The sequence below is a fragment of the Phyllostomus hastatus genome, unplaced genomic scaffold, assembly GCF_019186645.2.
Source record: "Phyllostomus hastatus isolate PE091 unplaced genomic scaffold, TTU_PhHast_1.1 phas_contig_196, whole genome shotgun sequence".
Lineage (NCBI taxonomy): Eukaryota > Metazoa > Chordata > Mammalia > Chiroptera > Phyllostomidae > Phyllostomus > Phyllostomus hastatus.
This window is the reverse complement of record NW_025333709.1, coordinates 25,695,618-25,836,574: the sequence shown is the minus strand read 5'-3', so window position 1 is coordinate 25,836,574 and position 140,957 is coordinate 25,695,618. Positions and strand designations below refer to the sequence as shown.

Below are 140,957 nucleotides of genomic sequence, written 5' to 3'. Positions count from 1 at the left end.
GAGCATCCATTTATATATGTTCTTTTTTGCCATCTTTTTCTAAAGTAAATAAATTATCCTTTACGTTCAATTAGCACAAACCACAGGCACAGGCCTAGTTGACCATTTATAGCAATGGTCACTTGTCAGATCTGTTAAATGGTGTGGGGAGAACTAATAGTCTGGTGTTATTTTGGACCAATTGGCTAAAATTTTGAGGCTTGTTTTTTTTTTTCTTTAAGAAATACAAGGGCAAATGTGATATTGCTTATGGGAACTGTAAGACTTCTTGAAGAGATTTAGAAATCTAGGAAATTGATACATTGTAAGATTTTTTTGGTGGCATGAAATCTTGGCCAGAAGAAAAATACCACCATAATCCCATCTGTCTATTCATTTTACTTTTTCTTTCTTTTTTTCTTTTTTTTTTTTGCATTGGGCTTTAATTATCTACACTGCTGAGGACCTGTCTTTTTTGTGTAGCAGCAATATTTGACCACTGCTTTTAAGAACCAAAAAGAAAAAACCTTTAAGCTCTTAACGGTTTCCCTGTAAACTTGAGCATTGCACACATCTTCAGATCTAAGCACATCTTGGTCCGTGTCCATCTGTGTTGCGCTGGTCTTCGCCGAGGGCAGCTGACCCTTCAGTGATGTGCATTGGAGGGCGTACGTAGGCTGGGAGCCTGTGGAGGGAGCCTAGAGGCCGTGAGTAGTTTCTAAAGTCACGTTTCTCACCGTCTCTGTGAAGCTGCGCTGTTCAGGAAACTTACGGTTAACCCTAGTGCTATGTGCTTTTGAGATACCATCCCTTTTCACTTGGAAATGTTTCATCCAGCTCTTGAACCTGCTATCACTGGCGTGTTCCTCATTTCCACCGTGGCGTTCAGGCTGTTGCGTGTTCTGAGGCCTCACTAGGAATGCAGAGGATAAGATTAGAGCATGAAATTGCTGTCGTCTCCTTTGGTCAGGAATTGAAACATACATGTAGCTACTTGACAGCTGTAGAGCAAGAGGGTGATTTTATATTCTGGGTGTTTCTTAGCCCTTCCTAAGTCATAAAAACATTGACCTAAGAGATTTCTGCATTAGGATTATAGGGAAATAGAAATTATTATAATATATTTGGTTACTACTCCAATGTCAAATGTCAGTAGAATGGTTTCTTCAGTCCAGTAACTATTCCTGTATTATCAGATGTTCTTCCCAAAATCTGGGTGATCCTCCAAACTTGGGAATCTACAGCTTCATGATTTTTATAATTTTTTCTGCCACCTGTAATAGCTTTTCCTCCCTTCTGTTTCTGTAAGAATACGGTTGGAGCACCAAATGAGATGAGATGTGCACTGTTTCCAGAAAAGCAAACATAACGTTGCCTTCGTTTGAATTCCACCATGTATCGTGTCCTCTAGAGCCGAACCCTGGTGCCCACTGACTACCTCCTTCGTTTTTTCTTAGATTTTAATGATTTGAAAAATCTCATCCTTAGGTAACTTCATTTTTAGAAAAGATTTAGATGTATAACTTTCTCATTCAATGTTGTGTCATCTCACAGTACCGAGCTGTGTGATTTTTGACAGCTCATACACAGATTTTTAGAAATGTAATGGAAAATGATTTTTGCACATATGGTGCAAGTCTGGCTGATGTCTGTTTAATGTGGCAACACTTCCTCAGAACGGCGAAGCAAAACATGTCAGGGAAGGCTCAAGTCAGAACTCCAGTGCGAATGTGTCTAAACAGCGTGTGTGTCGTTGTGATATATTTTTGTAAACACGGCGATGGCTTCTTTCAGTGGTGTGAGCGCTGGATAAAAATAAACACTTCACTCGGAGTAACGAGGGAAGAGTCACCCAGCTGAGGGCCCTCTGCAACATCACCTGCACTGTCAGCCAGTGGCCTCCGTCCTTCTACTTGTGGTCTTCAGAGGAGAGGGAACAACTGGTACCAGACCACATGGAATACAAAGACAATAACCCTTCAGCACCTGCCTCCTATTGTGTAAAATTCAAAACTGTAACTGATAACGTTTACACATGAGACCCCACTTATGTTCAGTTGTAAGAAATACTGAGTGGACTGGACCTTGCTCCTCTGATGACTAGCTTGATCAGCTTGGCTACTGAAAGCACTAAATTACCAACATTTGTGGTAAAAGTGACCAGATTCATTTTCCTTGTGACCATGCATAGCTGGCTAATACAAGGACTAGGTTTTCATTGAATCACAATTCCCCAAATCGCCATGAAAATACATCTGCTAATGAAACATTCAAAAACCTGTTCATTCTCAGAATAACTGCACCAAGACAAGCGGCCACGCGGGTCCTGACCGTGCTGGGAAACTCTTTCCTCCCATCCGAAACCACTGCCAACAACAGTAGTGATGATAACTACTTTCCACTGAGTTCTGTGCTGGGTACTTGCTAACACTCTACAACCACCCTCTGAGGCTGTCACTGCTGATCATCCCCATTTCATTGAATCAGACGCTGCCCAAGGTACTGGCTAATGAAACGATGGACTTGGGCTCAGGAAGCTTAATGACTAGTTCCGTTTTCCCCACAGTCGAAGTGGAGTTCTTAAAAGCCCATTCATACATTGGAAGAGGTTTTTTTACTTATGCCATTGAAAAGTTGATATCTGTGGTATTAAAAACTAGTTTTAAAGTATGTTGACACTTAAGTAGCAGATAAACCACATATCCTCGGGGAACTGCTGAGGTTTCTGCCGTAGGCTTCACTTACGGGAGATCCATTGATGAAGAGTAAAAAGTCTTGTAGTGAGTACGTTAAAACCAGGTATTCATTCAGATTTATTTTGCAGGTACCCAGTATAAAAGTGCAGGGATATAAAAGCAAAAATTTCAACTGAGTGAAGTAATATTTTGGGGAATTTCTGGATGTTAGAAATAACATCAATTAGCCAGTGTCCCATGCTCTTTTCGGATGTGCTGTAGCCTAGAATTGAGGCATCTGGTTTGGAAGAGGGGGTTTTAATTTTTGGTGTCACTGTGAAAACTTGTGAAGAATTTGTAGGAAAATACAGTGATCTGTTGATTCTTTCCTGTAGTCGTGGCTTTAACATCTCCGGCTGTGTTTAAGTTCAAGAGCATGCCAAGGCCATGAGGGCCTAGCTTGTGTTTCTTTGGAACAGGGCGCGCCAAAACCGAGAGATGGGTCCTGAAACTCTCCAGGTCACTGGCCCGCCTGACCCTGCCCACTTTAAGCATTGCCTTTCTGCCTCTCCTCTGGAACTTCATGTAGCAGCCTGACCCTGGGGCCAACTTGCCTTTACTCTATTTTCTATACTGAACATTCATGGGGAATGTATTTTTATTTTTTTTATTCATAGAGAAAATGAATAATTTTCTCTATGAATAATTTCTATTTGATTGTACTGTGTAGAGTTGATACCCACTAGAGATATGTTAATAAGACTATAAATGCATAGTGTAATATAGAATAGCAAAATTTTTTGTGAACAATTTATATAGAAGAGTAAGTTGTTTTTTAAGTGTTAGACACATTTCTTTTAGGAACTTAAAATGTTATAAGAGTTTTTTAAGCATTTAATATTTTTAATTATAAGAAACATTTGTTACTAGAGCTGATTGTTTCAGGTGTTCCAATTGGAGTATTGATTTATTACCTCATATACCTCTAGAATGGTGCGTGTCTGTCAGAGATAAAGCTGCACAATAAATGTCAAGTCTTCTGTTTCGTGCTTTCACTGGCTTTGTTGCATCTTCCTCCAATTCTTTGAAGACACTTTTCTGGGGGGGTTTTTGTTTGTTTTTTGGAAAAGAAAACATTTTTCTCCTTGTCTCTGAATGCCAAGAAAATGGTATATGCTTAATACCCAGTTAAAAGCCACTCATGTGTCAGGGACCTGGCCAGAAGTCATCCAAAAAATTCACTTGATCTAGTGGATGAAAGGGACCACCAGCGATGACCCAGGAGCGGCATGAAATCCAAGATTCCCACCCCGAGTTTGGTGCAGTCCCGCTGTGAACGCGTGCTTCCTGCCCACGGTACCGTGGATCGGGGAGGGGGACCCTACAGCGCCACTCCTGCCCTTTAACGCTGAGTGGATGCTAGTTTACGGCTTCTGGACAGTGGACTGTGCAAGAGCCAAGTAGCTATGGCTCAGGGGGCATGATCGTGGCTTCTCACTTTTCCTTAGTGTATAGAATATAAATCTGACCTACAAACCCTGTAGAACAGCATCAAAGTATCATTTCACAAGTCAGACTTCAGTGAAAACTAAAACGAAACATTTCATTTGAGGGAAAATGAAGACATTTTATTTTTGCACTGGAAGATGTAGTGTTTTAACTGGGGGTTTTGAATGAGAGCAAGGAGGAATTTAGTCTGAATAATCTGGGTTCAAATTGGGATCTCATGTTTTATTTTAAAACAGTAAAAGGATTAAGTGGCTTGGGTTTTTCAGTGTTTTGCAGCAGGACACTCAAGGTAAAGCTACAGTCCAAAAAGTATCAGGGCCCTGGCTGGTGTGGCTCACTTGGTTGGAGTGTCCCATAAACCGAAAGGTCGCTGGTGCGATTCCTGGTCAGGGCACATGCCTAGGGCTTAGGTCCCCAATCGGGGCACGTGTGAGAGGCAACCAATAGATGTTTCTCTCCCTCCCTTCCCTTCTCTAAAATCCTCAGGTGAGGGTTTTAAAGAAAAAGGTGTTAGGAACAAGCTCCACAAGGTTGCAGGGTACAAGAGCAATATACAAAAATCAGTTGTATTTCTGTACACTAGCAAATCTGAAAATAAGAAAATAATTTCATTTTCGGTAACATCAGAAAGAATTAAATACTGAGGAATAAGTATTTCACAGTGTTCAGATCTGGCACTTGGACACTGAAAACTGGAACATATCATTAGAAGAAATTTTACAATACCTAAAAATAATGGCAAGACACCCCATGATAATGGAGTGGAAGAAATAATATTGTCAAAATGGTGATACTCCCCAAATTGATCGACAGGTGTATTGCCATTCCTATGCAAATCTCAGCTGGCTTCTCTATAGAAATTGGCAGGCTCATCCTAAAATTCACATGAAAGTGCAAGGGACCCAGATGGCCAACAAAAATAAACCCTTATATTTGCAGTGAATGGATTTTTAACAAGGGCACCCAGACAACTCGATGGGGAAAGAATAGTCTTTTTTAACAAACGCTGCTGAGACAACAGGAAAGCCACATCCAAAAGAATGAACTTGGTCCCCTACCCCATACCATGCACAAAAATAACTCAAAATAGATTATAGACCTAAACGAAAGAGCTGGAATAATAAAACTGGTTAAAAAAAAAGACCATCTTGATGATCTTGGATGAGGCAATGGTTTATTCAGTATGACACCCAAAAGCACAGATGACAAAACAATAGGTAAGTTAGACATCATCTAAATGACAAACTTTCATGCTTCAAAGAACACCACAAAAATATAACCTGCAGAAGGAGAGAAAATATTTGTAGGTCATGTATCTGATGAGAGACCTGAAGCCAGCATATAGACATCTTTTACAACTAGCCAATTAAAGGTTGGCAAGTAATCTGAATATACATTTTTCAAGGAAGATAATACAAATGGCCAATGAGCACATGAAAAGATGCTCGACATCATTAGCCATCAGGGGAATGCAAATCAAACTGCAGTGAAGGACCACTTCATCAGGATGGCTGAGATGAAAAAGACACGAGCAAATGCTGGCTGTGACGTGGAGAGACTGGAACGTGCATACATTGCTGGTGGGAATGCAGACTAGTACCGTCACTTTGAAAAACAGTTTGGCAGTTCCTTAAAATATGAAATACAGTGTTACCATGTGACCCAGCAATTCCACTCGTAAGTATAGAACCAAGAGAACTGAAAACATGTCTACAGAAAAGCATACACAAATGTGGCCCTGGCCGGGTTGCTCCACTGGTTAAAGAGCTGTCCTCTATCTGTCAAGGTTGAAGGTCCCATCCCCCATCAGGACACACACGAGAATCGATCAATGAATGTGTAGAAAACATGGAACAACAAACCTCTCTCCCGCCCCTCTAAAAATCAATACATTTTAAAAAGTGTCCATTAGTTGATGAATGATTAAACAAAGTGTATATCCACACAAGAACATTTTATCTAGTTATAAAAAAGGATTGAAATACTGATACACACTACATGGATGAGCCATGAAAACATTATGCTAACTGAAAGCAACCAGACAAAAAAGGCCACCACATATTTCATGGTCCCATTTATATAAAGTATCGAGAATGGTCAAAAATAGGCCAGTTTTGGAGAATGCTGCTCAGTACACAGTTTACATAATTGAGGAACCAAATGTATTACAGTGTAATCCCCTTACAGTTGATTTCCCATTTCTGCAATATATTTACTGAGAGCCTGATATGCCTGGCACTGTATAAGGTACCATGTCCCAAGAACCAAAGTAATATAGACAATAGCTTGGTACCTATTTGAAGAAAAATAACAAAGACCTATTATAAATTATAAGAAAATCCCAGCTTCCACTGAGGAACTTGTCACCCCAAATAAAGTTGTGAGATTCAAAAAGCTGTATCAGGCATAAAATGAGAGAAGGAAAGCACCACTGAGCCTGTCTCTGTCACACCAAGGCACTCGAACTTGACCAAGTCAGCCAACTCGCATGCCAGTTCAGGGAACGCATTATTCATGCATGATTTTGTGTACTCACAAATACTGGTTCGGTCTTTTTTCCCCCCTCTTTTCCTCTTCTCCCTCTCCACTTAGCGGAGGCTCAGACCTCACAGAGACATTGTCAGTGGTACACAGCTGGTGTTGCAGCCATTCTGTCAGGAGCACAGTTGACACAAAGATGTGGGCCGGGTGGACTGAAACTACAAGCGACAGGGTGCTGTCAGCCTGAAGGGGTGAGGTGAGTGACTGGCTGGTGGCTCTGCAATTAGGGAGGAAATGTGATCTCTGTGCGAAGACAACAGACTCTGCGGGAGTCTGCAGGGAGGGAGCCAGGGGAATTGACACCCTGACCCCGTCCCCCTCCTCCCTGCTCTCTCCTCTGATGCCCCACTCCAGCTGAGAGCCACCGGAAACCAGAGGGCAGGGGAACCCATTGATGCCCCTGCAGGTCAGCCCCCTAGGGCATGAGCAAGGTGCAGAAGGGATAAAGGGAAGCTATTAGACACAATTGGTAATGGAGATGAGTCAGGTAGTTCAAAGGTCTCTTTGGTTCCACCTCATTGAAATCTAGAGAGTTGACTTCTTTATATAAATGACTTCTTAATTCTTAATTTGAAGAGTTAACACATTAAGTCTGTAGGTAAGTGCTTTATTATCATTATTGCCTACAATCTTACTATGTAAATTATAATATTATCCCCACTCCAAAGGTGAGTAAACTGATGCTTAGAGACATGTTCCCAAAGTCACAGAGCTGGTGGTGGTGCAGCCAAGACGCCAATCCGGGTGGGCCAACAACTCCAAGTGAGAAGCCCGTGTTTTAACTCCAGTACAACTGATCTTCTAAGGTAGCATCTTGAAGACTTTCAAGATTGAGAAAAACATTGCAACAATGAGGCTCATAAAACAGTAACTACCGCCCTGGCTGGTGTAGCTCCGTGGATTGAGCACTGGCCTGCGAATGAAAGGTTCGGCAGTTCGATTCTCAGTCAGGGCACATCCTGGGTTGCAGGCCAGGTCCCCAGTAGGGGATGCGTGAGAGGCAACCACACATTGATGTTTCTCTCCCTCTCTTTCACCCTCCCCAAAATAATAAAACAATAACTACTTAATAAGAGTATCCACTGTATATATAATTCATCTCCCAATTTGGCCTAATTGCTGCTCAAATTCTGGAAAAAATTCCTAGATCTGAACACTGGAGCAACCCTGGGTCTGGGTCCCCAGTGAGTCTTGGTTCTGACTCTGTCCCAACGCCCTCTGCCAACAGTTCTCATGGGTCCTGATTTGAAGAAATGTGCTTGCTTCTGAATGAATGTGGGCCCAGGCCAGGTATCATCATCCTGATATACCAAGGCCGCAGGTTCTATCCTCGGTCAGGGCGTGTACAAGAAGCAACCAATGGATGCATAAATAAGTGGAAAAACAAATTCATGTTTTCTCTCTCTTTTTCAAATATCAATAGTTTTTTAAAAAATTAAAAATAATAAAGTAGGATAAAATAGAATACATTGGTCATTGTACTTATCAATTGTCAAATTTTAATAAATTTGGTTCAATTATTTTTTAAAGATTTTATTTATTTTTAGAGAGAGGGGAAGGGAGGGAGAAAAAGAAAGGGGGAGAAACATCAATGCGTAGTTGCTTCTCACGTGCCCCCTACTGGGGACCTGGCCTGCAACCCAGGCATGTGCCCTGATTGGGAATTGAACTGGCAACCCTCTGGTTCACAGGCTGGTGCTCAATCCACTGAGCCACATCAGCCAGGGCTATAAACATTTCTTTAATGAAGTATGTAATCCTGGTGAGAAGTATAAAGGAAGCCATTCCTTTGAAGTGTCACTAATAATTGGGAAGTTATGTATAGAAAGAATGTGCAAATCTTCTAATTCAGCAGGCAGTTACCATCACTTATGGAAAAGTAAGGCCCAAAACATTCTAGTAACTTGCTCAACTTTACACAGCTATTTATTATTGGTGCCCTAATGAATATCAAAATAATTCAGTCCCCTAAAGCCATGAGGTTTGCACAACCACTTGTCCACATTTCTTATTGTTGTCTCCCTTTTTTCCTTGGTTGTCAGGAAACTCAATGTTAAGTTCTATCTCAATTAATGCTTCTATGTGCCCTCACTTTCTGTTCTTGTCCTTGCATTTATCTTGGAAAGTTTCTTATAACAGTGCTTTATTATTATAAGCTGTCTTATTTCTACCCTGTAGCAGGTGATGTATATTAAAATGCTTTCTGGAACATAAACGGTGTTCAAAAGGTAGCCTGATAAAGGTGGGATCATATGGTATTTGTCTTTCACCGCCTGGCTTATTTCACTTAGCATAATGCTTTCCAGTTGCATCCATGCTATTGCAAAGGGTAGGAGCTCCTTCTTTCTTTCTGCTGCATAGAATTCCATTGTGTAAATGTACCATTATGGGCATCTAGGTTGTTTCCAACACTTGGCTATTGTAAATTGTGCTGCTATGAACATTGGGGTGCATAGGTTCTTTTGGATTGATGTTTCAGGGTTCTTAGGATGGAATCCTAGCAGTGGAACTGCTAGGTCAAAAGGCAGATCCATGCCCTGGCTGGCATAGCTCAGTGGATTGAGCATGGGCTGCGAACCAAAGTGTCGCAGGTTCAATTCCCAGCCAGGATACATGCCTGGGTTGCAGGCCATAACCCCCAGCAACCACACATTGATGTTTCTCTCTCTCTTTCTATCTCCCTCCCTTCCCTCCCTAAGAATAAATAAATAAAATCTTTTAAAAAAAAGGGCAGATCCATTTTTAGTTTTCTGAGGAACCTAAACAAAACAAACAAGCAAAATATAACCAAAGACACTGAAATAGGGAACGGACTGACAGTGTTCAGAGGGGAGAGGAGAGGGAATTTCAGGGGAATTTCAGGGGAAAAGGGGAAGGGTTTACAGGAACAAATATAAAGGACACATGGATAAAAACTAGAGGCAGGTGGAAATGGGAGGGAGGAGGGGAGGGCTGGGTGGGTGGGTGGGTTTAATTAATTAATTAAAAAGGTAGCCTGAGAAAGAAGATACCTCCTCCACCCCTCTCTGCCACCTGCTCCCCCCTTCTCCACACCCACAAAAACATTTCAAGCTCTGTGTTCCAACTGACACATCTGGAGTCTGTCTTCACAACCCTGCTGTCACTTCCCCTCCAGGGTTCTGTCCCTTCTTCATCTACAAAGAGGATAAAAATCTGATGGGTAAGGAAAAGTGAGGTTCTTGCCCAGAGGCAAGTACGTGAGATGACAGGGCACCTGGTCCCTCCCTGTCTGAGGGGGAGCCATTGGGCAGAGCAACTCTGAACACGCATCCTTGTCTGACTGAGTTCAAAGGGGATGTAATTTGAGAGAAGTAATTATGGTTTTAAGTTACAGAGGTCTCGATAACTTGTTACTGCAGCATAACTTAGTCTACATTGGTCATTCACTACAAGAGTGAATCTAACTCTTTTGGGTCAAGACCACTTATGGGCCACGAACCTTATAAAAACTAGGGACTCTCTCCCTAGATGAACATGCACTCAGAATTGCCCAGGAAATGCCAAGGGCTTCTTGAATTTAGGGGTAAAGTCTATCCATGGTCCCATATTAAGAACTCCTAATCTGGAAACTTATTCTGTGCTCTGAATCAGTTTTTCCCTGATGGTTTATTTCACACTTTGTTCCTTCTTATAGCATTGTTGGCTCCACAGAAAGGCTTTGGAATAAAATACACTGCTCTAAAATGTTAAAATGAATTGCTTCAATTATTAATCTAGAAAGAGGGTATCAGAAAGACAAACAGATAAGCCTGTTCCAAAAATGAAAATTTCACTATTAAAAAGGCACTTTGCTACAGTCATTGAAAGGAGGCAGCTTTGCTCCCCCAAATACCCTCAACATTAATGCATATACTGCTCACAATTAGGCCAAGCCTTAATCCGGTGGACCCTTTAATATGAAAAACTTTATGGTGTACTAAAATAGTATGTATAAGGAAACATGTGAAAGGACAACTATTCCATGCTAGAACAACCCTCCCCACTCTGTTAGCCCAACAAGCCTGCCCACGTATTTCGCCGGCAGCACACCCTGCAGACCCAGCACCCACATCGCTCCCCGTGTGTTTCTACTCCCCCTCCCCGCCCCTCTGCTCTCATCAAAAAGGCACATGAAACTGAGTGCCTTTCTTCTGTGCAATGAGATCTGTTCTGTGAGCAGATGTTTCAATTGCCCAGGTACTACGTGCCTTGCCATGAAAATACTTGGGAGAATATTTAAAATCTGGCCACTTAAATTTTACCTAGCACAGAGCCAGGCCCGTTGTACAGAGTGCCAAAATATTTTTAACACATTAGTGCACTGTGCTCATGTGGGCGTGTATACATGCTGACTGACACAGCAACACCCTAAAGGCCTGAAGAGGTTTGTGGGAAAGGACGTGGGCTGTCCCCGGGGGGGGGGGGGGGGTCAGCAAGACAAAGCCACAGGGCAGTGCCTCTGGTTGCTCCCACCGTCTCCTCCCACTCCCTGTGAGGAAAAGGGAAGCCAGGTGGGAAAACACTCCAGAATAACTGGTAGCTTCATTGTAGTTTGAAAAGTGAGAATTTTAGTTATATAGGCATGCAGAAATTTAAATATTGATCATATGCACAACTAATGAAGACATAGGTTTAGTTCTTCGAATCATTCTCCATTTGCAAGTAGCGGGAATGGGTGCACACATGGTACTACAATACCCTGGCAGTACGTGGAGTGTGCAGAACTGAGTGGGAATCCCAGCCCATCATACTGGGTGGGTCACGTTGGGCCAGTTATTTAAAGCTTTCTGAGTCTCAGTTTTCTCATCTGTAAAATGATATTTACCTCTTATATGCTTATAATACATCTATTTACCTCTTATTTACCTCTTCAATGCTTATAATACAAATTATTATAAGCATTGAAGCTGACACCTTGCTTTTTTTTTATTTTTCTCATGTTTTCTCTGTTCCTTCTTTACTAACTACTTTGGGTCAGCTGAGTATTTACTGATTCCATTGAATCTCCACCGTTGGCTTGTTAGCCCTCGGCATGCATGCGTGTGTGTGTTTCAGAAGGTGCTCTGCCTTACAATGCAACGACACCCTGCGACACACCCTGGTCTGCCTGGAGATGACGTCCGGCCGCTCCGTGACCGGTGTGAGGGCCTACAAGGTACCTCCATCTCTCCCTTCCTATCCTTCGTGCTCTCGCTGTCATGTATTTTAGTTCTACATTTTATGGGTTTTTAATTCAATTCCGTTTTGGTCAAAGAACGTATTTGGTATGATTTAAATGTTTTAAACTCTAATGGCCCATGTTTTATGGCCAACCATATGGCCTTTATTGGTAAATATTCTGAGTGCCCTTCAAAAGAACGTGCCTTTCTGTTTGGGGGTGGGATGTACTGTCTGTGCAAATAGGTTGCTATGCTGTTCACATCTTCTGTGTTCTTACTGATTTTTCAGCCAATGTCTATTGATTACTGTTTCATAGATTTATGTGTTTCTCCTTCCAGTTCTGTCAGTTTTTGCTTCATGTATTTTGAAGCTCTGTTTTTAGATACGTAAATACTTAGTATTGTTTTCACCTCTTGAAGAATTAGCTCCTTCACCATTAAGCAGTGGACTTCTTCATCCTTGGTAATACTTTTTATTCTAAAATTTACTTTGATATTAATATATCGATTCCAGCTTTCCTTTGAGTTAGTATGGTATAGCTCCCTCCATCCTATGATGCTTGACCTATGCGAATCTTGATAATCACAGGAGATTTCTTATAGGCATCCTGTAAGTTGGTTCTTGCTTTTTTATCTATTCTGACAGTCTCTTCCATGTAATTGCAGTATTTAGACCATTTTACACTCACTTTGATTAATATAGTTTATTTTCAATCTACCATATTGCTATGGGTTTTCTAGTTGTCCTGTGTGTCATTTCCTTTTTACTCTTTTTTGGACCCATCTGGGGTTTTATATTTTTATGATTCCATTTTATGTCTTTTGTAGGCTTATTAGTTTTAGTAGTTCTTTTTTTTCTTTTTCTTGTGGTTGCTTTATGGCTTAGAGTATATATCTAATTCATCACAATCTGCCTGAAGAAATATCATACCCCTGCAGATACAAGAACCTCGTAACAGTTCACCATGTCTTGTCTGCTGGTATTTGGACTATTGTAGTCACACGTTTCGGTTCCACATTTAATATATACCCCATATACACTATATGATTATTTGCTTTAAACAGACAACCACCCATTAATATTAAAAACAAGAAAACATTTTTATATTTAATCACTTCCCTCAGCACTTTCCCTTCTCTGCGCCGGTCCCGATCCCATCTGTTTCATTGCCCTCCTGCCTGAACGACTTGCTTTGACACCTCGCGCAGTAGTGGCCTCCTGGTGACCGATTCCTCCAGCTCAGTATGTCTGAAAAATTCTTTATTTCGCCTTCATTTTTGTAAGACATTTTCACTGAACATGAAGTTCTAGGTTGAGCGTTTTCCTCCTTCAGCACATTAAAAATGCCGGTCCGCTTTCTTCTGGCTCACAGTGCTGATGTTCAGTTTCCTGTATTTCTTATCTAAGTATCTCTGTAACTGTGTTTTTCCCCGCTCTGGCTGCTTCAAGATTCTTTATCACTACTTTTTTCAAATCTGACTGTGATAGGCCTTGGTGTGGTGTTCCTTATATTTATTCTGTTCGGGTTTGTTGAACTTCTTGGATCTGTGGGTTTATCTTTTCATTCATATTTAGAAAAAGTTTCAGTCCTTTCTTCAAATATATTTTCTATCCTCACTTCTTTTTTAAAAAAGATTTTATTTATTTATTTTTAGAGAGGGGAAGGGAAGAAGAAAGGGAGAGAAACATCGATTGGTTGCCTCTTGCACACCCCCTGACTGGGGATCTCACCTGCCACCCAGGCATGTGCCCTGACCAGGAACCAGTGACCTTTCAGTTTGCCGGCGGACGCCCAACCAGCTGAGCACACTGGTTGGGGCTCTGTCCTCACTTCTTCCTCTTCCCCCACCGGTACTCCAATTATGTGTTTTGGAAAAGAGAATAATGACTCCTCAAAGATCTCCACATCCTAACCCCTGGAATCTACAAATAGATTACATGGCAAAGGGGACCTTAATACAGGGAGATTCTCCTGGATTATCTGGGTGTTCCAGTGTAATCACAAGGGGACTTAAACATGAAAGAAGCATGAGAGAAAGTCAGAGTGATGCGATGTGAGGACCTGACTCTCGGTGCTGGCTTTGAGGGTGGGTGGAAGTGGCCACGAGCCAAGAATGCAGATGCCCTCTGGAAGCTGGAGGAGGATCCTTCCCTGGAGCCTCAGGAAGGAAACACAACCCTGACACAACTGTGTCACAACTCACAATCTTCAAAACTGTAAGGTAATACATTTGTGTTGTTTTGAGCCATAAATTTGTCGTAATTTATTATTGCAGCCACAGCAAATGGACACTCACATATGTTAGACTGCCTGATGTCGTCTCGCAGGTCACACGGGGGCTCTCTGTTTCCGTCTGTGCATCACTTTGATAGTGTATGTTGCTTCAAATTCACTAATCTCGTCTTTTCCAGTGCCTGATCTGTCACTCCCATTGAATGCACTTTTCTTTTCAAATACGGTATTACTTATTTCTTAAAGTTCCATCTTTTACAAATATATATGCAAATACATATATACACTCATATATATTCACTCACATCTGTCCTCAAAGTGGCTAAGAGAATAGATCTTAAAACTTTGCATCACAAGAAAAAAAAAGTTTAACTATGTATGGTGACAGATATTAACCAGACTTACTGTGGCAATCATTTTGCAGTACATGCAAATATTGATTCATTAAGCTGTACACCTGAAACTATTATAATGTTGTTATGTCCATTATACCTCAACAAAGTAAGTTAAGTAAATAACTTGTAAGAAAATGGAATCGCCTTAACCTGAAAACCCGGCTGAGCTTTGAGGGGCGGTCCTTGGCAGCAACTAGGCTCGCCTTCAGGATGCAGCCAGGCCCTGGGCCTCCGAGAAGTGATGGCGGTGACTAAGCGGCCGCAGGAGGCACGTCTCAGGGCTGGGCGGAAAAGAAGTCCCACGGATTGAACGAGGTGGGAACAGCTGTGACATGTATTTCTTTCCTTTTTGGAGCTCCAAACTTTTTCACATTTAGAATACACTGAGAAATTCTATATCAAATATACACTGCCCATAAAAACTGTAAATTGCTTCGATCTGAGTTTAACAGCCACCTCTCCTTTCATCTCTTACTAAATCATCTTAAGGCTACATCTGGAATTCAATAAGAAAAATTACAATAAAAATGGGTTTTAGAGTTTTCTCAGATTTATTTAATATTTCTACGGAGAATGGATAAATCACAATTCTGACTCCAGGAAGAAACAATACCTTGAAGCTACACTTATGAGGAAACAAGTGAAATATACCACAAGAGACACTATATATTCCATTTCAAAACAGGCATGAGACTCTGATCCATTATGATTCTCCAGATCCAGCAGAAATGCAGCAAAATGGAACTCACTCAATATTGAAGGCTATGGACAATCTGTATGAACACTCGGGGAAAATGTACTTAGGAATGAAAATGCTCACTGAAATTCCTGTTAGAATAAGATTGTGTTAGCCTGATTAGACATGGATACCAATCGAAAATCAATAGCCATACTGTTGCACCCATCGTCCCTCTTGCCTAGTACACACTCTACCCATCTCTCTGTGCCTGGCTTCAAAGGGCACTCCCAGGAGGGGTCTTCCTACCCACACTGCCTAGGTAGTTACGTGGTAATAAGAGTCTAGTGACGCAGGGTACTCAAAAGAATATTTATTGAGTGAATGTAATAATGAAAGTCTCAGTGTTTAAAATTTCTTTTTCAGTCTTCTCTGACACACATACTGTTTTTCCAGTGACCCACAGGGAGATCTGAGAGTGTTTCAGATTGAATAAACAGAGTTGGGCACACCACCACCATGGTGAGTTCCAAGAGCGCATGCCCCTATTACTAGGGGTGGGAATTCCTGCGGCAGACTTTTGAAGTCTAATGATGATAACCCAAGCTGAAAAATATAACTTTAATTCAAGGAGTTTTACACCTTACTTTTATGACACTGTAATGTTTCCAGTGAGTTCAAGAAGATGAAAAAAATGGTTCCTTTTTCATTACCTTTTTATTACAAAAGACAAGCTCATTGTAGGAAATATGTAAATAATAAGGGAGAAAATAAAAATTACCCATTTTTGAGCATTGTTGATATTTAGTGTATTTCCTTTCAGTCCTTTTTCTATGTACACAAAATTGAAATTATTTTGAATATAGTCATGCATCCTGTTCTTATTTTTCCCCAAAGAGTCTTAGCATTTTCTAAAATTAACAAAACTAATGGTTGCTTATAAAAATGTTTGTGGGGCACACAAGAAAAACTAAAGGGCATCTCCCACCCCAAACCCAAACCCAGCAGTAACAACCTGAAGTGCCAGGTGTGTGTTCTTATTTTCTATTGTAAGCACTTTGCCATATTATTAAATATTCTGCACACACTGCTTCCCAGACTCCATTATATTCAACCTTATAAGTATGCCATATTTAACCATTTTCCTAAAATTTTTCATACTGAAGCAACTGTATTTCCTTAGATTGTATTCCTAGAAGGGGAATGACTAAGTCAAAAGGTAGGAACATTTTCCAGGCATTGACACCCATGACAAAAGCGCCCACCACAAAGGTGGCACGTCAGCAAGCCTGCTTCACAAAGTTGCTCTAGTCTTTCTGATCTCTATACCCCTAGAGACCAGCATCATGCACGCCACACCCACTTATTCAACAGATAATCACTGCGTACCCATGTGTCAGATGCCATTCTAGCGGCTGCAAATCCAGCTCTAATGGATGTCCCACTCTAGCAGAGACAGGCAGAGAATAGACAAGAGTGAAATGACAGTATGCCAGGTAACAAATGCGATGGTCAAAAACAAAGCAGGGAAAAAGTAGGGAGAGGAGGGAGAGACGGGGAGGGTGTGCCATTTCACAAGGGGCAGTGAGAACAGGTCTCATTGGTAAGGTGGCATTTGAGTGGGTATTTCGAGAAGCATGCCGGGCAGGTGTGTGGGGGGATGACTATTTCAGGCAGTGCAAAGGCCCCCCGATTTGGGCACATGCTTAGGGTGTAGGAAAAGCCAAAGTCCAGTCTGGCTGGAACAGGGAGGGAGAGAACAGCAGAAAACAGGGTCAGAGAGAGAGTGGGGAAACTGGGGAGGACTTGCAAGCCTTGTCGGGACTTTGTTCTTCTGTGTGAGAGGGAAGCCACGGGAGGGCTCTGAGGAAAGAAATGTCACAATCTGACATGTTTTCAAAACATGACAAGCTGCTGTGTTGAAATAGAATGTGTGGGCTAGGACTATGGAGGGAACCAGTTAAGAGCTTCTTTTGAAAATTCAAGTGAGATGTGATCATGGCCCACATTAAGATAATAATTGAGATGATAAAAAATGGATTCAAAATCTCTCTCAGTGGATCTCGGTCAGGTGTTGAGTGTCCGCTGTATAAGAAATGTAGTAGAGTTAGGCATGAATCCAAGGTTTTGGGAAACTGAAATGATGAAAATACCATTTACCGAGAAGGAAAAAACTGCAAAAGATTTTTTGAAGGTGAAGAAATTGGGGGCTTTGCTTTTGGATGTGAGTTTGAGATATTAGTGATCTACCAAATCTCAGTGGTGTTTACAGTACACTGGTTGTGGATTGGCTGCCTTTCTGGTGTGGGTCTTTCATTCAAGAATCTGGGCTGAAAAGCAGCCCCTACCTGGACCATCCCATTCTCATGGAAGGGGGAAGACAGCTATGGCTGAATAGTGCAACAGCTCTTAAATATCTGTTCGGACATGGCGTGTGGCACTTAGGCTCACGTTGTATCAGCCAAAGCCTGTTGCATGACCAAGCCCAATGTCAATGGGAGGTACTGCAAATCATACAGCAATGGGATGAGTATTCAACAGGGATGTACAATATTCTTACACAAGGGCAGTGAATAATTGGGAACGACCATGTAATCCACCACATCAGCCAAGTGGAGAGGTCAAGTAAGCACCTGGATTTGAGTCTAGGGTTCCAGGCTCAGGTTTAAATAATGTTTTTTTAAGTAAAGGGATTGAACTGGTCAGTGAATGAGTGTAGACAGAGAAGAGACTGGCCCTGGTACCCTCCAATGCTTGCAGGTAAGAGAACTGAGCAGGAACTCACAAAAGACACTGGAAAGAAGTTGCTAGAGAGGTAGGTGGAGAGCTCAGAGAGCGGAGTTCTGGAAGCCAAAGAATTCAGTGTCAAATGCTGCTAACAGGTCAAGTTAGATGAGAATTTAAGATTGACCGCTGTATTCGGCATGGAGGTCAAGGGCAGGGTGAGTGGAGCGGGACTGACAAAAGCCTGATTGGAGTGGGCTTCTGAGAAAACTGGAAGGAGAGCTGCAAGGACAGACAGCTCCTTTGAGTTTTGCCGTAAAGGGAAACATAAATGGGAAAGTACTTGAAGAGTTTTTTGTTGTTAGGGTTTCTGTGTGTATGAATGTTTTAGCTTGTTTTTCTAAGATGGGAGGAGTAACAGCATATTTATAAAAATCCAGGAATTTTGTGAAGACCTTACACATTGTCAAACTTAGTTAGGAAGCTCAATTAAATCAGGAAAAGCAGACACAAATTAATTCTTTATGGGCATTGCTCAGAATACCTCCCATTAAGTGAATTCATATTAGGATCCCAACATCTTCTGTACTTGAAATAGCCTGGCCATCACTGGCCCATAATTACCAACTGCTTTCTCTGATCCAGGCAGGCCTCAGTGATCCTAAGGAAGCCAGAGGTCACAGCCATGAGTAATTTCCTCTGTTTTGGTTCTTAGAGGAGGGGGTTAACTGGAGGAGATATACACCCCTGACCAACAGGAGTGATTCAGTTTATCTGGGTGACAGTACTGCATTATCTTCCTTCTTCTTGACGGGTAAACTGGCATCTAGTCTTATACACACACACACACACACACACACACAATATATACACATACTGTATATAATAGTCTGTCAAGAAAAAGTCTAGCCATTTTTAATGAGAATGGTTTGCATGACATTGATGTAACCTGGCAGCCAAGCAGAGTGGACTGGAATGTGCATGTGTGAACAATGACAACTTCACTGTACTAGTCAGTGGGGGCAGTAGATGCTGAGTGGGCATGTATACTACGTAGCTGTTAACATTCAAAATGAGCAAGTAGAGCCACGAATCTGCATCAAATGTTGCCTTAAGCTTGACCATTCCTCTGTAGAAACTATTCAGATGATTAAGGCTTCCAGGGATGATGCAATGAATGCAGCGTAAATGAAAGTGTGGCACAAATGCTTCAAAGATGGTTGAAAATGTGTTGAAAGTGACCCACGTTCTGGAAGGCCTGCAACAAGCAGCACACCTCAGAATGTTGAACGTGTACGGGTTGCAATCAACAAAGATTGGTGACTGACAGCACAAGACTATGAGCAGAAGCTAATCTGGTCATAGCCAAAACTACTGTATCTGAGATTTTGATGCAGGATCTTGGCATGAAGTATGTCGTGGCAAAATCCATTTGTGACTTGTGCTGCCAGAGCAGAAGGAACATCATACTGCAGCTGCTAATGACTTGATTCAAACTGCTACCAGGAAACCAGATTTCCTCAAGAAGGTTGTAACCAGAGCTGTATCGTGAGTCTACAGCTATGATCCGGAAACGAGGGCCTAGTTGACCCAATGGAAGTCGTCTAGTTCTCCATGCCCAAAGAAGGCGTAGCAAAGTCACAGCAAGATCAAGACCATGTTAACTGTTTTTTCATTGGGAAGGTGGTGTCCATCATGAGTGTGCCCCTTCATGCCAAACAATTAATAAGGAGTACTATCTCAATGTTCTTCAGTAGTTGAGAGATGCAATACGATAAACAGCCATAGCTATGGGCAACTGGTGGTTGGCAGCTTCATCATAACAATGTGCCCGCTCATGCATCATGTGTTGTGCAGAGACTTTTGGCAAAATATCAAATCACCCAGGTGACTCACCCTCCCTATAGCCCAGTTTGGCACTCTGCAACTTCTGACTTTTCCCAAAACTAAAATCACCTTTGAAAGAGAAGAGATTTTAGACCACTGATGAGATTCGGGAAAATACAATGGGGTAGCTGATGGCGATTCCAATAACGGATTTGGCAGAGTGTTTTGAACAGCAGAAGAAACGCTGGGGGAACTGTGTGAGGTCCCAAGGTGCCTACTTTGAAGGGGGCTGAGGCATCGTTGTTTCATATACAATGTTTCTTGTATCTTCTTCAATAAATGTCTCTCTTTTTCACAGCACATGGCTGGATACTTTCTGGACAATAGTATATGGTAAATGCTCAATAAATGTTGACATGGGCTGTGTATCCATACAATAAGTACACAAGGAAATTAAAGCAATCCAAGTAATTCCTTAGAAATTCCAATACTACTAATCACCCAACAATCCCTTAAAATCCTTCTAACCTCACCCTGATCTGCCACTGTTCCAGGAGCAAGCTAGTCCATCTCCTTTAAATGGGACTTAACAGCAGAGGTAATAGCCTTCATGTTACAAAAGGATTTTTAAAAATTGTGATTTCCTCAAGTGCTTTTAAAAGTACCTATTTTAAAATATTTAATTTACACAACTTCCAGGAACTCACTTCTTACATGAAATGTGGTAAACCTGTGGCTCCTCCCTTTCTCACCACTGGGCCCACCAGTCCTCCGAGTTTCGTCATCATTAGATGACGTGGTGTCACACTGATTTAGCTCTTTGAAGAAACACCATGTAAATTAGCACTAACCTTCATAATCATATAATTAACCAGGGTAAGAATTTCTAATGGCTCAAGAACACATTTTAGGGTTGACTTGTTTCTTAACATTCAGAATGTTGACTGTGCACCTGAATGAGAGTTGAAGTTCATTTTTTTTAATCCTCACCTGAAGATACATGCATTGATTTGAAACACTGATCAGTGTCCTCGCACACATGCCCCCCCACCAGGGATGGAACCTTTTGGTCCAGGATGACGCTCTGACCAACTAAGCCACCCAGCTAGGCAAGTTCAAACTATTTTGAAGATGAAAAATTTACTTGTTCTAAATAACATTAGTTGGTAGCTTCAAGTTTTAGCTCAAGAGCTAATTATATATTCATACATTTCTAAGTACTGGGCTAGAATTTTAACCCTTGACTCCCAACAGCAAAAACTAGGCACTATTTTATTGTACACTATAAAGCTGTTCTCAAACACTAAAGAGAGATCAGGATACTTTAGTCTACCGTATTAGTGCTGTCCAACAGAACTCCCTGTGATAACGGAAATGTCCCCTCTGCACTGTCCAACAGGGTAGCCACTAGCCAGCAACATGCAGCGACTGAGCACAGGAAAATGTGGCCAAAGCAACTGGGGAACAGAATTTAATGGTCTTTAATGAACTTAAATGTAAACTGCCCCACTGTCATATCCTCTTGATGTAAAAATCTTCAGTGAAAACAAAACTCTGAAAATTGGCTGTGTAGTTTTCAAATGGTAAGAAGATCCATTAAGGTCTATGTATTTCATTTATCTGGCAGAACAGAAGTATGTATTATAAACTTACCTGTATGTATGTATGTGTTTGTGTGCATCTATACATCAAATATCTGTAAGAATACACCACAAGCTGGTAAATCAGTTGCCTCTGGGAAAAATAAATGGATACCAGGGATCAAATACAATTTTAAAATATTTTTTGAAATTTTGATTAATGCTAATTTCCACACCTCGTCCTAAACTTCTTTCCTGTGTGGTTCAAGTCAATGACTGGTAGTTGAACTAAATATTGTCTTCTGGATACGTCTATAAGGTGGCCTGTAAGTAATGCTTGAAAATCAAGCTCCAAATACCAGACAATTCCTTGCCTCCCATAAACGTCAATGTCCCGCTCCAGTCCCATCCTGACGTCTCCATTCCAAGCAGTCAAGCAGTCCAAGTGAGACCTGGCTAGTTGTTCTGCCGAATGAACATTAATTCATTTGCTTATTTTATAACAAAATGAGTATTTTGTTTCCACTTTCTATACAGTGTTATTGCGCTTGGGCTCTTCTGCTCAGGAGAGTGAGCTGCAGAACTAGACTGATCTCAAATCCTGACTCAGCTCCTTAACAGCTGAGTCTCCTCGGACAGGCTGTGTATCCAGTGTATCTCCGTTTCCTCATCTGCGAAACTGCGAATAATAACCCGTATTTCACTGGCTCATACAAGGATTAGGTAGGTTTATATATGTAAAATGGTAGCTGGTACAACTAGCTCAAATTATCCTGCTGATAGCTATTATAATATAAACAGGTATGTTTTTACTTTAAAATCTATTTTAAACCTCTATAAGGTCTATGTATTCTGCTGTAGTTTATCAAAATGTAATAAGACCTACCATTAACGGACATAGCTTTTCAGATGTGTGCTGCAGCAAACACATGACATCCTAACAGCATGTTAATAACAGTTCTCTTTGTACTGAAAACTGATTATAACGTTATTGAGTTGTTGTATATTGGTTTTGCAAAACCAAAAACTTACAAACTAGCAAGCATACTCAATGAGGAATAAATTCTGTTCAAAAACACAGGCATTATTTTTAAGGTAAAATGTATGAATCCGAGTTTAGTTCTTAATACATGAGGTAAAGAAGGATTTATGTGTAAAAAGCATTTATTTATTAGGGGAAAAAAAATCCCAAACTAATAGTGAACTGCTCTTACTTGCATAAGACATTTATTAAGGAAAAAAGCATCCCGAGGGATCAGGACCATCTTATCTGCCAGCGAAATTGGACAACTGAAATACAATGTAACAGAAACAAAATTTTTCTTTTTCCATAAAACCAAATCTAGGAATGCTAGTAAACTTAAATGCAAATGTAAAGGCTGCAAGACCAATTTTCTATATAAATACCTTCCAAAGTTCCATTTTAGAGACAGGAACAAGGGATTTAGGAGAGACAATCTTTGAATCAACATTTTACCCTCAATTCTTTGCTTCACTGACTTCTGACAGTTTGGCAAATTGGGGGGTCATCACATTTTTTAAAAAATGCCAAAGCTTGAGAAATATAATTTGAGATAGTACAAATTCCAAATGCCTGTGCAATTTTCTGTAGTTCCCAGCATTCTACTGCAAAAAGTTATCAGATTTAAGACTTAAGCCATTTCCTTTAGATGCTATAATTTTAGCAAAAAGCATTATCCAAATTATAGGATAATTAAGGTTGCACTGAAATAATATACCCCAAATTCAAGTCTTACACCATTTTGTTATTCTGGGTTATTTGGTGTGTGTGTGGGATGATATATGAAGACATTAACTTTTAGGGGAAAAATTTCCAATCTGATCCTAGTTCAGTTTCCTTTATATGTTCAGGAGTCCTCCTCTTTGGAATTGGATACTGTTGGCCACCAACATGGTCCAGTTAAAAATAGGTCTCCATCACTCACCTCCCTCCCTCCTTCCGCCATGGTCTAAACAATGTGTCACCTTGCCCTAGCATCGGGTCTGATTAGAGACCCAGTCTCAGCCAAAGCTGAACACGAGTGTCTCCACCCCTGGAAGTTCCCAGATTTCAGCTCAGTACAAAGAGGGGTCATGGGCGTTTGACAGCCCTCTTCTCTGCCCAACATTATTTTTGCAAATATTCTACTACAGAAGCTATTCCCCTTGAAAATACTGAGACTTATATGTTTAAATATTCAAATTATATGGATCCGGGCAAATAAGAACTACTAATTTGAAAAAAATAAGAACCTCACACAAGATTTGAATCTCCTTTTTAAGGAGAGAAGTCCAAATTCCTTGGTTTTCAAATTCAAATTTGACTATTTGAAAAGGAAAAAAGGTCCAGAGATGTTATACACTTCCTGATTCCATAAAAGTGTTCAAAGTGCTTGATATGCTGTACTTCTTCATATCAAATTTTGATTAAACACATCGTAAAATATCGATGGTGTTCTGCACTGAAAATAAGACAGAAACAGAAGCCTTCAATTATTATTTAAGAATAGGTATGACCTCAATCAAATCAGATGAGAAAAGTCATAAATATCAAGAATTGGCTTCATTTAGAGAGTCCTAAAAAATCTACCATTTGGAATAACTTCTGCACATGAACTTTAGATTTTTTTATATGAGTTAAATTATTCTTGTCTAGCAATGTGAAAATTTTCAGAGTAATTTTACCAAGAGGGGACTGGATATAATTTGGTACCTTCCCGTAAGGCAGCGGCATGGAATAACAAATGGCAGGTGGGGAAGGGGAGGGGAGGAAGAACATGAAGTGTAGAGGGAATTACAATGGGTAAAAAACAGTTTCAGAAAATAGTAGGAGTGAAGAATTTGAAACCATAGGAACAGAGAACCCAATTGTGTAGGTAGGTACATGTATACATATAAAATGATTTTGTATCTTAAAAAATAAAACTGGAATGTTATTTCACTTAAAATGTACAGCATGCAAAATGCTTTGCAATGGTAAAAAAATGTACCACAAGGTAAATTTTCACAATTTTCCGGTACATGACATTTCTGGATCAAAAAACCTCTTAATCAAAAACGTTAAAATTCCTTCTGCTATTACAATTTACTGTAATTCATAAACTGTACTCTAAGTGAGCTTCGGAAACTGACCTTATATAAGCAGTCAGGTCCTTATGCCAAGCACTCCCTGATCCAGCAAAGAGATCACTCAGCCACCACTCTGGCACGGACAGTGCTCAGTGCTACCTGAACAATTTAAAGTGCGTATGAGTTGTTTTGATGAATGGAGACAGAGCTGTAGTTTTGCACTAAATTTTCAATTTCTGAATTTTGGTTTCTCACCTTGATACTTTATGTTTGCTAGAAAGCTACTTAAATAATACTATAGGCCTGTATTATACTAAATGCCCATTTGTAACTGCAAAAAAACTCATGTTATAGACACACTACTGATTGTGCTATCATACAAAATCATGGCCACAAGTTTCTGCGTAAGAGATTTACTTTACTCTTTCTCTTAAAGCAAGAAATATCCCACAGTTCAGGTTTACATAAGTAGTGCCTCTTTTTAAATAAATTAAAAATAAAATGCTGTCCTGTCTATAAAATTATAAATATTTCTAGTCCATTTTACAGAATGTCAAAATACTTATAAACATATTATGTCCTAGTAAATACATATGACGGCACTGAAGCCAGTTAAAAAAACAAAACAGAACAAAAAGCAGTCATTACACTAGCCCATAGAAAACCCAAGGTTATTTTACATCTTTTACCATTAGAAAAATTAAACCAAATAAGAAAAAAAAAGCAAATGAAACATAAGAAAATTTACAAATGGCACCTACGATGACCTTAAAGAGTGTACTGAAAGGTCTTACTTTGATTCAGTAACTAAGCCAATTCTGGAATGAACATTTATGGATAACCAGGTTAGGAGATTGTTCCTCTTAGTGCTCAGGGCAAAATTACAAGGTATGCAGAAATAATTTCCACATTCTATGAAGACAGACAGACTGAAATGGAGTGACTAAAAACCACAAACCAAGATTTAGCCAGCATGTTCAAGATTGGCAGGTTTTGATGGGAGTGAAACCTTCCATGGAAACAAAATTAAAAAATTGAAATCCTATGGCTGCTGCTTATTTTTACCAGTGTGAAGAAAGGAAACATGATTGCAAGGTACAGTATACTCTGACAGGCCAAAATGAGAAATTATCATCGATTTAACGAAAATGTTTCCCTAATAAACTATAAAAACATGATTTCCAAACTGATTCAGTATGTGCTGTGTCTCTCAGAAGAAGCAGTTTTAGTCCTGTGGACTGTTGAGTTGCCCTTTACACAAACTATTTCCTTCATCTTTAAAAAAAATGGCTTCTGAACGGTGCCAACTCCTTCGGTGTGGGAGACAAGGCTCGACAAACTCGTTTCCAAGGCTTGTTCCGAAGTGATTCGCTCCATCAAATCTATAGTATCTCCAAATCAACATGCCGAACTTCAGGATTTCGTTTCTGGAAGGAAAAATCACCACCACATTATCTGGAGTAAAACAGAATCTTCTGGGTTTTTTTTAATTCCTTTTGATCACTAAAGCTGTTGAAAACATTTGGTCAAACTATTTCACTGTTGTGTAATAGCGAGAGAAATTATGTAACAAAGAAAAAAAATAAAATCAATAGATGAATAAATCAAATATACTATAAATAATACAGCAAGTATCACCAACCTGGGTTCGTTCCTATGTTCATTAATACAGTAATGGATTAAGAAACTATTATGTGCCAAGCATTGCAAAGCACTAAAAATATGCTCATTTGCAGTGAAAAGAAAATCACTAAAACAATAACTAAAAAAATGCATTGATATTCATTTCTTTTTGTAACAATCCATATAGTCTTGGGCCAGGCATGTGCCAGAAAGTAGGGCTATGATTATTAAGTAAGACCCTGTTCCTGACCCTGAGGGACTCAGTTTAGCCAGGAAGACAAATGTAGCAATAACCATATATGAGCTTAAGCACTATAGTTACTAATAGTAACTGTTAACATTTAATGAGCACTTACTCTTGTGTCAATTATTGTGCTAAGGGCCTCATGTGCATGTACTTTAAAATCTTTCCTAACAACCCAATTATTTCCATTTTACACATGAGAAAACTTAAGTTTGAAGAAATCATCTAACTGCTCCAAAGTCACACAGCTAGTAAGTGAGGGAACCAGGGTAGATTCCAGATCTCAAGCTCCTATTACAATATACTAAATCATAACTCTAGGAACAAAAGTGTGACACCTATTAACTTGTGCTCATGAGTTCCAGAAAGACTTCACTGAGGATATACTAAGTGAGGAATGAACATGGTATTTTTACAAAATGATGAGGAGGGTCTAGACTCAGGGGTGTCCAACCTTTTGGCATCTCAGGGCCACAGTGAAAAAAGAGTTGTCTTGGGCCACACATTAAATACACTGCGACACATATCACAAAAAATCTCATCAAGTTTTAAGTAAATTCACAATTTTGTGTTAGGCCATATTCATAGCCATATGGCCTGCGAGCCACAGATTGGACACCCCTGGTAGATGGAAGAAACAGCACGAGCTAAGTCAGAGAACCCGGAAAGGCAGGCAGAAGCCAGGTCCACCAATTAGGATGCTAGCTTACGAACATCAATTCAGTAACAACAAAAATATCTTTGTTATATGCCTACCTTGTGCCAGGCACTTAAGTATACAACAATTAACGGAAAACAAGCAGTGCTTGTCTTTGATGAACTTATGTCTAGTGAGGAAATACAGGTTCAGCAAGAGAGCAATCACAGTAGTCTGCTACTACAGAGCAAAGCACAGGCTTTGGCTTTCCCCCCATGGGTACATGAAGGAAGGATACCTAACTCAATTTTGTGGGAATCAGAAGTGTGATAAAATGTAATATGATATTGTGAGAATGGAGGACAGAAGAAAGTGCATAAAATAACTAAATCTACATCTGTCAAAGACAAAATAATGTTTAACCCTGCAGAGGTCGCGGTCAGAGAATTACAGCATAAGCGGTGTGTATCCTTGTGATACATTCATTACTAGCATGTGCTGAAATGCAAAAAAAAAATTCTAAAAACACCGCAAATTTGCATTTATTATATTTATATAAGAAAACACACAATTTTAATTTCAGTTACAATCTAGAAATTATTAAACAAAGAAATATAAAAACAAAGAATAAAAACTTTTCTTTTCAAATAACAGAAAACATGGACATTGCTAAAAAATACAACCCAAAAATGCCTTTAATATTAATTAATTAGAATCTTCAATAGTTAGCTTTGTAAAATGTTTATAACATTCATTGAAAACAATACTGCTGTGCTTGAGGCATAAATACTTTTCACAACACTTGCAAAAATATTTTGATAAGCGACTCGAGCAACAGCCACTAAAGTTCTTCAAAATCTCTTTATCAAATTGATATATTTTTGCAGACATTTTCAATGGTAAATAAAAAAAAATACAACAGTGACTTCAAAGTTTGCAAAACAAAAAACAAACAAACAAAATAAATACACCAACACTGACTTTGGAGTTTGCTGTATCTCTCGGATAAAACTGACTCTCAAATATCACATAACATTATAGAACACGTTATAACCAAACTAATGGCTTAAACGTTATGGCTTAACATTAGTCATGTACAAATGTGCAGCTTGTCATAACCTTGAACCTATACATCCGATATATGTAACAATATTTAAGAAAAGTTTGTTTGTGTGCCTCATCAGCTGTGACCTCCACAGGGTTAAATAAACAGTAGTAGTATAAGACTTTCAGTAAAAATATGGCAGTAAATATTTTTAAAATGTGAAATGTATTAAAAATGATTATCTCTGAGAAGTAGAATTAAGAACTGAGGAGGGTGAGGCAAGTGACACTCATAAGCTTTTTGGTCCTGTTTGATTTTATAAACTTTGTGTATTATTTGATAAAAATAGGACAAATAAATCATCAAGGGAAAAAGAGATCCTCTCTAAGTGATTCTGATAACCAGTCAGGATCAATAATTCCTAGCTTAAAAAGTATGCCAGGCACATTTGCATATTAGGCACCTTGAAGGAATTCAGTCGTGAACACAAAACCTCCAGCTGAGCCCCAGCCAGAGCACTGCACTGAGTGTGCCTGGGACTTTTCTCATACCGTGTGTTAGGTGTACCCGGGAGTGCTTTCTCTTGGATGCCAATGAAAGAGTGGCCAGGGACCACCAAACATTGGGGCACACTTTTCTTCTCACCGTTTTCTTTATTTTAAACCATTTCCTGCATCTAGAACTTCTAATTCAATATGGAATAAAAAAAGACTTCCTCAAGCAGAAATGAAATGAATCTTATTTTCCTAGTTCATTCAATCCTTACCCATCCCAATATAACTTGAAAAAGTTTAGCTGTTCATGGAAAGTCTGAAATTATCCCATCTAAGAGCACTATGTGACAGATGTGTACTAATAAAAATCTGATCTCAAGATAAAAAAATCAAGTTAATTTACTTTGTTCTTTTAAAAATTGTCTTCAGAGAGAAAACTAATCAAATTTCTAAAATATAATGTGTCCAATACAAAGCAGACACACAAATAAAGGTTTGCTGAATGAATTAATGAATAAAAGAAATAGAATTAATGTCCTAAAATTTTAATGTTTAGTGCCTAACAAGCTGTCATGTACATAATAGGAATGGAATAAATATTTGTTAAACAGAGTTAAAAATCATTAACTGGTGTCCAACTTGTAATTTTCATTCACACATTCAACAAAAACGTACTAATCTATTATGTTCCAAGCACTGTTCAATGCAAACTGGAACATTTTATTTTTAAATTTATTTGTTCATTCATCCATCCATTCATTTATTTATTTGAGAGAAGGGAAGGGAGGGAAAAAGGGAGGAAGAGAAACACTGATGTGTGAGAGAGACAGGCACCCTGACAGGGGACCGAACCCATGACCCATGCCACGAGCCCTGATCAGAAATCAAACCAGTGACCCTTCACTTTGTGGGACAACGCCCAACCTACTGAGGGAGCCACACTGGTCAGAGCTAATTAGAACATTTTATCCACCAAAGATTTCATTCCAACACTTCTATTATGGGGAGAGAAAAACCAAATTATGTAATTTATGTTGCAATGTTGGAGTCTCAAGGTAAGAAAATGGTATAGGAGAATACAATTAGAGAAGCAAAAGACAAAGTAAAGGGCAGAGTATTTAACTGGAACATTACTTATTACGAATTTGCAAATGCTATGGCACCTTCCATTTCCAACAGAATTATTTCCTCCCAAACACAAAAAACTTCATGGAAGTATAGAAAAGGGTGGATCAACAGATTGAAATATAGAGGTAGAACAAAAAAAAATCTTTCAAGTTAACAGCTCAAAGAGCTTCAAAATAAGAACAAGATATATTTCACATTTATAATACGGGAGTTTATAAATTAGCTTCTATTATTTTTAACATCTTTACACAAAGTAAGCAAGTTACAGAGTTTAAGCTAAAAATACCACCTACTCTAATACTTGGATCAATGGCACTACTCAGTGGAGATTGCTATTCTGCTCAATTTTCGCACTGAGGGTGACCTTCCAAAGTCAATCAGTAATTACTAAAATTTAAACTGAGAAGGCAACCATGTTTAGTTACTAAAAAGGAGGGAATATGCCACTGTACAAAGTTTTTGTTTTCAAAGAAAATCGTCTTATTTTCATGAGAAGAAAGAATTATATTCATGCATTCTCGGTTTATGTCTTAACTATCAAGAACTTTCTTTGAATTAATATAACTCATACTTTATTACCTTAGTCAGAACATTTTCAGAGGTGTTTCCACCTGAAAATGTGGGTTCAACTTGGCTTCCTGGCTTGAAAGGCTCATATAATTCAAAAACACTTATGAGATAGTTCAAACAATTAATGATTAAAGAGCTCCTAATTAAAACACCAAGTTAGCAAGAAACAAGCTTATCTGGTTATCATAAGAGTGTATTTTAGACTGATCAATGTTGTATTTATTGTTAAATCTGGCTTCTGACTTACTGTTTCTATTAAAGAGTAAAGAAAAAATATTGAGTTTAAAAGTCATTATTTTCCTTAACAGGTAAATAAGAACAGATAGAACTGAAAAAGCAAAGTTCATTCATTCTCATGTCATCCTGCACAAAAATAATCACCTCACATTTCACTCAGAACAGTGGTTCTCAAAGTGTGCTCCAGGGATCACTGGAGTTTTGAGACCTTTTCTGGGGAGATGCAAGATCAAAACTATTTTCATAGTTTTGCCTGAGATGATATTTGCCCTTTTCTTTTTTTTGTTATGCTGACATTCTCTCTGATGGCATAACAGCAATGGTGGCTAAAACTGCCAACACCTTCGCAAAATTCAAGGCAATGGTACCAAACTATGCCCGCAGTCATTTTGTTTCTTGACTGCCAGACACTCACAGTATTTTTTTAAAAAGGTAATTTCCCTTTAAAATGTCCTTCATGAAGTAGTAAAAAGTACTGATTTACTAAACCTGAACTCGTGAGTGCACTTCTGACAATATTATGTGACAAAATGGGATGTATGAAGCCCTCCTGCTTCATACTGAATCTGATGTCACAAGAAAAGCACCTCTGTGGCTGCTTGAGTTATGACCTGAATCAGATGGTTTTTTAAACCTAAACACTATTTTTACATAAAAGAATAATTAACAATTTATGGTTATTCAAATCTGGATATTTGGCAGGGAGATTCTCAAAAAAAAATAAAATGAGCCTGTTATTTCAAAGTAAACAACTAAAAGTATTTGTTGCTAATGATAAAATGCAAGCTTTCGAGTCAAAATCAGAATGTTGGAAAATGCTTATCCACTGTAAGCCTGACAGCTTCTACTTTAAAATTTAACATTTGAAAGGTGTGCCTAGATTCAGTCAACTAATTATTTTCCAAGTGATCAATGTATAATACTACAGAGTCATGCATGGATAAAATATCCATTCAGAGACAAAGATAGGCCAACAGATTTTAATGTAATAGTATATAGTAGAGGATCATACCCAAAGACAGGTCTGGCCTTTGCCCTTGGCTACTGGGAAGTGATCTCTAAGCCCTCGGGATGTCCTGCCTAAAAATTATGTCCTCATTGACTTCGGTTGCAAAGTATCTGCTCTGCCTCCAGAAGGAGCTGAAGATGTCAAGGACAGCTGCTTAGACAGTCAGCTATGAAGCCCAATACAATCTCCTGACACCAGGCTTAGCAGAGCTTTCCTGATGGCAATATTCCCTGCAAACTGTCAAACACGGTTGCTGGGAAAGAAAGTCTGTCCATGGCTCTATGGGGACAGGGCAATGGAAGCTCCGTGCTGGAACTCAGACTCATATACCTCTTCCCTTGGCTAGTTTCAATCTCAATCTTTTCATTGTAAAAAACCACAACTGTGAGTTTAATAGCATTTAGTGAGTTCTGAAATTCCTAGCCAATCATCTAACCTGAGAGTGCTCTTAGGAACCCCTTGCACTCTGAAGCTGTGTTAGAAACGAGGGTGGTCCTGTGGACTGTGCCCCCTAACTTCACAAACATATAAAAAGTTCACTGATATGGTTTCAGATTCCACACTGCAACTAAGCTTTGGTATCATATCAACAGAGAGTATCACAATCACCTGAAAAGGCAGGTGTTAAGAGTACTTACAAAGGCTGCTCCCTTTCTGCACATCCTTCAACCAAAACAATATATGGGAACAGCCTGAATGCAGAGTAAGACATGGGAATCTGGCTGTCTTACATTTTTGCCAAAATATAAAACAATGCCACTGTTCTCACTATCTTTTCATTTTGGAAGGTTTGTTGTTTTTTTTTGTTGTTGTTGTTGTTGTTAAAATGTTATTTATATTAACATGTAATAGATTTATTAGGTTTTTAAATATTTTTTACTTTTCAGTTTTAATTTATGATTTGATAAATAACTATAAATCAAATAAAAGCTCTTTGGGCCCTCAGTAATTTTTAAGAATCTAAAGGGTCCTAACACCAAAATATTTGAGAACTATTTATGTACAAACTTCAAAAATAATTCCTGACATACCTTGTGAACTACAACATTAACAAAATCATCTTATTTGAAGTACTTGTATTAATCTGATCAGCTATCGCTTCTCGGCCTTTTGGCTAAGATCAAGTGTAGTGTCTGTTCTTATCAGTTTAATTTGATCAGCTATCTAGATTCTAAAAGAGTAAGCAGAAATAAAAACGTTTCACCCTCAATTTTTGTTTTTGTTTTTCTTCAGTTTTTTTAAAGAACTAAAGAACAGTCAACATCAACTGAAGAAAATGCATTGCCTTCAACAAGCTATATATGTTAAAGGTTATTTACAAGTTTTATTCACTGCAAACAGAACACCAATGTCAGTATCATTTGAGAACACTGAGAGCTTTTTAAAACAGTCTGCTCAAGTAATATTTCAGCAAAATAGCCAATAGGTTGTAATGACCTCCAACTGAAGAAAAACAAACAGAAAATATAAAATAACATCAGACAGACTAAAAAGCAGGGTGTATGTGTATGTTTACAGTCACATGCTACTTTTTTCCCAACTTTTTCAAAAGTTTAAAGTTTACCTTTTAAACTTATCAAATTTATGAAACTATCTAATTCTTATTTAAAAACAAACAAAAATGTTTTGACTATGTTAGATACTAAGCAAGTTGATTAGAATAGTGATTGAAAGGACAGAAGTTGGAACTGAGCTACATAGGTTCAAATCCCAATTCCCCTACTTTCTTGAATAAGCCATCTAACTTCTCTAACCCACCATTTTCTCACCCAGAGCAACTAACGCATCATGGGTTACTGAAAGAATATACATGTGATGCAATTAGCACAGGGTCTAACAGAGTAAGTGCTCAAAAAAATAGATATTATTACATCATAATGAATGTATCTTACTTTTAGTTCTTTCTCAAGTCTGTCTACTTCAGCTCCTAAAGTATCAATAATATTTTCTCCATGTTTAAGCATAAAGGTCTCTAGTTCTTCAGGAGTTTTCACTTCTTGAATTTCCTATAAAGAAAACGATAGTAGGAAAACAAAATAAAATCATTTTAAAATCACAGTAGTGCATTGATGATTTCCTTTAAAAATTATAACACCATTAAGTTTAATAAAAAATAATAAATTTTCAAGTCATAGGTAATAAACCACCTGCTTCTGAAAAACTTAAATTCAAGCCCTGGCAGGTGTGGCTCAGTGGATGGAGTGCCAGCCTGTGAACCAAAGAATAGCTGGTTCGATTCCCAGTCAGGGCACATGCCTGGGTTCTGAACCAGGTCCCCAGTAGGGGGTGCACAAGAGGCAACCACACATTGATGTTTCTCTCCCTCTCCTTCTCCCTCCCTTACTGTCTCTGAGAATAAATAAAATCTTTTTAAAAACCCACAAAAATTTAAGAAAAAAATGAGTAAAATGCTTCATTAAGGTAGCACTAGAAGCTAGTGGTAAAAAAAACAAACTATTCAATAAATAGTGTCAGGGCAATTATTTTTCTATAAAGAAATAATATTAAACCCCTACCTCAGATCATTAAACAAAAACAAACAATTCTAAGTGGATCAATAACCTAAGGGTAAAAAACACACCATAAAACTTAAAAAAATATTTTTGTAATAATAGGATAAGGGAAGATTACTGAGGCAAGATTATAAAACGTAGAAAAAGAACACAAATTTGACATTAAAATTAAAAACCACATTAAATCTTCTGTACAACAAAGTAAAATGATAAATTACAAAGTAGGAAATGACATTTGCATATACACAACTGAGGAAGGATGAGTATCATTATGCGTGTTAAATATAGAATGTTTACAAAACTGTCAGATAATAGAAATGAACTAAACAAAGAAACAAGTAGAGGAAATCCCAAAGGTCAATAATTTCAATTATTAACCTTACTACTTCCAGGGAAATATAAATTTAAAACAGGATAACATTTCACACCTATCATAACAAACATTTCAAAACTCTATCAATACAATCTAATAACAATGTGAAGCAATAGAAATTTGATACACTAATGGTAGGAATTAAAGGGACCCACTTTGGAGAAAAGCTTTGCGGTATCTAGAAAAGTTGAAGATATGTTCACCCAAAGGCCCAACTATTTTGAATCCAGCTGTACCTTACCCTAAAGAAATTCTTGCACATGTAAGCGAGGAAACATTTATGAAAATGCCACTGTGGCACTGTTTCTAATACCTTAACATCAGAAACAATATAAATGTCCACTAACTAGAGACTGGATAAATTGCAGATATTCATAAGACAAAATATTATACAGCACTTAAAATAAATTAACTAAAGGCCTATATATTAACATGGAAGAATCTCAGAAACATGTCATTAGGCAAATTATAGAGGCAATCATATTGTATGTTACCATTTATATCAATTTTTAAACATCCAAAATCCTATTATATATTATGCTAATAAAAATATATTGAGAAATATAAAAACCTAAAAAGAAATATAAGTACTAAATTCATGATAATTCTTAGTTCTAGGGATGAAAGAGGGAGGATGGGACCTACAAGGAGAAAACAAGGACTTCAGCTGTCTTTGCAACTGTTTTTCTTTCTTCCCCCCCTTTTTTTTTTTTTAGATCATAAGCAAATACAGTATGGTAAAATGTTAAGATTTGACAAAGGCAAGTGGCAACCCCTGCACTGTTCATTATATTATCCTCTGTAAATTCTCTTTTAAACTATTCTTAATTAAAAAAGCATGGATTCGGGAGGCACAGAGATCTAAATTCATATGTGACTCCATATTATGGCTCTGCAATTTTAGGCAAGTTATTTAATCTCACTCTGTCTCTACTCACCCATATATACACATGAAAATATTATTTCTTTAGCTCACAGGGTTGTTGAAGGTAAATCAGATAACATATACAAAGTGCCTGGCAAGCACTTTAATAATAAGTTTGCACTTCTATCTCCTCTAACCCACTCTACAGTAAATAAAAGGGTCTCTGTCAAATTTTGAAACTGTAAGAAGTTGAAAGCTAAGGTGATTTTATAAGCTATAAAAGGCAAGTTTTATTTTACGTACTTAAAAAGTAATTTTTCTAACCATTGGCTTTATAAGAAAACAATAAATACATGAACTTACCTGTAGCATCTGGTCAAAATCTTGTTTTTCCAAATATGATCTTGTAACAACTCGTCCATCAAAATCTACTTCTGCCTTAAATCTTACTTTACCTAGTCCTAAATCTGTGGCTTTAACATCATGAATTGCCCTGCAATCAGTAACAATGGTTATAAATTTTTATGCATACACATATAAATTTTAATGACACAAAGTCTAGAATTATTTTTTCCATCAGTGATGAAAGTGGGCTAGGATGACTTTCAGAGTGTTCACCATTAAGTGCTATACCTAGCATTTGCCAAACAAATGTCCACTTAGCTATTTTTATTTTTATATAATGCCAAAGGTGTAAACTTAACACACACTGTCTTATGATATCTGTATACATATAAATTACAAAGTTAGTAGATTTTTAAAAATCAACTGTAGCCCTTACCATTGTGGCTCAGTTGGTTGGAGCATCATCCCATACACCAGAAGGTTGGGGGTTCATTTCCTGGTCAGGGCACATACCTAGGTTGTGAGTTTGATCCCTGGTCGGGGCACATATGGGAAGCAACCAATTGATGTTTCTCTCTTACACATCAATGTGTTTTTCCCTCTCTATAATCAATAAACATTTAAAAAATAAACTCTAAATTACTTTTCTACAATCTGGTCATTTTATCTCATAATCCCTTTTTCCTTTTTTTAATAGCTTATTTAAAAGTTTTCAAACAACTCTGTAAAGTACTCTATTAGAATAACAGTAATAACTACCTAATGAGATTGATGTGGGAAATAATGAGCCAACACATATATAAAATGCCTAATACATTACCAATTACATGACAGGCATTTATTGAATGGCTCTTACAAAATACTGTAGGTAAGATGGCATCTTTACAGATAATCAGAGTCCCGCAAGGGCATAAGTGACTTGCCCAAGGTAATTCAACTGGTCAACAGCAGAGCGAGGACTCACTTCCAGATCTTCAGATAGTCCAACCCAATGGTTTTTCCTTTATACCATTTTGCCACCCAGAAAGGGAAGCTCAAGCATAATGCTTTTCATCCTTCCTGTCCTAACCCTCTGGAATCAAGTTTCTCTAAAAAAACATTGAGAAATTACTTTTTTTCTAGGATAATCACTATAACATCTTTTCTTTACAAAATATAAGAGAATAAGAAAACACTGTAAATCCTAGGAACATAGCCTCTGGGAAAACCAGGCTATATGAGACTCAAGTACTCTTAAAACATGTGACTCTAATTTCTGAGTGATTTTTTTTTTTTTTAAAGATTTTATTGCCCTTGCTGGAGTGGCTCAGGGGACTGAATGCTGGCCTGAGAACCGAAGGGTCACCGGTTTAATTCCCAGTCAGGGCACATGTCTGGGTTGCAGGCCAGGTCCCCAGTAGGGGTCATTCAAGAGGCAACCACACATTGATGTTTCTGTCTCTCTCTTTCTCCCTCCCTTCCCCTCTCCAAAAATAAATAAAGTCTTTTAAAAAATATTTATTTATTTGTTTGTTTGTTTGTTTATAGACAGGGGAAGGGAGAGAGGACAAGGAGAGAAATATCAATATGTGGTTGTCTCCTGCATACCCCCTACTGGGGACATGGTCCCACAACCCAGGCATGTGGGAATTGAATTGGCAAACCTTGGATTCGCAGGTGGGCACTCAATCCACTGAGCCACACCAGCCAGGGCTAATTAATTTCTGAGAGATCCTGAACAAGTTACTAAATACTGAGTCTGAAATCCTTTATCCAAATAAATAAAGAAGCATATTTATTAACTATCTAGGGTGAAAATAAGAATAATTTAACATTTATAATGAGTCCAAGTTGAAATAAAACTCATCCAGATTGGCAAGAGGTTATATAATTTATTCTTTTAAAAAAAGCATATCTACCTCAGGCCTCCCAAAATATTAATAAATTTGGTTATTTGGCTAATACTTGAATAGCAGCTAATGAGAATATCCTATATATAACTAGCTACAGATAGAAAACTGTGATAGGCAGCTTCTGTCATAGCTCCACATGATCCCCACCTCCTGTTATTTAAAGCCCTTGTACACTCCTCTCTCCCTGAATGTGAGCTAGACATAGTGACTTGCTCCTAACCAACAGAACATGGTAAAGTGATGACATGTTGTGTCAAGATAAGATGACTAATCTGTGACTTTTATCTGGTTTACTCTCAATCTCAATTGCCTTCTCAGCTTGCTTATTTTGATTAAGTAAACTGCCATTGTTGGAGAGGACCATGTGGCAAAAAACAAAGCAACAAAATAAAACAATTGCCCTGACTGGTGTGGCTCAGTGAGCTGGGTGCAGTCCTACAAACTGAAAGGTTGCTGGTTTGATTCCCAATCAGGGCACATGCCTGGATTGCAGGCCAGGTCCCTGGTTGGGGGCATGCAAGAGGCAACCAATCAATGTTTCTCTTGCACATGGATGTTTTTCTCTTTCTTTCTCCCCTCCCTCCCTCTAGAAGTACATAAATTAAAAAAATTTTAATAAACATTGTTTTAAATCATGTCAATAACTGAGCAAGCTTAGAAGCAGATCCATCCCCAGAAGATGTCTCCAGTCCTAGCTAACACCTTGATGACATTCTGAGGAATCTTGAAGTAGAGGACCCAGGTAAACCATGGCTGGATTCCTGGCCCACAGAAACTGTGAGATAATAAATGTTGTTTTAAGTCAGTGAGTTTTGGGGTAATCTGTCACAGAGCAAAGATAACTAATAAGCTCTAAAGAACAGTATAAGCTTTCTGGATTACTAACATTTATTTTTTCCAACAATTTTATTTACAAGTCTTCACTCTTACAGAAAAATTCCAATTTGCCAGAGTCAACTTTTCCATTTATAGCTCTTTTTTTAGACTTTAATTATAAACAATATATGCAAAATGATAAACATCCATGAACCTACCAACATAGTGCCAAAATACATGAAGTGAAAACTGACAGAAATAAAAGGAGAAATAGGCAATTCAACAATAATAGCTAGAGACTTCAAAAATTCTACTTTCAATAATGGATAGAACAATTAGGCAAGACTATCAACAGGAAAATAGAAGACTTAAACACTATAAACCAACCAACCTAACAGACATCTATGTAACAACAGCAAAATATACATTCTTCTCAAGTGCAAAAGAGCACCATCCAAGATAGATCATATGCTAGGGCATAAAACAAACCAGTACATTTTAAAGGACAGAAATAATATGGAATATGTTCTCTGACCACAATGGAATGAAGTAAGAAATCAGTAACAAAAAAACATCAGGGAAACTCACAAAAATATGGAAATTAACACAGTCCTAAAGAAATCAAAAGTGAGATTACAAGATTATTTGAAATGAATGAAAATGACACATATACCAAAATTTATAGGATGCAGCAAGAGTAGAGCCTAGAGGGAAATTTTAATGTGAAAGCCTACATTAAAAAGAAAGATATCAAATCAAAAACTTAACCTACCATCTTAAGATACTGCAAAAAGAGCAAACTAAACCTAAGCAGAAAAAATAATATAGATGACAATAGAAATTCATGGTATAAAGACTAGAAAAAATAGAAAATGAATTCAACCAGAAAATTGTTCCTTGAAAACATCAACAAAATTCACAAACTCTCAGTTAGACCAACCAAGAATAATGAGAGAAGATTCAAATTACGAGAGTCAGAATTGAAAGAAGAGATATTACTCCCAGACCTAAAGAAGTAAAAAGAACTACAAATACTATGTACTAATGTATGCCAACCAATCAGATAACTTAGAAGTAATGGACACCAATCCAAAAGAACCTATGCACCCCAATGTTCATAGCAGCACAATTTACAACAGCCAAGTGCTGGAAGCAACCTAGGTGCCCATCAGTAAATGAATGGATTAAAAAACTGTGGTACATTTACACAATGGAATACTATGCAACTGAAAGAAAGAAGGAGCTCCTACCCTTTGTGACAGCATGGATGGAACTGGAAAGCATTATGCTAAGTGAAATAAGCCAGGTGTCAGCAAAAGACAAATACCATATGATCTTCCTATAAGTGGAACCTAATCAACAAAACAAATAAACAAGCAAAATATAACTGAAGACAGTGAAATTGAGAACAGGCTGACAGTGACCAGAAGGGAGAGGGGAGGGAATTTCAGGGGGAAGGGGAGGGTTTGCAGGAACAAGTATGAAGGACACATGGACAATAACAAGGGGCAGGGGAGTGGAAACGGGAGGGAGATGGGGAGGGCTGGGGGGTGGGCTGGGATGGGGGTAAAAGGCAGAAAACTGTACTTGAACAGCAATTAAAATAAAAATTAAAGGAAAAAAAAGAAGAAATGGACAAATTCCTAGAGAGACACAAAGTACCAAACTCACTCAAGAAGAAAAAGACAACCTGAATAGATACATAACACGTAGAGACAGAATTAATAATAAAAAACTAATCACACAGAAAAGTCCATGCCCAGATGGCATTACTGCTGAATTCTACCAAACATTAAAAGGAGAAATACTTTGATTTTTTTCAAACTTTTCAAAAATATATGGAGCAGGGAACATTTCCCAACTTATTTCATAAGGTATTGCTGTGATACCAAAATCAGACAAAGATATCACAAGGAAAAGATATTAATGTGGATGATTTTACCTTAAGTTATTAAGCCTAATACTTATTTTAAGAATGTTTAACTTGTAATCTTGATTCAGCTAAGTAACTATTTTTCAAGATTAAACATATAACGCTTAATCACTTATATATGTTTCACTCATTCATATAGGCCATTCATTAATGATTTAACTTAAACATTTTAATTATAACAGAAAAAATTCTTATTTTAAAGTTTAAAATATACTCATATGTAGCTAGCTGAAATCAGGATTTTAAACAATTGTTCCTTCCACTTCACTTTGAAGCCACACTACTACTGAATGCCACTGAAAAAATACTATTAGAACTCTATATGTCTTCTGATTCTTTCCTAAGTCTTCAGTTCTTTATTCTTATGTAATTTAGAAGATTATAAGGAAAAAATTTTTTTAATAAGTTAAAATAATTTTATTTTCAAAGTGAATATAAATTAAATTTAATCTGCTAATCTCTTCCCCATGAATAAAAATCTCCTTAAATTTAATATATTCAATTTGTAACTATAATACAAATACAAGGCAAATATAAATATGAAAGTTCCATCTAAATGGTTCCACATCAAGGAAGCAACTAGTTTGCAAACTTCTGCTCCCATTGTATCATCTAACTGTTCCTAAATTCTAAAATTAAAGATACACAAATTTTAAAAGAAAACTTAAGGAGTTTCCTAAATGCTTTCACTTGCTTTCTTACAAGGCTGCAATTCTGAAATGTAACAGATTAAAAGGTTCTGAGGGCTAGGAATCCAAAACCGCTTCTGGATGTATTTACAAACCAGCATATCTATTTCTTAATGATTTTATAAACCCCAACAGCATCTCTGGAATAAGCTGACCTTACTGATGGGTCGTTCTCCAGGAGTTCAGTAAGCCGCTGTACTTGTTCTGGCTGGATGGATCGGCCTAACAGTGCTTCTGTGTTAGTGTAGATGAGGAATGCTGAGACCACACCTAATAAGGTGCCCACACCTAAAGAACCGAGGCTGTCATACAGTGGATTGCCTGAATAAAGCACATAAGAAGTCAGTAAATTAACATTTTCTATTATTTCAATGCGTTTCAGTGAGCAAAGAACCAGAATCAGTAAAAATTTATTGATTCCTTTAATCACTTTCTCCTAATTATTTTAATACATACTACAAAATGGGAATGATACAACTTGCTTCATATTATATAGGAGCATTATGATGTTTAATTATTTAAGATCTATTCTTGCATCTGTTCATTATTGTGGGTGAGGATTCAGGGCATTTTCAGATTAAAGAATTCATGTACATATTAATAAGATAATAAAGAGCCCATCTGTGTTAGTGGTGTCAGTAGCACTTTTCCTACTCTCAGTTGACAAAATAATTGAGATCAAAACCAAAAAGAAATAACCATTTTTGTGTCTTATTTTTACCAAAGTTCTATGAGAGAATTAAGCAATACAAAAAAATTATATGGGTCACTCCTTTATTTTCCAACCAAGGGTGATACATATGAGGGCAGACCTCCAAAACACCTGAATTTATGTATAAAAAGTTGTATATTTATTCCTACAAGTTTAAACTCCAGCCAACTTGAAAGTACTCTCCATTTGCTGCAAACATCTATTGAGGCATTTTTTTCACTGCTCAACAGTTTCTGAACTCCTCGATTTTGATGCCTTTTACTGCTTTTGACATTTTTTGTTTCACTTCTTCCACTTCAGCAAATACTTTCCCTTTGAGGACTTGTTTCATCCAGGGAAACAAACAAACAAAAAAAGTCATTTGGGGAGAAACTGGGTGAATAGGGAGGGTGGGGAACAAGGACCATGCAGTTTTTGGTCAAAAGGTGTGAGCAGGTGGGCTTGTAAATCACCCATCATGAAATGGGCAAACCTTTGAAAGAGTCTTCAACAAAAATTCATGGAAGCCAAACACAACCTCTTACAACAATGCCAGCTGGTACACCTGATACAAAACATTTGATATGAAAGGTTTCTAAAATACTCACCTAGCAGGGGAAGCCTGTACTACAAGGGGCCTGCCCTCCAGAAGGTAATTCTCAGGGGTTTTTGGGTCTCCCTCACAGCTAATACTGTTCTAGATACAGAAAAGAAAGTTCTCTCATTGCATGTCACAGGTACTTTAGAGCAGTGGCTCTCCAAGTGTGGTCCCTTGATCAGCAGCATCAACATCACTTGAGAACTTAGTCAAAATGCAAATTCCAGGCCTCACCCCAGGTCTTCTGAATCAAAACCTCTGGAGGTGGGGTTTAGGATTCTGTGTTCCCAACCTTTGGGTGATTCTGATTCTAAAATTGTCTTCAATTGTTAGGGCTTAATTCTCTCCCAGAGCCAATGAGAAGAGCTGGTTTACTATCTATAAATATGTAGTTTAATATTTATATAACTGAAATCAATAAATATATTTTAAATTGTTATAAATTTTATACACAAGGATTTTACAATTAGAGGCCATTTTATAAAGATAAAATCTCAATATAAAATTTAAGTCTCTTTTGATAAAACATTTTAGTAGAAATTAACTTCAATTCAGATACTAGTTTTACTAACATTTAGTCAAAAATATAACACTATAAAGTAAACTGACTTATCTGTTTCTTAAGTTTCTTCAGTTCTTTAAAACTGAAGTCTTAAAAGTGATCCACTTGTAAGTAAAATATAATCTACTAGGAGGCCTATAATTAGACTTCAAAATCAAATACATGGTTCTTTAGAAATCTAAATCTAATTATTTTTATTTAAAAAATGTCTGTATAAATAACCCTACAAAAATCACTGGAAGGTTATTTTATTTATTTCTTGGCATGTTACTTAATGTAAATGAATTAATTTAACTAATGTGAAGATACTCTTTAAACAAAAATTTTATAACTTTGATTTGACTGGTTAACATTATTGTATAAAGAAAATAACTTATTAAAAGTTAACTTATTCATCAATCACACCTTTCTTAAGCCAAAAATTTTGCTAATAATTTATGTCCAAAAAAAGTCTAAAATGATAAAGTTAACCAGAAAAACAATAAAAACTTTAGAAATGTCCTGGATCATAGTGAACATTAGAGAATGATGGTTTAGTCCTAAAGTGTATATACAAAATGAGAAACCCTATTCATACTTCAGGGTATTTTAAGAAACACTGCGGAACCATGAGAGCTCATCCCCTGGAAATACTTGAAATGTGCAAGAACAAATGGGTAAGAATGGAAGAAGTTCCATTCCAAGAGAATTCCAATCTGAAACATTTGAGTCTTTACATACTACACGGTTCTCTTTTAGAAAATAAAAACAAAATGATTCTTCTGTCTTCTGCTCCATCTCCATCGTACTGGCCTTCAAAACATTAGCTACCAAAATGAGAATGGAACCAACTTGAGTGTCAAGGAAACAGGAAATTTCGCAATAGCACTTATTATTGGTACTAACAGTAGAAAAGACAAATTAACAAGAGCCACGATATATATTTATTTAGAGCTTTAGGGTTTATTGAAGTTTTCTCTTGTATTTAGCTTAATAAACCTGTGAGGTCACTAGGACAAATACCAATACTTCTAAAGGTAAAGAATAATTACATAATTTATGAAGTCACAGTTTGGAAAGGTCTATAGCATTACATAAACACTCGATTAACAGTTTTCTTTACTTCTTAGAGAAATTCCTAACTTAGAGAAATTTTACATTTCTACTAAACAAGTTTTTATACAAAGAAGTTATTAGGTTAGGTTAGTATGAAATTAGCATCTAACAATGAATTGGTTTAAAATTATTCAATGATATAAAGAAAATTTCCACATATTAGAGACTTATGTAAGCAGTACAAATAAATCGCTGGTGATGTAAGAAATATTTACCTGTTATAGAAGTTAGGCCCATACAAGTGGCTGCTATTGTCACTCCCAAGACTGCTGCAGTATCCTCCAATAATATAACATTTGTACTAGGATCACGACTTTGCATTACTTAATCATTGGTGGAGAGATAAGAAAGAAACATTTTAAATCTTAATTTGATACTCTCAGGTAACATTTAAATAAGTACCCATTTAAAATGAGCATACGGGCCCTGGCTGGTATGGCTCAATGAACTGAGTGTCAGCCTGTGAACCCAAAGGGTCGCCAGTTCAATTTCCAGTCAGAACACATGCCTGGGTTGTGGTCCAAATTCCCAGTAGGGGGCACGTGAGAGGCAGCCACACACTGATGTCTCTCTTTCTTTCTCCCTCCCTTCCCTTCTGTCTAAAAATAAAATCTTTTAAAAAATTAAATGAACATATAAATTAAGATAAAAAATACATGAGATTCCTGATTTTAAGAACACTGCTCAACACAAAAATAATTTCTTGGTTTACATTTTCAAGCTGCTTTCTCAAGTTATATAAACACATAGAGAAATATTGTAGTTTACTTAAGTTAAATCCAAACATAAAGTATTCACGTTCAAATTACTTTATATTTCTTGTTTTAAAACATAAGTCACACATAGGAAAGACACTGAGATATATTTTGTACATATCTTTAAAGAATAAAGCAATAGTACTAGGCAATTTTAAGCAAATAAAAGAGATGAAATAATACACCTGGTTTCTAAAACACATACCATACTGGTAAAAGGACATTCCTTTGGCTCGAGCACTCCTTCGAAGTTCATTCACAGCAACAAGAAGTGTTGCTGAAAGAAAAGCATTCATGTCAGCAAGGAAGAAACTTCATGTCTCTAAACTTTAAAGATGCCATCTCAAAAGATAAATACATATGCACAACACTTCAATGCCAGGGTTGAAAATAAGGAAAAGTTCTCCATTAACTAGTCATCAAGACTCCAATTAATCATTACAACATAACGAATCCCATATTTCTAAACCATAACAACTTAAAAATCATTACCACAACAACAGCCTTAATTTATTGGACAGGTATTATTTGGCAGTTACGATAGTGATCACAATCACTTCTGATCCTCCCAACCTTTCTGAGGCAGGTGGTATTATCACCATTTTATAAACTGTCAAAGATTAGGGAAACACTATGTACGGAAAGTGACAATGTTTCAGAGTAAACATACTGTGAGTAAAGCAGTGAACAAGGCAGTTTCATACATGATAGTAGCACTTCGCTGTCATGACACTGCTGTAGTTGAAGCTCTCAGAAGCTCTGAGATACTTGAATTGCAAAAAAGACAGCCTTTTCTGAATAACATACTATACCTAAATGTTTAGAATTCAGTGTGTAGTTATATTTTTATACCCCATTTCAAATGTTCTAAGCTTCATGGTATGATACTCAAGAAAAAAATAGCTTTTCCCTTGCCCTCATCCATTACAGAATCAGCCACAGTACCATACAAGGAATTTGCTCCCTGAAAGTAGACAAAGCTTAGATTCCTATTCCACATTTTTTTTAATGAACTGCTGGATATATATCACTAAATTAAGAATAAAGAGTGACTACAACAGTACGTACCTCCTTCAGACACCAATGATCCTGCTAAAATACAATATGCCTAGAAAATAAGTATTGAAATAAAGCATAAATTAATATTTCTCTAAAAATCACAATTCTTCATGCATAAAGTTTGTAATATTTAAAACAGAATCATGAATTTGAATCCAAGACAGATAAGGATCTTGATAGGAAACAGCTCAAATGAGGAAAGTAAGATAGATCATATCTTCATATGGGGAAACAGCTAAAAGCTTAAAAATTTGATGGTTATCTCATTTTTTAATACTTAGAAGAGTTATATATATTTTATATGTATACAGGGGTAGGCAAAAGTAGGTTTACAGTTTTAAGTACACAAAACAGAATTTATTCTTACATTATTTATTATTTATTATTTTTGGTACAAATAAATATGAACTTAGTTTGTACACTCCTGTATAAAATTAGTAACAGGTTACAAAGTACCCCACATTCCAAAATGAGGCACTATACTATTATATTACAAAATGTTACACCATGACCTAAGCTAAATTCATGATTTAAGAAATAAAATATTTTATTAGTATAAAAAAATTTTCAAGTTCAAAATGAACACAAATATTTGAAATGTGGGATTGTGAATACCAGATGTAGTGCAATTCACTCCCACAGTCAAGTAACTTCTGAATTTGTCTGGATATCCAGGACAAAAAGAATCCTTTCTGAATCTTGACTTAAAAAAATAACTACAAAGAGTAGTAATTTTTTTTGTAATTCTACTTTCCTTGTAGTACACCAAGACACTTGAATTAAATAAAGATATCACAAGTAACTTTAATCCAAGGTATATAGAAAGAGTTAACCTAGCAACACAAACTTTTAAAGATTTTTAAATGAAATTGAAATCAATCATGTTGAATTTTTTTTAAAGATTTTATTTATTTATTTATTTATTTATTTTTAGGGAGGGAAGGAGAGAGAGAGAGAGAAAAAGAGAGAGAGAGAGAGAGAGAGAGAGAGAGAGAGAGAGAGAGAGAGAGAGAGAGAAACATCAAAACATCAATGTGCAGTTGCTGGGGGCCGTGGTCTGCAACCTAGGCCTGTACCCTGACTGGGAATCGAACCTGCAACACTTTGGTTTGCAGTCCGCGCTCAATCCACTGAGCTACGCCAGCCAGGGCTTCATGTTGAATTTTTGACATTACCTTTCTGGACCCTTAACCTTCCCTAAAATAGAGGTTTGAACATTTCAAACCCTGTTCAAAACTTCCCAATTCTGTAAAGAAGACAGATTTCCAAATGCTATGTTACTGGTGCAAGTACACCAATGACACCACAATAAGAATTGGAATACCAGCTTTTCAATTTCAACTCTAGGCTCTTTCCACTCAAACAGGCTGCCAATCTGACAACTAAACTTCCTAGTAATTCTTTTTAATCCTTCTGCCTTCCTTCAGAAAGGACTTAAGACATGCTCATCACCCAGTAAAAGGAGACAGCATATATCCACCAAGATTCCAAGATAATACCTAATAAATATAGTCTATGTTGTGCTGAATCTATTATTTATTAACAAAGAGTTGTAGTCTGATGGAACTTCATTTAATTGCTAAAAGACAGAAAAACTTTAGAAGTTTTAAAACTTAAACACAATTGAAAATTTAATCAATCAGTCCCTTACTCCAGAGTCATCAACTTCTTTGCCTCTATAAAATAATGTTGTGCAGATTAGATGAACACTAAGATAATAAGCTATCTATAATGCGGCCAAACCTTTGAAGGATGGAAGAAATACCCTTTTTTATTTTAACTGTATGAAATGTATCATGGTAAAAAATTAGTCAATAAAAACTGTAGAAGAAGCCTAGTTTAATAGGCTTGTTATTATGTAGGTATACAGGCGTAACAAGATGTTAAAATGAGATTCACTCCAGTTGAGAATGTGGCAGGTTCCAAGTATCCCACATAACCAAAAAGAGGTGCTATACCATCTGTTCAGGCTGTGCACAAAAGGTGATCCAAGCCTGGTTTGACAACTCCTAGATCCACGCCACTAGCCCACATAAGCTGAACTGAGGTTAAGGAGGCTGCTGGAAACCACCCTGCCTGGTTTCAGAAGTTGTAACCCCCCAAGGCTAAGGCTGAGTAAAAACACCTTGGGACCATAAGTCACTAAGGAGACAAATCTTATCTTCCCGGCAGGGGGGTAGCCTCTGCCCCATTTACTTCACCCTGCTTGGCCCTGGCTAAATGACTGGTTAGCCAATGATGGGTAAGCTTCCTCAAGGGAGGGGAGACCTAAGACAGGCCTGGTTGCAAAGGGGCCATCAGGGAAGGGCTTGGGGGGGCTATAAAAAGGGGGTGATAGACCCTCACCTCTTGGCTTTGACAGAGCCTGAGTCCTCATTCTGTCTGTAAGAAGTCTCCTAATCTCTTGGCTGCCTTACTTCCCGTGAGTGACTTAAGCCTGAAATAATGCCAGAGGTGGGTGCAGCCCTGTGCTGGAACAGGCGGGTTCCCTGGGGCAATCAGGCCTAAGAAAGACTGCATAAAATCCTGTGAAACCTGCTTTGCTAAGAATACCCTCAAGTTAAATAAGGGTTCAAACATAAAATGAAATGAAAAACTTTGTTCCCCAAAGTTTTATGGCCCTTTGGCAGTCACTCTTATCTCTCTGACCCTAACTCAGAATAAGCCCTTATAGTTCTTAGAATGTTATCTATTCCTTAGAATGTTTTCTCAATTATTACTGCCTGACAATGATTGAGCTTTACATATACACCCTGTATTCCTATGCAAATTAAATAATGCACACTTCAAATAAAAGCCCATTGAGGAACAGGCTTAAGGCCCTTCTCCTTTGACAGGTCAGCCACCTACCCACTGCAAGCAGATTATGTCTTGGTAGTATTTATTCTCATCCACAGTGGATTGGGCGAGAGGGGCGGGGGGCACAGGGGCGTTCTATAGGCGGAGTCCCCCCCACAGGAGGCCAAAGTGAAGACTGTTTTGGAAAAAACTGCTGAGCTGTTGAGACTGCTAAGAAAGCTGGATGTGTGTCCCTAGAGGTTACAGACCACAGTGAACTGTGTCTACAGCACACCTGAAAAATAAACGTATAGGCAAGTCTACTAACTGATAGTAGCTGTATAATAAATGTCTGGGTTTGGGGCAAAAACTGCACTCTCACAAAGAATGTGCTAAAGGTGTGTATTTTAACACAGAGGACCAGACATGGAATTGAGTGGGGGTCCTGACACGAACTGTCCAAAAGCTTCTTGCCAAATGCAAAGCAATCTCAGCAGAAATAGTCCAGAAACACACCATGAGACATAGAAGCTGACAGGGTGTGCTATATGACCAACCTGTGCTTGTCAAGGGAGCTATGGTATAGTCAGAGTGGCCAAGCAAGGCAATCTCCATGCCGTGCCCATGACAAAAAAAGAAAAAAAAACCCACAAAAAACACAAAAGCTTTAAATCTTTACAAAGGCCAGAGAAAACCAATGCAAAATGACATTGATGCCATTAAAGTGGTAATTTCTCACCTCCTGTCCCTACTTCCAATGCTGCCAGAGGCAACCTAGGAAGTAGGAGACAAGGGTAGAGGCCCTGGGTCGTACATAAGGTGACCACGCTCCTGTCCTCCCATCCCTCCAGTGTAGGCTTCTTATCAGAACACAGGAAATGAGAAGCTTTAGCTTCATACACAATTTAAACATATGACTATTAGACAGGACTGGATATTTTAATTACAGGTAGGAGATTATTCTTGGGACAAAGAGTGAACAGAAATCTTCTTGTTCTTCCACAGAAACTAAAAGTATTAATGGAACTGCTCAATATTTTAACCTAGGAAACAGTGCTTAATAATTGTACCTACAGAGATGTTCATGCCTGACATCACTGAATCACATGAATTTAGAAATGTTCATTCATGTTTTAAAAAACATTAACTACAGATATACAACCCTATAAAACACAGTCAAAAAGTTATATGTGAGTCCCATTCCTTAACATCAACATGATAAAAGTATTCTAATATAAGCACAACTTCATAACACTTCAAAAATGAGCAGGGAGAATTTCTGGTGAAGATGGGAGGCACAGGTAAACACACTTCACGTCCCTGCCCAACCACAAAAAGAATTACAACTAGACCTCAAAACAAGTAACACCCAGAACCACTGAAAACCATACAGAAAATCGAGCTGTGTGGAAGTCTGACAACCAAGAATTTAAAGAAGCCACATTTATCCAGATGGATGCCTTTTCTACAACAGGCCACACAATTAACACAGTGAGTCAAAGGGGCTGTACCTAATACATAGAAACAAACATAGGGAGGCTGCCAAACTGAGGAGAAAAAGAATTATGGCCCAAATAAAAGAAGAGAACAAAACTCTGGAAAAAGAACTAAATGAAATGGAGATAACCAACCTATCAGATGCAGAGTTCAAAACAGTAGTGATTAAGATGCTCAGAGAGCTCACCGAGTACAGCAAAAACATAAAAAAGACCAAGGAGAAGTGAAGGTTACACTAAGTGAAACAAACAAAAATCTTTAGGGAACCAACAGTGAAGGGGAGGAGGCCAGGATTCAAATTAACAATTTGGAACAAAAGGAAGAAATAAGCATTTAACCAGAACAAGAAGAAAAAATAATTAAAAAAAAAAAAAAAAACAACAAACAACGCAACAGGATGGTATAAGGAATCTCTGGGAAATCTCCAAAGGTACCAACGCCCAAATCATAGGGATGTGTGAAGAAGAAGAGGAAGAGGAAGAAATTGAAAACTCATTTGAAAACACAATGAAAGAAAACTTCACTAATTTGGCAAAGGAAATAGACACACCAGTTCAGGAAGCACAGAGTCCCAAACAAGTTGGACCCAAAGAGGTCCACACCAAGACACATCATAATTAAAGTGCCAAAGGTTAAAGATAAAGAATCTTAAAAGTAGCAAGAGAAAAGCAGAGAGTTACCTACAAAGGAGTTCCCATAAGACGATCAGCTGATTTCTCAAAAGAAACTTTGCAGGCTGAGAAGCGACTGGCAAGAAGTATTCAAAGTGATGAAAAGTAAGGACCTACATCCAAGATTACTCTATCCAGCAAAGCTATCATTTAGAATGTACGGGCAGATAAAGTGCTTTCCAGAGAAGGTAAAGCTAAAGGAGTTCATCATCACCAAGCCCTTATTATATGAAATGCTAAAGGGAACTATTTAAGAAAAATTAGATCAAAACTATGAACATTAAAATGACAACAAATTCATAACTATCAACAACTGAATCTAAAAAAACAAACTAAGCAAACAAGCAGATTAGGAACAGAATCACAGACATGGAGATCATCTGGAGGGCTATCAGCTGGGAGGGGGAAGGGGGAGAATGGGGATAAAGATGTAGGGATTAAGAAGTACAAATTGAAAATTTCAGATATTCCATGCAGCAATATTTCCTAGAGCAATATTCCCAGAGGAATATTTCTTGCTCTAGGGGACATGCAGCAATATGTCCCCTACAGCAAGGGACATAAGGGAAAGAATAAACAAATGGGATCTCATCAAAATAAAAAGCTTCTGCATGGCTAAAGAAAACAGCATTAAAATGAAAATAGAACCAACCATATGGGAAAACATATTTGCCAATAATACCTCAGACAAGGGTTTGAGCTCCAAAATATATAAAGAACTCACGTGACTTCACTCTAAGAAGACAAGCACCCAGTTAAAAAATGGGCAAAGGACCTGAAAAAACAATTCTCCAATGAGGACATCCAGAGGGTCCATAGACATATGAAAAGATCTTCAGCATCACTAGCCAGCAAAAAGATGCAAATCAAAACCACAATGATATACCACTTTACACCAGTCAGAATGCCTATCATAAACAAATCAAGAAACAACAAACGCTGGCAAGGTTGTGGAGAAAAGGGAATCCTACTGCACTGTTGGTAGGAATGCAGACTGGTACAACCACTATGTAAAGCAGTATGGAATTTCCTTAGAAAACTAAAAATTGAACTGCCTTTTGACCCAGCAATTCCATTGCTGGGGTTATACCCTAAGAACCCTGAAACACCAATCCAAAAGAACCTATGCACCCCAATGTTCACAGCAGCACAATTTACAATAGCCAAGTGCTGGAAGCAACCTAAGTGTCCATCAGTAAATGAGTGGATCAAAAAACTATGGTACATTTACATGATGGAATACTACACAGCAGAAAGAACGAAGGAGCTCCTACACTTTGCAAAAACATGGTTGGATCTGGAGAGCATTGCGCTAAGTAAAATGAACCAAGCAGTGAAAGACAAATACCATATGAACTCACCTGTAAGTGGAACCTAATCAACAAAACAAGCAAGCAAAATATAACCAGAAACTGTGAAATTAAGAACAAACTGATGGTAACCAGAGGAAAGGTAAGCAGGGATAATAGGGGAAAAAGGGGGAAGGGATTTCAGGAACATGTATAAAGGACACATGAACAAAGCCAAAAGGGGGGTAGGATCGAGGGTGGAGAGTGGGGATGGCTGGCACTGGGGGGAGTGATGGGGGAAAAATGGAGACAACTGTACTTGAACAACAATAAAAAAATAACAAGAAGTACAAATTGGTAGGTACAAAACAGACAGGGGGATGTTAAGAATAATAGTATAGGAAATAGAGAAGCCAAAGAATATGCACTACTCATGGACATGAACTAAGGGGAGGGACTGCTGGAGGGAATGGGGATACCTGGTGGAGGGGGTAAAATTGGGACAACTGTAATAGCAAAATCAATAAAATATATTTTAAAAAACTGAGCAGAGGGAGATTACCCAGAGAAGGGATTCCATTGGTTGAGGATTAAGCAATCCCATAATTCCATGGTACCAAGATAATCCTGCACCCAGCATGAAAATACCAACGCCACTAATAAGTGAAGCAATATAGCGCATGTTTGAAAATCCATACCTGGAAAATAAAAATGATAATATAATTTGTAAGAAATACAAATGGTTTCCTTTCAAAATATATGTTTATTGGTCAATAAAAAAGAAAAGAAAAACTTCTTACAATATTAAGATGTCATAGTTTTATATTTAAGTAAAGTTTAGGTACCAAACACAATCTAATCAGAAAATCAACATATAGAGTGGAAAAACTCCAAGATCTTTGAAAACATATAAATTGAGTGAATATGACTTAATACAGGTATTTGCTAATTCCTTTACCAATTAGTCTATTTTGATTTAGTAGAACAACTTTACTTTTATGTACTACAAATGCTGGTAAAATTAATCTTTTAAAAAATGCATTCAGATGTTTAATCAACAGAATAATATTTAAATTTCCTTGTAATGCAATTTTTAATTGAGTTATTGTGATGATTTACACTACGTATAATTTGATGCTGGATACTTGTTGCTGGTTATATATAATAGTTTAGCACACAGCAACTGACTACTATTATTAGGACTAAGAGCTTCAGTTTTCTGGGTGTTTTTATGAGAATTTTTAAAATCTCAATTATTTTTCAAGCATCTTTGTTCTCTATGTGCATTCTTTTGTATTTCTGTATGTACCGATTAAATACTGAGCATTAGGTTAAAAAATAGGACATCCTCTAAAAGGAAAACAATCATTCACTGATAAAAATATTTCCTAGGAAATTTATTCCCAAACCCATATCTATGGCACCCTTTGGTGGATGAAAATTTCAACAAGAATCCTTATTAAAAACTGATTTTTAAATTTTTTTTGTAAATATATAATTCTGACATAGGGAACTCTTAGTTTATAGATGTGATAGTGTTTTACAAGCTTGCTTTAGAAAAACTTATTTTCTTCTAAAAGTTTCCCCCACCGAAGTAATATAGGAGATGGAGATACATATACATATGCATATGCATATATGCTCATATACAAGGTCTGTCTGGAAAAAGTCCAGTCATTGTTAATATAACAAGAATGGTTTGCACAACATTGATGCAACCTGGCAGCCAAGGAGAGTGGAGTGGAACATGCACGTGGAAACAATGACAACTTCACTGTACTAGTCAGTGGGGGTAGTAGACACCCTTGAGTGAGCATGTGTACTTTGTGGCTGTCACGTTCAAAATGACTGAGTAAGTAAAGCAACAAATCTGCATCGAATTTTGAGTTAAGCTTAAATAGTGCTCTATGGAAACTATCTGGATGATTCAGAAGCCTGCAGCTATGAGCAACTGAACGGGTGACTGGCAGCTTCATTATGACAACGCACCCACTTATGCATCACATCTTGTGCAGAGTTTTCTGAAAAACATCAAATCACCCAGGTGACTCAGCCCCTCTACAGACCAGATTTGGCACCCTGCAACTTCAGGCTTCTCCCAAAACTCAAATCACCTTTGAAAGGGGAAAGATTTCAGACTGTTGGTGAGATTCAGGAAAATATGACAGGGCCACTGATGGTGACTGGGTACCTACTCTGAAGGGGACCGAAGCATCACGGTTCTATGTACAGTGTTCCTTGTATCTTGTATCTTCTTCAATAAATGTCTCTATTTTTCATATTACATAGCTAGATACCTTCTGGACAGACCTCGTGTGTGTGTGTGTGTGTGTGTGTGTGTGTGTGTGTGTGTGTGTTAAAGTAAATGAAGATATAAATTAAACAGCATAACTTTCATTATGTATTTTCAGTAAATTTGTAGGTTCTTATTGAAATTTAAAAAAAAAAGAAGAAATTTTTAACTCAGTAAATCTGCACTGTCCAAAATAAATCACTAGCCACCTAAGGCTATTAAAATTGAAGTTAATTAAAATTCAGTTAAAATTTTAAGTGTAGTTCATCAATTACACTAGCCACATTTCAAGTGCTCAACAGCCACATGTGTCCAGTGACTATTATATTAAACAGATTTTTGTAAAAAATTCTACTGAGCAGCACTAAAGTTATTGAAAATACCTTGAGAAGAAATCTTTACAGCCTAAAATTTTAAATTTTTGCCCTGTTTTTAAAATTTTGGTGTATGATTTTCACCAGAGGAGATATAATATTAAAAATGTTATTATTTATAACAGCAGTGTATTGTTTTCAAGTAAATAAAGGCATTTATTATAAAGCATAGAGGCAGACTCCTTTATGGAAATTAAAGTACACTTTTTACTTAAGGTTGATCAAATTCTACTACTGAAGCGAAGTTTTAAAAATGATATATAGAGAATTCAAAAGTTTAGCTGGCTATGTTAGAAGTAACAACAATAACAACAAAATCTCTGTATCGAATGACTGGTAGGATTCAAAATAATATATTCTAAGAAGCATACTCATTTTACAATAAATAATTTGAAATATTAACAGAATGCTATTTCCAAATCACAGCAGGAGACTTACAATAGATTAAGTACGGATTTACTAGAAGTTAATGCTGAGATTTTAGATTGAGTGGCCTATTAATCCAAATATGAAATGTATATTTCCCTTGACCAAATAAAAAAGATAAAAATATGTGCTGTTTTTAATTATCAAATATGAAAAAAAAAAACCCAAGATCTAAGCCAGTTACAAAGCATACAAACAATTTAAATTCCTTTTCAAATTATATCTGGTTTACTTAGAGCAGTGAGTCCTACATTTCAGATGCTTTAGTAGAAGAAATAACCAAATCTTTAACACAAACTACAGGTAAACAGCAGGTTTCTAAAATTCAGTTGCTTTTATTTTAATGACTTGCTACCAAAACAAACAAAAACATAAAGGCAATTTCCTTACGGATGAGTAGGATCTGGTGTCTGAACAGACTTACTGATGCCCAATGCTAGTAAACCCTACGAAGAAAGAAAAGGTAAATAAATAATCATTAGCAAGATGGGGAGTATAATGTGGTAAAGCCAATCAAGAGGATGCAATCTGTAAATGACAAAGAAACACTATATACACAATGTCCAATAGCCCAGTAATTCTGGTTTCCTAATACTTAATGCTCCCCTTTCTGTGATGATCCTTCCCTTTTATGGTTTTCCTCAAACTATCATGCAACTGCTTAAATGCTGTCTCGGAATACTTTTCTGGTTATTTTGTGTCTATGGCCTGCTTACAGAACACAGAGCAAGGACTGTGTCCTTCTAAACACTCAATACATGTCAAACTCAAGTGTGCAATAAGTTCATATAAATTAATACTTAATACTTTACTTAACTCTATTGCTATTCAATCTGTTACAAAAATTAATTTGTTCTTCTAGTTACAAAATTAACACATGCTCATTGTAAAGAAATTCAAAGAGTAGAGAGGGAACCATTTAAGAGTCCGGAGTATGTTTCAGACTGCCTTTATGTACAACTGTATATAATTTTTAATGTGGTTTTGCATATAAAGACAATACCAGATTTCAGAGAGGGGTGTGTGTGCATTTTTTAAAAATATGACCATAATCTATATAACATCTTTTTTTACTTTATTTTATGGACAATTTCCAATGTATAGATGGATGTCTAAAAAAAAACAAAACAACCCCAAACCAACAAATCAATTCAATAAACCCAGTTCATCCATCACTCAGCTTTGACAATTACAAACACAGGGCCATATCTGTTTTATCTACTCTGTACCTACTTCCCTATGAATACTCTGAAGTAAATTCCAAGCATCACACCATTTAATTTTTAAAGAGCTCTGATGAATGCCTAAAAAAACCTAAGTCTTTTAGAAAATATAGTCACAAGACCATTATCATACTTTTAAAACTCAATGCTAAGTTCTCAATATTAACAAAAATCTACATATTATAATAATCACATTTTCACCTATGAAAATTTTAAATTTTGAGCTAAAATTCACATACAATGAAATGTACAAATCCTGAATATACAGCTGAGTTTGAAAAATCCACACACCTGAAACATAAATTTCTATAAAGACACAGAACCTTTTCACCACCTCAAAAATGTTCTTTTGTGCCTCTTTTCAGCAAGTCCTCCCCATACCAGACAGAACCATGTTCTGAACTTTTTACCCAAAGATTAAGAAGTTCTACTTAGAACTTTATATAAGCAGAATCACACAATAAGTACTGTACTGTGTTTGCCTTCTTTTATTCAGCATGTTGTTGAAGATACATATGTGCTTCTTACCGGACAAGCATTTCATTTTTTATTGCTATATAATCACTGTTTGAGTACACTGTACAATTTATTTATCTCCTCCACTTTGATGGACATTTGGGTTAATTTAGATTTTTGTCCATTATAAGTAAAGGTGTTATAAACATTCCTATACAAGTCTTTGTAGCCATTCATTCCCACTTTTCTTGGGAAAATGCTCCGAAGTGGAACTGCTGCATTACACAATAGGCATACGTTCACCGGAAACTGACAAGCGTTTCGAAGAGGCGTTTAAACAGTTTGCACTCCACCAGCAACATCGGGGAGGTCTGGCTGCTCCACCTCTTCACCAACGTTTGGTCATCGGGGCTTTTAAATTTAGCCGCTGTTCTAGACACACAAAGATGTCTTCTTGGGGCTTTAATATACATTTCCTTACGACTTTTTCATGTGCCCATTGGCACCCATTCATGTATCTTTATTTGTGAAGTACCTGTTCAAATACAGAGCCTCTTATAGAAACTGAGTTGTCTTTTTAATACCGAGTTGCAGAAGTTCTTTATCCTGGATACCGAAGATCCTTTCTCAGATTACTATATGCTTTGTAAATATTTCCTCCCAATCTGTGGTCTGCCTATTTATTTTCTTAAGAATGTCTTTTAATAAGGAAAAGTTTTCAATTTATATTGTTTCATTTGTAATATTTTTTCTTTTACGGTTTTGTTTCTGTGTCCTGCTGTAAAAATCTCTTTTTACCCAAAGATCTGGGAGATATTCTAAGTTTTCTTTAGAATCTTTATAGTTTTTGCTGTTATTGTTTGAGCCTACAACCTACCTCAAATTTGTATATGGTCTGAGGAGGGGGTCAAAATACTTTTAACTTTTTCCATAAAGCTATCTAACTTTTTCAGCATCATTTGTTGAAGAGTTTCCTTTCTTCATCGAATTGCTTTGATGCCTTTGTCAAAAATCAACTGACCACGGAACTGTGATTCTGTTACTGCATCCTCTATTCAGTCACACTGGCCTGCAAATAAATCCCTGGGCCAGTATCTCCCTGTTTTAATCACAGTAGTTTTACAGTAAGTTTTGAAGTTTTCCAAATTGCTTTTGTTTTCAAGATTGCTTTGAATATTCTGAATTCTTCGCATTTCCATATAAATTTTAGAATGTATTCAGTTTCTCAATTTCCATCACAAAAAGTCTGCTGTGATAACTGGAGTTGTATTAAATCTATAGGTCAATTTAGGGAGCTCTGTCATATTAACATCATGTCATCTAATTCATGAACATGGTATATCTCTCCATTTCTTTAGGTCTTCTTTAGTTTCTCCCAGACACATGTTAAGTTTTCAGTATAAAAGTCTCACACATCTTTCATTAAATTTACTCCTAAGTATTTAATATTATTTAATGTTAGAGGAAATAGAATGTATTTAAAATTTCATTCTCCATTTGTTTGCTGAGTGTAGAAATGCAAGTGATTTTTGCATATCAGCCTTCTATACCTATTGATTTCGAATGTTAAACTAACCTTATATTCCTAGAATACTCACTTTACTATGATTATCATTTTTATATATTGCTAGATTCATTTGGATTATATTTTAAGGATTTTCACATCTATGCCCTTGAAGGATAGTGGTCTGTATTCTTCTTTCTTGTAATGTCTCTGCAAGGTTTTGGTATCAGGGTTATGCTGGCCTTATTAGAGGAGTTGAAAAGTATTTCCTTCTCTATATTTGGAAGTCTATATTACTGGTATGATTCTTTGCTTAAATGTTTGAGTTATTTTCTTGATACTGTCTCATAGGTCACTGAGACTCCTTTCATTTTTTTCAGTCTTTTTTCCTTAGTATGACTGTTTTTACTGCTATGTATTTAAGGGCACCACTCATTTTTTCCACAGTGTCTAATCTGCTATTAACTCTAAACAGTGAGTTTTTCAAATCAGATATATTTTCAGCTCTAAAATCTCCATTTAGTGCTTTTTTATATCTTCCATTTCTCTTGTCAATATAGTCATGTTTTCCTTTCTTCTTTTTTAAAAAGATTTTATTTATTTTTAGAGAGAGGAGAAGGGAAGTAGAAAGAGAGGGAAAAAAATCAATGTGTGGTTACCGCTCATGCGCCCCCTACTGGGGACCTGGCCCACAACCCAGGCATATGCCCTGACTGGGAATTGAACCAGTGACCCTTTGGTTCGCAGGCCAGCACTCAATCCATTGAGCCACACCAGCCAGGGCCATGTTTTCCTTTCAACACATGAACATAATAGCCATTTAACATCCTTGGCTACTACTAATTCTATCATATGTCAATTGAGCCTGTTTTTACTGACTGATTTTTCTTCTGGTTATAAATCAAATTTTCTACTTCTTGGTTAATTATTACACTGTGAATGTTATACTGAGTGTATGGATTCTGTTGTCTTCCTTCTAGAGTGTGGGGCTCTGTTCTAGAAGGTAATTTAAGTTACAGCTTAATCCTTTAGAGCTTTTATCCTCTGTGGAACTCTGCCTTGTAATTTCTAGCCTCCTCACACTCTAAATTCTTTCTACCTTCTCAACTTAATGAGACTTATATCTCCCACTTTGCTCCACTATTACACATGTGCCTCCTAGCAACAAGCCAGAGATCATAAAGTTCAACTCATTTGTTTCTCTTCTCTTAGGGATCATGATGTTGTTCTGCAATTGTCAAGTTTGAAAACATTGTTTCATATAGTTTATCTAGTTTTTTAGTAGTTTACAGGAAAAGACTAAGTTCAGTCTCCATTAGTTCATTATGGCTAGAAACAGAAGTTCTTTATATAATGCTTTACAATTTGATTTTTTCTTACTCAAATTATCATGTTATTATTTCAGGTCAGTACATAGCTTATATCTATACATTCATTTAAACCCATGAATAGTACTTTAGAGTATGGACACTAAAAAACTACCTTCAATGTTTTAATAATAACTAAGAATGAAATTAATAATCTAGACATATTTCTTTATCCATGTGTCCAGATATTTTTGCATTTCAATTTTCTTAAGTTCAAATAAGCTTGCAACAAAATAGATATAGTGTGTTATGTCTCTCTCTCCAACCCCTCTACCCTCCCCAAGTATTTTATAATTGACTGGGAAAATGTATTGATAGTAGTTATTAAGTATTTACTGTACAAAAATTTAATTCAAAGAAGAGATTTGTTAGTACGAACAACAAATGTTTGACTTTTTTCCTTACTTTTGCAAACCATTTGAGAGTCAGTTACATGGGTTCTTGGATTTAATTTTTATCTGAGATTGCTCTCCCTACTCCTTATAATTTTATTATACTTAACTATGTCTTAAATATTCTTATTGAACCTGCCTGTTGTCTTTTATTTTCAGTTCTCCCAAATTCATATTTACATTAACAGAAGTATAAATAAATGAATACTGAGAAGGCATTCTATTAATATACTACATGCTTTACAAGTGTGAAATAAGAACACAAGCAGAAATTTTTATCCTGATTTTTAAAAAGGCTTAGGTTTATAATATTTAAATTTTGAATCAAAGAAGGTATTTTAATTTTATAAAAATCTTTCTTCATTTGCAAATTCAGGAAAGGAATTCAAAATACCAGTCTAATGTGAAATTTTAATTCACCAACCATGAGACTAATTTATAACATTATTCAAAAAACTGAAATTCACCGGCACATACAGTCATAAGAACTTGTATTTAGAGATAAAATTTCCACTTAATGTAAGAATTTCCTCTACAAAAACTTCTGCCCAAACACTTAGTGACTGATAATCTCATATGTACTTCATATTGTACTGTTGGAAGTTCTTAAAGCCTAATAATATCCTACTTTAAAATACCATGATCATATTTCTATGAACTTCATCATTCAAAAGCCAAACAATTTTCTTTTTCTTCCACATGCCAACTATAGGAATTATTCTGTTTTTAAACAGGCTAACTTTTAGATTAAAGCAGTAAAAAATTACTTTAAAATTAGTAAGAAAAAAGCTTTTACCTCTCACCTGATTACATGTATCAGATAAAGAATGTATAGCTTCAGAGAACATACTTGCTGAACCCGTATAAATCCACGCAAGAAATTTAAAGAAGCAATTTAATCCATTGCTAGGAGAGAAAGAGAAAACAATTTAGCATTGGTTTAAATAAAAATTTTCACCAAAAGCTTATTTAATTGACCATATATACCTCTACACGAGATTGTGTTCAAAGTAAACTAAAAAGAATGTACATCCTTCAAGAACTTATCTTTTAGGTAATAAGAGTACAAATTTGAAAGTTACAGAGTATGGTATCATTAAATACTCAAATGAAGAGGTATGATGTGTGTAAGCAAAATTAAGTGCATTTTAAGAACTGATGAGAAAAGAAGATGTTCTACATTTGAACAAAGTAAAATTAGAAAGAAAATTATGTGTCTTAGGTAGGTAAAAGAAGATGTGCACTCAGTATGGTCCAGTAGACCAGTGTCAAAGGCAAAACTTCGGTGAAGGGCTGTTAAATAGGTGAAGGCAAATCTAGACCAAGCAGTCTCTGGGTCATACCAGACCACAGATGCTAAAATAAAGTATGATGAGCTCTGAGCCAGCCAGCTGCTCAGATTCCAGCAGTAATGATTAGCATGAGTTATCTGAGGCACTACACTAACCGTTTACCATGATCTATTATAACTCTATCATACAAATATCAACATCCTCATTTTCTAAATGAGGAAACTGTACATCCCCTTCCTCCATTTATTCCCTCTCCTCCATTTCAAACAATGTCCTGGAAGAATCATATCTGCTCCTGCTTTTCAGTTTTCCTCACTGTGTCCAGTCTTCAATGCACTAAATAATGGCTTCTGTCTCCAATACCACCAACTACTTCTTGCTATAAAGTTCCTGGAAACATTTTAGTATTTTTCTTAATCTCACAGAAGCATATGCCACTATTTTCTTTAAGATTTTGTTTATTTATTTTTAGAGAGGGGAAGGGTGGGAGAAAGAGAGGAAGAGAAACATCAATGTGTAGTTGCCTCTCACATACCCCCTTACTGGGGACTTGGCCTGCAACCAAGACACGTGCCCTGACTGGGAATCAAACCAGCGACCCTTTGGTTTGCAGCCCGTGCTTAATCCATTGAGCCACACCAGTCAGTGCTGCCACTATTTTCTTAAATCACTATCTTCCTTAGCTTCCATGAACCTCCTGGTTTTCTTCCTATCTTGCTCCTTATTCTTCTTCAGTAGGCTCTTTTTCTTCCACTCATTTCTTAAATGTTAGCCCTCATCAAGGATTTTTCCTGAGAGTTTTTCTTCCTCACACTATACACATTCTCCCGTGGCTTTAATTATCATCTATACACTAATAACTTTCAACTCTAAATCTCTAATCCAAATCTCCTTCCCGAGCTTCAGATCTTTATACATTAATGATAATTATGAAGTGCATATTATGTACCAGGTACTATGCTGCACAGTTAAGGTATATTACATACATTCCTCTGATGAAGAAAACTTTAACTGCTAACCCTGTTTTACTGACAAAATTAATTCTGTTGACCAACTTCACTTGGGTGTCCTATAAAAACTTAAACTCAAAACCGACCTCCACATTTTTTTTGCGTCCACCCTGACCCTCTTTCTCTCTGCAATGGTGCAGTATCTATCTAATTGTCCAAAACTGTAGGCAACATCCTTTTCCATCCGTCCTAAATACTTTCTGAACTTCACCAGGTCTCCCTATCCCTACTACCACTCCCTTAGTTTAGCGCATCACCATCTCTTATCTGTACTATTAAAAACGACTTCTTCTAGTTTAGTGCCCTTCCAATTCTTGAAGATAATGTTGTATTTCCTGAATCCGTCACAATTCCTGATACATGTAATATATATATTTTCAAAATAAAAGAACTAATGAATTATAGAATTAATGTTTTTCAACATTTTTATATAGATTATTCAACAAAATGGACAAAAGATAAAACAATAGGAATCAAGAGGACTGAAGACAAAAGATGGCAAAAATATCAACTATGTTTTACACCAAGTGAGAGAAAAATAAGAGTGTAGATACTATTCAGTAGCTATAATCCAGGTTGATTGAATTACTCAAAAAATAACCTTGGCTATCTCAACATTTTAAAAAAGACTTCTATCAACTTCAATGAAAATAAGAAAGAATTTTCAGACAGCAAGAGGAAAACTGTTCTCAGATCTTACTTAACCACATCAAAAATACACACAGTACAATGTGGGGTGGTGAACACACAATATAATATACAAATGATCTATTATAGAATTGTACACCTGAAACCTACCTACTTTTATTAACTAATCTTGCCTCAATAAATTCAATAAAAAAGAAAAATATATACACAGCACAAACATGGGTATCTATGTGGACTCTTTCCCATCAATTTACTAACAAAGACATTCAACTTCCTATAATAATATAAACCTCTAACTCTGTTAGATGCCAACTAATAAATTTATACATTCAAGAATATCTACATAAAATAATATATTCCTATTTTAAAGGGCTTATTTTTTAGCACTTACATGCAAATGGCAACCATCACCACTTTTCCTGGACCCTTAAGAAAAACCGATGACAATCCGGAACGTGGCTATAAAAGAAAAACAATTTAAAAATCTCCACAATTTCTAGTTTATAAGTGACTCTGATCTTGAGAGTCACTTATAAATATCACACCAGAAAATATCTCCTCTATCAATACCTATAAACAACTAGGTTTACTTATTTAATTCTGTTTCTCCAGGATTTCCTCTATAAAAAGTGGGAAGATGGAAATTCAAAGTACATCAGGGTCCTTTTCCAAACCTTAATGGTTTATTGTTTCCTTGGAATTGAATTCCTGCCTACTTCCAGAAACGATCGGAGTTGGTTATATAAAAATTAAGAATGAAGTCATACGAGTATATTGAATAAAAGCTGACTCTAAATTTTTTCCATTTCTTGAACATTTTAATTTTTAAATAGTGGAACAGCCAATGTTTGCCGCTCTAATTTAACTTTTGACTGCTGAATGAAAACCAAAGACCTCAAGTGATAATGTGTTTAATTCCAACAGATTAAAACGAAAGGAAATAAAGTAAGTAGAAAAACATATTCAGGGGAAAATATTTTTGAGTTAAATGTTCTTTTGCTGCTCTTTGGTTAGATACTTTCTGTGTTTTTACTTCTGCTCATTCCTTTCCCTGGAATGCTACCATCTCCCACTGCAATCTATCCAAGTGTTATCCATTCTTTTCCATGTCTGGCCAAGTGTCATCTTGGTATAGAAAGCCTTCCTTGGTCCCCCACTGAGAATAAATGCTCCCTCTGCTACACACTTATGTTGCACTTTACATTTCTATTAAGACATTTCACATAGTCTGCCTTATATCATTTATTCAAGAAATATTTATTGTGCAACTATTATATGCCTGGCACAGTTCCAGATGCTGGGACATGACAGTAAACAAAACAGAGTCCCTGACTTCACAGACCTCAGTCTCGTACAGAAAGATAAAGAATAAATCCATAAAGAAATACATAATATCAGACAGTGATAAGTATAATAAAGAAAATAAAACAGAACTGAAGAATAACCTGGGGAGTGGGAACTATATGGTGGAAAGGGTTATTTTAGCTAGAGCAGTCAGGGGAAAAAGCTCAATGATAAGGAGACAACCATGAGAAAAATGAGGAAGAATGTTTCAGGCATAATATAGAGCACATTCAAAAACTCTAAAACAGAGAAAAGTTTGGTATGTAAAGAGGACAAAAAAAAATACCTCTAAAAACACAAAAAATAGACTAGTGTGACTAAAGCACAGACAGCAAAGAAAATGGTAGGAATTGAGGCCAGAGAAGGAGGCAGGGGTCATATTTCACAGGATTTGTAGACTATGGTAAGGAGTGTAAATCTTATTCTAATGGCAAAAAGAAAGCACTGGATGATTTTAAGCAGAACCTTGACAGAGTCTGATTTACATTTGAAAAAGATACAGTGTATGATGTAGAGAATGAATTATGGGGGCAAAAGCAAAGGCAGAGAGGTCAATCAGGAAGGCAGTCCAGGTAAGAGATGGTGATGACTAGAGTTTCAATAAAGTACACGGTGAGAGGCAGTCATACTAGGTATCTGTTTTGGAGAAAATGCCAATGAAACTTGCTAATGAATTTCTTTTTAATATTATTATTTTTTTATCCTCACCCAAAGACATTTTCCCTGCTTTTAGAGAGAGAAGGAGGGAGAGAGAGAAAAATATCGACACAAGACAGAAGCATTGATTGATTGCCTCCCGCACATGCCCAGACCAGGTACTGTATGCAACTGGACTGGGGCCGAAACCCACAACCATAGTATATACCCTGACAGAGAACTGAACCCACAGCCTTTTGGTTATGGGGCAACACTCCAACCAACTGAGCCATACCGACCAGGGCAGACTTGCTAATGGATTTAAACATAAAAGGGCCTATAATGAATCTTTAACATTTAAAGGGTCAGATTAAAAAAAGCAGGGTCTTTCCCAAATACAACAGGGGAGGAGGGAGAATTAACAAAGAGGAAAACCAGGAGAAAGACTGTCTTATGCTTCTAGAGATCAAGGTGTTCTGGGAAAGGAATACACTGGTGGCACTCGAACACTCCTTCCTTATTTCTTTGATTTTGCCCCCTCACCCCCGATAATGTTGGCCTTTTGCATGTAACCATCGTCTCCTCACCAGGGGCCTCTGGAGATTGATTAAGTTTAGTAAGGTAGGTAAACTGGTAAGTCTGGGAGAGAACGCTGGGGATGCCTTTAGCTCCTTCCTCTATTTGGAGATTTCGTACACATTTTCTGTCCTTCCATGGCTTTGTATCTGGGCACGAGGGATAGAGCTGGCTACAAATTACCGGGTAAGTCTAAATAAGAAGTCTTTATAATCTAATGCACTGATCTAGAACTTTGAGAAATGGTGGGGAAAACAAATAAGGAGTGAAATTTTAGGTTATTAGTGGGGTTGGGCCAAGCTTTTACTGAGTTTATTCTTAGTAAGGCACCATGGCTTACGGCAGTTTTGTCCCCTGGCAAGCAGGCCACAATGGCTGAGTAAATAGACACAGCCCTCACTGAAGGTGCTGGCTCACAAAAGTCTCTGCCACTAAAGAGAGTCCACACCTTCAGTGCGGCACTGGGGTGCCATAAACACAGGGCTCAAAGTGGAAATAAAAATTAAGAAGTTCTGAATATAATGAATGGGGAGGAAAAGCATTTCATCATTGATAATTTCTAAATGTTACAGTCATGAGTATAACTCAGAAGAAAGAAAACAATTTGCTGTTAGCTTTTCTCCAGGTAGGACATTCACTTCTTGATAGGAGATACTTCCCAGCTAAGTTGAAATGCAAGTTGACTCTCCCATGAATACCTGGAATCTTGGTGGTGTTGGCGACTTTGGTAAGAGCCATTTCAGTGTAGTGGAAGGGATGAAAGTCCAGTTGAAAAGGATTCAGGAGAGAATAAGAGGTAGGATAGTAAAAGTAAATTTCTATACTGGTCCCAGTATTAATTTCCTTCTACTTGGAAGGAAAATAACAGAGTATTCTAGCACACGTAGATAAGTTAATAAATTTGGTGATATAAAGTGAGGTACTTTTATCATATTATATCTATTTTTTCAATGAAATATGAAGCAAGATCATCAGCTGAAGTGCAAAGAGGGAAGGCCCAGGCTGGGTAGCTCAGCTGGCTGGAGTGTCATCCCAACATGCCAAGTTTGAGAGTTCAATCCCAAGTCTGGGTACATGCAAGAGTCAAACAATGAATGCTAAATAAGTGGAACAACAAATTAATGTTTCTCTCTCTCTCCCTGTTCCCTTCCCCCCTTTAAAACCAATTTTTAAAAAAGAGTAAAGAATAAGGCTATAGGAAGTTTGAAAAGAGAGGAAAATATTCAACAGCTATCTCAGAGTGGGAAAGTGAATATACTATGGGACTTTAGAAAGACTGTCAAATAATATTGAGTGTCCACTGATTTTGTACACTCATATAATAAAGAAAGAATAATCAAAAGAGCTGTGTCATTTTATCCTGCAGGGTTTGAACTTCTGGAGTATAAGCAGAGAACTGGTACTTTAAATGTTTAACCAGGGTTATGAGTAGGAAATGGGATAAAGAAAATTAAAGGTGGATATGAGAGAGCTAAATCTTGCTAAAAACCTGAGAAAGTGAAGTCTTCTCCCTCACCTATATCTATATACTCACAGTTTACAACACAGTCCTAAATTTAAAGAGAACTTATCTCCCAATTTTTTTAAATTTCGAAAATCAGACAGAAGCAAATAGACTGTAATTCAGTAAATTACAACATGATCAAGAAAATCTTAAATTAGGATCAGACATGCCGGTATTTCACAATGCACTGACACTAGAATTTCACTATGTAACATGTGCATGACATTATCAGAAAGATATCCTTACCTTGGTATTTCCCAGGAAGTCTTTATATTCTTTTAATATTTTTTGGTTTCTAAATAGCCCTATAAGAAAAGAATTACAAAATATATTTAGATCATACATAGTTATTGATCATATTTTAGATTAACACAATTATTCTCTTTAAGACTATGTTACATATGCTTCATTTGCTACCAGCAAAAATGATCAGAAATCTGGATTTGTAATCCAATTAAAAAAGGACTTGAATAGACCTTTTTCCAAAGATAATATACAAATGGCCAACAGGCACATGAAAAGATGCTCATATCACTAATCATTAGAGAAATGCAAATCAAAACCACAATGAAATATCACCTCATACCCATCAGAATGGTTACTATTTGGAAGGAAGGAGGAGGGAAGGAGGGAGGGAGAAAGGAAGGAAGGCAGAAAGTAAGGAAGGAAGATAGAAAAGGAGGAAGGAAAAAAGGGAAGAGGAGACAGGAGAAGAGAGAGGGGAGAGGAGAGGAGAGAAAGAGAAAGGAAGGAAGGAAGGAAGGAAGGAAGGAAGGAAGGAAGGAAGGAAGGGGAAAGAAGCGGAGAAGGGAGAGAAGAGAGGAGAGGGGAGAGGAGAGGGGAGGAGAGTGGAGAGGAAAGGAGAGAAAAGAAAAGAGCAAGTGTTAGTAAGGATGTGGAGAAATTGGAAACCTTATGTATGCTGGTGGGATTATAAAATGGTGCAAATGCAATGGAAAGCAATATAGAGGCTCCTCAAAAAAGTAAAAACAGCCCTGGCTGGTATAGCTCAGTGATTGAGCATTGGCCTGCGAACCAAAGGGTCACCAGTTCGATTCCCAGTCAGGGCACATGCCTGGGTTGTAGGCCAGGTCGCCCATGGGGGGGGCACATGAGAGGCAACCACACATACATGTTTCTCTCTCTGTTTCTCTCCCTTCCCCTTTGTTTAAAAATAAAATAAATTAAAAATCTAAAAAGAAAACAACTACAAAAATCTAGCAATCCCACTGTGGAGATATATATATATATATATGTGTATGTGTGTATGTGTGTGTGGGTGTGTGTGTGTGTGTGTGTGTGTATAAAAATTACAGCAAGGTATTTCCTTACCTATATTCCTAGCAGCACTATTCACAATAGCCAGAAAGTAAAAGCAAACAAAATGTCCACAGATGAACAGACATTTTTGTGCTATATACATACAAAGCAATATTACTCAGACTTACAAAGGAAATCCCTTCACATGGATGAACCTTAAGGACATTATGCTATGTGAAATAACTCAGTCAAAAATACAAATGCTGTATGCTTCCATTTATATGAGGCATCTACAGTAATCAAACTCATAGAAACAGTAGAATACTGGGGCTGTCAGGGGCTAGGGGTAGAAGAATAGGGGAGTTCTTGTTTAACAAGTATAGTTTGTTTTGTAATATGAAAAATTTCTGGGAAAGAACTTTGTGGAGGTCTGTTTTATAATAATGTGAATACACGTAACACTTCTGAGCTGTTCTGAGCTTCTGGGACATCTCCAAACACACCAACATCCAAATCATAGGGGTGCCAGAAGGAGAAGAGGAAGAGCAAGAAACTGAAAAGTTATTTGAAAAAAATAACAAAAGAAAACTTCCCTATTTGGTGAAGGAAATAGACATACAAGTCCAGAAAGCACAGAGAGTCCCAAACAAGTTGGACCCTCAGAAAAAAATCAAGGACAGAACGTATGTTTGGTATGTCTTATTTATGAAAGGGGGGTGGTATGCTACTTTATTATATTGTGTATATAATGTATGTATGTATGTTTGCTATTTTATATTTTTTTAATGAAAAGAATAATCCCAAAACTAACTTTTTAAGTGGTTACATATCTAGACAAAGGAAACAGGGTGCAGGGGACAAGGATGGAAATTAAATTTCTCTGAAGTATTTTGTCTTGTAAAACGTGACTTTGGAATCATGTAAATGTTTTATATCTATCAATACTTGATGATTTATTCACACAGAGAGAAATTTCAACAGTTATCTCTAGGAACAAAGATGAGACAATATTAAAGGAAACAAAAAGAGATTTTAACTTTATATTTTTGCATCTTTTTTAAAATCACAAGTATGTATTACTTTTGTCATTAATACAGATATATGTAAATCAAAAATTATCTGAAACCTATTTTATATATTTTTTATTTTTTTTATTAATTAATTTATTTTTATAGAGAGGGGAAGGAAGAGAGAAACATCGATGTGAGACAGAAACATCGTTCAGTTGCCTCTCACACATGCCCCATCTGAGGACCAAATCAGCAACCCAGGCATATACTCCCCGACTGGGAACTGAACCGGCAACTTTTCACTTCGAGGGATGTGGCCCAACCAACTAAGCTATACTGGTCGAGGCCATATTTCATATTATATTAATCCAAATTCTATAAAGGTGGCTTTGTTACTACAACAATGAATTGTTAAATTCCTTGAAAATCTATGTTCATCTAAATCTCAAGCACCAAGCAGTTTCTAGATCACAGATGTTTGATAAATATCTGAATTAGTTAATTAAAGTAGAAATGTGGTAGCTGAACTAACAGGCTTTTCCATAAAAAAGCACTATCCTATCACTTTTAGAATAAGTAAAATCTTCAAATCAGACCATCATTTTATTTTTATTTATTTATTTTTTTATTTTTTTTATTTTTTTTTAAAGATTTTATTTATTTATTTTTAGGGAGGGAAGGGGGGGGAGAGAGAGAGAGAGAGAGAGAGAGAAAGAAACATCAATGTGCGGTTGCTGGGGGTTATGGCCTGCAACCCAGGAATGTACCCTGGCTGGGAATCGAACCTGGGACACTTTGGTTCCCAGCCCGTGCTCAATCCACTGAGCTACGCCAGCCAGGGCTTATTTTTATTTTTTAACATTTTTAAAAAGACTTTATTTATTTTTTAGAGAAAGAGGAAGGGAAGGAGAAAAAGAGGGAGAGAAACATCAATGTGTGGCTGCCTTCTATGAGGCCCCCACTGGGGATGTGGCCCACAACCCAGGCAGGTGCCCTGACTGAGTATCAAACCCGCAACCCTTTGGTTTGCAGGCCCACACTCAATCCACTGAGCTACACTAGCCAGGGCTTCTTTTTATTTTTTTAAAGATTGTATTTATTCATTTTTAGGGGGAGGAGAAGGGAGGGAGAAAGAGAGGGAGAGAAACATCAATGTGTGGATGCCTGTTGCACGCCTCTTACTGGGGACTTGACCCACAACCCAGGCATGTGACCTGACTGAGAATCAAACTCGTGACCCTTTGGTTCACAGGCAGGCATTCAATCCACTGAGCCACACCAGCCAAGGCCAGACCATTGTTTTAATATTCATGTCTTACAGAAACCACAGACTAACTTCACTTCCTCTCATCATCTCTAAAGAGCCAAAGAGGATAAAACAAACAGATATTGTTTTTATAAAGTAATTGTATCCCAAAATGGATACTGCTATATGCTACAAACAAAAGAGCCAAAGCCAAATGTATGTAACCACCAGGGAGTGCATAATTACAGACACTATTCTTACCTACGAGTTACAGATACACCCCGTTTTATTGTGCTTTGCTTTACTGCACTTCACAAATGTATTTTTAGAAGTTGAAGGCAACCCTCCCCACAGCAAAAACATTATGGTTTGCTTCACTGTGATACTCACTTTACTGTGGTGGTCTGGAACTGACCCCGTAGTATCTCTAAAGTATGCCTGTCCTTTCCAATTAACTTAGCTTTAAACTTAATATACTCACTTTCTCTGTATTCTATTTCTGCTTCCTTACGCAGTTTTTTCTCTCTGGCAAGGGCTTCGCGGCTTCCCCAAACTTCCAAAGATCTGTTTATGAAGACATGGCCCACAACAATGAACAATTTTAATGACTTTACTGTATCATATTTAAATCTAGATAAGGCATATAACTATTATAGAATCTTACAACAAAGCATAAGGTCCTTTAGAAAAACTTTTCTAAACTAATAAAACTTAAAGTTTTCTAAAATTTATTTTAAACAAAATAGTAAATTCAACAGTAAATTTTCTTACAAATTAGGACATTTTTAGTTAAAGTAGTACATACTAGTAAATCTTAGATAAATTTGCCAATATGAAAATATTCTACTTCAAAAAAAATATGTCATTTAAAAATCTCTGGGTCTGAAATGTGTTTTTATTAATCTCAAATTGAGCTTGTATTTTTATTCTAAAGGAACTGTGTCCTTACTTTGCCTCCACATCGGATCTCAAGTATACAGTAAAGGACTCAGTATCTTCATGGGGACTTCGTCGTCTGATTTTTCGAAGTTGCTCTAGATCACTAAAGAAAGAAACATGTTGAATTTATTCACAGTGTTCATACAGCTTATGTATTAAAGGATTATTACAAACAGAGAAAAGCTACTACACTGATCCTCATCTTAAAAGATCATAGATCTGTAGAGCACTTAAAGATCAGTTTATAAAGGTTGCATTTTATACACAAAAACTTGTCTATGGACAGTGAAAAAAATTATTCTTGATGTTCAATACAGATACATATATAATATGTGGAGATTAAGTTCCTTCCTAAGTGCTTGCATTTCTCCTGCTATATAGACAAACCACTGCAATGGCTGATGTATTACTATCTTTTTAAAAATGTGAAAACCAGTAAAAAACATGGATTAGAATATCATCCCTCTACTTAAGAATTTAAATATAAAATGTATAGCCCTCTTTGTTTACAGCCAGATTAAGTATTAATATCAAAGTTACAATGATAATATTTCAATTCCATGCTATTTAATCATTTTTCCTTTCTTTTAAATTAGGAAAAGTTTATATATTCATCAAGTCACAACTAAACAGTAATTCTATATTTGATGATTGGTGTTCCTAAGAAAATCTTGTAATGGCAATTCAAAGACCTATAAGTTAAAATGTGGTAACTATGGAATATTATTAAGTTCTAAATTAAACGTGGAGTTTAAAAAAATCAACAATCAACTACCACATGTAAGTAAAACAGTTTGGATCAGCTATTAAAAAGATTATTCTAGTTTCCTCTCTGTCACTGGTTCACTAAATGAGCTCAATCATCACCAACATCTTTACTATTTTTCCTGGCCTATAATGTGGAGATAGCAATACCTAACTTACTTAATTTGCAAAATTTTTGTGAGAACTAAATGAAATACTCTATGTGAAACAGAATATAGTTTCACATCAATGTTATAATTGATTATTGTTTTACTAGTTAGGTAAGTTATAAAACTAATTGTAGTATTCTTTATTTCTTGATAATATACCATAGAGAGTGACCATCAGGGAGAGGGAAAAATCGGGTAGATCACATCTGATATCTCTAAAAAACCAAGAAATCTTCTACGCAAATACGACTTTTTTAGGTAAACACATAAAGGGAAATTTTTAAAATATATGACAAATATCATCTCAATAAATGTCTCTGATTACAAGAAAATTCATAACAAAAAGATACAAGAGGTAAAAATAATTTACAAGGGGGGACCCAAAAAACCCAGAATTTATTTATTAAAAAATTGTGTATTCTTACACGTCTAAACACCATCACCTTCAAAGTACTCTCCATTTGATACAATACACCTATCGAGACTTTTCTACCCCTCAAAACAGTTTTTGAACTCCTTGATTTTGATGCCTTTAAGGCTTCTGCCATTATTTGTTTCACCTCTTTCACATCAGCTAAACATTTCCCTTTGAGGACTTCTTTCCACAGGGTGAGACTGGGTGAACAGGCAGGGTCGGCACGGGGATGGGGGTGGAGTCATGCTGTGTGTTTGGTCAAAAACTGCCAAACACTCAGTGTGTGGTGTGGGCACATGCGCTTGTAAGTCACCCATCGTGAAATGGGCAAACCATTGAGAGTCTTGAAAAAAACTTCACTGAAGCTGAATGTACCCCCTCACAATGCCACCTGGCACACTGACACAGATGGGTTCCCAGCACACTCACCTAGTGTGGGAAGCCTGTACTGCAAGGGGCCCACCCTCCAGAAGACAATTCTGGGGTTTTTAGGGGTCCCTTCCCTCGTATACTCAACAGAAACCACAATGGAATATAAATATAAATGTACTAATTAAGAACCACTCAATTCTGCTAGCCAAAAAACCACAAAACTTTCAAAAGTCAAGCATAAAAATATACAAGTAATCTTATTATTGATAATTCTGACACAAGTGAACATACCAATAAAACCTTTAACATTTTGTGTGACACACAAGGTTTGAAAACTTGCCTTTCTGAAGGTAAGAAGCCCAGAAAGACAGAAATTGCTCATGCTAGAGCAGAATTCAATCTAGTAAATAATTTTAACATTTTTTAAAATAAATAAAAATATTTAATTTAGGAAGAAGCCACAGGGAAGTTTCCACATGGGTGGTAGCAGGTAGCACATTCCAAGAAATAAATGGTTATTTAAGATTAGAGATCAAACTACCACTTTTTAAAAAGTATGCCCTGACCAGTGCGGCTCAACTGGCTGGGTGGCACCCCACAAAGCCAGGGGTCACGGCTGCGGCTCCGGGTCAGGGCACACGCCTGGCTCTGTGTTTGGTCCCTGGTCAGGGCACATGCGAGAGACAACCAACTGATATTTCTCTCTCAATAGATGTTTCTCTCCCTCTATTTCCCTCTGTCTAAAATAGAAATTCTTAAAAAAACAAAACAAAAAAAACATACCTGGCTTTAAGGCAGAACTCATTTATTGCTCTGACTCCAGTGATGAAATTATTCTGAGTGTACTTTGGTCCATACTCCCTCTTCTTAAGGACTGCTTTGACTAAAACCAAAAAATATAGGAAAACAAAAAACATGCACAAAAGTCATATTTAAAGACAAACATACACTGAGGCTTTGCTAATGAATTCCATAAAATATCAATCTGTTTCCTGATGCACTAAATAGCATCAGAAAAAACAGTTCTCCAAGTGCAGAATAGAATGGAATGATATTTGTAGTCATTGAGCTTTTATCTCCACGGTTCATCTGTAACTGATGCCAAAATGCCAACCCTTTGTCTAAAGGACATCTTGTATAGGCAACACTGGTCAGTTTAAAACAAATCATTTAGGATCAAAGTGAAAGTGAACTTAAGTTTCAGTTAAAAATTACAGGCTAGTTCAGTGTTTTTGGTAAAAGGCGATGGATTTACACAATCTGAAGAGAAACCAGAGTATTGGGTCAGTGTTTCAAAATGAGTAAAAACATTTTACTGTATTAAATGGAAAAAAATGTAATCAAAGAGTACTGCATGAAGTGAAGAATAAGTACTTTTTGTGAAAGCTTTTGTTTCAGGTACATGTAATAATCTATATAAAAACTAACTTATTAAACAGTATTTCTTAAGTGAGGTGCAGACAAAAAAGTATGAAAGCCACTGGACTGCTTCACATAATGCAAAAAGCTGAAGAAACATTTTCATCAGTTAAAAATTATAGGAAGTTTATTACAGACTACAGGTAAAATACTACCCTCTATTAAATTATTTACCTATTATCAAATATCACTGTTCATAAAAAGATAAGAGACATCAATAATAAAATGCTAATTTGGCATCAACTGTAATCTGTGAATTAAAAATTATACTCAATATTGGTCTATATTCATAAATCATATTATAAAGTGAGACTTTTGGTCATATGATATAGATAAATAACATAAGCAGATTACTGAAGAGCAAGAGCAAAATAACCGAATAAACTCACATTCTGTTACAAGGTGACACCTAGTCACTTCACATTCTATTCTCATATCTATTCATAAATTTTCTGTTCCACTTGCAAGTTCAAAGAGCAACTTAAGACTAAAATTATCTGTAATTGCAGTAGATAAAAAGACTCTCAACACACGAACTTTTAACATCAAATGCACAAATAATACCTAAGAAGAACATTTCAAAAATCAAGTTCAGGCCCTGGCTGGCATAGCTCAGTGGATTGAGTGTGGGCTGCGAACCAAAGTGTTGCAGGTTCGATTCCCAGTCAGGGCACATGCCTGGATTGCAGGCCACGGCCCCCAGCAACTGCACATTGATGTTTCTTTCTCTCTCTCTTTCTCCCTCCCTTCCCTCTCTAAAAGTAAATAAAATCTAAAAAAATAAATAAAAATAAAAATAGCACAATATTTAAAAAAAAAATCAAGTTCAATATAAAAATCAGAACCTTATTTGAGCCCTGGCTGGGTGGCTCAGGTGGTTGGAGCATCTTTCTGTATACCAAAAAGGTTGAGGGTTCAATTTCCAATCAGGGTACATATCTAGGTTGCAGGTTCGATCCCCAGTTGGAGTGCATATGGGAGGCAACCAATTGATGTTTCTTTTTGTCTCCCTCTCCTTTCCTCTCTGAAAATCAATGCAAACATACCCTCAAGGGTAAGGATTTAAAAAAAAAAACAAAAAGAAAACCTTATTTGAAAAGAATAGTACATAAAAATGTTCAGATTTCTTTTTACGTAAGTTCAAGTCTCTGACCTGCCTACTTCAAAATCCAGATTAGCTCCTCTGGAGTAGAGAAGGAAATTACATCTCTCTTAATTACTTTTTAAATATTTCTTCAAAGTAGCTAGAATCCCTGTTGGCCTGTGCCTGGCCCAGATTATTAATAATAATGTCTGCTATCACATTAATTATTCTTCTTTGTGACAGCACAAGGTATTACCTGCAAAATTACCCTACAAAAGAAGTTCCACTTTTAGCACCATATTATAGAGAAGAAAACTATGGCTCAGAGAAGTCAAGTGAACTGCCCAACGCCATACAGTTGGCACATGTGGGGGCCACAAATTAAATCCTGCTTTGTGCCTGACTCCGAAGCCACAGCGCTCCAAATCACACAGTTACTGCCTCCGTGAAACATGCTGCCTTGGATCAGGGGCCACAGCTCAGTGGGAGCCGTAGCGTGCTATAAAGAACAGAGCTGCAGATTCCTTACACACAATTACTCCTAAAAAAGAAAGTCAGACAAGGATGTCCAAACTCTATCTGGATTTGAAAAAGTTGTAGCTGAAAGGTATTGACCTCTGGTTATTTAATCACATTACTTTTGTAAAATGATAAAGTAATTAATGGTTTTTCTTTGCCATTACCCCGTTCCTTGGGCTTTTTAGGGGAAAAAAACAACAACAATTACCACAAAATTTGTAACCAAAATGCAAAGTTTACTTCAGGAGAAAATCAGCTTATAAATAGGAGAATAAATCCTTATGGTCGGTAACCCTAACGCTCATAAAAAGCACTATATAAACTAACTTTATATATTTAATTTTAAAACACCATTATAAAAAAATAGAATAAAATATATTTACCTCTTACTTGGAGAGGTTCTTGCTTAATCAGTGGAGCTTTGAGTTCTGCACCTATATTTTCTGCTGTGAAGTTCATTAAAAAATTTACATTAATCAATGGCTTTCATACAAATCTATAAACTTATTAACTAACAATATGGCAATGTGTAAAAAAGGTAATATATCATAGACAAGTTGGATTTATCCTAGGAATGTTAAAAGCAGTTAAACATTAGAAAAGCTACTGATTCCTGTTATTAACAGATTAAAGGAGAAAAACTATAGAAGCATTTCAGGAGCTAAAGAAAAAGAATTTAATAAAATTCAACATCCATGCAAGTTTCAAATCCTTTCAGAAAATTAGGACAGAATTTCTTTAAAGGGTAAAACAAACCTAAACATTGTATTCAATGGTGAAACTTTAGATCATTCCTTTAAAATAAGGACCAAAACAAGGACACACTGTTGATTCCTCTACTTAAAACTGTCCTAGAGGTGCTATTCAATGAAGAATAGCCCTTAAGAATTACTGAAACTACTGTACAGCTCCCCCCAGTAAGTAAGTAAAAGGAAGTTGAAATCTACATTAAAATTGGAAGTTGAAATTGGTTGTTTCCATCAACCAATTCAGGTACATGATGACTTTAAGTCACAACATTTACATGCCTAACAAACAATATTGCCTATTTTTGTCATAGAGTCAGATTGCTTACTAAGATATACACAATACAAGGAAAAATGGACAAATTCTGCTAAATTAAAATTCATAACATCTGTTCATCAAAAGATCCCATTAAAAAATAGGAAAAAAAGAAAAGCTTCCCCCTGGGAGAATATATTTCCAACAACTAGAATTGACTAAGGATAAGTATCAAGACTATTTAAGAATTCCTTCAGATAAAAGACAACCCACTAGAAAAAAAGGGCTGAGGACAAGAACTTGCATAGAAAAGGAAATACAAATAGCCAGTAAACATATGAAGAGATGACTGACTCATTATTAATAGAATCCAAATGAAACCATGAGATACCATTTTACAATCTTCAGATTAGGAAAATGGAAAAGTATGACAATACACTCATACGCTACTGATGGAAACATGAACAGGCACAATTTAAAAAAAAAACAAACCTCAGTAAACAAGTTGGCATTATCTAACATAGTTGAACACAAGCATAATTTATGACCTAGCAATTCTACTTCTAGGTCAGTATATTGGGTTGGACAAAAGGTTCATTTGTTTTTTTCCATTTAGATGCCTCTAGTAGTGCTTAGTTGTCTTTAACTTCATTCAAAACAATTTTGTTAGAGTGTATTGCGACAGCTGTCATATCAGCAGCATGCATTTTAAAAAAACATCAAAACTGGTGATTTTTTGTGTAGCCATTTCATTATTGAAGATGGAAGAAAATACACAACATTTTCGGCACATTATGCTTTATTATTTCAAGAAAGGTAAAAATGCAACTGAAACGCAAAAAAGATTCATGCGGTGTATGAGAAGGTGCTGTGACTGATTGAACATGTCAAAAGTGGTTTGCAAAGTTTCGTGCTGAAGATTTCTCGCTGGATCATTGGGTATACCAGTTGAGGTTGATAGCAATCGAGTCATTAACTGAGAAAAATCAACATTATACCACACAGGAGATAGCCAACATACTCAAAATATCCAAATCAATAGTTATTGGTGAAAATGAAAAATGAATCTTCTATTCTATGGAAAAAACCATACCGACTTTTTGGCCAACCCAATACTTAGCTTACAGGAACTTGCCTGAGGGCACAAGAAGAGAGGTATATGAATGTACACAGCAGCATTATGTTGTGTTGTTTTAAACTGTAAACAACCCGAATGCCCATAAGCAAGATAATAAACTAACCATGTTCTATTATATAACACTTCACACAGCAGTGAATAATAATAAACAAAATGACTATGTCTCTTTAACCCCTACTGTGTGCCAAGCACTAGGCTAAGTACTTTCCATATACCAACTCATTTAATTCACACAGCCCTAAAATATACATGCTATAATTATCTCCATGAAAATTAATGAATTAGACACATATACTATTAGGATAAACCTTAGCAACAAAATTTAATGAAAAAGTAAATCACAAAAGAATACCTACTATAAGCTATTACAATAAAAGTATAAATAAAAGCTAAATTAACAATTAGGGATATATATACAAATGGCTAAATCTGTTCCTTTTTTTTTTAATCAAGCGACAAACACAAAATTCAGGATAGTCAGACTGGATACATAGGGTGAGAGAGAATATTATTAAGAATGTACGGTTCTGGACGTCCGGCCAAGATGGAGGCATAGGTAGATACACTGTGCCTCCTCGCACAACCAAAATAGGGACAACAAAAATTTAGAAACAAAAAAACAACCAGTACTGGCAGAAAACTGAACTGTGTGGAAGTCCGACAACCAAGGAGTTAAAGAAGAAACATTCATCCAGACCGGTAGGAGCGGCGGAGTCAGTCAGCTGGGTGGAGAGGACACTCCGCAAAGCAGTGGCTGGTGGACCCTGGGCGCTCAAGGCGGCATCAGGGGGACCCCAGCAAGGCAGCAGATTGTGAAGGGGCGTGGCGCACAAGGTGGCTGGCAGGCCAGGCAGCCCCACATTCACACGCAGATAAACCAGGCGAAACTGGGGAGCGAGACAGACCTCACAACCCAGGGTTCCAGCACAGGGAAATAAAGCGATTGAAAACACCTGTGGGGAGCTGCGTTCCAGGAGAGATTCCCAGACTCACAGGAGAGTTTGTTGCAGAGACCCACGGGGACCTAGAATGTACACAAACCCACCCACCCGGGAATCAGCACCAGAAGGGCCCAGTTTGCTTGTGGGTAGTGCGGGAAGTGATTGACATCCGGCAGAAAGCGGAGCAAGCTTCACTGTTCCCTCTCAGACCCCTCCCGCACATACAGCGTCACAACCCAGCTACTGGGTTGCCCTGCCCTGGTGAACACCTAAGGCTCCACCCCTCACTATGTAACAGGCACATCAAGACAAAAAAAAAATGGCCCAAACGAAAGAATAGATCAAAGCCTTAGAAATAATACAACTAAGCAACAAAGAGATCGCCAACCTATAAGATGCACAGTTCAAAACACTGGTAATCAGGATGCTCACAGAATTGGTTGAATTTGGTCACAAATTAGATGAAAAAATGAAGGCTACACTAAGTGAAATAAAGGAAAATGCACAGAGAGCCAATAGTGATGGGAAGGAAACTGGGACTCAAATCAATGGAGTGGACCAGAAGGAAAAAAGGAACAACCAAACAGAAAAGAATGAAGATATAAGAATTCAAAAAAAATGAGGAGAGGCTTAGGAACCTCTAGGACATCTTTAAACGTTCCAACATCTGAATTATACAGGTACCAGAAGGAAAAGAGGAAAAACAAGTGGAAAAGTTATTTGAACAAATAATAAAGGAGAAGTTCCCCAATCTGGTAAAGGGAATAGACTTCCAGGAAGTCCAGGAAGCTCAGGGAGTCCCAAAGAAGTTGGACCCAAGAAGGAACACACCAAGGCACATCATAATTACATTAGCCAAGGTAAAAATGAAGGAGAGAATCCTAGAAGCAGCAAGAGATAAGGAGACAGTTACCTACAAAGGAGTTCCCATCAGACTGTCAGCTGATTTCTCAAAAGAGACCTTACAGGCAAGAAGGGGCTGGAAAGAAGTATTCCAAGTTATGAAAGGCAAGGACCTACATCCAAGATTGCTCTATCCAGCAAAGCTTTCATTTAGAATGGAAGGGCAGATAAAGTGCCTTTCTCAGATAAGGTCAAATTAAAGGAGTTCATCATCACCAAGCCTTTATTATATGAAGTGTTAAAGGGATATATCTAAGAAAAAGAAGATAAAAAAATGTAGAGTAAAATGACAGCAAACTCACAATTATTAACAACCACACCTAAAACAAAACCAAAAACAAACTAAGCAGACAACTAGAACAGGAACAGAACCACAAAAATGGAGATCACATGGAGGGTTAGCAACAGGGGAGTGGGAGGATGAGAAAGGGGGAAACGGTACAGAGAAAAAGAGCATAGATGGTAGGTAGAAAAAAGACCTGGAGGGCAAGAGTAGTATGGGAAATGTAGAAGCTAAAGAACTTGTAAGTATGACATGTGGACATGAATATGGGGGGGGGGGGTTGTGGGTGGGAGAGGGTGTGCAGGGTGGAAGAGAGTGAAGGAGGGAAAATGGGATAACTGTAATAGCATAATCAATAAAACAATATTAAAAAAAAGAATGTAAGGTTTTGAAGAAACCCAAAACATTAATTCGAAGAACACGAGCACCTCTCTGTTTACTGCAGCATTACTTACAATCACCAAGGTATAAAAGCAGCCCAAGTGCCTCTCAGTAGATGAGTGAATAAAACAATTGTGGGACATTTACACAATGGAATACTCCTTGACCATAAAAAAGAAAGCTTTACCCTTTGCAACAGCATGGATAGACCTGGCGAACATTATGCTAAGAGAAAGAAATGAAAAAAAGAAAAGTTCTTAGGTTTGGTGGTAAATGCCCAAGTGTCGATTTTATTATGTTTTCTAACTTGTGTAAATACTACATATATACTTTTATAAATATCAAATATTTTATAATAAAAATCTCAGCTTTAAAACATTTTCCCTTACATTTCTATCCTCATTCAATAACAAAATAGTATTCTGAGTTTATTAATTATTGCTAACATTTACTAAGCATTTGTCACATGCCACATACCACACTATACTCTGTGTGCATTTAGTCCTTACAAAACTGCTGAGGTAAGTACTATTATCTTTACCCTACAGCTGAAGAAACTGAGGCACAGAGAAATTTTATAACTTCCCCCAAAGTCACAGCACTGCTTTAAATATGGAGTTACTGAAGAATTGAAACTCAAGTCATTTGATTAGTCTATGTCTAAACCACTGTTGTTTACTGCCTCAGTGTTTAAAATAATATTTAATTTATGAGTAGATGCTTGTGTAATTTCCATGGGGGCAAAGTTTAGAAGTGAATACTAGATTAGCAAAATGGAGACTCCCTCGTAACCTTTTGGTAACAGCAGTTTCAGAAGGAGAGTAAGGATGGAGGCAACAGGTTGAAGTGAGAACGTGAGATGATGAAGTAAAAGTACTGGCACTCTCTGCAGGAACTGGCATGAGGAATGGAATCCAGGAAAGATTGACAGTACTTTATATAGAAACGGGAATGATGAAGTGAAGGGAGAAATTGTTGGTGTAGGAGATTAAGAGAGTAAAATCCCAAAAGCAAAGTCTTTGAACAGATGAAATAGTAGAAGATCCAGAACACAGATTTCTGAAAATATGTAGAAACAGAAATAAACTGTTTCCACCTTTTCAGAGTAGGAATGTATTTAAACATATGCAACACCATGAAATCTGACTGACTTGGTGGTACTTTTGGATTCTGCCATCTTATTGTCTGTTTTCAGTTTACCAGTCTTTTTTCTTTGCTTTTATTTTTATTTTGCTTTTCCTGCCGCCTGCTAGATTGATCAAGTTTTCTACATCCTCCTCTCACCCCATCCCATATGCTGGTTTGGAATCCACAATATTCTATTTTTACTGTTTTAATGATTCCACTTAAAAATTTAACATGCATGCTTCCCTCTTAATCTCTCTTAACCATCTGTAAAGTTATTCAGTGTCTCTACATTCTTCTAGAACAATAAATACATCTTTAACCACTGAAAACTTCTACCTTACTACTCTTGACTAAAACTTTAACGTTAAATATAAAAAAGTTTATTATTTTTATTATCAATAGTTAATTTTACCAATACATTTTATCCATTTCTTACTCTTCATTGTCTCTTATATCCCAACCCTTCTGTCCCTCTGGATTTACTCTGCATCTTATAGAAATACATACTTTGCCTTGGCCTTTGTGCCTCAGTTGGTTGGGCATCATCCCGCACAGTGAAAGGTCGCCAGTTCGATGGTTGGTCAGGGCACATGCCTGGGTTGCAGCCCTGGTCCCCAGTTGGGGCGAGTGCCAGAGGCAACTGATGGATGTTTCTCTCTCACACTGATGTTTCTCTCCCTCTTTCTCCCTCCCTTCCCCTCTCTCTAAAAAAATAAATGAACAAAATCTTTGGAAAAAAAAGGAAAATATATACTTTAGATGCTAGTTGGGGAGAGGTTAGGTGGTGGAGGGACTGAGTGAAAAGGAAAAAGGACTCATGGACACGGACAACAGTGTGGTGACTGCTGGGGTAGGGGGGTATAAGGGGACTAAAGGTAATGTTAAAATATACAATAAAGATGAAATTTTTAAAAAAGTAGTTTTTTTAAAAAAACGTAGGTGGGTTAGTAATCAATGACATTCTCTTTACATATGTGAAAATGCTTTTATCATGCCTTCACTCTAGAATGATGATTTAGACCAGTGTAAAATTCTAGGGTAGCATTTACTTTTTCCTTTACTCTTTCGTGGATATTACTCCAAATCACTCCTCCCTTTGTTTTCTGCATACTGTTTCAGATAAAGTGTCTACTTCAAAAGGGCAACAACTGGACTGACAACATTCTGACTTTTCTCCTTGAAAGCTTTTAAGTTGGGTTGTTTCTTGTTTTTGGTGTTTAAATTTGTGGACTTCTTTGCACTTACACTGCTTAATACTCAAAGTATACTTTTCATCTGAAGATCCCTGTTTTTCTCAAATTCTGAAAAATCCTCATCCATTATCTCTTTATTTACTACTCTACCATTTCTCTATTCTGTCTCTGAAATGCCTATTAAATATAAGCTAGAGCTTCATGCCTCTTAAATGCTTTTCATTTTTTTGAGAATCTTTTTATTTTCTTTCATGCATTCAGGATGAATTTCAATTTATGAATTCTCTACTTGACTATGACTATTAAATTTTTATTTTTGTGACTGTATTTTCATTTCTAAGATTTCTAGTTGGCCCTTTTCCAGATTTGTTCTAGTTTCATATCTGCTTATTTGTTTCAAAAATATGAGTACTTCATTTATTCTTTTGAGGAAATTTAATTCACTTTAAAGCAATCCAGGCTGTTATTTTAATATCATCTGGAGTTAACTCATATTTGATAGTTGATTTTTTAAACTTTCTTAATACATTAGACTTCTTAATGTATTTTTATTCTTATTTTTTACTGAAGTATAATTGACATACAACTATAAATTTAAGGGGCATAATTATTGACTTGATACATTTATATATTGCAATATGATCCTTCCTGTGTTGTTAAGTTTTGGAATTTGCAACGTTATTTTGAATAGGCTATATCCTTTCACTTTCCTCCTCATGCTGCAGTGCTCAGAACACAATCCGATCCTTTTATCCTGAACCAGATCTCACAGAGGCCGTTTGAAATTCCTATCCCTCAATCCAGTCTCCAAGCCAGCAAAGGGCAGGTTTCAGTTCCAGTTTGTCCTCTGTACTCCCTCCCCTAGAACTTCCTTCAAGACATAGCCTCAGGTAACAAATGGAAGAGGCTATTTTCAGCCTCCTGTAGCGGGTAGGTGCTTAAGTTCAAACAGTGAGTCTGACTCCAGTACCAGGCTATGAACGTAGCACTTGCAAATCTCTCACCCCAAATAAGCCAAACTGCTGGATGACAATGTCTACTTACTGATCCAGAGTCAGGCACTTTTTGTTCCATTTCTTGGACATAGCTTGTTTCTGAGTCCTGCTGTTTCTTCAATTTTCTCTTTTTATATTTTACCTATCACTCCAATGAGTAAGAACTGAAACAGGTACCTTGAAGCATCTATTTATCACAATGCTACCTTGCTTAGAATTTCTGATTTATCTTCTTTCAAGGCTTTTATGGCTAAATTAAATGTTAATAGACTAGGCACTAACAAAGGCAAAACTCTCTTTGAAAGCAAAAAATCTTTTATGTAACTTTTAGTGTATTTCTTCATTATTTTTCAGTGAAAGCCACTGATTAAATGACTTAACATAGTATATTATGTTTTGAAAACTAAAACATGTACAGAAAACCCCAAAAGGCTTTTTTTAACTATTCACAAAATCCTAAGTAGGTTATAATGGCACATTGACAAAGATAGGTTTAAAAGCACTCACCTATTTAAATTACCATAGCTTATAACATTTGGCATTGAACAGTTAAATGATTATTACAATTTTAGTACTGTCTACCAACACAGCATGCAAATTCTAAAGCATCTTTATAGAACTTATATCAATTTCTTAAAATTTTGCTTTGGTGAACAGAGAGTATGGTAGAGAAAAGGGAAAGGAAAGGGGTGGTAGAATAGTAAGCCTCCAACCCTCACCTAGTGTCTGAACAACTGAAATCTACCATCAAAAATTTCAGACAACCCTCCTTCCCACAATGATCAAACTCATTCAACCACACACAGAAAATGAGCTGCTCTAAGACTGATGTCTCTGGACATTCTTCTCACTACAAACTGTCTAGATATTACTAATCATATAGTGTTAAGAATCACAAATAAGAAAGGTTAGCAAACGGCTCAAACATATGGATGAATACCTATTTTGCACACTGCCATCTTAATAAACTTAAATGTATCACTGGAGTAGAATTTTTATGGTTTCAATAAGTAACCAGACAGTTTATCCATGAATATCTCTAGACATTTTAAGTTCAAGTCCTGGCTGTTTGCCACACATCTGCTGCCATTAGCAAGATTAAAACTAATTTTACCAAAATTTTAAACATCTGAATGCTCCTTAAAAACTTAAGGATTCCTTAGCAAATCTGTGCCTCTTAATGAGCTATTCCTGACTTTATCATGAGATCTGAATTATTCAAAAGTCAATCTCAAACCCTTAAATATACCAATTATTGTTCAATCAAGCAATTACTTGTTCTCTATCTGATGGCTAACAAGCCTAATCTGGCCTAAACTAATTCTGAAAAACTGAGCCCAAAATAAAATTTTCATAAACAATGTATTTTTTCTTTTATTAGGATTGTTTATTTTTTATTGTTGTTCAAGTACAGTTATCTCCATTTTCAACCCACTACACCCCCTGCCCCACGCATCCCCACCCCCCACCCTCAATCCTACCCTCTTTGGCTTTGTCCTCGTGACCTTTATACATGTTCCCTGATGGCCCCAATGTATTTCTAATATAAGAAAATAAACCAACATTTTTATTCCAGTCAGCATAGAAAAAAGAAACCTAGTCATGGATCTCAACTTCAAGCATTCTATATAGAGGAACCAACAGTAAGTACTTTTTGACTGAGTCTATATTCAACTCAAAAGAGCATTATAACATATTCCACCCTTGATTCTATTTTTTCATCACTTGTTTCTCCTCCCATTTTGACGATCTAATAAATATGCTTATTTCTAGAGCTTAGGGACTCACTATACTCTCAATTCTTTCATCCTTTAATATCAAAACTCTCAATTAATACCCCTAGAGTTCTCCATCACCAAAAGAAAAAGGAAAGAAATTGGCTAAAATTGCAGAGTAAGCCCAAAGGGAAGATGAGACTTAGGGCAAACAAAGAAAAACAGGCACCATAAACATGAATACAGGTTTCTCAATGAATCTAAAACCTTACCCTGTGAAACCAACTAAAGAAAAGATAGCTTTGAAATGTTTATTTTTCTCCAAACACTTTCTCCTCCTGACACAGTACTCTCCTTGGATTTTCTCCTACCTCTTTAGGCTGTTCCTCCTAAAGTATTCTTTGCAGGCTCCTCTTTTTCCATCTGCCCTTACTGACTGGGGGTTCTGTCCTGAAGATTTTAGCTGTCTCCAAACTCTAAACACTCCCTGCACTGTCTCAAACATACCCATGCCTTCAGTTACCACCAGGGTATAGCTAACATCTCCTAAACCTACATCTCCAGGTTAGTATTCTACACATTTATTCATTTACAAGTATTTATTAAACTGCTATGTGCAAACCAAACCACTGCTCCACTCACTGAGGTTCCTTCTGTCATTGGACTTTCAAACAAGTGGAAGATAAAGTAAATAAATATTGAAAACACCAGCCCTGGTTGGTGTGGCTCAGTGGATTGAGCACAGGCCTGCAAACCAAAGGGTCTCTGGTTCGATTCCCAGTCAGGGTACATGCCTGGGTTTCAGGCCAGGGAATGTAGGAGAGGCATCTACATATTGATGTTTCTCTCCCTTGTAAAAAAAAGAAAAGAAAAGAAAATACCAGTCAGTAATAAGTACAATCTACACAGAGAATTAAAGTTAGGATAGTATTTATGACTGACTGGTGGCTACTTTAGATTCAGTGATTATGAGAATGACTAAAGAGCTAACATTTCAACTTAATGTAATGACCAGCAGGGGTCGTATGTGCAGAAGTACACCTTGGAAAGAGAAAGCAACTAGGCAGAGCAAAGGCCTTATAAATACCAGAACAAACCTGGTATTTTCTAAGAACCAAAAGCAGATTGGTTTGGTTGAAACATAATGAGCAAGTAAGAGAGTGAAAGCAGGGAGCCCAGGGAGAAGGTTACTGCAGGAACCCAGCCAAGAGATGCCGATGCCTCACAGTGGGGCAGTGCAGGCACAGTTTGTCGTGTTGCACTATGCTTTAATGCCCTTCACAGACAACGTCTTCACCCACACCAAAGCAAGACCCTCCATTAACAAAAAGATTACAACTTGCTGAGGGATCAGAGAGTGCTTAATTTTTTTAGCAATAAGGTATTTTTAAATTAAGGCGTGCACAATTTTTTAGACATAATACCACTGCCCACTAAATAGACTACATATAGTGTACCCATATCTTTTATATGTACTGGGAAACCAAAAGATTTGTGAGACTCACTTTATTGCAATTATTTGCTTTATTGTGGTGGTCTGAATTGAACCCACAATATTCCTGAGGTTTACCTGAAGTATATCCAACTGCCTACTAGTCATCTCCTAAGATGTCCCAGATACCTACAATTTAGATATCCAAACCAGAATCATCTTCTCCAAGTCCTCTGCCAGGCTTTGGTATTCCTAATTCTAGAAACAAAGGAAAGCACTACACATTTGCCCCATCCGGTAAGCAGGCATTAACCTCTACTTGACCAGCTCCTTCATTCCCCCAAATTCAATCACCAAGTCCTAACTATTCAGCTCCTAAATCTCTTGAGTTCTTCTATTCCTTTAAAAAAATCATTGTCATTAGCCTGGTCTGGACCCTCATTTGTATTACCACCTCCTTTGCAATCAGTTTTCTAGTCTGCAACTAGTTCTCCCTCTAAAATCTTAAATCTGATCAAGTATTTCCGCAACTTAAAATACTCCAATAGATTTCCATTGCTTACAAAGTCCAAACTCCTGAACAAAACCCTCATCTAATTACTGTTTACCTCTTGAGTTTCATCCCTTGGACTTTTGAATTCAAAACTACCTAACCCACCACCAGGTCTTCCACTCAGTATTTCAGTCACACTGTATTACTTGCAAGTTTGCCTTCTTTCTCCACCACTCACCCCTCCGATACCTACTTTTCCTTCAGGTCCCTATTTAACTATCATTTCTTAGTGGAAACCTTTCCTAACCACCCAAGATCAAGGGCCCCTCTCAAATGTTCCTGCGGCACACAGCATTTCCCCTACCACAGCCCTTAACTCTACAGTATTTTATATCTGTTTGCTTAATTTTCTGTTTTAGCAATAAAGAGACCATAAACTCCAAGAGTCATTTTCTTGCTGCCATGTAAATACTACTCAATAAATACTTCTTGAATAAAACAACAAATAAATGAATAAAGGACTTCTTTTTAATGCTGCAGAGCAAACTAGACCCCCTGGATAAAATCTTTCCAAATCCTGGCTGGCTGTAGCTCAGTGGATTGAGCTCAGGCTGCGAACCAAAGTGTCGCAGGTTCGATTCCCAGTCAGGGTACATAACTCGGTTGCAGGCCATGACCCCCAGCAACCGCACATTGATGTTTCCCTCTCTCTTTCTCCCTCCCTTCCCTCTCTAAAAATAAATAAATAAAATCTTTAAAAAAAATCTTTTCAAATGCACTAGCAAAAAATGTTCTGAACAGGGCAAAATGAAGGAGAAGCCGGACTTCTACAGAATAAGTGAGCACACCAAAGCCAGCTTTTTTTGTGGGGGGCGGGGAGGGATGATTTCTGTAGAGGCTTATACTCTGAGCTTCTACACAACTGCAAGGCTGCAAGGGGCATGGGAGACCAGAGAGTAAGACTAGTTCTGCTCGAGATGGAGGCTCTAAAAAAAAAGTGTCTGCTACCAGAAGACACTCAGGAGAAAAGCCACCTACATGGTGTAACTGTGATTAGGAACAGGGCACACAGAGGCAAGCGGCAGGGAAGCATGCCTGCCTTCACTCTCCGCTTACACAATGGGGGAAACTCCCCTGAGAGTCCTAAGAACACACCAGCCCCCACACCAGGCTGCAGTCTGAATTCATGCTACCAATGTGATCTAAAAAATGTAAAGCAGAGAATTTAATGTGGTCCCAAGCTGTATTTCCAGCAGCTAACAGGCAAAAACAAACTCTTTATGCAGGATCACATCTTCAATCCAGAGAGACATAAAAGTGTTCCAAGATATAAAACTGCATAGAAAACGAACAAATCTTGGTTAAAAAAACACAAATAAAGTATCATGAATGAGAGCAAGAAACAGAAAAAGAGAGGATAATATGGTGCAAACCACAAGATTTCAGATAGCATAATTTTCAGTCAGCATATAACATAGCCATGTTTAATATGGCTAAGTAATAAAAAAGATGTTTGAAAATATAAGCAAGGAACATGAGACCAACCAAGTAAGGTGAAAAACACTTTCTAGAAAATAAAAATATAATAATTGAAATTAAAAGCCCAACACATGTATCAATCATCAGATTAGAGGTAACTAAAGAGGTAATTAGTGAACTAGGCAGAACTAAAGAAATAACGCAGAATTCAGGCCAAAACAGAAATATAAAAATGACAGAAATAGAAATATAAAATTCAGTAACAGAAAATAGGACAGGTTCACACACATGGAAAATAAAGCAAGATGTAACATATTTATAATTAAGAGTTCCAAAAGTAGATGATGGAAAAATGGAAAGAGATTACATTTGAAAGGACAGTGGCATAGAATTATAGAATTCCAAAACTATAGACAAATAGCAATAAAATAGTTTTTTTACAGGTAAGTTCTATCAAACATTCAAGGAACAAATATTCTTACACAAACTACTCCAGTACACAGAGAAATTGATTTAAAAAGATGTATACATACCTGCTTCATCCAATGATGGTACTTTTTCCACTCTGCGAGTTTCTGATCCCTGCCCTTCTTTCTGAACATTTGTCGAGTACAGCTTTACTTGACTCAGTGTACAAAAGTACGGGTGACTACAGGGAACCATGTTTGAGAAGCTTCCAAAAGTCACTAAATTCTGCCATTCTAAAAGAAAAAAATTATTTTAATTACAAAGTCACCAGGATTTTGATACCCAATAAAATATGCCTACTGTGATTAGAAGGAGAATGCTTTTACAGAACAACAGTAAAACTTTCATGGTGCAATGTAGGAGACTATTCTGTGTGGTGTGGGCCCAGCTCCCACTTGGAGATGCACCAGACCCACCACACCCACGGATAGGTTCTCCCGTGGGGAATCAGGCCTGCAATGTGCCTAGGCCACTCTGAGTCTTGCTCTTGCGAAAAAAACTCCCTCACCCTGAATTGAGGACATTTACTGCAAAGTAACTTTCCAAAATCCATGCTAAACCTTCTAAGGATGACTGTAACTGGTTCAACAACTTTTGCCTTTTCATTTGCAAATATCCCGCTTCTGTGATGTGATTAGCAGCATTGGCTCCTTTGTTTTCTGTAAAAGATAACACCAAAAGGGAACCTGTGCATAGTAAAAATGAGGACCATCATGTAATGTGCCAAGAGACCCAATAAAGGTTGGTCACAGCAAGGGCCAAGGCTTTTGCTCCCCTTGAGAAAAGCCATGCTGTCCCTTTTCCTCTACCAGACTCGGTAGTCCGCTCGGTAGTCCGTGTGAATGTCTCATTTCATCCATAATGACATGGACACCACGGGCCCATGTCTGCATCAGTGCAAGACACCCAAACATACAATGCCAAACCACCCTCTAGGAATACAGAGATTACATTGTGTACAGAAAAAATAAAGGATATATTTTAAAATTTCATATTATTCTGCTGTTCTGAAAGGTGTCTGGCATATAACAGATACTCTCTATTTTGTATGCTGGTTACATGGCAAAAATAAATTGGCATAATGTACTTCTCTTGAGGTGGAATGAGGTCAAGAGGGCTTCCTGCTCAAAAGTATGTTGTGTCTTCTTTCTGCTTGCTGGAGATTTATTCCTTTCATTTCACGATTAGTAAGTGGACTATATTAATCAGTCCTTCATACTGTCACTTATTTTTAAAAATCAGATAAATATATCAACATTTGGTGAAATGTTGGCAAAATTCTCAGTACATGGGAATTTTAATTGAGGGAAGAATAGGGTATTAACCATGAAGCACTTCCGCAGCCGCCTCTGGGTTGGCTGTGGACTTTACAGGGCTGACATACAGGAAACACAAACACACACATGTTCCACACCTGCCACAAAGCGGTAGAAAAGCAAATCTGTCCGTCTCTACTCTCATGTGCCCCCTCCTTCTTTTATTTTTATATGAGTACTTAGAATTCTTTTTTAAGAGATTTTATTTATTTATTTTTAGAGAGAGGAGAAGTGAAGGAGAGAGGGAAACATCAATGTGTGGTTGCTTCTCCCACGACCTCTACTGGGGACCCAGCCAGCAACCCAGGCATGTGCCCTGACTGGGAATCAAACTGGTGACCCTTTGGTTCACAGGCCCACGCTCAATCCACTGAGCTACACCAGCCAAGGCTAGAATTCTTTACAAAAGAACTCAAACATACCTGTTTAGATATAATTTATGTATTTTCTAAAGTTGTAGGTGTATTAATGAAATTATAGGATTAGAAAGTTGTTTTTCCAAAAATGGTGGGTTAAGCATTCAAGAGTTAAAACTTTTCTAAATGTTTAATAATGACCTTACAAAAACATTAGTTCACGTATGTGCATGTGCAGATACATGCCTTTTGAAGTGAAAAAGTGAATTTTTTCTTAATGGCTCAGTGAATTCATCACAAACATAAGTTACTGTGTATGCTGAAGATGATTTGAAAAGCATGAGGGGCACAGGCAGCATAACCACTGGCTCAAGTTTCAGGCTTGGGAATTATTTGCTTTAAAAACGTCCTGATACCAACTTACTCTTTCATTTATTAAAATATGCAGTCTACTAGCAAAATTAATTTGGGAAGCAAAGGCTAAAGCAAGTTCTGCCAAGAAACCACCCTCCAGGAAAGCATCTTCACAAAAGGCCACTGGTTTGTCAGCCCTACTCAACATACCTTTTGTGATTATTACATCACAAAGACAATCTGCCACATCTTTTGTTGCCCATTGATGAAATGCTTTCATAGAGATTGCACTAAAATATTTAAAGAGGGATTACTCCACAGTCTAAAAATCCTTCCTCAAGAGATAACAATGTTTCCATGACTTGATCCTAGAGTTTTTTTCTCCTTACATTTTAAAATGTTTTATTACAGAAAATTTCAAACATATGCAAAGTAGAAAAACCAGTACAATAAACAAATGTCCACAAACCTATTGCCCACCTTCAACAAGTATCAACTCATACTCAACCTTGTCTCACCTCTACTTACAGCACTATCTCCTCACCTCCATATTAATTTGATGCAAATCTCAGACATAAAATAATTTCACTCATAAACATTTCAGTATATATTCTAGAAACAATAGCATTTTTAAACATAGGCACACCGTCATCACAAGTAAAAAATAATAAATAATTCTTTAATATCAATGTCCAGTTGTATTATAATTTTTTTGTGTATAAACAGATCCCAGTAAGGTCCACACACTGTGATTGCCTGAGATGTCTTTGAAGTCTCTTTTAGCTACAGCAGCATGTCTTTTTCTAAGAGTAAGTTTTTATATATTGAAGAGACCAAGTTATTTGTCCTAAATTTTTGCCCTGGTAGTTTTCTAGTCTGAATTTTGCTGGTTTAATTACCTGATGTCATTTATCCTGTTCTTTCAAATGTTCTATAAATCAATGGATTTAAAGGCTTTATCCAAATTCTGGTTCTTTTAATGAAGACAACACTATTTGTTAGGAGGTAATGAGTTTTCATCGGGAACCACATAATACTTGTGATAGTGTATACTGTTGTTCAATGCCTAGAACCATTTATTCATTAGAACCATATCACCGTTATAAAATGGTGATATTTTACCACTTCTTCATTATTAGTCAGAATGCTTCTACAAAGACAGCATTCCCTTCATTTATTCGTTTATCCAGCAATACAGTCCATATAGGAAAATCAGGATAAATGCTTAATTGCTTCCTTTTATTTCCTAGTTCTCAAAATAACAAGTTCATTTCCTACCATCCTGCAGTAGTGACATATTAATTTGTGTGTGGGGGTTGTTATGACTTCATAGATTTAAGCATTATTTTATATATTTCAATCCATGTTAGTCATTATCTTGATTAATGCTCAAGTGTTCCCATTTTTGGTTAGTATTCTCTTCACATTGACTTCTGCTTTCATTTGCCACTACCCTAATATTTTTGACAGTTTCCTTGTTGTTTTGAAAAGTCCTTAATTTTTAACTTCAGGAGAATTTCAGGTGTCAGCAACTTTAAAGTACACATTTGGCATTAAAACAAAATCGAAAATTGCACAGAACTTACATTTTGTATTCTAAAAGATACACGGGACCACAACTGAGTCAATAAAGTGAATATAATACGAAACACAAAGCAGTAGAAACATAAACACGTGTTTACGTAGTAACAATAACTGGAAACAAATAGGACCAGAGTCAAATGTGTCCCCTAAGTCTCTCAGAGGTCAATCTCATTACTTACGGTAGTTTTTTCCCAAAATGTCTAAAGCACTGACATATTAAAAACTAACTCATTGTTACTAAATCACTTATTTTTAAAGAGGTTAGTAATTGTGACTTTAAAATACACAATAAGCAGAGTAGCATAGGAGAAGCTTGGTAAGCCCATAAAATATGCTATATAATATAGAATGCATAAACTGTTCTTCACGGTATTATTTATCGCAGCAAAAACTGGAAACAACTTAAACGTTCCCCAATAGAACGACTACGTTACATATAACTTAGGGTACACATCTGACTCTGGTCCTGTTTGTCTTTAGTTATTGTGACTACCTAAGCAACATACACAGTAGAGAACTGTCAGTGTACCTGGAAGAAAAAGTGTTTATGTTACTTGTTGTCACAGTCTGAAAAAGGCCAAGTTTCCTCTAAAGGCAAGGGCAAATGGTAGATGACAAACTAGACTGAGGCTTTATTTTGGGGTGATCAGTAGCAGTGGTTATTAGGTTTTACATATATATTTTTATTGTGTATTCATTAAAAACTTTTAATTACATGTAAAGCACTCATTATAATGATTTTACAGAAGACAAAATAATACATATGAATTCACCTATAAATGTGACTGGTAAAGTATCTGGATTCTATATAACTTTTTCTCTAGACCTTACACTTTTCTGTATTTTCAAAATAAAAGCCTAAACGTTAAAAACAAAAAGTATTCACATTGCTAAATTACTTTAATATTATTACTGCTAATATTAACACACTAGCCCTGGCTGGTGTAGCTCAGTGGATTGAGCATGGGCCTGCAAACCAAAGGGTTGCCAGTTTGATTCCCAGTCAGGGCACATGCCTGGGTTGTGGGCCAGGACCCCAGTTGGGGACAGGTGAAAGGCAACCACACATTGATGTTTCTCTCCCTCTCTTTCTCCTTCCCTTCCCCTCTCTCTAAATAAATAAATAAATAATTAAAAAAAAATGTTAACACACTATTTCTAGTTTATTTTTATGCTTCCAGCTAGGCAAAAATGCAGGAAATTCCTTTTGTGCATAACCATCTAGCAAGCAAAAGTGTGATCTAGACAGGGTAGCTCAAACTAAAAGACTATTGCTGATGTGATTTTTCTCCAGAACAGAGTAAAAGAATCCTCCCCCTTCCCCTTCCAAGTAAAGAACATGAGATGCTGGCAACGTCCTGCACTGCCTCTTGGCATACATCTCCACCGCCTTGTTTAATTCTTGTTAATATTTGCTTTAAAATAACAACAGCAACAACAGAAAAGGTGAAGTCCCAGGCCAGCATTTCTAATGAAACAGCCCTTGCTGGCCACTTTCTAGCCCACTACCCAGCATATTTCTGGTACAGTACCTGTGTTGGCTCATCCCTAGTGTCTGCCCAGTAACGGTGGATGCAGTGTCTGTCTGGTTCGGCACTACGCCACCAGCACCAGCGCCTCTTCACTGAATGATCCTCACTCACAAAAGCCCCATGAGTCACACACTAAGACTACCCTTATTCTACAGTTATAAGTTCTGTCATTAACTTCAACTACACAGAATCACACTGTGAGTTTGCCAAAATGATCTTTTGTAATTGTCAATGTTCCTATCAGTTTTTAAGGTAGGAAGTGTGGGGGACCGAAGTTAAATTGTTAAAATTCCCACTCTACTTTTCTTATGGTCCTAAACATGAGCACAGTACAGACCGATATAAAATACAAAGGTTTAATTTCTATCTTTTTATTTAAAAACTATACTTTCATGAATCTCACATTTAAGCAAAAGCATGTAACTGTTAATTTAATATGTAGTACTTAAAGGAGCATACTCTGACCTCAAATTTTTGTCAAGTGAGGCAAGGCATAATAAATACGTAAAATAAAATAAGTACTCTATGTAAAACCAAAGAAACTTAAAAAGGATATACAAGGGAGGACCAAAAAAATGAAATTTATTCATATAAAATTGTATATTTTGTTTATGTTTAACATAAACATGTAAAATGTTCTCATGTTAAAAAAGTTTAAACTTCAGTCACCTTCAAAGTACTCTCCATTTGACACAATACCCCTATCGAAACGTTTTTTCCACTGCTCAAAACTGCATTTGAACTCATCCATTTTGATGCCTTTTAGTGAGTGCCTCTGCTGTTTTTTGTTTCACCTCATCCACATCACCAAAACCTTTCCCTTTCAGGGCTTTTTTCCATCCTGGGGAAGGGAGGGTGGGGCACCAGGGCAGAGGGAGAGGTCATGCCTTTTTTGGTCAAAAACTGCTAAGAATGCAGCCTCTCACAACAACACCAGTTGGTAAGCTGATCCACGAGTTCCTTGAACATTCACCTAGTAGTGGAAGCCTGTGCAAGGGGCCATCCTCCATAAGATGATTCTGGTTTTTTGGGGGGGGGGGGTCTCCCCTCTATTTACTATAGAAACTAAGTAACATTTTTATTACTTAAAACAGCAGCCCCAACCTCTTTGGTACCAGGGACCCGTTTCAAGGAGACAATTTTTCCACAGACAGGAAGGGAGGACAGGATATAGGAGGCAGAGCTCAGGGGGTATGCAAGCGCTGCTTCCCTCACTGGCCTGCCACTCACCTCCTGCTATGCAGCCCAGTTCCTAACAGGCCATGGACCAGTACTGGTCCGCAGCCCAGGAATTGGGGACCCCTGATTTAAAAATATATGTTTAGTCATCACTACATGCCAAGGTTGTAGGTTCGATCCCCAGTCAGGGCACATAAAAGAATAAACTAATATGCATAAATAAGTGGAACAACAAACAGATGTTTCTCTCTCTTCCTCTCTCTAAAAATCAATAAATTAAAATTTAAAAAATAAAAGTATATGTTTATTGTAGATCATCTGAAAAACACATAAAGTTAAAAAAATTTTTAACAGCTCTGGCCCAGTAACTCAGTTGGTTAGAGCACTGTCCTGATACACCAAGCTTTCAGGTTGGATCTCCAGTCAAGGCATATACAAGAATCAACCAATGAATGCATAAATAAGTGCAAAAGGAAATTGATGTTTCTCTCTAAAATCAATAAAAAAATGTAAATTTTTTCTAAAGAAATTCAGTTAATATCACAATATATATTCTTACTAATTTTTTTCTAGTTTTACCTAATACAGTCAAGAGCAGCTTCCCATGTTGCTCAATATTCTAAATTATTATTTTAAAACAGAGTTGCATGTATCATGAGCCCATATTAAATGTACCATAATATGGGTGGATCCCTTTAAATAGAATCTCTGAGTCAGAAGGCACAAACATTTAAAGTTATTTTTACACAAAGAATAATTGACCTCTAAAACACTGTTCACCTCTGTCCCAATCAGCAGTGACAGAGTCCCTGCCCACACAAGGCATCACTATGAAAACCTTAGCCAGTCCAGCCAGGCAATGAGGAGGAAATTCTCAAACTAACCTTTCTGTGTTTATTAGTGAGTATAAAACAATTTTGCATTTTTATCAGCCACGTGAACTTTATGAAGTTCTTACTCATTTCGTTTGCCCACTGTTCTACTAGAATGTACACGGGTTTGTAAAAACTATTTATAAATTAGGGATACTAACTCTATAACTGCACTGTCCAACAGTAGTCACTGTTATTTGAGCACCTGCAATGTGGCTACTCTGAACTTAGATGTGCTTTAAGTGTAAAATATACAGTGGACTTCAAAAATTTAGTACGAAAAATATAAAACATCTCAATAATTTTAATATTGATTACATGTTGAAACTTTAAATATACTGGATAAAATATATATTAAAATTAGTTTCATCTGTTTCCATTTTTAAAACTACAGCTATCAAGATAAGGGAAAATTACATACACTGCTCACACATTTCTGTGGACAATGCTGCTCTGGAACACTGTTTTCCTTTTCATCTTTAAATATTTTCAGTGTTAGTCTGACAAACAGGCATTTCTCATTGCAAGTATGCAAATGAAGCAGTTGCTTCCCTCAGGGTTTCCTCCTCTTCATTCTTCCTAAGATTTTCCCAGCCCAGTACTCTCTCACACAGGAATTTTAGAAGCATAAACTAAACTGCATTTCTTGATAAAGAAAAGCATATTTTTAGAAATTTTCCCCAAAAGTTCTTCAAATAGTCTTTACTTCTTACATGCATCCAACTTTAACAGTAGTTTTTCTAAGTGATTTTCAAATTTTACCATAATTATGACAGCTCTTTAAAAAAGTGTTAGTATTACTGAAACTAAATTTTCACAAACAAGGTTATTTTTAAAACCTACTAGGTGTTCTTTAGTGTGAAAACATATTTTAATTTTTTGGTAATAAACATTACAAAGAACTCTGCAAAGTCATTCTGATGAGATTGGTAATTATTATCTATGGTTCACAGACGGATGAGACAAAGAGCATGTAATTTTCAACATGACAGCTACAGAAAATAGGGATTACAAATTAAACCCTTTCAACTCCTTTTAGCCAACTCTTTGCACTTTAGCCTAAATTCAACAGCCACTACACCGAATTTAACTGTAAAATGCAGAAACTGCATGGTCACTAGAAAGAAGCCTTTACCTGGGTATTTTGGAGTGAATATAACCAAATGATTAATTTTGTTCATAAGAGAACCAGGTACATTGCCAATATGAAGAACTCAACAATTATACTTTCCCATCACCACCAAAAAGCGCCAAGAACATTTCTAAAATTTTAAGAGCCACTTTTTACATTTATTCCAAGTAAAAAATAGAAATATATTCTTATTTGCACAGCATAAGCATTACCATAGCTTTTATCATAAACTTGAATGACTTGACTACAACTTCCAACTTCTATTGCAAGGTCATAAAAATGCTACAAGTTTTTCAAACATGAATTTTTGAGGAATGTCTCTGTAAATACTCTCTGCATCCCCATGAACCTGAGGGATTAGATTAGGGGTGGGACTTGGTTCAAACTTCTCCTTCATGGTTCCTTTTCACTGTCCGAAGTGTCAAGCTCTGGCATGCCAATGGATGGCAGAAACGGAGGTGAGCCTGATTAAAACTTCGAAGTTCAATGCTATTTTGGAAACTATGGGACAATATGAGTCAGAAAAAGAAAAATTGGTTACGTAGAGGGATAGAAATTCTCATTAACCATCTTTTTTCTGGGCTACAATTCCATTATAGACACTTTTGCATCAAAAAGACTGCTCAACGAAACCGAAGAGTTTTGTTTTTCAGCCCCAAAGTGGGCTCGTTCAATGACTGTGGGATGGTCAAAACCTCATACTTCAGAATGACTCGTAAATGTTGAATAGCAACACCCCGCCCGTTGCTCCTTTTAGAAAACTTAAGAAAGCAAATTGGGACTCCGAGAAAGATGCAGGGCAAGAAAATCTGCTCCTTTACAAGTCCTCAATGAAGGTGAGTCTGAGCTCCAAAGACCCCGGAACTTTGTGGAGCCCACTCCTTTCCACTGCCTAGGGTGTGTGTGGCTGGGGTTGGGGGTGTCACCGTCGGACACCGCCGTGCACACGTGGAAAGTGGTGGGCTTCCCGGTGGTAACTCGGCCGCGGGCTGCCCGCAAGTGTCTGTGGAACCTGTGCTAATATCAGAGGCGAGACCAGAGTAGGGAAGGCCTGCCAGGAGCCCCCCAGGCTGGGCGGGCCAAAATGCAAAGGCGGAGACCCTAAAGGGTTAGGGGCTAGATCTGGGCAAGGGCTAGCGGGATACTGGCTGGAGCGACCCGCTGGGCCCGGCGCTCTAGTCCGGGTTCCGCGAAGGCAGCGGTCGGGGCCGGACACTCACCCTGCCGCTCGCTGGAGCCGCGGGCCGCCGCCCTGCAGCGCAGACGGAGCCGGCACACGGAGGACCAGCCCCATCTGTGGGCCGCAGCGGCGGCGGCCAAGCCCGGTAGCATCCTGGCGGGGCGAAGGCCCCTACTGGTTCTCTGCCTCCTGCCTCCGCGCCGCCGCCGGCACCAACTGACTCCATAGACCGGGAACCGGCGAGCAGCGACGCCTGCGCCGCCGCCGGCGGCCTCAGTAACCCGGAAATGGGCAACACAACGTTATTTACCGGCGCCCGCCGCGGAAGCAGCGGAAGTGACGCGAGTGAATTGGCAGGCTCTGCGTTCGTGGGACTGGACCGGTGGCGTGGGTAAGGCGTGGCTGCAATTGAATATTGGCGTGTATTCTTTGTCTTCTTTCGCACCTGCACTTTTCCCCCTTCCTTTGAAATCACCGTGTAAACTGTTTTCCACTTAACAGCCAAGAAAGGCTTGAGAGAACTGACAGCCTTTGGAGCTTTTGCGTTTTGTTTTTTTTTTCCGGGCTTGAAACCTAGGCCCTGTGTTAGAAGTGGGATGAAAGTTGGGAAGGAAGTAATAGGGGACTCAAGAGTTAGAAAATTTTAGTTTAAGGTAAGAAGTTGTAAGCCTAGTAAGTAATGTATATGTTAAAGCTGTTGTTTCAGAAACTACAGATAAGGTCCGTCTTGGCTCCTGGGAAAACAGCGGACCTCCTGGGACACTGCTAAAGATTACCACCTGGAGACAAGTAGAGGCATTTGGGCCTTTGTGTTCCAGGGAGAGACAGACCTGCCCTTGGGAAGAACTGCCTGCCCAGGACAGGAATATTGCAGTTTCTTTCACTTAATCCTCCCTGAACTTCAAAACCCCTCACCTCACCTTATTTATTCCCTGCTCTAAAAACCTTGTCCTGGAAAGCAAAGACAAGATGGTCTGTTACGGTATGAACCCACCACCTTCTCAGATCTTCGGCCATCTGAATAAAGCGCCCCAAAAGATTCAATCACTGTCATTGCTTATTGGGTTTGATAGTGACAGGCAGCCAGAATGCCATTGTCTTTCTGGTTTCAGAAGGACGCTGGTCTTATGATTTTCTCAATGGAGCCTTCCCATATAAGCCCAAATGGAGGTCAGTGCGTCTTCAGTACTTTTCTAACCTTTACCAAGGCACATTGTTCTTCACATCTAGTGCATCATTGTGTATCTAGTACTGTTAAGACAGGTACCCTCTGTGGAATCAGCTCCTTGCCCTACTAACCTCTGAACTTCAGATTTTCATAAATACAGTAGAATAAGACTTATGAATTCAAGATTTGTCTGCATAATCAGAGATGTGCAGGCATTGAAACAAATCAGTCTGGTCCTAGAGAGAAAGAGACCAGAACAATATCTGCCTCAGCTTTAACTGTATCTCTGACATGCTCATTCAGGCCTTAGCTCAAACTCAAGAGAGGCCTTTCTTGACCAGCTTTGCTGAAGTAAGCCTGGTTATATTCTTCCTTGTTGCCCCATATACATTTCTTCAAGATGTTTATAAAATTATTTTATTTTCTATCCCAAAATAGTAAATAAAACATCACAATCCGGGCATCTTTTGTACATTGCTATTTCCCAGGAGCCCAAACAATGTCTGGCACAAATAAATCGATTGGAGTGCAGGGTAGTTTGTTTTAATCTGAGTCATTTGACTGTATTACTACGTAATAACTACTTCAAGGGGAAATAAATTGGCATGTTCCTAATTTTAAGAGATCAACACTCTTTTATGCTAAATATAACCAGATTAATAAAGTCATGGTGATTAAATTACTGCAAAATTGGTAAACAGATTAACTTCCTAAGACAAACAATTTAAACATTAAGTGGTTAAATATTTAAAAATGCTGTCCCACCACCATCTGCTCTTCTCTGTCAGTATCTCCCATACTCACTTCCTCACTCTACTGGTGGAGCTGATCTCACCCACACCTGCCAGGTCAGGGTCAGGCAAACCCAGCCATAGACTGGGCACCAGTCTATGCACTGTGCTTGGCACCATGTCCAGGTCCCATTGAATGGGCTGCCTGGGCAGCCACAGTGTGGCCCACTGCTCCTCCAGGTATGCTTGGAGAAGGGACACTTTTGCTTCTGGAGAGGGCCTTTTCTGTCTGACCCTCCAGAGATCAAACCTGCAACCCTGACCTGGCATGTACCCTGACCAGGAATTGAACCTGCTGGTCAGGGCCAAAATATCATTTGTTTCATCAATAGTTAATAGCTTTTGTGTTTTGTTCAGGAAATTTGTGCCTAATCCATGGTACTTGTGAAGTGTTGGGGTGTCTTGAAGAAGAGGGGACTGATATCTCCACCCCCTTCTGGATGTTTGCTTAGCCACCAAGCTTGCCGAACTGTCTCAATGCTATGAATTTAGAGGAATTTTGAGCATCTTGCGAGAGAAGGTACAGGGACTGGGATTCCTGTGATATACAGACTTTGGATCCTGTCTGATCCTACAGACCTCAGAGCTGGACTCACAGAGTAAATAAGACTGAGGACTGTAGACTTCTCATGCAACACCATAGCATGTGGCCAGAGGTACGCATGTATCAAATAAATGTAGTTCACCACTGCCAAATGGGAGTCAGCTAACAGACGCAGCAAAATCTCGCAGGGAGCTACATAAAGGACTCCTTGGGATTGAGTTTCTCAGTGGGGCCTGTTGAGAACCCCATATATCCTTACTGACAATGAGCTAGGTAAAGCACAATGACCTACAGAAAGGGGAAACTTACCACACTCAGGCAACCAAAGTATTGCCTATTTTCTTTCTTTCTTGAATTTTGACCCACCCATCAGAAGAACAAGTACTCTTTCCTCTTAAATGTTATGACCTAGGTTCCTAAAAGGCTATCTCGGCCCTTAGGATCCTTTCTCTCTTCTAGAAAGCTGCATGCTGTGTCCTCAGCATTGCACTCAGTTTTCTCCTCCACTTCTCCCCTTTTCCACAGGTATCCTCACAGTTCTGCCCCCATAGCCCTCCACCTGCCCGCCCAGCTCCAGGTCCCATGTTCCCCAGCCTAACACGTCGTGCTGCCTTGCAGCAGTGGTTCTCAACCAGTGGCAACTCTTGGCAATGTCCGGAGACAGTCTGATTCTCACAAATGGAAACTACTGGCATCTAGTGGGCAGAGGCCGAAGATGCTGTCAAATATCCCCCAAAGCACAGGGTAGCCTGTTATAACAAAGAATTATATCCTCAAAATGTCAGAAAAGAAACCTTGCTTCCCTCAGAGGCACAATTCAGAAGTACCTATTAGGCAATGTCCACCAGTTTCTATTAAATATATGTGTATGCATACATTACGTATGTCTTAAATTTCTTATACACACATTTTGATACTGACAGTTTTTCCCACCCACCAGTTCTGTCCAGGTCTTCCCCACTTCAGCATCACTGATGGGGATCAGGGAGAACGGAATAGAGGGTAATATTCTTCCTCTTGCCTCAAATATCTATGCAAGTGGGAAAGGAAGGTAAAAAGATAAACAGGCCTAGATTCTTGCTCTGTTTTATTCTCAGCCTTTTGCAAACCTATCTTCCAAATATTTCAACAGCAAGGACATCTTCATTAGCACTTCACTGTCCCCACCACTTTTACTGTACCTCCTCCTGACACCTCCAACAGTCCTTTTCTTGTCATTGGGTAGCTTGGTGGAAATATTTTGGTCTGGCATATAGATGTATGAGATTTCTGTAAAATTTTACACCAATTATTTGCTCTTTAAAATATTCATGCCTTTACTTTTTAGCCTGTTTTTTTAAAAATATAGGTTGAATTGAATAGATTCTGGTATTAACTTTGGCTATGCTATATTCACTTCTGGATGCAAGCAGCTACAGAGAAATTGAAATAGGAGGAAGAGAATTCTGTCCCTGCCCTGTTTCATGGGTAAGAAGGAGCCAAGCTTTGAGAAGGGAAGCCAAAGCATGGTTTGTAACAGGCCGAAAACATGCTCTTGAATGCTGAGGCCTTAAGAGTACCTATGAAATAGTAAATTAGCCTGACTGTGGCTTTAGTTTATTTATAATAATGAATAAATCAATTGAAGAATTTCACATTTTTCTTTGTATTTAAACAGAAGTAGACCATTAAGAGTCATGAGACTTTCCAAGGATTGGGGTAATTACTAAACCCACATGGGCCATAACAAATGAATTGCAATCAAAGGCCAGAGTGCAAAAAAATGATTATTCATTAACTTGCACTGTAGCATCTGCTAAATGTTATTTCAGCAACTGAATTATGCAACAATGACAGTGAATTCTAAACTTAAATATCTAATAATTTAGCAGTCATTCCTGTTCCATACTTGCAAAAAAAGAAAAAGAAGAAAAGTTGTTGAAAAAGTGGTTGAATGATGTCAAGACTAGTTATGGAACCTAATACACCATTTGAACTGGGCAGCACACCCACTGACCTAACTGTTGAATACAATGGTTTTTGTGGTAACAACTGAGAAGCTCTGAGACAGCCCAGTATTTTACAACCTTGCTGTTTTTTTCTGATAATGGGCTAATACTCTTACTCCTTTTACATAAGTAAATAAAGCATCAAATTCTTTAGTCATTCCACCCCCCATCCAAGAAGTACAAGTCCATGATGGAAACCATACTCCATGCGATGGGTTTTGGCTATTTATGAGGATGTCAAAAGAGAAAATATGCAACTGATAAAGCTTAGAACCAAGGTCAGGAATGAAGACATAAATTTGAAAGCAGACAGTCTAACGGTTGCTATTGAAAACAAATTCTGGATTAAACACCAAGTTTTTAACTAAATTCAGGTCTCCAGATCTGGATTTTTTTTTTAAATGATAGAATTCAGTTCCAATGAAGGACATTTATATTTTGTGGCTGCTCAGCACACTTCGAATGTACTTCAAATATCTGGGAAATTTCCAATCTTGTGGGTTTACTTCCCCAAGGTAGACTTTGGGAATTTGCTTTCCCAGGCTCCTTTGCAGCTAGGGCCCACAGGTGTGATAGAAGCTTGAAGCAACCATTGGAAAGGCTTCAAGTTGAAAGAAAAAAATGGGAAGTGCAAGGCATCTCATGGGATATATTTTGGCGAGGGAGGAGATATAAGGCAAAGATACATCCAGTTTTCAGAGGTAATGGGGCAGAATTCCAGGAGAGTGTCCCAACAATAGTGATGACTATCTCCAATGGAAACTGCATCCTTCCACACCCAATTCTCCCCTCCTGGATTTTGTTAACCACCCAATATCCTTTTTTAAAAATCCTTTTCTGTTTAACTGACTAGAATGGATTTTGTTCAAGTAATCTGTGTGCATTCATTGAGTGTCTACTATGTTCTTGGAACTCGCTTTTAACAATGAAAAAACAGAAAGTGATTCTTGCCCTAATGAAGCTTATACTCCAGTGGGGGAGACAGATGATAGAAGAAATAAATAAATGGTAGTTCTATGTGTTATATGATAAGCACTATCAGAGAATGATAAGTACTATTGACAAACATAAAGCTGGGAAGGAGAGGAGAAATGCTCCAATTGGTTCTGCTACTGAGAGTGGGCAGGTTTCAGAATTTGAGTGTCCATGAGGTTGAGGGGGCAGTCCTCATAAAATAGACCCCCAGATAAAATATCTGATGCAATTAGATCTTTCCTCGCGACACTGATACTTTTTCTACTTCTCTGACTTAGGTAATATCATTTTAAAAACACACTTCTATTTAAACAAACAACACCACCCTTATATTAATGTAGCCTCTAGAATTCAGCATTCTAGAAAATGGAAGGGAATGGCAGGGAAGAAAATCCCATCCCATCATACATTCATTAGTGATTTTGATCCTATATTACTCTATTTTTCAGAAAAGGGGAGAGACGTGAAGAGTGATTAAATGCATTATTACCCACCATCACAGATCTGTACGAAGTAGTTACTAATGAAAGCTGGGTTCTGACCCTTATTCTATACTCTTACCATTATATCACAATATGCTGTAATCTCCAAAATGTAAACTTTGACAATTAAAAAGTTAGCAATGGCCAGGCAACTCAGTTGATCAGAGCTTTGTCCCAATACACCAAGGTTGTGGATTCCATCCCCAGTCAGGGCACATGTAAGAATCAACCAATAAATGCATAAATGAGTGGAACAACAAATCAATATTTTGCTCTCTAAAATCTATTTTTAAAAATTACAAAATAATAATTATTATAAAATAAAAACGTTACAGTACCTGTGTAGGGGAGAAAATGGGATGTGGCCATCACTATAAACATTATTACTAAACAGTACCTGGAAAATAATTAGTTCTTTTCTGACTCTTTGGGATATAAGTGGAAAATTATGATAACTACTCAATTTATTCAATAAAGTACTCCACCGAATTATTCTAAATTACAGATGATGACAGCCAAAATGTTTTGAGCCCTTTTATGTGAAGCACCATGTGTTAAAACTCACTGTGCTTGGCTCATTTTATTTTGTAACATTTGGGTATTAGCCCCACTTTACAGGAGAAACAGGTCACACGGCTAAGGAGTGACTGGAACCAGGTCTTTCAGACTTCGGAACCCTAGAGCCTGGCCAAGCTTCACTGCCTTCCTGGGATAATGGTCTTACTTCCTCTCCTTCCAAGGCGTCTCACTTACGATAAGAATCAAGTCATTCCCAATTTTTAACAGATTCCCTAAAGACAGAATTGTCATTCTGGGCCTCATTCTCTGCACATTACAGATAAATTTACTTTTGAGCATTTTATAGGATATTTTTGCATCCTTTTTATGCATTCATTTGGAAAAGTCTACAAAGAGCATGTGCTGGAGGGGACTTTTAATCAGTTACTGATTTTGAAGATGCACTTCTGGAAAGACCTCTTCCAGTTCCAGAAGCTGAGCTGATTTTACTCAGTAACAGCACTTTTGCTTTCTGTTCCTGGAATTTACTTGAAAGTAAAAAAATAAAATCTGTCAACACAAGGTTGTGTACTTAACTGAGGAGAAAGAAGCAGAAAAAAAATTCTCTTAACAGGTCCAAAGTTTCTTTTTTGTCCAGAAAGGTGTTGACATAAAACACGGCAATTAAAGTTTTAACCAACACAACAGATTCATCAAGTAGGATCTTGAGGGAAGTTCTTTAAATTTCAAGAATCCTAGAATCTCCTAAGGTAAAATGAGAGGAGTAATATAAAATGTAGTTATTTGTTTATACACACCTCTATAGTGTACAAATACGTTCACCTTCAAAAATCTTCAACCTAATTCTTTGCTGGCCACATTCTACAAATGAAGAAATTAAGGCTGAGTGAAACAGAGAGTGTGCAGGCTGGAAGGACCATCTGTGGACTTCCTGACATTATCCTGATGTTGTATGTGTTTGTAACTCCTTGACTGTGTTTTGACATTTGAGCTGGTATATCAGTTGAATCCATCAGCAGAAAGGAAAACAGACACAGCCTAAATTAAAAAAAAAAAAAGAATGTGGTGAAACATTTATTTACTTTTCCCATGAAGTCCGTATCAGATCTCAGAGTCCACCTCAGTCAGACATCAGTCCCCTTTCTCTCTTGGCTCCTCTTCTACCACCTGTCCACCCTCTCTCTACCCTTTCTCCCCAGTCTCTTCCTGTCCTCTGTTTCCCATTAGGTTCCCTCTATCTTGATGGGCAATAAAGGATTATTCAGGTCCCATCTATCTTTGGAGAAAACTTGGGGGCATTCTGAGTCTTCAGAATAAAACTCTACCAAACAAACCTTTCTTAGAATGCTGACTGGTTCTCAAAGCTCAAAGGCTAACTTTGAACTGATTGTTTCTGTTGGTATGGCCAACTAGACACACCCCAAATAATCTTTTAGCTAAAATAAACCTAAAAATATGTTATATAGTAAACACATGCACACACCTTAAAAGCAACTCCAAGAAGGCAAAATGTAAAGAATTTTCAGGATGCTTGTAGGCACACACGTAATCTATTCTCGCTACTAGTAAACTTGGGGTAGGGGGAGGGACACCCAAGGAGGGGAATCTAATAGGAGGCGTTCACATAACCACTGCATTTGAAGTCTAATGAGAGAGCTAGGAAGGTGGCCTGTCTACCTCGGTGCCAGGTAGAGAGAAAAAAAATTTCCCCTAAGAAGTCATAACCACAAGCCAGTATTCATAACATTGTGCCCCAAATTTATACTTCTTATAAAGAAAAAAATCTAGAGCTAAAAATTTAGTTTAAAGTGGTCCCAGTTTGGTACTGCCCCATGGCACCTGGCAGAAGCAAATGTAAATACTTTTAACCTCAAACACTCTTAAGCATGCGTCTTGAAATTTCTAAAGTTTAATGAAAAAATAATAGGGTAGCAAGTGTGTATAAATCCCAAAATGCTGGAGGGGGAGAAATGAGATGGGAAAACTCCAATCAAAACAAAACCCAAGCAAAGATTATACAGAAATAACACGGATGTCTGTGGGTGATAATGTATTAATGCAAGGCAAGAATTTGAATATTTGGTATAAATGGTTATGCAATACATTTTTTTTCCTGGCATGGTAATTAGATCCATTTATAAGAAAACCATTACTGATAACCAAAAAGTGCTCACTTATAGGAGAAGAGTATTTCCTGTCATCCTTGCTCAAATCTTTTGAAGACAAGTAAATTTCTAGGATCATTTTCTGAGGTTGGGCAAACAGCAAACATAGAGGCATCTCCTAAGTATTGAATCATTTGTTCTACACACTTTAAAAAAGAACAAGCCAATTGTATGCATACCCATTATGCTGGCATCGCCTGAACATCCATGGCTGCTGTTTCCTAAGACTGCCACTTCGACTATAAAAGGCATCCTCCACAAGCAGTTTGAGTGAGGGTTGTACTCTGTAATGATTTCCTTCATAAATCATCAGTCGGGAATTCCCACGGACTCCTCTGTGGAATTGTGGCTTCCCAGTCTTAAAATAGACACAAGTCTAGCTACTTGTCTCATAAATATAATGCAGAAAATTATTAGCTTACTTAGGCATCTTGAAAACCAATACTAATGATAATGGTCTGAAAGCTTATAACATTAAAAGGTTAATATCAATAAGCCCTTTTTAACCTTGATTAGGTGTTTGATGTAAAAACCAACTGGAAATAAAATCAAGAATCAAGTAATGTTTCTCTCCTCCCCCACCCCTATGGTTTCTTATTCCATGCAAAATAAGAGCCACTAGAATTATTTTTCAGAAAACTTGCCACCAGGGGGCAGTTTGCTTATAATTAAAAAGATTCCACTGTCTTAAAATTTGAGAATCTGGTAACAGTATATAGAAAATAGATGAAGACTTTATAAACCTGTTTCAAGGTTATTTGTACATTTTAATGTCAAAGCATTAGAAGATACTGATATTATTTCAAGCATATTAGTACTGTATTAATATGTATATAGTTTCCGCCTCCACAACCCTTTTTAGAGCAAGTACAATGAGCATAACAAGCAGTTGTAATAAGCCTTACATAGCCTTTGACTTTACCACAATATTAAAAGGCAAAGAAAAAATACCTTCTGGTAGGTTTTAATTATTAGGGTAAATGTTTAATTACTACTCACTTTGAAAAATATCTTCTTCCCAGAAATATAACCATAACTAAAATTATAAAAGGCCCCAAATTATTTATCTGAAAGTAGTTCCAATATTTTTATAAGTGTTCTTTTATTTTGAAATTGAGGACTGTCCTCAGAAAAGGAAAATATAAAGTTCACATAATCAAAGTAAGCCCAATAGTACAGTTAAGTCCAAAAAGGAAGTTTAGCTTTTAGATAAAGGGGCAAAGTGTGATTTCTAAGCATTTCAAAAGATGAACTATATGCTTTGGATGTTACTAAATTGAACTACAAAACATGAACCTGATAATTCAGTGTCAAGGACCATTATTCCAGATTGGAGAAACCTATTTATACAACTGTATCATTTGTAAATTAAAACAAGACATAGCCACATTATTCTGGATCACTGCCAAATTTCACCTCTGTCTTCAGGGATTTTGGTTTGTCACTTAAGTGAAATGGCCTAGTACTCTTGGAACTCTAGGTAATAGTGGTTGTAGAGTTCCAAATTTGAAGAATTTAATTTAAAAAATACTACAAACTACTGGGTGTTTTTTAACGAATATACGTTTAAAAGTAAAACTGGGAATACATTGACCTAAGTCTCATTATCTGTAAATATTTGCAAAGCAATTTAGTGAAAACAGTGGTTCTAATGTCCAATCTCTTAATTTAGTGTCAGCCCCAAATTACTCATCCCCTTCTTTTGCTAACAGCACTCCCTTCCTTTGAACAACCTGCCCCAACCATCTGGTGTGACCGCCCAAGTCCCACATTTCCATGGTTTCAAGGAAAACTCATTAGATACACTTTTCCCTTTAGTGGAGAAGATGGGGGGAGGGGGGCAAAATCTCCCTTTCTACCATTTTGCCAAGAGGATGGTGGTCTCCAGCCTTCTGTGAGAGCAGAAATAGGAGAAAAGTCTTCCTTCCACTGAAAAATACTAGAATTTCCCCCTCTTCATTTTATGCTTGTTATAAAATTGTGCACCCCTTTTTCTTATCAGGGGACCATTCTTAATCACTTCTAGTCATCTGGCCTAAGAGTTGTTATTTTTTAAATATTAATCTCAAAGAAGATTCGTATCTGAGACACATAATGAAAATTTTACTAGGCCATGCAAAATAATGTGAAACTACTCAACCCAGAAGGGAAAGTGAACACAGGTGAGGGTAAGGCAGGGTTGGAGGATGGTAAGGCTGGGTGATGACAGGAAGTTTTCATTATACCATTCTATTTTTATGTATGTTCAAAACTCACCATGATAAATTTTAAGAAGCACTTTGTTGACAAATCACCTGCTCAGACTGACAACTGCCAAGGATCTCAGCTGACCACTTCTTTGAGGAGTCTCTCTGTTCGGCTAGCCGTGAGGAATGAGATGACCCTTCCCTTCCCCAAGTACAGAATTTTTATAAAACAACATGTATTTCCATACACTAAACAGCACATGAATCAACAATGTATTAAGTCGCTAAGACTCTACACCGTTAAATCTTTGGGAAATCCACTTTATTATCTTTTTTTCTCATGTGGATAACTCATCTACTAATTCAATGTTTACTCAATTGTCAGAATTGTCTTTATACAGCTGATTTTCCATAATGCCTCTCAGATTATAATCTCTAAATGGACAAGGATTTGCTGAACTTGCTTGTGCTGTGTTTGGCTGAGCACCAATTGTTAAAAATTGCCCCAGAAAATAAATATCTGCCAACTCTACACAGCTGGAAGGAAAATATATTCCTCTGTGTTGTCCTGTGTTGACTGACTTCTTTGGGTATACTGTATGTTGTGAATCATTTGAGGGTTATAAGTGACTCATACACTAGAGGCTATAAATCTCACTAAGCGAAAAAGGACACTAGGAAGCAGGCGAGCAGTTGAGATCTACTCTTTTCTTCAGTTTCACCTTAGACCAATATTTTTTTCCTGTTTCGTATTAGATCACTAAATTATACCATTTTCTATTGCTTGTGATGAACTGAGGACAAGAGAAGTGTTCAAAATCCCCTTAACAATAAGGCAATGAAGTGCAATGGAAAGCTGAATTCTAACTGTCAATGTTTTCTGCAACATAACATTTTCAAATCTGCTTAAATCCAGAGAGGTTTTTATTACACAATTTGATTTTTACATCAATAAAATCTTAGCTATAACAATACAGATGAAAGAACAACAATTTAATTTGTACCGAAATAAATATTAGATATACAAAGCACATACAGTGAAAGAGGGGCACAATAAATTACAAGTGGAGACATTATTTTGGTCAATTACCAAAGAAAGCCCTTGACACGTCCAATTTCACACCATCAGATTTATCATTCTTGCTGATTTAAGCAGAACACAAAACAAATATGGATCCCAGGGCTTACTTTCACAGGTACCAGCACAGATAATTTACTACAGTGATCCAATTTGGAAATCAGGAGGGACCAGTAAATCGCTGCATAAAAGAAAGAGCAAATGAGGTCCTTTTTCCTTAGTGTCAGCAGGCTATGATTATTATGTTTATTAGATTTTCTTGAAAGGACTTCACATTTTCTCAAATATTGAGGAGAAATATATTTCCCCTCTGAGCCTTACATTAGCATTTATGTGCTTTGGTCTTGAATACAGGGGAATGATGAATTTTTCAATTTATTTTATAAATTTATACAGTCTGGATGATATTGGCCTGAAGAGTATAACTCCCCAACCTGTACAATATTAGATATTAAAAATGGATTCAAGAGAAGTTACTAAGAAATGCTGACATACTGTATATACAAATTTTTTAGTTCAATATATCCCATTATATAGAGCACCAGAATAATGCATTTATAAATCAAGCAGTTTTTTTTATGACTCTAATCCTTGCGACCCTTGTACACTTGTTCCACTATAACACATCACAAATGTCACCTGCCCAAGACTTCGCCCATTTGGTCTCAACTGATGTAAGCAAAAATGTATGTCAAATACAGTTTTTTATTTTAAGGTAAAAAAAAAAGTCAAAGTTTGGAATTAAACGGTCATGAACCAAGAGGGAAGAAAAAAGGTTTAAGAAGACTGAGCACATCAAAAAAGTAGCTTCAGAAGGCTAGGAAGGAAAAAGTGAAATGATTTTGGGGCCTTTTTCTCCTGGAATACAGCCTAAATTTTAGAGTCCAGCAAAGATATCCATCAATAATATTTTACTATCACTTTCTAAGAAAAAGAATCTGCATTAGATTTTTTAAAATACTGTACTTTATGCTCCTCTCACATCAACTGAAAGTCAAGGCAGGTCAGTCTTCCTTTTGCTCTGCACAAAAGGAGAAAGGCTGTCCTAGAGTTGGTCTCTCACGCAGGAACGTGTTCCTTTTAAGAGCTCACTTGGATGTCACCTTGGAAGATAAACATGTCCTAGAATAATTACTACTACCAGGAAGCCTCCCTCAATTTTTTATTGAAGTTATTGGGGTGACACTGGTTAATAAAATTCTGTAAGTTTCAGGTGTAGAATTCTACAATACATCATCTGTATATTTTATTTGCATGCTCACAACTCCAAGTCACCTCCCCAAATTTTAGTTATTCCTTTCTTAATCCCAGATCCCGTAACAACTTTCTGCCCAGAATATTGTAAGAGGACTGCTCATTAAAACAACCCCTGGAAATAACTCCCGAGTATATAAGCATATGCTTTGGATATACTCTCTGTTGAGCTACACTATCATAAAGCCTCTGCAGAATTCTAATCCTAGAGAAACTCCGATGAGGTATTAAGAGAAACTAGTTGTCTCTGCAACTCAAACTGAATTTACAAATCTAGGTACCATTCCTAATATCCGAAAATTTCAATATGCATTTTTATTTCTATAAAAGTTTAAATTTTAAGAGGTCAAACTGCTTACACCCTCTAGTACCTACAAAATGACCATGAAAAAAATTTTAAGTACCATTTTTCTACACACCTGAAAAAAGAACAATTTTATAATTGATTTTGTTTGGGTGATGTAGAAACATACAATAAGAAGAAGAAAAAGAGATGATGATCTTAATAATGCCTTTCACAATTGTGGCCTATTTTACTGTTTACCTAGAAAGCTGATATTAACGGGATACATTTTCCAGCTTTTGAGCATTTCAGTATTTTAAATATGTACTCAAAATAAATGCTTGCCAAATACTTGCTGAATATTGAGTAATTACATATTTTAAAAGGTCATGGAATTAAGATCCTTAGTTTTATGGCTGACTCAGCTCTTTTAGTGGCTTTTAACCTTCCCACATGGCAGGTGAAACTGGGGGGGCCACTTGAGGAAAGAGTGCCACCTACTGATCACAAACATACCTACCTGTCTGTGGTTCCTTTCTCCCCTGAGGTTTTTGTGACAGAATAGGTAGCAAAATTAGTTGAGATCTGGGTAACAGCTTTGAGGCTAGCAGATCCTAAGGGGGTTTGGGCAGGGAAGAAGCTTTAGAATAATTATATTAATCAAATTAAATTCCTTAGCATTAGATAAGTATCTTGATCACAGTCCCTCAAAATTAATTTTACTCATTCTGATCTCACACTCTCAAAAAACTACGTTAGTTCTACTTGTCTTATTACATATATAATCATTTTCTTTCCCAGGATGAATAATACTTATGTCCTAAGCCTACAAACCTAATCTGAATGTGTGATCCTGACTTTTAGGAAGAAAGGAAGTATTCTGATAGCACTGTATTTTAGTTCTACAATAGATCTCATAAATCTTTTGTAACTTCTGGTTTAATAGTAACATGCCTTGATTTTCCCTGTAAGGGAGATACCTAAATATCTTTAAAAAGGCAAGCTTTCATTCTTGCTTACTTCCAGGACCATCTATCTACCTTGGCAAATTTTATCCCAAGTAAATTTACTAGTAAGTACAAACTGTTATTTAAGAAATTTCTTTTTGGAATGATGTTAAAGTTTAAATTCATGAGGAATCAAGTACAGAAATGGAATATACACTCGCTACTAGATAAAGGAAGTTTTGTATGAGGCTTCCCCTGTCCAAGAAAGTGTAATATCTAAAAATGGTAGAAGAACTGCCATTTGCTGAAGGATTAGATATTCTGGATGTTAGTCATTTTTTAAATCTGTTTAAAGAAGTCCAGCTATGCTGCTAATTTTTTCCTACTACATTCATTCTATATACTGCTATTGTATTTCCTTAATTTTAACTGATAGGTATACAAGCTACACTAGAATTTGGGATGCCGTATCAGCTGGTTGTACGTAATCATATCACAGAGTCTGTGACTACAAATTCATGCAAACTAAACATCTAATAATGTTCAAATTGTAAAATGTACTTTTCCATGAGTGTAGGAATATTTCATTTATAAATCAAGCCTTCCTTTAAAGAACAGTCTAACATGAGCATGTCCGGAATATAATCCTGTTTTTGATAAAAAAGCTTGACTTTTAAAGCACAGTGTTTTAAATTGTGAAAATCCAAATGTTAAAGCCAACATGAATTCTTTTCCTTATGAATTTTTTTTAGCCAACAGTAATTTTCAAAGTAAAAGAGAAAAACTCAAAATACAAGCACATTTACAGGTCATTAAAAGTAAATAATAAATAATCACAGTAAAACAGAGCACACAAAAAGAATATTAACAAGTGTAAAAACCAGTGAAATCTGAATAGGTCTGTACTTTAGTTAGCAATATTGTTTCAGGATTAATTTCTTAGTCACTTCTATAAATCTAAAATTATCTCAAGATTTAAAAATTTGTAAAAACAAAAACAAAAAAAACCTAGTAACTTAAAAATGTCCCTTCACTGCCAAAATTTCAATATAATTCAAGGCTTAAATTTTAAAAAATATCTTTAGATATCAATAATATACTGTTTACTTAACATTATAGCCACTTATTACTCTAGAAAATTTAGTTCTTAAAACATCAGATTACATATATAGTGACAATGAGGCTAGACATACACACACACACACACACACACACACACACACACAATCAACTATTATGAGGCTGCTTCTCTAAGTTAGTAGAAAAATGTTACAAAAAGAGCTGGTTATGGTTGAGCTATCAAGTAGATATCACATTTCTACAGAATGAAAGTTGAACAAAAAGAAAACTGATCTTACTAATAAGTTACCAATGAATGTATTTGAGAAATCCAAATTACATGCAGAAAGAAGAGAACTGGTTACAAAAACCATTCCATTACTCTGTACTAGAATTTTTACAATGTTTTAAACATTTCTAATCATGCAACAATAAAGGTCAAAATAAACTTTTTAGAGCTGATAGCTCAGTAAACAGGATTTAACATATTATACAACCCAACTCACAGCTGCATAATACATCTAGTTCCCCCAAATTTGTCCATCATGAAATATGAAATGTATACTCTTTCCCCCAAACTCCTCTTCAGGGACCATTCCCAATTACCTTAGCTATAAACCTTCCCATTTAACCTTTAAATCAGATTTGATGGGTAAAGAATGTACAGGATAATCTTCATTATTATTTCAGAAGAGATACTAAGTATAGTCATATAACCAATCTTCAGTTACATCCCTTTCAAAGGTACCTGAACTGCTACAACTCTTATGAAAAGTCAAGCATAAGAAACTGAGAAAAACGGTAGTCAAGAATTTGATCTAGGTAATTCTATGAACTATAGTAACACTAATAACCTATGTGTCCACATTATAAAAGAACGGTTTCTTAAAGCTGTATGACTACTGCTTTCTGATATAAATGGTTAGGGGACCCCAAATATTTACCTCATTGGCTAATAAGCTTACAGTTGAGCCTTTAAAAGAAAAATTCAAATCTACAGAAGAATTAATGGAAATAAAATTTTGAACTCCTCTTATAACAGCACATCCAAAATTAATCTATGCTAACAAAGCAGCACAAAATCAATTTAATAACAATTTGAAATCAAATACAGTGGAAAATGTGGCTTAATCAACCAAAATTCATAAATGGCAAAATACTGTCTCAAAATATACTGAATTCACATATGTAAATGTTACCATAAAGAATTAATGGCAGATATAAATAAATTCAGGTTACCAATTAGGCAGAAACAAATTTTAGAGCTATTGTTACAAGAGAAATAAACATACATGATAAAGGCACAGCAGCATCTAAAAAAAATTTGATACAATACAAACTTCCTCAACCATTAACAACACAACACAGTAGAATTTTCTTAGAAACTTTTTTTATAAAGGCTTGATTTAACATGCCAGGAAAATGTTATTGTTCCATTAAGATGAATTTATGTAAATTGGAGTGAGGTCAGTTTCACACCTGGAATTAACAATCCCTAGCAGAAGCATCAGCTGCTACTAATGCTTATTTATATTTAACTTAGCTGGATATTACGCTACGCAACTGTTGGTGCCAATCTGCTTATAAAGGCGATGCTCTGGAGACAAAGTCTTCTCACAAACAGTGGGCAAGCAGGTTTCATTATTATATGTTCGACAATAATCCTCAATTCATTAAACAAGGTCCTGCAAGATAAAATTGTTTTCTTTCACAAACACAAGAAAAAAAAAAGCAACATAATACAAAGCAAATGCTGATGAAGAGATTTCCCACAGCCATTAAAGAGTCTGAAGAAGTAAAAAAATAACTAGAATGAACTGCCAACAGTTTTCCCCGGAAAACACAAAATAAAATTCTTACATCAACGCCTATCTTTTTGGGGAGAAAAGTTCATTTAAACAAAAGCATTCAATAAATGGCTACCTCTGAGGGCTGAGGTTAGGGATGATTTATAGCTTTACAGTAGAATCACGTCATTGTCACATTTAACTTAGGCAAATTCAACTAGTTCTACAAAAGAGGGCAAGGCAGTGAAAGTTACATAACGTGGGTAATCCCACGTACTATTTCCTTAAATGAACATACTGCCTCTTACAGCTTTCATTTATAAAACAGGAATATGTACCTCACAGAGTCAAGCGAGGTTTCAGTGAGAGAACACAGAACATGCTCAGTGGATGTTACTGCCCACCTGGATCATTCCACTGAGCAAACAGTAACTTGCTTGCCTTCAGACTAAAGCCCCCAGAACCTGGCTCCCATCAGATTTCTGCTTCTCCCTGTCACTCTCTGCCATGACCCTCCACGTTTCAGTCATGTCGCATGCTTGCAGACTCTGACTTTGCCTTAACTGTGCTCGTTGCCTACAAAGTACTCTTTACTACATACTGTAAATGTTACACGTAAATTGTATAAGCTAGCAGACATAATACCATGTGTACCATAATTTATAAGTGATTTGAAGGATCAAAAAAGTTAATTTTTGACTATTCACAACTCCTGCTCTATCTTTCTATATTCTCCGTGTTATTTTTATGGTTAGGAAAAAGTAATAATCTGCTGTTTCAAAAAAAAAAATAAAGAATGTAAGATGCTCTCACACAAAGACAGGAAGAAAATTTAGAAATATTCATATTTATCCCAAAGCCTGCCCTTCTTGCACCTTCTCTCTTTGTGACAACCCTATTATTGCTCACAACTCTTCCGTTCCCAGGCTTGAAACCTGGAGGTCATCTTTGTCTCATTCTCTTTCCCCCAGACCCTGAGTTCCTGCCCGCCTAAATCTCTCTCACACTGACCACCTCCTCCTCTACCAGTGAGTGAGTTCAGGCTCTGGACAACTCTAACAGTCTCCACTGGTCTACCTTTTCCTCCTCTTGGTGAGCCTGTAATCCATCATTTGGAATGATGTCTAAATCAGACTTCATCACATTCTTAACCCCTCCACATTTGAAACTTCCAATGTTCTTCCTACTTTGAAGTAAAATCCAAACTTTCACGATCTGCTCCATCTACCTTTCTTGGCAGAGATCTTTATTATTTTCCTGTATACTTCTCCTCAGCTCAGGCAACACGCACTACTGCTATACCAAGCATGTTTAGGCACCCATTTACCAGGACGCAGACTCCGAGAGACTCAGCTTGTGTCGCCACCTCCTTGGTGTATTTTCATCCCCGCCCCCCGTTCTCTGTACTTGCACAGCAGCACCCTCCTCATCATGTTGCCTTACACAGCTGTCTAATTCACTTAGCTTTAAACTGCTAGGAAGCAGGTATTTCAACAGTACAAAAACATGTTATCACCAACACACAATCATGTCTTCTGAATAAATCAAATGAGCAAAGCTAGAAGGCACATGAAAAATACTCTAGTCAAATCCCCTTAGGTTCCAGATGTGGCTGAAAGAGGCTGGCCCAAAGTCACATGGCTAGTTCCTTTATTCTTGGCTCTATCCCTGACATAAGCTAGACAAAGTCACAGAGTTACTTTGTTTGGAGAGGCACTGACAACAGAACTTGCAGCAATGACCAAAAAGCCATCAGCCATACGTGGTGTTTGAGCACTTGAAATGTGGTTAGTATAATTCAAAAACTGAGTTTTAAATTTCATGAATTTTAATTTAAATGGTCAAATGTGGCCAGTGGCTACCATATTAGACAGCACAGCTCTGGACAATCTACACGAGACATCTGTAAGTACTGATACCACTAACTTGAGAATAAATATCATGATAGGTAAAAATGGTACAAATTGGCCACTAGACTGTCTCAAAACCCTTAACAAAGTGTAGTATAGAAATTGTGGCTTCACAGCCCATATACCAATACCTATAGGCTCAAATATTTTCCATTACCTTTTTACAGTTTTGGTTAAAATGTGCACTTATGTGAGAATTTTGAGGATGTTTATTAGTATATACTTGTGTTATCCTGATCTATTGCTATCCTTTCCTTTTTCTTTCACTGGACACTTTTCAATTTCTATTTGTCCTGATCTTATTTAAGGGTATGTGGAAAAATGTGAGTGGAGAAGAGGGCATAAAGAAGCAGATAAAACAAATCTGCTGATGAAAAATGGATGGCAAGGAACCAGAAAATGTCTGAAATGAATACATGGACCAGAAAGAAAAAAGGCAAAAACTTATGGAATCAGTAAAATGGAAGGTTTATTTGCAAATAGGGACTAGTTAATAACCTATGACTAATGTGAGTAAACTCTATTTTAGGAAATATTGTAAAGACGTTGTCTAAGAAAGAGTAAAAATTCTCAAAGAAGAATCAATATCACAGAAAAAGGATAATAAACTATTAAGAACCTAATAAAATCTAAGCACCTTTTAAACCATTACTTCATTTCTCCCCAAGTTTTCTCCTCTACCAATGAAGAAATTAAAATGTAAATAACTTGTCTAAAGTCACAAACCTGGCACATACCTGGCCAGCATTCCAATTTAGTTCTTTTTTACTTTGCATGTGAAAATACAACAGAGATCATGCTAATGGACTCACTGGATTTCTGGCTGAATTCTGCTACATGGTCAACTTGTTTTAAACTCGAAAACAAAAACATTAACAATGCTATCTGAATAACACATTTAAGAGGCTATTAAAAACAGCTATTCATTTCAGCTTTACTCTATAACTTTTGAGATAAGCATAATAATTTAAGCCTCCATTCCTGAACACTATAGTAAGTCACTAAAATAATTTTCTTTAGTTTTTCCACTCCAAATATTCTGCACAAGGCTATCTGAAGATTATGATGATCACATCAAAGCCACTGTTCCCATATTCTAAAAGATAAATCCCATACCTCCTACTGTGAAACTCAGAACGTTTTATGATATGGCTCCAAGACACCATTTTAATCATTACTCTACCACCCGCCATTCAAAATCTCTGTTAGCCGCCAAACAGGCCTGCTCCACGCCCCTTACACGTGGCCTGTCCCTCCCCACCTCCCAACCTACGCTCCTACTTGTCACTGCACCTAGAACGCTTTTACCCACTCTCACCACCTACTCAAAGACTTTATTCCTTCCAGAACATATTAAAATCTCTCTTTTGTAAGACTTCCCCAGGCTCTTGTAGCTCAATGATGTCTCCCTCCTGTGGACTACAGTACTGATAGGGTAAGTAAATACACGACAATTAATGGTTGTCATAAACTGACTTGTGAATACTGTATCCTCAACCACCATTTCCCTCTTTATTATTTGACATGTGTTTTGTTTCTTCAACTACGAAAATTCCTTAAGACTTGTGGGACTTGTCTTACCCATCTTTAAATTCCTTAAGCTTTAGCACTCTTTTTGAGGTGGTCAAGATAACTCCAGTCTCAGTTTTTGAAAGAAATACAACACCTTCTCATGCACTCTAGATAGTTCTAAGGCCTAGAACTTAAATGTACAAAAACATTGCTTGCTTCTAAATTCTAACATAAAAGCTAAACCATGTAAAAGTTACAACTACTGCACGTTACAATACTCTTAACAACACAGATATGAACTAATCACCAGCTTACCGACAATACGGATTTCTTCGAGAGGAATATCGGAGAGTAAGAAATCTATAGTATATAAAAGGCTGGAGCAAACTTCCTTGACCACTAAAATAAACAAATACAAAAGTAATAAATATACATTATCAATTCATATACAAACTCTCAAAACTTAAAGGTAATTTAACTGGAGAATATGTCTTTATTCATCAAATGGTCATCATAGATTACTATAATAGATTACTATTACCTATCATTATCTAAATCCAAGTTACTGTCAAAAAGGAAATAGAAAAATGTATATATGATCAGTAAAGAGTAAAATGTTACTATTTAAATTTGTATGAACATGTATTCATGCATATATTTTAAAAATTTTAATAGCTACTAAATAAATCAGATATATAAATGTTATATATGCTTCCGTATAGGAGACCATTCTGTGTGGCGTGGGCTCAGCTCCCACTTGGAGATGCACAGGACTCATGCTCACGGATAGGTTCTCCCATTGGGAATCAGGCCTGCAATGTACCTAGGCCACTTTGAGACTTGCTTTTGCTAAAACTCCCTTGCCCTGAATTGAGGCACAAGCACTTACTGTAACTTTCCTAAAGTCTGTGCTAAACCTCCCCAGTATGGAGTATAACCAGTTCAACCACTTTTCCCTTTGCATTTGCAAATATCCTTCTTTTGTGATGTGATTAGAGGTATCCTCTCCTTTGTTGTCTGTAAAAGGTAACCACCTAAGGTGAACCTGTGCATAGTTAATGAGGACCATCACGTAATGTGTGGAGAAACCCAATAAAGGCCTATCACGGCAAGGGTCAAGGCTTTTTCTCCTCTTTAGAGAGAAGCCATGTCGTCCCTTTTCCCCAACAGGACTCGGTAGTCCGTGTGAATTTCTCATGCCGCATCCACGATGTGGCGAACCCCACAAGCCAGGGTCCGCATCACTTCCATAATTCCTAACAATTGATAATCGGGTTTTAAAACTTTGTAACATATTAAAATAAAAAACCATTCATTTATATGTAACAAAAATCACAAAGGCTCACTTATAAATTTTCATACCTTATTCTAATTATTTTTCTTAGTTAAAAAGTACAATAACAATACCCCAAGAGTCATATATGTTTATGAAATTTTAAGTCTGGAATTCTTTCCTAGGAAAAACTACCTGAATTAAGATGTTTACTGAAATAACTACAAATAAAATGCAGCAACAACATGGACAGTGAGGTAGCAGGGGTAAATAAATTATATTATGTTTAGTTGATGAACTTAGCATGCAAGTACTTAAAATCCTGATTATGAAAACTATACAACAACTTTGAAGAAAGCAGGAAACTGTACACACTACTATTTTTTGTGTGAGGAAGTACATTAAGATGTGAAATGTTTGTTTTTTAGGTTAATTTTTTAGCCTCTTCTTCTAAATTGTGATATTACCTTCATAATAAAAGTAATTTACACAATTACAAATTTATCAATAATTTTTCTCAATCCTGTGATGAATCTTTAACTTTTTAAAATGAAAAAATCATATACATACTATAGAAAATATAGATAGGAAAGAACATTCAATGAAGAACAAATTTCCCATCATCCAAATCAGCTCCTTCCTCAAAGTTACAGCACCATCTCCATCCCTCCAGAAATTTATACACACGAGCATAACTAATAACTAACACTGATACAGCGCTCACTTTACAATTCACTGAATCCATTTAACAACTTTGGGAAGTGGTTATTATCATTCCCATTTTAGTTTTTAAAGACTTTATTTCTCTTTAGCCCTGGCTGGTGTGGCTCAGCACCAGCCAGGGTGGGCCTGCAAACCAAAGGGTTGCCAGTTCCATTCCCAGTCAGGGCACATGCCTGGGTTGCAGGAGGGTCCCCAGTAGGGGGCACACAAGAGGCAATGACGCACTGATGTTTCTCTCCCTCTGTCCTTCCCATCCTCTCTCTCTAAAGAAAAATAAAATCTTAGATTTTATTTCTTTTTAGAGAGAGGGGAAGGGAGAGAGAAAGAGGGAGAGAAAGACCAATTGGTTGCCTCTCACATGCACCCAACCAGGAAATGATCCCGCCACCCAGGTAGGTGCCCTGGCCGGGCATTGAACCAGTGACCTTTTGGTCTATGGGATAATATCCAACCCATGGAACTACACCAGTCAGGGCTCATTCCCATCTAAATTTAAAGAAACTAAGGCAGATAGAAACATATATATATGCCTTGAAACACATAAATACTCTCCAAAACATAAATGCAGAACACCCCAGAGTTGTTAATAAACTTTTAAACTTATTCTATCTTGGAGATCATCCCCTACCACAACAGACAAATTTCCCTCACTCTTTTTACAGCTTGAAGTATTCTATCTTATGCATGTACTATTATGTAACAAGCTCTCTACTGATCAATCTAAAGCTATGGTGGTCATTATTTTATGTCTTTGTGTATGTGCATGTATGTGATGTATGTGTAAGGTAAACTCATGTTTTATGTTCATTTTAAAACTCATACAGAGCTTTAAACATTACTGCTACAAATATAACTTAATAAAGCTTTTTAATATTAGGTAATGCTTCTACCATGAAGGTATCACTTAAAGAATTTAAAGTGGCCCCGGCTACTGTGGCTCAGTGGATTGAACACCAGCCTGTGAACCAAAGAGTCTCCAGTTTGATTCCCAGTCAGGGCACATGCCTGGGTTGTGGGCCACGTCCCTGGTTGGGGGCATGTAGAGGCAACAGGTTAACGGATCTCTCACTCATCAATGTGTCTCCCCTTCTCTTTCTCCCTCCCTTACCATCTCTCTAAAAATAAATAAATAAAATATTTAAAAATATGTGTAAAATGGTACTGAATTTTATAGTCAGTATTACATTCAAGTGACATACAGCTCTAATAGCTTTTCCTAGTAGGGATTAAATAAAACTTTATCACCTTACTTCAAGTTTTTAGAATAACAAAGTGCTTTCTCTATTTTCATATTTCTGGTAAGTTCTCATCACCTTTATAGTAATCTTGAAAGATTAAAATCACTTTGTACGTAAGCAGTATTTAAATAAAAGATCAAGCAGCACAACTGAGTTAATGTACCAGTACAGTCGAAACTTGGCACTCCAACAAAAGTTCACTGCAGTTCCCCAAATGAGGTTTTTGTTTAAGTGTGCATGACATCTTAGCATTTCAGTGCAATTATCTTAAGCTGATTTAAGAGAATAAATTATTTTGTGTGTTAAACAGAACTATCAGGTGTAAATATTAATTATCTTCATACAAAGAACTAGTCTTAGAATCTACATTTTAACCCCCATCCAGTTACATCAAGTAAATCACAGAACCTGGTATGACCCAAGAAACAGAAAAATAAGAAAGTAAGCGGGGGTGGGGTGGTGTGTGTGGCAGGAACCGATACTAAAAGAGTTTAAGTGTCTGATCAGAAATCACAAGAGAGAGAGATGAACTAACTTTCAGGGCAAAAGTTTTAGAGCAGAGTAACAGACAAATATAGCTGCATCAAATCTTACATTCAACATTCATAGAATATAGGAGCCAGAAGGATTTTAGGCAATTTTTTATTTCTATCAGTTTTTTTAAATGTGGAAAATCAAGGCTCAAAAGGTTAAGGGTCAAGTCAGCTAGCATCCAGGTCCCTAACACCCAATGAGAAGTCTTCCCATTGTATCATTACAGAACTTTATCAGGCTGTATTATCTAGTTGGGACCCCACACTCAAGAAATAGGTGTTGATCCTGGACTTTTCAGAGGAAAACATTACTTAAAAGAATAGAACAGATGCCTTTATGAGGAAACCTGTAAAATTCTTTATCAGTTTGAAAAGAGACTGTTAAAGAAAGCAGTAACTGTCAAGTGCATAAAAACCTCAATGAACATTAAAATATTCCATAAACAAAAATAAGTTACTAATAAGACTATGGAAATTAATCATATTACTGAAAACAGGTAGTAGGTAGTATAGACATTTTAGATGACAACCTGTCATGGTCAATTAAACACAAAATGCACCTAGCTTAGACTGCACAAAATCAATTCAGGTATCTATGTTAGAGATAATACTGACAGAAAAGTGAGTGTTTGGGAATAAATGCCCTTCCAAACAAGGGAATGTGTAATAAAATACAGCATATTAACACGATGGAACACGACACAACCACTAACTTAAAAACTCTGTACGCCAACATAAGTAAGTCACAAAAACATACTATAGGAGTAAGAAAACGCAAGACACAGACAACTGATGCATTATAACTTTGGATATAACATTGGATATAAAACAAAACCCCACAACCATAATGTGATAATATATATTTTCTAGCTATTTGCATAAGCATTTTTTAAAAGATTTTATTTATTTATTTTTAGAGCAAGAGGGAGGAAGGGAGAAAGAGAGAGAAACATGGATGTGAGAGAGAAACATTGATCGGTTGCTTCTTGTACGTGCCCTGACCCAGGACTGCACCTGCAACCCAGGCACTAGACCTCAGCTGGGGATCGAACTGGTGGCCTTTCGTTTTGCAGGATGACACCCAACCAACTGAGCCACGCCAGCCAGGGCTGTATAAACATTTTTAAAGGACACACACACGTTATCAAACTCCTTTCCTCTGGAAGGAGATGGAAATACTACTATGATTCATAGTCAAATGGTACTGTAGCTTTTATTTGTAGTGTCCTAACACTTGTGAAACAAAAAATTGAAAAAAGCAATAATTCAGGCAGAAATGCAGTTTTAAAATTTAAATGCAAGAATATTGATAAAACAGTCAATACTCTACCTTTCTAACATTCTAATTTTTAAAAGGATGGCTTTCCATATTCATGCACTACTTTTTTGCATTACTTCTACAATTAAGATACAAACAAAACATGGAGGTGGCAGTAGGCAACAATTAATACCAGACTGTAATTTTTTCAGATTTTTGTTTGGTATAAGAATCATCTTAATAATAGAAGAATGGACTAATCTAGACTTCCCAAGATTCTTTCAAAGGTGGTTAGTTATTCTGAAATTAATTTCTAAACAGTAAATGATAAATCACGAAGGCTGATACATAATACCTGTTCCTAGGTTTACTGTGTCTCAGGTTCTCCACTATAAAATGTGAAAAGATTAATGGCTTAGGTCCATCTAGCTCTACACACCAGTATCTACTTCAACAGATTTAAGCAAGATAAAATTTGAGTTAATATATTTATATTTATTGATATATATTTTTGCATCAATAAGTATACATTATGTATTTACCTATATATTTATTACATTTATAACATTCATCAGCCTCCCAAAACAAATATATTTTTATTCTTACCTAAAAAGCATAAAAACTGTAGCAGGCATCAAGAGTATCTCATTACAAGCAATGAATTTCAGAATATTCTGTTGATTAGCACTTAATTTATCCAACATAGATCTCAGCAGAGGTAAGCTATTTGAGCCTTTTGCCTAAAACATCAGAAAACAAACGTTAGAAATAATAAAGCATTTCTGATCACTCAATTATTTTCTTTGTTTAGAACAGCATATTCAACAGGACATACAACCAAAAGACAATTATTTGGAAATGATGATATAAAGTACAGAATCTATTTAAGGACATAAGTTAGTGTAGTGTATTCTCCTACTTGATCATGTTTTTTGTATTTGAAGATTTAAAAAGAAAAATAAGTTTAATACAAGTCCTTTTCATTCTTAGGGGCTTCATTTTTCTTAAGATTAGATTATTTCACATAAATGGTGGTTATTCCTCTCCGACCATAATGAAATCTGACTACCTAGTAATACAGTTAAAGTATCTGTGACTCCTTAGCTAACTAGAGATAGAAATTCCCAAGTCTAATTACTCCTGTAAAAGAACTAGAGAGATTAAAAAAGAAGGCCAATACAATGCAAATTTGGATTTTTTTTAAAAGATTTGTTTTTAGAGAGAGGGGAAGGGAGAGAGAGAGAGGGAATGAACTATTAATGTGTGGTTGCCTCTGGCACACCCCACACTGGGGACCTGGCCCACAACCCAGGCATGTGCCCTGACTGGGAATTGAACCAGCAATGCTTTGGTTCACAGGCCTGCACTCAATCTACTGAGCTACACCAGCCAGGCCAAATTTGAATATTTTAATTCAAATTTCAGTGAATATGCAGTCGAGCTAACTGGCACACTTAAGTTAGGCTTAATAAGAAACCCAGGAATAAGAAATTTTAGGAAAGTACCAGTTCTGAGCAGTAGAGTAAAAGAAATTCAGTGCACTCTATCTTATATATTAGAATTAAATATTGAGAGCACAAAAGATCTCTTGCCAACTTGTCAAACCTAAAAGATTTGATTTCTTTAAATGATAAAGATATCTATTTCACACTTTACAAATTTCTGGAGCAAAAGGGGGTTAATTTTAAATACAACTTTTTATCAATGAAATATACTATTTTGTGAAATGCAAATAAAATATTCCAAAGTTTAAAGTGTCAAATCGCTAAATAATTTAGGGAAGTTTATAAGGATTAGAGGAACTTTCTGTGACAAAAGCCAAAATTTCTTAGAGCTCAAATTCAGCTGTAATTTGGGAATTTTAAAAAACGTCATAGTTTTACTTACGTCAAGGACCTTTTTTGTGTACGTAGCAGCATGAAGCAAAGAGAATAACAAGACTGGGAAAATACTCACTGAAAAAAACAATTAAGGAAAACATCCAAAATTCATCAACTACTTTGCAAACAGGCTATGTGTTATGTCCAGATATATATGTGTTCAGATATATATATATATATATATATATATATATCTGAAATGGCATCTGCTAAAATGAGTTGTGACGATTATTTTCAGTGTTGCAAGGATTGAAAGTCAAATCCGTATATAATGGCAAAACAGGTATTCAAAAAATGTTTCCTCCTATTCTGAGAATTATCTAAAAAGGTAGTCTCTAATCTCAAAGATATATTTTATTGTGCTTCCATTATATACAGTTGTAAAATATTCAAGAACTCTTAAGAGCAGCACTTCTCAAAGAATAAAACACTTTCTTTCCTGAGGGTGATCCGCAGAAGGAAAGTAACAATGAAGACACTTAAGTTTAGGAAACACTAGAAGTCTTCCAGTCTCCCGATGTACACCAGCATATCAAAGGTCCTATAGTCAAGAAACCTATTTACCAGTTCACCTAGTGTGCTTCCCTAAGGTATTAAACAGCCACCCACTTCTTCATCCCTTCCTTTTGAGTTTTTTTTCTTTTTAGAATACCTATTATCACCCCAGGACACTTTCGAAATATGTAAACACATAAATTCCAAATGGGTGATTTCATTCTCATTAGTTCCAGAGATCATCCGTGTGTCCCTATTTTCTACTCTACTCATAGTAATAGGCAATTTTATTGTTAACAAGGTACAAAAGGATACTTGTAACAGGGTAGGAATTGACAAAGATGAGTGAATACAGCAGGTAGTGGCAGCTGTCCTCCAACAAAGCTTGGGCCAGGAATGCTCTGCTCAACTGGAAGTGTGGTAATCTTTGATGCAGCCTCAGAGCACTTGTAAGAGCATTTGCCAGCAAAGCCCGCTGGTAAAAGCTTGCTGCTTCATGCAACCTGCAAATCACCAAAGGAGAGGTTATCACGAGACATAAACAACTACCATGCCTCTTCCTCCTTTGTGAATTGCATCATAATTGCACAACACCTAAATCGATTAATTATAAACAGAAAAAAATTACTAGAATCTATTGTATATTCTTACAAGCATCACTTCATATATATACCTAACTGAATTTTATAAAGCAGTCCTTCTTTCCATTATGTTCAAAAGTCCAAAATGCAAAAAATATGAACTCATTTCCACATATCCATTTTCTCTCAGATATTCAATGTGATGTTAGTTTTCACAAAGCATGTAATACAATATATCCCTCCAATGAGTGACATTAGGTTATTAGTGCCTTGAAGACAAGACTTGTGTTTAACCCCTTGCAGTTTAGTAAGTCTTGGACCTAAAAGATATTGCATAAAAACTGACTGGAGAATCACAGGCAGAAAAAGATATAATACATACCCAAGAAGAGGCAGAACAAACAAAGCAGAGCAGTAAACTGTGAACAAGCGAGAAAGCCACATCGCTGTGTCCAGTTTATTGGTCATCATGAATTGCTGAATTTAAAAAGAAAAATATTGTAGTAAACTAAGGCTGCAAATTATGTTTATAAGAATGAAGATTATGCAGTTTATTCCTATTCAAAAGGTATTTTTAATGATTGTGTAACAATACCATTGTTTTTTTAAGATCATTAAATGAAAACTCTTAGAGCAATTATTTTACCTAAGAAGTCCCAACACCTTAGAGCCTTACACTTTTGATATGAAAAGCACTAGAAGTACTTAAATAGAAAAGTACCAAAAGACTAATTAGGAAAAAAATTTTGAACAGAAACTTAACTACAGTTGTCTGTATTCATCCTGCACTTGTAATACTGACTTCATCTATTTTAAAAGAACATTATAAGAACTACTCATTAGAGAACTATAGCCTATTCTTAGAAAAATCTCAAATTCAAATGGGTGTGTCTCAGACTTGAATAAAAAGGTATCGTACAAAGCCACTTTGGATTAAATAAACTTTACAAAGGAGAAATGTAAAACTTTACAAAGGAAAATGCCAACAGCCACTCACTACTGAACCCAGCCTACGGATGATCTGCCTATGTACACAGAGGGGCCTGACAGGTGCTCAAAACACGGCTGGCAGGAGTTAAAGGGCATCTGCCTCCCTGACTTTATGACTTTCTCATCCCCTGGAAGCACCCCCAAAAGTCTCACCCTGGCCTCAGTGGCCCTGTATTGAACTTCCACACCACTTTCTTCTCCAGTTTTTCTCATTCTCTGTCCCTTTGCTTCTTTTTGCCAATAGATGTGTCCATCACCACTAATGCAGTAACTTAAAATCTGTTCCACATTCAAAATCACCTTATATCCAAATTCTAAAGTGGCTATTATATTTGCTGATAGGATCTACATAGATAATTTTTACATCAAAGTCTAATACTAACAGCCCTGGTTGGCGTGGCTCAGTGAATTGAGCGCTGGGCTGCACACAGAAAGGGTGCCAGTTTGATTCCGAGTCAGGGCACATGTCTGGACTGAGGGCCAGGTCCCCATTTGGGGGAGGCATCTGGTTAATGTTTCTCTCAAACATCACTGTTTCTCCCTCCCTTCCCCTCTCCCTAAAAATAAATTTAAAAAATATATTTTAAAAAATTTTACACAAACGTGTATGGATATATAAACAGAAGTTTCACAAAAAATACTTACCCATACTACATGTGATGGATTTTGGCATTCTGTATCCTAGTTAATGTTTTCCTTAAAGATTTTATTTATTTATTTTTAGGTAGGCGGGGAGGGGAGGGACAAAGGAGAGGTACATCGATGAGTGAGAGACAGACATCAATCCGCTGCCTCTAGCACCTGCCCCCAACCAGGGACCAAACCTGCAACCCAGGAATCAAGCAGGCGACCTTTGGCTTTGTGGAACAACACCCAACCAACTGAACCCACTAGTCAAGGGTTTACTTAGTGTTTTAAAAATACTTATGTGGTTCCACTAAACTGATTTAAAAACTCATTAATGGGTTTTACCCTAGAGTCTAAAACACTAGTTTAAGCAATCTAATACAATTATTTTTTGGAGGAAGATGCACAGGGTAGAGCAAAAGGAGGTTTACAGTTGTGAGTACGTGAAACATTTATTCTTGTGTTACTATTTATTAATTATTGTATCATTTTCCATACAAACTGTAAACCTATTTTTGACCCACCTTATAAAAAGATTTTGGAAAAAATGCAAGTAAATTTTAAAATTCCAAGATGTTTTATTGCATGTCTTTTTAACAGCATGCAAGTTACTTCAGAAATATGTCTCTAGTTCATCCCATCCAACCATATTGCTTACTCCTCTAAATTTAAATGATCACCAGCAGTCAAGAGGAAGGATGAATCTAGCTTACTAAGCTCAGTTTCTCTACAGATACTCAGATTCTACACCACAGTTAGAAATTTAATTGAGGAACATTTTCTTTATTACTTAATTTTTTTTCTTCTGACTCCAGAGGGGAAGGGAGGGAAAATGAGGAAGAGAAACACTGATGTGAGAAAGAAACACGGATTGGTTGCCTCCTGCATGCACCCCGCCTGGGGACAGAACCCATAACCCAGGCATGTGCCCTGACCAGGTATCGAACCCAAGACCTTTCAGTCTGCAGGACAAAGCCCAACAAACTGAGCCACACCAGTCAGGGCTAGAACATTTTCTTTAAAGCTTATTTGTTTAGGGTATTCACTTTGTGATAACTCATTGAGCTATGCATTCCATTTTGTACAGTTTTATGTATGTATATTTTATTACACAACCAAAAAGATTTAAAAAGATGCACTGTTTTAAATTTCAAGAGTGAACTACTCAATCATGTTATAAACAGTTCAAGTAAAAAAAACAGTAATGGATCTTTGGGTGAAAACCTATTCATGCAGTCTCAAAGTACCATGTCATAGATTACTTTTTAATAACAAAGGCAAAAAAGGTATCTTTACAATGGAGAATCTGGTGGATACCACCTTAACCATATAATCAAATTTAGTATCTCCAAAGATGGGATAAATGAACATAAAATGCTTCCTACTATATATAATACATTGAGAAGGGCAGAATATCACTTACATAATATTCCTGCAAAAATGTGTAACCTGAATCTAGTCATCAGGAAGGGAAAAATATGATCGGACTACTCCAATTTGAGGAGTGTTCTGCAAAACAACAGGTCTGGGCTCTGGAAAGACAAAAATGGGAAGAGGAGGGCAAGGGGCCTGTTCTGGGTTAACATGAAGGCTGAAGGCCAGTAAAGGCAATGCGTGCTTTTTGATTGAGTCCTGGGAGAGGAGAAAGCAGCTTTACAGGACAACTGAGGAAATCTGAATATGGACTGAATATGAGGTTTTAACGTGTATCAACGTTAAATCTCCCAAATTTAGCCGTAAAACTGCAGTGATGACTATATTGTAGTCATGTTGAATACTTAAGTAGTTAAGGATTAACTATCATTATGTAGGCAATTAACTCTCAAAAGGTTCTGCAAAATAAAGAAAATAGAAAGTGTACATATAAATAGAGATGCTGCAAAATGTTTAAAAAGAAAAGGTGACGCTCAATTCACATACTCATAGTGTTTAAAATTAGAGGGCAATAATGCTTCGGGTACAAGTAACTAGTAAGCAGTAAATCTAGATCTTAGGGATAAGAAATTCACATAACATAGAATTTTTCTTCGTAAAAAAATGACGAAAGGAAGACAACAAAAGGCCGCTCTCCTCCTTTGCCTAGTTTTCATATAATGGCATAAAATAGGCAGAAACCTTCTCTTGCCTACAGGCGTGTGCGGAATGAGGAGTGTCACGGCACACTCTCATGTGGCACCTTTAACCTTGGGACCGAAGGGTGGAAGAGGCAAGAAGGCCCGATTTCCACTGCACACAGGTGTGGGCCACCTGCTCCAGGCCGGCCCGCCCACCGGCTTGACTTCGCTTCCGAAAACGAAAAGTTGTAGCTGACTCTACTTCTCCGATCACGATCTCCCCTCTCCCCCGACGCCCAGCTACATCCCAATCACTACTTCCAGTGCTTAGGGCAATGGGCTTTTGGAGCGCCTCAGACCCCACTTGCAACACTTCCTGCACCTTCCAACCTCTTGCAGATCAAGCCAGACCACCCTGCCCTCTAACTCACCACTGCGCCCGCCCCTTGGGGGCCGTTCGAGGGGGTATCCGCCATAGGGGACACACACGTGTCTGGGACGCTGCAATTGGGAAAAGAAATAAAATGTCAGCCCAGGAGCCACGGGTCCGGTAACCGGCTTCCCAGCCCGGTGCCACACGGCCGGAGCGTCCTGCGGGAGCTCCACCCTCCAGAGGAAAGGTCTCCCCAGCACCAGTGCAGCAGACTCACCCGCGGACACCTGCAGTGGCTGGGCAGTACCAGTACGGTACCGCCAAGTACAAAGCTGGGTTTCTAGAAAGACCGGAGCGAAGGCGGAGCTTCGAAACCAGGACCAACAGGGCCGCTCTAAAGCCGGCGCCGGGTTACTGCCGGAACAGGAAGTGCTCCTTTCACTTCCGTGGGAAAGGGGCGGTGAAAGGGGCGGTGATGAAGAGGGGGGGAACCTGGAGCGGTGCCCCGGGGCACAACGGGAAATGTAGTTCTTGTGTCAGGTTCAAGCTGAACAGCGAGGCCGTTGAAGCCACTTTACTCTCACCTCCAACTTACAGACGGTCCCTCCTGCTACGTCCAAACCACGAGCTTTATTTGCTCCTTAACACAGAAGGCTCAGCAATGTCTTCTTTGCTGTTTTCCTCCAGGGGCTCATTAAGCCTTATGGTTCTACTTCTAAAATTAATTCTTCCATAAGGACTTAAGGAGGCCTGCTATGTGACAAAAGCCAGGCTTGGCACGGAGGATAAAAAGATGAATATGAGACAGACTGCAGGAGGAACAGACAAGTAAACCGAAATCATAGCACGGTGCTTATGTAACATCAGCAGAGGCCGAGCTAATTACAGGGAGCTCATAGTAGGGGAACTAAATCAGAAAGGGTCTGAGAAGTTTACTTGGAAAAGGTACGTCTGGCCCTAAGTTTTGAGGGGCAAGCAGAAGTTGGCCCAGTGGAGGAGGGGATTCCAGATAGCAACAGAAAGTGCGTGAAACAACAGGACAGAGTCAGGCTATTAGTTCAGTATGGCCAGAATGAAGGTGTCAATGAGGGAGACTGAAAAATGTGGACGAGAGAATCAGGCAGGTGTGCTAAAGAGACTATCTGAACTTAACCAGGCAATCCAGGTAACCAGAATACAATTTTAAATGGAAATGTGACATTGTGAGATTTAGATCATTCTAGTAACCGGCACATGCTTAAAAGGGCAAACTCAAAGCCAGGAGACAGACTAACTGGAAGGCATTGCGTATGTGTAGAAGTGATGAAATCCTAAACACAGGCAATGTTCTGGGGGAAGAGAAGAGGAAACAGGACTTGAGGCCATCCTAGACTTAGTGACTCACTAGGTGTGGGTGTGCCAGAGAGGGAAGGTTGTGGTCTGACACCTAGAGAGGAGCTATGGGGAGGGGTTAGAAGAACAGGATTGAGAAAAAAATCTGAGAGGGTGGGTGAGAGAAAGGTGACTAGAAATACACAGGAAAGTTGATACCCCACTTGAAAAACATGGACCTGTATAATATTCTGACTCTCCGAGATGTATAGTTTTCTGCCAGTATCCATGAACTCCCCAGCTGCCAGTCAGCTGTAGCTGACCAGTCATATGGTGCCCTCTTGAAGCCATGTAAACTACTGTTTGTAAGCCTACTGCCCAGTCTCTAGCCTGGATGACCTATCCGCCTAGCTGAGGTAAAATACTACCTCCTCTGCACTTCTCATGATTATTATTGCATATTTTTACAGCGCTTGTCACACTCTGACATTTCTTGTCATTATTTGTATTACCAGGAGTGTGTGTGTCTTTGTCTATGGTTGGCCGGCCATAACACAATACCACAGGCCAGGTGTCTTAAACATCAAAGATTTCTCACAGTTCTGGAGCCTGGGAAGTCCAAGACCAAAATGCAAGCAGGTAAGTCTCATTATGAAGCCTCTTTTCTTGACCTAGGTGGCTACTTTTTCACTGTATATATATGGCCTTTCCCAGGTGGGTGCATGTGTGAGGAAAGGGGTGGGGGTGGGAGGGAAGAGAAAGGGCTTTCTTCCTTTTATAATAAGGCCACTCAGTCTTATCAGACTAGGGCCCCGATGACCTCGTAGTCCCTTAATTACTACTGAAAGACTTTATCACCAAACATAGTCACATAATAGGATAGGGCTTCAACACACCACTTTTAGAGGGACACAATTCAAACCATACTGAAATATATATATATTATGATTTAAGGAACTTTTTTTTTAGATTTGATTTCTTTATTTTTAGGCAGAGGGGAAAGGAGAGAGATGCAGGGAGAGAAACATCAATGTTGGTTGCCTCTCATGTGTCCCCTACTGTGGACCTGGCCCCAGGCATGTGCCCTGACTGGGAATCAAACCAGCAACCTTTTGGTTTGCAGACCAGCACTCAATCCATTGAGCTACAGCAGCCAGGGCAGGAATATTCTTATTATAAAAATATTGCAATATAAAATATCCTTTACTGTAAATTACACACAGATAATTGATTCTCACACAATACTTTTGATTTTCGCTGAAATATTTTATCTGTAGCAACATGTGGTTGCCTTTGAGGAATCAGTGTAATTTCATGAATATTGCTTGCTATTTTCATCAAGGAATTAAATGAAAGTGAAACACTTAAGACGTATATTCAATGTTCAGCCCTGACCAGTGTGGCTCAGTTGGTTGGGCGTTGTCCTGCAAAGCAAAATGTCACCAGTTTGATTCTAGGTAAGGGCCTGGGTTGAGGGACCCCAGTCAGAGCCCACGTGAGAGAAAACAACTGATGTTTCTCTTTCACACCAATGTCTCTCCCTTTCTTTCTCCTTCTCTCCCCCCTCTAAAAATAAATAAAGAAAAGAAAAGAAAGAAAGTTCAGTCTTCCAACATTATGTGATCAACTTCTTTGTTGGACTGAATACTCATTCTTGAATACTGGATGAATATTTACTCAATTTTAAAATGCTACTCACAATTTAACAGCTACAAATATAATGCACTTTTAAGTTCAATCTGTACTATTAACACTGTCTCTATCACTTTTAAGCCTAACAATCAACAAAACAATAAATCAAGCTCTGGTTTGTTGTGTTTGCTGATATTTCCAGGCTGTAAATGCTCTTACCATAACTTATTTCAGTTTCTAGCACAATGTCACTAAACATGGCATTGGAAAGAGATGTGCATTGCATATCATTATATATATCCATTGTGCAGACACAATAGACATAAATAACATCAAGATATAAATAATGGCAAGATATAGTAAAAAATAATTAGGAAGTAATGAGTTTTTAATATAACATTGTAAATTTATACAAATTTTAATAATGGCTTCACATAACTAGCTCACAAAATTCTTTTTAAAAAATGTTTATTGATTTTAGAGACAGAGAGAGGGAGAGAAGAAGAGAGAGGGAGAGAAAGAGAGAAACATTGATTTGTTGCCTCTCATACATGCCCCAACTGGGGATAGAACCCACAAGCCAGGTAAATGCCCTGACTGGGAATTGAACCCCCAGCCTTTTGGTGTACAGGACCATGATCCAACCAAATGAGCAACATTGGCCAGGGCCCCACAGAATTCTTAAAAACTTAAGAATCAAACCAGTAGGAGTTGACTCCAGTGTATCACTATATGCCTTTGTGATATTCTCCAGCCCTACCCTTCTTTCACTATAGGTATTGGAATTGTTCTTAAGCTTAAATGCCCTCAATCCTACTGTCCAGTGACACTGTCGCCAGTGTCTTCTTTCCTCACCAAAAAACCTTCCTTATTATAAAGCCCTTGAATGTATTGCTATTCTAGGAAGGCACTTATTTAATCCTCTGTTGTATTATAATTTGTTTTATATTTTTATCAAACGTCTTAAGTTTCAAGGAGAAACTGTTTACAATGGGGAGTAAAAGAGGGTGAAGGACTTTTGGTTGACTTATAATTAAATTTTTAAGCTACTCAATTAAAAAGTGAATTTATTAAAAATGGTCAGAAAATAGTACTAACAATAGACTTTTCAGTGAATGCTAAAACCATTGGTTAAAATATTGACGGGGTACAATATTGACACAGTTCCAAGGTATCACTCTAAAGAGTTTTTTTAACTAATTACCCAGGAAAAACGAATCTTTTACAGGACTGACACGGAAGTTAAAACCTTAAGCAAGAGATCAAATTTAGCACCACAAACATAGTGGGTTATCCCGACACTGTCTCCTGAAGTGATGCAATACAATATTTACAACATCCCCTATAAAAATTCTTGGAAGAATATTTATTTCAAATCTAATCCAATGCTTCCAGACCTAACGTCCAGTTTACAGAAAATGTGAAGAGACAGAGTAATAAGTAAAACAATACCATGAGATAAAAATAAAAATGCAGGATCTTCCACAAAATAATTGGTCTGTAATCTTAAATTGTATCATTATAAAAGGTGGGAGAGCTATTTCAAAATACAAGAATGCACAAAGTCATAAAACCAAATGCATGATTTGATTGTGTAGATTCTAGATTGAGAAACAGCAATAAAAGAAATCCAGGGACAATTATAGACATTTGATTGTAGTATAGTTTTATATCCATTTACATTTCTCATAGATGGCACCATACTTCATGGATCCTCTTGCAACCTACTTTCCTCCAGTCAGCATTGGTGAGATGCAGCCACACTAATACACCTAGGTTTAGTTCATTTGTTCTAGCTCTTCTACAGTATTCTATTAATGAATTACCAAAATTAATGTCCTGTTAATGACCTTGAGTTTCTCACCTTTAAAATCAATTCTGCAATGAGCAGTTTTCATGAGAGCTCATCTAGAGTAAATATTTAGAAGTGAAATGGTCCATAGAGTATCTTCAGCTTTGCATGTTAAGATACTTGAACATCTTCTCCCCTAAGTGTTTCTTCTTGGAGTGTGAGAATATCCCTGCCCCATGCCAGCATGTGTTTTTTCTTAGTTCTCACCAATCTTATGTGCGCGACATGGTATATCATTACTGCTTTAACTTGCATTGCTCTGAGTTGCAGTGAAGTCGAGCATCTTCTCAGAATTTTATTGGCCATTCAGGTTTTTTCTTCTGTAGCCTCTTTTTCTGTTGTGTTCTTTGCCTTTTATTACTCCCCATTATTATTGGTTTGTTGGAGTTTTTTTTTTAAATTATGCTTAAATGTTGAAATTATGTTTTGATGCTAGTCTTTTGCTATGAGTTGAAAATTTTCCTTTCCTTTTTGAAGTTGTAAAAAAATACTCAGTGAGTCCAGGAGGGAAGGATGGAGGCAGAATCTGCTCCACAACCGTAGACCCCACACTGAGCTAGAAACTGCCAGGCTGCGGCTCTGGGAAGCTGCTCCGTGAAGAGAAATGAAAAGGGCACACCAACCAGCTTGCCTTCCAAACGGTCCACGGGTTGCTTTCCTGATTTATGAAAGATAATACTCCCCATTAAAACTCTTTTGAATAGTTTAATTTCATTTTGCTGACTGAATCGCCCTAAACATATTATTCTAATAACTGAGTTATTTTGATTTAATTCTCTCTGCTTTTCCTGTTTTCTCAGATGTGCTGAATATAGACCAGAAAGGACCGCAGATGCAGGCCTGCGGTGGAGGTTGTTGAAAGGCTTCAAAGAAAAAAAATCATTTGTTTTCAATGGATAAACATAAGAACTAACAAGTTGTCAGACTGTGCTATAGTTTTTCTCACAAATTGGGGTCCTTTTTAGTAATAGCTAGATTTTCTTCTTCTGCAGTGTCTCTCTGGAGCTTAAGTATCTCAAAGGCAGACTATCTTTTCTCCATTTCTGTATCATTGCCCTGGGCGTTAGATGCTGCTGGATTCCCAGACAGTGTTTCAGGCAACTTAAGGACAGTACAAAATATACTGTGATCATAAGGGAAGAAGGTGAAGCCACTTTGCCAAGATATTTATTTCTGTAGGAGCTTTTAGTGGTTAGTGTTAAATGCAGAGATTATCAAGAAACATTGCAAATAGTTTTTGTTTTATATTATATTTAGTATATAGGTGATATTTAATCCCCCTTTCTTTTTTAATTTCTGTTTAGCAATTGGAATCCCTGCCCCTCCCCCAGGTGTATTTCTTTACTCTCTTCCTTGATCAGTCTGTTTGGTAGTGTTAAATTCATTACACACAGAAGCCATTAGACCGAGGTGGTTCTAATACCTTAGCCTATGTAAGCCATCCAAAACCTAATTCTGTCCCTGCCTCAAGGTTAAGAAGGTAAAACCTAAGGACAACCAGTCACAAACGGCCAACTAGACTTTTCCAAATAAGGCAAATGTTTAAGGTACAGCTTATCAAATAATTTTGTTGCTGTGCTGCTTCTGCCTTTTCTCTCTCAAACTGTTTCCTCCAGCTCCTGTCATTGGAGCGCATCTGACCACTTCTGGCATGGTGCTGCCTCATTTGAATTGATTTTTGCTCAAATAAACTTAAAATATTTGATATGCCCTAAGTTATCTTTTAACAGTAGTGAGGTAACTTATCCAATACAGGTGGTTGTCTCAGTCAGGGCTTTCCTGATGGCACGTAACAGAAATTAAGTCCAAACAGACTTACGAGGGAAAGGGGGCAAAATAATTGACTACTTTGAAGAGACCAGAGGTAGATGATCTTGCAATAGACGTATCTAGACTTAAGGGTACAAATGACATCAAAGGAATCTGTGTTCTCAGTTCTGCTTGCCTGCGTTGACTTCATTGTCAAGCTCATTCTCTCTCAGTTCCAGTCCATATTCTACCATGTTAGCAACACTAGCCCATAGAAAATGCCTCTTGCCTGATATTTTCAAATAATGATCTGAGCCTGATTCTTAGTGGGTCGTTTGGTCCCATAAATTCTTAAACCTGTCATTGAGACAGAAGGGCCAGGCTTGAGTCATTCGCCCACTCTTCGAGTGGTGAGAGGGATATGTGTGAGGTCAGCTTGCTCTGAAACTCTACGTGTTGCCACGAAAAGAATGAGGTGTAGATTACAGGAAAGCAAACAACAATACAATTCCACTTTAATCTTCATTTTTTATCTGAGGCTTTTTATATTTTTTCTAGTGTCTGTCAATCAATTTCTACTTGAGAAGAGTTTCCATAGGATGAGAGTCAAGTTCTAAATGTTACCTGGCGTACTTTAATTGGAGGAAAGAAAATTCTGTTGTAACAGAAACCCTGAAGCTGAAGCAGTTGGATATCAGGCGGCTGTTACTCCTTTTGGCTAGAAATTGGCTGATGGAGCAAGAATTGACTCTGTAGTTATTGATGATTTGGCTCTCGCCAGTTTCCAAGGGAGATTCTACTGAAACATCAAGTCATCAATTTGCTCATTTCTGCTTCCATCAGTGATTAATGATCTTGTGGTTGGAGAGGGCATCTTTGTTATTGCTAAGTGCTGAGTCATTCATCTCATTAGGAGTACATTCCAACTTTTATTTGCTGCCTGAATAGTAAGCTCCATAAGCTCTGCTGATATAGCATGAATATGAGGTCTTAATTATGTGTGTGTGTGCGTGTGTGTGTGTGTGTGTGTGTGTGTACCCTTGTCTTTGACTAGGCTCTTTTGAAATTCTGTAAATTACAGATAACTGATAGCAATGCAACTAATTCTTGTCTATTAGGTTATTCTGCTACTGCTTTAAAAAATTACTGCAAGTTTGGTGTCTTAAAACAACACAAATTTGGTATCTTGTAGGTCTGGAGGCCAGAAGTCCCACTCAGGTCTCACTGGACTACCACCAAGGTATTGGCAAAGCTTCCCTTTTCTGTGGAGGGTGTAGGGGAAAATTCTTTTTCTTGCCTTTTTCAGCTGTTAGAAGCCACATTCCTGGGTTCTTGGACCCCTTTTTCTAACTTCAAAGCCAGCAGCCTTGCATCTTTCTGACCTTTCTTTCTTTAGTGGCCACAGCTCTCTTTGACTCTCTTCTGCTTGCCCTCTTCCACTTTCAAGTCCCCTTGAGATTGCACTGGGCCCATGAGGATAATCCAGGATAAGCTCTCTGTAATAAGGCCAGCTGGTTAGCAATCTTAATCCCATCAGCACCTCAGTTCCCCTTCACCTTGTAACCCAACCTATTTTCAGTTTCTGAGCTTTAAGATGTGGACCTCTTGGAGGTCCAGGAAGGGAGGCATCATTCTGCTTTCCATGTCTGTAGACACACAAGTAAATTCTACCTGGTGGAGGTTGAATTGACTTTTCCAGCAACCCATTTATTCCTGTGAAAAAATCCAGTTTTGCTTTTATTTCTAAAATTATTTCAACATTCCTTTACTTGAGGTGAATTTGTAGTTCTTCCATTTCTCCTTTGAATTGATTTTAACAAAAGTTCTGGTTGTCTCATTATTTAATGAGTTGCATAAAATATTTGACATGTTTTTATTTTATGTATACTAGAAAATAATCTTATTTTATAAATATGTAATATTCATAATACATATCGTAATTTTACCTTGTTTTAATATTTGTCAGAGACTTAGCTCTTCAAGATAGCAAGATACACAGATACACTAGAAATATATTCTAGGGCTTCAGAAAATGAGCATATTTTGAAATGCCTTAATATATTCTTATACTTCATACAAGAAAGAAACTTGGTTGAGGTTTTCTTAAACTTGCCAATAATTCTAAAAGTTTAATTACCAATAATGTTGTGTGAAGCTGAAAGGAAATGTTCTAGATTACTAGCATTAATTTTTTCAATCAATCATGCTAAAGGAAAGACTGAATGATCTTTCTGATCTTTCTATAGGAAATAAGTTTTCTTTTTTTTTCTATAAGTCTAAGGGCAGACATATTTCACATCTTCTTTTTTTTTTAAAGATTTTATTTATTTATTTTTAGAGAGGGAAGGGAGGGAGATAGAGAAAGAGAGAGAGAGACATCAATGTGCAGTTGCTGGGGGTCATGGCCTGCAACCCAGGCATGTACCCTGGCTGGGAATAGAACCTGGGACACTTTGGTTCCCAGCCCATGCTCAATCCACTGAGCTACACCAGCCAGGGCTAGGAAATAAGTTTTCAAAACGATCCTCTTCTGAAGAGGAGATCAAAGACTTTGCAGCCAAAACATGTACAGAAAAAATGTATTGTAGAGGTGAGTTGAGCAACTAATTAATAAACATACCATTTTATTTTCCTAGACTTTTATTATGTTTGTAGTATTTTAGGCCTCAGATCTTTTAATATTTT

General features: G+C 37.2%; 2 protein-coding genes, 1 long non-coding RNA gene and 1 pseudogene across 4 annotated transcripts; 1 reads left to right on the top strand and 3 right to left on the bottom strand.

The window, feature by feature from the left end:
- Positions 1–22,504: 22,504 nt before the first annotated feature.
- Positions 22,505–99,348, bottom strand: SLC30A9 (solute carrier family 30 member 9). The gene is made up of 18 exons (XM_045834292.1): positions 99,096–99,348; positions 89,616–89,783; positions 76,383–76,445; positions 73,761–73,860; positions 71,287–71,379; positions 70,819–70,901; positions 67,068–67,126; positions 63,153–63,220; positions 60,615–60,717; positions 55,260–55,315; positions 52,339–52,474; positions 45,551–45,590; positions 44,688–44,759; positions 43,943–44,050; positions 40,937–41,102; positions 35,470–35,599; positions 33,248–33,361; positions 22,505–25,795 (listed from the first exon to the last, which is right to left on the bottom strand). The coding sequence occupies exons 1-18, from the start codon at positions 99,205–99,207 to the stop codon at positions 25,751–25,753; spliced, it is 1,716 nt and encodes a 571-aa protein (XP_045690248.1). The 5' UTR covers positions 99,208–99,348; the 3' UTR covers positions 22,505–25,750.
- LOC123815980 lies at positions 32,450–32,661 on the top strand (annotated as a pseudogene).
- An 11,431-nt stretch (positions 99,349–110,779) lies between the features above and the next one.
- On the bottom strand, positions 110,780–113,479 carry LOC123815726. Its single transcript, XR_006785161.1, has 2 exons — positions 113,009–113,479; positions 110,780–111,132 (listed from the first exon to the last, which is right to left on the bottom strand). It is a non-coding gene; the product is annotated as an uncharacterized LOC123815726 (long non-coding RNA).
- Positions 113,480–114,319: 840 nt separating this feature from the next.
- On the bottom strand, positions 114,320–132,139 carry TMEM33 (transmembrane protein 33). 2 transcript variants are annotated; one of them, XM_045834244.1, is made up of 9 exons: positions 132,006–132,127; positions 131,787–131,856; positions 130,725–130,833; positions 128,067–128,161; positions 127,419–127,606; positions 126,616–126,683; positions 125,335–125,468; positions 120,019–120,102; positions 114,320–116,179 (listed from the first exon to the last, which is right to left on the bottom strand). In XM_045834244.1, the coding sequence occupies exons 4-9, from the start codon at positions 128,153–128,155 to the stop codon at positions 116,050–116,052; spliced, it is 693 nt and encodes a 230-aa protein (XP_045690200.1). In that variant the 5' UTR covers positions 128,156–128,161; positions 130,725–130,833; positions 131,787–131,856; positions 132,006–132,127; the 3' UTR covers positions 114,320–116,049. The 2 variants fall into 2 exon arrangements, with proteins under 2 accessions (XP_045690200.1, XP_045690199.1); XM_045834243.1 differs by lacking the exon at positions 130,725–130,833 and having other exon boundaries at positions 132,006–132,139.
- Positions 132,140–140,957: the final 8,818 nt, after the last annotated feature.

What these genes read in the sequence shown, in the direction of transcription:
- SLC30A9 (XM_045834292.1), bottom strand. Translation starts at nt 99,207, where the DNA reads ATGCTACCGGGCTTGGCCGCCGCCGCTGCGGCCCACAGATGGGGCTGG. An exon ending in AGATCCGATGTGGAGGCAAA is followed by an intron (nt 70,902 to 71,286) that starts GTAAGGACACAG and finishes CTTCATAAACAG; the next exon opens with ATCTTTGGAAGTTTGGGGAA. An exon ending in ATCATTGGTGTCTGAAGGAG is followed by an intron (nt 44,760 to 45,550) that starts GTACGTACTGTT and finishes CTTTTCTTTCAG; the next exon opens with CAACACTTCTTGTTGCTGTG.
- TMEM33 (XM_045834243.1), bottom strand. Translation starts at nt 131,831, where the DNA reads ATGGCGGATACCCCCTCGAACGGCCCCCAAGGGGCGGGCGCAGTG. An exon ending in CCCAAGGGGCGGGCGCAGTG is followed by an intron (nt 128,162 to 131,786) that starts GTGAGTTAGAGG and finishes TTTTAAATTCAG; the next exon opens with CAATTCATGATGACCAATAA. An exon ending in TTTGTTCTGCCTCTTCTTGG is followed by an intron (nt 127,607 to 128,066) that starts GTATGTATTATA and finishes GGTGATTTGCAG; the next exon opens with GTTGCATGAAGCAGCAAGCT.